The 144,179-nt window shown below is 42.5% G+C and overlaps 1 protein-coding gene across 1 annotated transcript; it reads left to right on the forward strand.

The window, feature by feature from the left end:
• The first annotated feature begins 10,742 nt into the window (after positions 1-10,742).
• On the forward strand, positions 10,743-119,667 carry LOC147718251 (uncharacterized). The gene is made up of 4 exons (XM_086967174.1): positions 10,743-10,857; positions 116,487-116,588; positions 117,339-117,467; positions 119,254-119,667. Exons 1-4 carry the CDS (start codon positions 10,743-10,745, stop codon positions 119,652-119,654), a joined length of 747 nt encoding a protein of 248 aa, XP_086823300.1. The 3' UTR covers positions 119,655-119,667.
• Positions 119,668-144,179: the final 24,512 nt, after the last annotated feature.

Consider the following 144,179-nt stretch of genomic DNA (forward strand, 5'->3'; position numbering starts at 1 on the left):
CACAATCCGTTTGACCTGAAGACACGACCAGGTCCCTGAATGTGTGCAGGGGGACGCTATTGATTGAATCAAAATGGCGGCTTCACACAAAGCTGAGTCAAGCGTTGCTGTTGATGGTATACAGACAAAAATTGGTTTTCAGTTTGTACATTCTTCAGGATTTTTCCATCCAAGGCTGGTTGAGAGTTTGTAGAACAATGGCTTCAGATTTTCAACATACTACTCTTCAACATTCTTCCTAAATGTAACAATGTGAGACTCACTAGGAGAACGGCTGTTTATCTTTCCTTTCAAAATGCTGCCAACAATATTTTCTGAATGGAAGACACCATCTTGTAGCATAAAGGGCCGAAAGGGGTTCTTTTCCGGCCGCTGGTTGGTGGAGACATTTTTTTGACTATATCCTGGACCTGCCCGGCCTCGCCCAAAATGGCGCCGGTATAAATGGGACTCGTAACTCCTTGTTGTGTACTGGTTGAACAACCTTGATATCACGAGATACGAATGCAGTTTTGAAGCACATGGCGGGCGGGGACGAGAATTGATTGAATATTTCGACATCCCTATTGATATTAAGTTCTGATGTGTTATTGATTATTGTACTATTGAAAGTTCGAATTAACGTCACCCATGGTACTTGCCCGCAAATGTATATCTAGATAATTTTTTTGAAAGTGGCCCTGTTGTATTTTAATTACAAAATGTACGTCCACCGATTCCGCAACTGTTAGACACCTTAGTTCTTGCAACCTAATGGCCCGCTTGTTACGTTCCTCTACAATGTAAATGTCTCCTCATCATATACGATTCCAGTTTGCTCCGTGGCCGGCCCACGTGGTTATAGGCCCGTATTTGTATACTGACATTTTCACAAAAAAGGTTTTTAAAACAAAACATGGTAGAAGTATTTACATTGGTAAAGTTTTTAATTTTAGTCACTGTTTTTGAATCAGTAAAAGGCAAGTGAAATAAAGCAGTCCAATTACATGACGGATAAAAGGTATAATACGCAGGAACGCAGTAAAGATAAATGGTCAAGGGCAGTTGTGTTTTCCACTCCTGCAACATAAAGTGATCGATAAAAATCTGATAATCAGGCGTATTGGCGACTAAGACAGCAGGCCGAGCCTTTTTTACTCAACGGCTCCGTCATGGGACGAAGAAACGCCCTTTTTCTCGAAAAAGGAATATATTTTACTTGCAGGACAGTTGTAAATTTTCCGGGAAAGTACATTAGCTTGAAACATTATAACATATATGTTTAAGAAAAAATAATGTTTGAAACCAATAAAAAGCGTAATTTTTAGGTCATATGACCAAGCCTTTCATCATTAAAATAACAAAAGTAAAATGAACCAATGAAAAGTTTTATTAAAAAGTCACATGACCTGTTATGCTTACGTTACGCGCTGTGCGCCGCGCCCCGGATCGCTTCCGGGAAGCTGCGCTTCGCGCACCGGAGCACTTCCGGGTGCGCTAACACGGCGTGTTATTTAACGAATTACGCGACAACGTAGGTCCAGAATATAATCAAAATGTCTCCACCAACCAGCGTTCGGAACACAACCCCTTTCAGCAGTCTAAAAAGTTCTGTTAAATGACAACAGAAGGGACAGGCAACAAGAACCATCAGTCAAAGAGGGGAGGGCAAGTTCTTCTCTACCGGGTCACGTTGGGGCGCTACCGGAACTGATCGAATTGGTAGTCTACAGTGTTTCTGGATGTTTCAGACTGAAGCTGGCATCAGCATGGGAGCACCACCATCTCGTAGCTCAGTCGTGGCCATTCCATGAGCAATCATGGCAGCCGCTCCCCACCAGAAGCCTGCGGGAGTCGGGGACCCCCAAGACTTTTGTAGAATCTTCAAGGCTGAGGGGACGCTTTCGAGAATGGGACTCAAGCCCTAGCAGACAAGCGTCCGAGTTCCAAGGTGTCCCAGGGCCATTTTAGTGGACCACGCCCAAATCTGAAGAGCCGCCCGCCATTTTGAGAGTCCTGTGGCAGCCGCCTATCGTTGCATCGCAAGAGCGGGAGCAACTCAACTACATGGTGAGCGAGATGCTGTAGTCGCAGGAGCGGGCGGTAAACAGCTGAATGGCGGAAGAGGCACAGTGTAGCAAAAGCGGGCGGAATGGCAACTGAAACGGTAAAGGGGCGCCCCACTACAGCGTGTCTTCAGGTCAGACGGATTGTGGGACAAGGTCCAGAATGGAAGACTCATCAAAAGGCAAAAAGTTCCGCCGGACCCCGGTAGCCAGTCGCCTATGTCGGGGGCGATTTCAGGCCACACCAGGGCAACACGACTTGGGGAGGGGGCAGGAGCCAAGCGCCATCTCACCGCCCCTCGGGGGCCTCCGTCAAGCGGTTCAGGGAGGCACCGCATCACATTGTTTTCCAATGCAGTCAGGTCCACAAACGGCCCTCACTTACTTTGAGAATAGTGAAGCTGCAGCAGGTGCAAATAAGCTTCAGACAGTGTTACAAGCGCTGCTCAGAACTCTGAACTATGGCACCCAACATCCAGGACTTATGCCATTTGAGCATGGCAGTGACATCGAAGCAACTCAGGGACCAAAACCATGAACGTACACTCACGTATGAAAATCTTACTTGGGGAGGGGGCAGGAGCCAAGCGCCCCCTCCCAGTCCGTGCCACCACACCGTATGTTGAAAATCTGAAGCCATCGTTCTACAAACTCTCAACCAGCCTTAGATGGAAAAATCTTGAAGAATGAACACACTGAAAACCAGTTTTTGTCTGCATAGCATCAGCAGCAACGCTTGCTATCAGAGTGTATGAGTTTCATGTTCGATCGATTGAGCTAGCCGGATCGGGCAACAAAAAGTATAAAATAGTTATGTAAATAGTTATTTAATAAAATGTTTTACCCTGTTACTTTGCTGGTGTGTTATATATATTCATAATATTTGCATAGGGTTTGTCGTTATTTTGGGTGGGGTGGGGTGGGCGGCAGAGTCAAGCTGTCTTGCAGCCATCATGGTGTGGAGCTAAGTTCATCTTACTAGTTTCGTATTTCTCATGAGGGGTTGTTCTTAATGTTTCTATTTTAGCGAGGTCAAAAAAAGATCCCATTAGTGGCCTACTGATTTTGCTCGATTCCTTTTGTTTTTTTAAACTATTTTTCACTATCTGCAAAGACTAAACAGAGTATTGCGACTCTGTGCTTGTTTGTAAATACAGAATGAACCAAAGAGAACCAATTCTAAAACAGTAAATGCTTGGATAGCAATCAATCAAATAGAGAGAGAAGCAGGCACGACGGATTACAACGGGGGCAAAGGCCTGCGCTAACTACCCTTCACTATCTGCAAAGAGAGAGTACTGCTAAGAGAAAAGCGAGGGGTGAGGGGGCGGCAGCGTTCAAAGCACATCAGCGTGCATAAACACGAAAATGTTTTTACCTATCATGTACTTGACATTTGACAGCATTTGATATTTGGTATTAAAAAACTATTGAAATTCACTGAAAAAACCATAGGTTTTAGGCCATATATAGTTAGGGATTAGCATTTACAAAACCTTATATTATTTCACCAATAAAGCAACCGTTTATACACTTAAATACTAAATTTTTATTGAACCAACTTTCAGATCTACATATATAAAATATATGTAATTTTCAAAACTAACCCATTTAATAGATGATGTTATGAGTGATGTGATGTGTGACATCATCAGCAGTGCATAGCGGGCGCGCGAGTTATAGTTAGCTGAAGTAACTATAACGGGGGAATTTCATTGGTTTTATATGAGTGAAATGTCCAGCTAACTATAACATGTGTCAAACCTATGGTTTTTTCAGTGAATTTCATAGGTTTTTTTTAAATGCTACTTCCTAACTATAACGTGTGTAAAACCTATGGTTTTTTCAGTGAATTTCATAGGTTTTTAATATGCTAATTCAGAACTATATCGTGAATGCAACCTATAGTTTTGTCAATGAATTTCTGCAAATATTTTTTTCGGAAAGAAACCGTTTTCCTGACTGTCAGAGTTGTATAGAGACTCCTTGTAAAGCGGTGCTGGATTAGAAAGTCTCTACCTTGTCTTATTTTGAACGTATTGAAATTTGTCAGTAAATGGAGATCGCCTTTGTAAACTTTCGTGCGCGACCGGGTGCGCGCACCCTCCTATATATTTCGAGAAAACATTGCAATTCCAACTCATTGAGTTAATTCATAGACCCCTCAAAGAACTTATAGTACGTTAAAGAGACTGTACCTAGGCTTCTTTTTTATTGTTATGAAACTTTTCAGTAAATGGAGCCGAATGTCTTTTTAAACTTTCGTGCGTGACCGGATACACACACTCCGGTATTTTTTCAAAAACACAAAAGGTTTTATACTTTAACAATTGTATGCTTGAATCCCCCTCAAAAGATATACAAAATCAGGATGTGTTTAGGTTTACTCCTTTTCACGTTTTGAAACTTCACTGAATTAGACCGCTACTTCCAAATGACATACGTGACCAGATACTGTCACCGCGTACACGTCCTGAGACGCGCATGTGAAGTCAAGTGACTTGAAAACAACACTTGCAATTGGTTCTTAGTAGTTTCTATTCTGGAATTTTCACGGAGCACTCCACCCACTTCCCTCACTATCTTTTGTACTCTCAAGGGAGAACAACGTCTTACATCTTTTGGAAGACTTTGCTGAAATGGCTGCCGCTTCGAATTCATCTTCCGAATCTGAACAAAATGATCGACTACCTTTAAGAAGAAAGAAAGAATCTTTCATCTGGCAAATTTTCACTTATCTTCAGGATCAAAAGAAAGTGAATGCGCCAAAAGTAACTTGCACGATCTGTGACTCAGTTCTCTCAAGAGGAAATCCGTCCAAAAAGTATTCCTTTTCCATACATACCATGATCAGGCATGTGAAACAAGTGCACCCTGTGCAATTTGCAAAGGCATCGACAAGAGCCCTGGTCACACAACTACCATCAGAGGTGGCCAGCACATCTTCTGGTCGACGACCTGTATTTCCATCGAGTGCAGAGATGGACTTGAGACCATATTTTGCGAAGGTGCACATGAAATGCAATGACTGTGGAGAAATTCTTCTGTACGGATAGCAGAGAGAGAGAGAGAAATCTGTTTATTTAGACCATGGTCTCTAAACTTCGAGTTCATAAAAATTATAAAACATTGCAATCCCAACAATAACAATTGATGCGTAATGGTCTCTAAAATCCCACAGTTACTTTTCTGAGCTGCTCTACTTATACATTTATAGCAAGCCATAAGATACCATTGGCTCTTATTTTTCAGTATTTCCAATTTAAAAAGGATCAGTAAAAAAATGTTAAAAACATCTTAACTTAGTAAAATAATCATTACAATCTTTAAAAAGCCCTTTACATACATCATTATTATTTTACAAAAGTTAAAACCATTTAAACTAAACATACATCGGTCTTTCACATTATGTCCTGCAAAAGTAGGTAAAGAATGAATCACAATACTTTTTTGAGTTTTTCCCTGGCCAAACGGTTTACACCTCTCAGATAATTCCCTAGTGCAATTGCAGTATCCAATTTTTCCATTTTTATCAGTAGAATAGCAGCTTGCCCTCGTGAATTTATGCCATATTTTATAAATAATGGCCGTAAAAACTGCTTTCTCACTTCTAAACTTGTAAGGCAATCTAACAGTGTGTGCATGATATCACACTTCATCTCCAGTCCACACTTACATCGACCGTCAGGATATAGCATTTCTGCCTTTAATCTCCCCTCCAATAGCCAAGGGTTAATTCCAATTCGGATTTTTAAAATTTCCCACCTCAATCCGTAGTTCGGCAGGGTTTCTAAGTATGGATACCATGCATCATTTTCCCATGCTTCTAACATACATTGGACCGACTTTTTCTTTCTCAAATATTTTATGTCCTGGTTTCTTGATAGCTCCCTTCCTTGTGCTCTAAGTAGGCCCTTGGTGAATGCAATTTCTACAGGATTCTGGTTGACTCTCACATTTAAACTACCGGATACCTCCTTTATTTTCCTTTTTGCCTCCGCTGCCCATTTTAGGTTGCTATGCCGGATTTCATTACTGCACCAAAGGGACACCTTCTGGGTTTCCTCTAGTAATTGTCGTTTCCAGAACCTTGCCACTGCCATTTTGGCCTGAATGTTCCATGCTATTGTTCCGGTCTCTAATCTAATTGCCTGAATCATCGCTGACTTCGGCAAGGACAGAAGCATTTTCAACACCTTACCTTCGTCTCGATCCCAGCCCACTTTGCCGCTGAAGTGGAGAACTTCCACCCCATACAATACTTGGGGAGGGATCATTGCTTCATAAGCCTTTAACATGGGTTTATGCGACCGGTCCCCATAATCTCTATTAAATTTTTTCAACCCACAAATAGAGGATGATGCTTTTGCCATTTGGGCTTCAATATGTATATCCCATTTTAAGGAGCTTTCAAACCATAGGCCTAGGTATTTATATTCCTTTACAGTTTCCAATTTTGTTTTGCCTAGGTACCAGCTAAAACTTTTAGACCTTTTACCAAAACATAGAATTTTTGTTTTATCCATATTTACTACTAAAAGTTTAGCCTTGCAGTAGTCACTAAATACATTTAATTTTCTCTGTAGCCCTAGCTCTGTTTGGTCAATAATTACTAGGTCGTCCGCGTATAGCAGGCTTGCCACCTTCCTGCCACTCATTCTTGGACTAGCACTTCTTTCGACTTCCAGTGCTGCTGGCAGATCTGCTAAAAAGATAGAAAAGAGGAGTGGGGCCAGGACACAACCCTGTCTTAGCCCGTTTGCTATATCTATTTTCTTTGTCAGTCCCCCTTGAGTATCTTTAATTACTTGAGCCCAGTTCTCTCTGTGCAGTTCTTTTAGGATTGCTAGTAGACCCACTGGGATTTCATATTTAGTCAGGCACTCCCATAGCTTCCCACGGTCCACCAAGTCAAAGGCTGCCCGGAAGTCGACGAAACAACAGAACATGTTCCCCGTTTGTTCCGTCGACTTACGGGCAAGTGCCCACAGGGCATAACAGTGGTCCACCGTGGAGTGCCCTTCTTTGAATCCCCCCTGTTCTACCGGGACAATTGAGTTCCCTTCTACCCAAGTCTTTAGTTTGGCCAGCACTATCTTAGTAAATATCTTCTCCCCAATATCTAACAGGTTAATTAACCTGTAGTTTTTTTGGGTGTGCTTATCACCTTTTTTATGTATGGGCCTTATTATAGCCCCTTTCCAATTATCAGGGAACCTTCCAGTGTCTAAAATTACTCGGAACATATTAGCAAAAAATTGCGCCCACCAGTCTGTTTGGGTTTTAATTATCAGTGCCGGGAGGTTGTCGGGGCCTGCTGCCCTTGTTAATTTCAGGCCCTTTATCGTTTTTTTAACTATAGGGACCGTGAAGTCAAGTTTTATATCGGCTACCAGACCGCTCCAATCTGTGTGCCGATGCTCTTCCCGGTAACTCCCAGGTTTATATAAATCCTGTAGGTATTTCTCCCAGGCTGCTTCCTCCACAACGCAGTTCATTCCAGCCGGCTGATGATCTGCTGCTGAATGAACTAGTTTCCAGAACTGGCGTAAGTTCTTTGACTCGATGGCCTCTAATAACTTTTGCCAACAACTTTCTTTAAATTCCCTTTTTGTCTTCCTAATTAACATGTTATATTCTCTTTTTAGGGATAATAATGTATTTCCACTTCCCTGCCCACCTTTTAACAGTTTATGGCGTACCATTCTCCTCAATTCTCTTTTCTTTTCTCGACATTCCCTTGTAAACCAACCTCCTTGTTTCTCCACCTTTAAACTGTTTCCTTTAGGATTTTTTTTGCCGGATCTCAATCCTTCGCTGAGGATTTGGACTATCCCCTCAATTTTCCCTACGTACCAGTCCAGGCCCTGGCCGTTTACTGCATCCAGATCTAAGTTCTGTTGTAGTTGCACTAATTTGGCCATATATTCTTCCGTTAACCTGGTTGTACGTCGCTTAGGGTAATCCATCCTTTGTTCCATAACTTGGGTACAAGGTTCTAATTGTACATTTGGAAACTCCAGGACTACAATATTATGGTCACTTCCTTCTCTGTTCAGGATCATAAACCCTGTTATTAGTTGGAAACTCCAAGGGGACACAAATACATAATCAATTGGACAATTTTGAGTGCCCACTTTAAACGTTTTTTTTGCTGGACAGTCTAAGGGGAATCTTCCATTTAGACAGAAAAGATTTTTTGTTCCCAAAAAGTTTCCCAACTGGGTATCCTTAGCACTTGTTATACAATCTGGAAAAATAGCTTGAGGTATCTCGTAGGCCTCTAGTAATTCTTGAAACCAGCAGTCTACATTTTTGGGATGCATTTTATGATTAAAATCTCCTATTAACATGATCACATCCATACCATACTTTTCACAGATCGTATCTATATCTTCTTTAAATAACCCCATTTCCCCAGCATATTCCTCTACAGTATCCCATTGCATATAAACATTTATTAGCAATATCATATTCTTTTTCATACATCCTGATAACGTTATTCTACAGACCAGTAGCCATTTACATTTTACAGTAATTTCTGTTACCTTTCTCACAATTTTGGTTGACACCAAGGTCATTATTCCCCCAGCTGGACGGCCAAATCTCTGTTTCTTAGCCGATCGATTTAGCTGGACGAAGCCATTGATTGTCGGGATTCTGCCACATAGCCAGGTCTCCTGGATACATATAATCTCTGTGTTTTCACCTAATGCCTTTATATTTTTTTGTTTGACTTCATCTCCTAGGCCGTTTATGTTCCAGGAGGCCAGTCTTATGCTATGTGGCATATCCTCTACCTATTCCATATCTTCTAGCCATCCTTCCTCCCCCTGCCCTTCAAAAGCTCTGGATGAGGGACCCGCCTGGGCCGTAACCCTGCTCCAATTTCCCCACCAATTTTCTAAGTTTGAGTTATTTGCTACTATTTGTATATTACCCAGGGAGGTTTCATCATCTTCTTCTGGGTCCCTCATCCTTACCTGCCTCTTTCCCAACCCTGCGTGGCATCTTAGGAAGTTATTTCCTTGCCATCCAATTCCTTCTATTTCTCCCAGTACCTCCTCTTCGGTTAGTAGTCGAATTCCCTCATTCTGTAGGTCATTTGCTGCTTTCTTAATCATATTTTTTACCAGTTTTGAATACAGCATAATTTTAGTGACCTCTTTCCCTTCTTTTGTTTGGCTAAAGCTCACTTGTCTGAGGTCATTTGATCCTATAGCTTTCAGATTATGGCATTTGGCAAAGCCCTGCAGAAGTTGTGACCTATTAAGGGGCAATCTTTTTTCTAATTTCTTACCCCCTTTCCTTAAAGGTATTGGTTCTAGGTATAGCCTCATATCCTCACTCCCCTCTTTCATTATCCTGTTTGGAATCAGAGATTCTGTTCTATTTGCCTTGTATGTTTGAATATTAGGCCTGATGGCTCGCACCTCCCGGGTGACCCATGTCTGCAGATTCCCTCCTAACTGTCTCCCGGCCTCTTTGGTCTGTGTTGTAATTTTCTTATTAGCTTGTTTCATCTGAGGTGCTGGAATATTAGGAGGGCACACATTTTTTTCCTGTTTTTTTAGGGTTCTCTTCTTTATTGTACTCGTACCGGGTTTGGGTCCCTTTACTTTATTCCCCTTTTCACCAACTTCCTTTTCCACCCTTAACCGTTTCTCTGGAATTTCCCTCCCATTCCCTAGTGATCTCCTACCTGCCCCTCCTACTCCTGTTATTTTCCCACGTCTAGCCATCTCCCCTCTTCTTATTATCCTCATTGGCCACTTTGAGATATATACCTCGTGTCTTTCTTTAATTTGCTCAACAATTTCCACCTGCGCCTCTGCCCGCACTTCAGGCACAGGGTCCGGATCAGGGATCTGCCTTACCATATCTGGCATGTGGGATCTGATTCCCTGTAGCTCCCCCTCTATTTTAGCTAAATACATTTTTTGAGTTTTCAAGATTACATTATTAGACAGAGTCACTTCTAAAAGACCTTGGAGAGTTTTTTGTAGCATTAGCATTAGATCCAACATTGAGGTTGCAGACATAGCAGAGAGATCCCGATTTATCTCTGGAGTTAAATTCAGTTCCCCATATTGGTCTGTACTATCATCACGAAGATCGGGAGAGCTTTTATTTTCGCTTCTTCTTTGATGCAGCTTACCACTCATGGTCATTTCTTTTTCTCTTCCTAAATCCTCCTGAGTGTTCGGGCTAACTTGGATTCTTCTTTCCAAGTCACTACCGAAAAGATCTCGTGGAGATGATGACCGCCTTGGAGACGCTAAACCCCTATTGTCCGATAGTAGCTGTAACGACTGGTTGACCATATTTAGGGAATCGGATATATGTACTTCCAAGGGTAGGGAGGTATACCCGATCTCTTCTCTCTCAAAGTTCTCATTATAAGAGACTGACTCGATGGACATAATTTCTTTATCTTTGACAGGTGTGAATACTTTTTTAAAATGTTTCCCCACAAACTCCTTCATTGAATTTGATGTAGCGCAACCTAAGTTCTTTGTAGCCACTATATTCTTTTTCACACCTTTCCTTCTTGTTTTCACAGGTGTAGACTCTGGGCTCCCCTTGCTCCTCTCCGAGGAGCCCACTTTCTCTACATTTGCGGAGTTTGATCTTGTCCTCAGTTTGTGACCCTCAGTTGTTTTCGTTTTTTTGGGGGCCATCTCTGTATTTGCCGATATGACAAACTCCACCAACTCCTCCTCCTGTGGAAATTACTTGCTCTATTTAAGAAAAGAGGAGCCAGCAGCTGGACAATTGAACCAAGTCCCCAGCTACACACTCCACACTTCCAGTAGCTCAATATGCAGAATTCAGTTTTAATATTTTGAATGCGGGGATTGCAAGGTTGGAAAGTCGTAGTTACCACCGTTTGCTATACAGTCCAGGGGTCCTGAGCTCACGCCCGTTTGTTATACAGTCCCAGCGTACCTGAGCCCAACCAGCTTTTACACTCTCCTTACTTCTTACTTTAACTTCATTTACCTCTGTCTTGTGCCTAGCGTGCGAGGTCTCTGCCTCCGCGCCCTCGCCTCCGTGCCTTCTCCCTTCAATCGCTTCAAATCGCTTTAAATCACTTTCCAGTCGCTGTATGCTTTGTGTTTTTAACAGCACATTGCGTCTCCGCCGGCGCGGCTTGCAGTCCTCGCGTTTTTCGCGGTTTTTACCGCTTGTGCCGCTTCTGCTTCTGAACTCGTCGGTGTGGGTGCAAACGCCGATACAAACACCGGCGCGCCAGATACGCTACGAGAGGGAGGCTCTTTCCGACGCTTCTCCTTCTTCTCCCACAACGTCTGATTGACGATCCCACAGCACGCAAGACGAATGGGCGGACGGGCGTTCAGGCAGGCGGGGCGGGGCGCTCTCACGCAGTGACACTCGACAGAGAGGAGAGTGAATGAATGCTTTCCCAGTGAATAGCATAGCAGATAGCAGAGCCTCAATCTTATTAAAATAAAAATTGAGAGACATCAATGCTCTGACAAAAGATACATTTTTTCATTTCATTTTGATCCTGTGTCACAGTTGAAAATGTCGGTGCAAGTTTAAAAAATCAAAAACAACATAACACTTGTTTTTTTTAAAAAACAGTTCTTTTCAGAACTAACTCATTGTACCAAAAAGAGGTCTATTCACAAGCTGAAGTATCAACACTTTTTTTCAGGCCAATTATGCAAAAAAGCGACGATACTTTGGAATATTATGAAGGAGACGTAATACATTATCGTCAATTTCATCCACAGGACACTGCCGATAAAACGACGATAATAGCCCTCATATTATGATCTATGAATTGCAACCGAAACCTACGTTACTTGTCTTTACATCTAACATTAGATTCGATTGCAATTCATAGAGCATATTATCAACGCCATTATCGTCGCTATATCTGCAGTTTTCTGCCGATAAAAGCGGCGTTAATGTTTTACCTATCCTTGAAAATATTCTACTGCACCTTCTTGAAAACGGCATTAAATTGCCTGCCGTAAGACAACTTTGCATATATTGCGTACAGTAAGTTACTAACATGCAAACTGGGCGTACGTCAAAGCACATGCAAAATGTGGTTGGACGGCAAAACACCCTATCACAAAAAGAGGCGTTGCGAGAAAAAGAGGTGCAATAAACTAGTTTATCGCAGAACTGTTAAAGCCTGCTCTAATGAAACATTCAACATCATTATAAAAGAGTGTACAAAATAAAACTAAATCCACCCCGTCCCCTAATTACAAGACACACATTACTGTGTAAAACCAACGTTTGTTTTTACGCGATAATGTTAAGTACCGCGGCTGTTACAGCATTTACTATCACCTATGTGTTCTATTTGATATTAAAGCACTAACAACGTAAAAAATTCCGCCCATACCGTCGATATTTACAACGTCAAGCAGCGGCAATTTTTATCGCTTAGGGACTTTGCTATTATGAAGGTTTGTCTCCTAAGTCTCTGATTCTCAAACTGTGCAACGCGGCTCCCCTGTGTGCCGTAATGAGGTGCCAGGGGAGCCGCGCACACTCTAGAGTGACTAACCATCCGTAAATTCCATGGACATCCATACCCTGTTATCTGTAATTGTGGCCATCAAAAGCAACTGCTCTGCTCCCCTCTGAGAGGTCTCACTCCCACTGCTGCAGCGGCCTCGCAGTCCTCCAGGAGCACAGGAACAGCCCCTCCCGCCCATTAAAGTTCTGTGTCGGTCTCATTACCACTTAGTAAATGAAAATAGGCACTGAAGAATATTCAAGTATGTAGTACTCCTCCTGCTACAGCGTACAGAAGGGATTGTGTTAGGTATAAAAAAGTGAAACACCCACGCTACAATCATATAGAATACTTCCTTTAAAGAAGCCTGTGAATAAGTTTAAAAGATCAGGTTAACCCTCTTTTACTCTCTCATCATTCTTAAACATAAGTACTATATTGAACAATGCCATGGTTGCTGCTTTTTAATTTTGAGAATCTTGCAATCATTCGCAAAGCCAATAGTCATGGCTTCTTTTTCGTGACAAAAAACGTGCAATATTACATATCTACATAGAATAACAGAAAAAACATAACACTACAAAGGCCAACACTCTACTAAATGCAGATTTTTAACCTATGGGGCAGATTTATGTTAACTGGTTCATCCCCAGAGATGCACCAGTTAATGTGCACCACAGTATGCCACTGCTCCATCACCCATGGTGCGCCACATTTATAATGTGGTGCACCATGGTGCAAAAACAGCACAGATGCGTAACGCATCTGTGCCGGAAAGGTAATACATTGCTAGAGTTGCGTCGCAAGTGTGATGCAGCTCCAGTAAGGCTCAGCAGTGCCCTATATTCACAATGCTGCGTCAAGACCTACGCCTGCTTCAAGCACATGCAGAGTTTTGAAACAGCATGGGCCTGAAAGTGACTGAGTGAAATCTCATGGATTTCACTCAGCCACTTTCAAGATGCGTTCCTGCACAGGAACGCCCCCCCTTCAGAGGAACACTTCCTTATGGTGCAGGGCTTTAGAATGTGACGTATCTCCTAGATGCATAACGTTGTAAATATGGCGCAATATTTGCACCGTCATTGTATCAAATAAAATGACGAAATTGTGGCGCAAAGAGACGCAAGGTCATCATAAATCTTCCCCTATGTGTTTTAAAGTGCCCTCTAAATTACAACCAACACTCTCTTTGAAGAGACCCCCCAGTTTTTTTAACACCTCTTAACTCCACCCATGCTCATGACAGAGCCGCTCCATCACGAGCATCGCCTGAGCTGTCCTCATGACGGAGCGTTTTTGTCATGGCCTTGCCACTGCGCTTGCGCAGCACTGATTTTGCGCCTCCGCGGCGCGTTCTATTGACTGAGAAAACCAACAACATTACCCATTGCTCCATTTACCAATCCTCTTTCTACATGTATATTTCTCCGTAAAATTATCCGACAATTTAAACATACATACAGATTTTTCTCTAAGCCAGCAGTTTTAGATATAGTTTTCTGAAGAGAATCCAATTTTAACTTCAACTTTTCAGACAAAACAATAGTACTACCTTCATGCTCTATTCTATCTTTAGCTTTCAGTTTCTTAATTTCTTGATTTTCTAAATTCAACATTTTCTCATTAAAAACTGAACATTCTTTGAGAGTTGGCATCAAGCATGTCACTGACTTATCTGCTACCTCTTTACTATATATTTTCTTAGGTACATTATCTTCATTAGGAAACAGCTTGGAAAGAAATCGTGTTCGTAGAGTGTCTTTCGCATCTTCAGTTAGTTTTCCAATCCTTATATCTTGAAGAATATTTCCATATTTAGTATCCTTTGCCTGTTGCATATTTTGAATCAGTTCAGTATATTTGAAATGTGACCATATATTAACATTTCCAATACTGCCCAAGCACTTTCTAGTCTCTTCATGCGTAACAGTTTCAAATACAGGTTGTCCTTTCACAGGAGTTAGCTGCAGTAGATCTCCAACAACTATGACATGTTTACCACCAAATAACACATCATACTCTGTCTTAAGTATCTGTTGCATTCTTAAATGCACAAAAGCAAGCATTAAATTGGATACCATGCTTACCTCATCAATAATAAGAAGTTTCATTTTTTTAAGGCCTCTAGAAACTTCAAAACAAGCTTCTCCAGATAGCTTGTGATATTGTAATTTATTTTCATGTTCAACTGGCAGCATCAGTAAACGATGTAAAGTAACACCTTTAATATTATGTGCTGTCAAATCCAGTTGGAGCAGTAACAACACATGACAGTGTTGACTGAGTTGTTTGCTGTAAATATGTAGTAATTCCTTTAATTAAGAAACGTTTACCAGTCCCAGCTTCTCCACTTACATATAGTCGAATAGGTTCAAATGACATACATGAGCAATCTTTTTTCTCATGACGAAAGCCATGCTCAATGTGCTCTGTCACTTCATCATATATCTGTCTTTGCTCATGATTAAATTACTTCTTTAATTCTTCTAAGTTTATTACTTCCTCTTGACCTTGCTGCATTGCTCTTTCCACCTCATCCATGGCAGTGGCTGCTTCATTTTGGATAATTGGTTGTCCCAGTGGATCTTGACTTAATGAAGCTGAACTTTGACTACCTTGTGAACTATCTCTAGCAATCTCCGCTGCAATTGTCGCTTCTTGCTCTATTTCATCATTCAACATTTGGAGATAAGTACTAAAAACAGGACATTCGATACTACTTTTAGATGCGTTGAATGAATCTTTATAACTATCAAAGTCACCAAGTAGTTCCTCTTCTGTACGCCATGGTTTAAAGAGTTGCAAAAGAGCAAAATAGTAAAATTCTCTTTTGTCAGGTGTATCGCAACTCAGTTTTCGATGATTAATCAAGTGTCCTTTTCTTTGTTTTACCAGACATCCTTCATGTCCAAATACAGCGTGTACACCTTCATCATTATTCTCTGTAATATTCCTTTTAAAAGTGTAGTTTTGAAGTATTTCATACAGACAAATGTTTTCAAGTAGAGTACTTCTATTTGGATAGTATGTATCCAACATATTTGTTTTCAGAATGTCTGTACTGTTTGGTTCTTTCTGGGCTAAATATTCAATTTCTCGCACAGGTTTCAGAACACGGTTTCGTGATTCTGCAAGACCCAAACTCACCCAGAGAATAGTCCTTGATTTTGCATAAAGACTTGCTGATGATAACCGATCGCAACATTCATATGCTCCAATTTCTCGATGAGACAACATCTTCAAACTGTACGTATACAATTTCTTGCTTGGGCTCTTTTCATGAGAAATGTCTTCCCACATCTCCTTCAGTTCCGTCTTTTCAGATTTCGTGATGTAAGACGTTACATTTCGAGCTACAGCAATAGAGTTGTCTGCAACATATTCTATGTCCATGTTAGCATTCCACATGGACAAAATGACTGGGTTATAGTCATTTATATATTTGGATTCTTCACCTCTTCTTAAATTGTACGTATTTTTAGGTGACCTTCTTCTGATGTTATGTCGCAAAGATGACATCAAATTGTTGACTCTTCCTTTTGAAAGTACCGGTCGTGCAAATCCAAAACGACATTTGGTGTAGAATTTACTCTTTTATTTGAATTTTCGCCGACAATATTTTCCACAACGATGACTTTGAAAATGTAACACTTTTCCTCTTAAGTCCTTATCAGTTGTACTATTAGGTATGTCACAAGTGGCATACTGTTCAATAAAAGACAGTACAGTCTTGACATTCATCAGGGACTGGATGAACCACAACCACCTTAAGCTGAACCCGGATAAAACCGAGCTGGTTCTCACTGGTGGTTCGTCCAGTCCCTGGAACTCTCTCTTCTGGCCCCCCCCTCTTGGCTCTGCACCGACCCCCTCCACCACGGTCAAAACACTTGGTGTTAAAATAAACAGCCAACTCACCCTCCACTCACAAATCAGTTCCGTGGTGTCCTCCTGCTTCCTCTCTCTCCGCACTATCCGCACTGTCTCCCGCTTCTTTTCCCCCCAGGCACTTAAGATCATCATGGCCACACTTGTGATGTCGAAACTGGACTACGCAAACGCTCTTTACCACGGTATCCCCGCGTACAGTTTGCGTAGACTCCAGATTATCCAGAACCAAGCAGCCCGGCTGGTGTACGGCCTCCCCCGTTATCACCACTCCACCCCTCTTCTCAGGGAGCTTCACTGGCTCCCTATAAAGGATCGGGCCCTCTTCAAGATCGGCTGCATGGTCTTCCAGGCCCGCCAGGGCACTGCCCCCGCCTTCATCTCCTCATTAATCAAGTCTTATGTACCTGCGAGAGAACTCCGGTCTTCCTCCAAGTCCCTCCTCCAGATCCCTCGCTTCACTCGCAAAAAGTGGGGCGGGGCCAATTTCTCCACCCTGGCTCCAACCTTCTGGAACTCACTTCCTGACCACCTACGCTCTGCCACTCAGTGTCTCCCCTTTCGCAGAGATCTGAAAACGTTCCTCTTCAGCCAGGCCTTCCCCACTTAAACTCCCTCAATATCCCCTTCATCTCACCCTGGTCTTCTCCCCCTCAGTTGCTGATCCCCCCAGCGCCAAGAAACCGCAAGGTGTACGCTGCGCTCTAGAAATATTTTAAATTAGAATTAAATTAGTCTCATCCGAGTCTGTTCCAAATTTAGGAGCATCCTGGAAAGGGGCGACCAACTCGGTCCCCCCGAACGTATGGCCGAGTGCCTCGATCCCCCCGGGAAGCCATTTTTGGGCAGGAGGCGCGCCTCAGCTGGTATGCCCGAAGCGGCGTAGCTGGGGCGCGCTCGTTCCCGCCCTAGAGTGGGCTGGCCTAGACACCGACGCAGCCAGCCACGCCCTCGGGGCAGGCAGGGGCGGGTATACGCCCGCCCTGAAGACGGATAAAAAGGGACGCAAGACCAGAAGACATCCTCTTGTTCTTGTGCTCTGAAGCTGCACCTCCTCGCTGCACGTGAGCTCGGGACAGAACGAAGAGCCAATTTTGAGCGTTTTAATTCCTCTTTTTGTCTTCTAGATACTTCGTCTGAAAAGATGCCCAGGAAAGGCGTGAAGAGAATGTCGACTGACCAGTTGGTTCGGGCCCTCATGAAGGACATGTCCGAAATTAAGAAACGGTTGGCGGAGCGAGACGGTGAGGAGGGATCGGGGCGTCCACCGCCCGGAGGGAAGCCAAAGAGGCCGAGAAGGGGGCCGGTCGGGGGAGACGTCCCGGTTCCCTGTTCCCCGCTCGAGGCGCCAGCCCCGGTACCGGCCCCGGTACCGAAGGAGGGGAATCCGATCCCTGTAGTAGTCACCCCGACATCCACTGAAGATATGCCTCCCGAGTTGGCGGCACAGTTAGCGGCGTGGTTGGGGGACAGTAGCGAGGGCGCCACGGCTGCTGAAGCGCAAGCACTCATTAAACAGTTGCGCGAGAAACGTGATACAGCCAAGGTGCCCGCGTCGGATGCGGTGATAGACAAGCCACGAGTGGCGGAGGCAGCGTCCGGTGCAGGTAAGCGGCCATTGCCGATCGCAAGGGATGAGTCAACACCCTCTCGTAGAGAGAAGTTGGGGCAACATGTTCCTTTGGCAATAAAGGAAAAGATTTGGGCGGGGGAATACGTAAACATTTTCTCCTTGCTCGTTGATCATTATGAGGTGGAAACTGTTAAGGGCCAAAAGGATCTGATGCACCCAAGTGTTTGGCGCGCAAAAATGGCCGCCTTTAAAGTGAATGAGAATATTGGCAACTGGGGTAATGCTTGGGGAATTTTTACGTCAATTTTGGGGGAACGTAGACCTGAATTGCTCCCTGAATTCCCAGTATATCAGTCACGAATTATGGGGTACTCGACATCGCACCAAGGTAACCAATGGTTCTGTTATGACAACCTTTTCAGGAAAGCGATGGAGCATAACAAAAGTTTAACCTGGGACTGTTACGATTCTTTGACATGGAATAAAATGAAAGAGTCGGGGATGTTGAAAGTGCCGTTGGTGGGGTGTACTGTTGGTGAATCCTCCCGCCAAAATGGGGGGACGCCCTTTCGGTCGGGTACGGGTACAGACGATTACCCGAGACCCGCCGGCAATACAGGGAAGAGGGGTTTCTGTTTCAATTTCAACAGAAGTAAATGTACTAGGCCCCCGGGATCTTGTAAATTCAAACACGAATGTAGTGGTTGTGGGGCACCCCATCCTGAGTCCTCGTGCAGAGCCAAATCAGGTGAAAATGGGGGTAGAGGGGGCGCCAAACAGGTCTAATATAGTCCGAGGGGCGCCTTTACCAACCCCGATTGATACCCTGGCGATGATTCCTTGGCTCAGCGAATACCCAGATCGTGCTTCAGCTGGGGTGCTACGAAACGGTTTTTCATATGGTTTCCGCATCCCGGTGGGGAACTTTCAGGGTGTTGGGACGTGCAGAAACCAACTTTCCGTCTTGCAGCATACGACTGTAGTACAGGATAAGATCCGGAAAGAGGTTACCCGAGGTCGGGTTGCCGGCCCGTTTAGTGTTCCCCCGGTACAGAATTTTGTTTGTTCTCCTTTGGGGGTGGTTCCCAAGAAGGACCCAGGTGAGTTTCGATTGATTCACAATTTATCGGCGCCTCATGGCCTTTCTGTAAACGACGCAATTGATCCAGAGATATGTTCGGTGCGGTACGCATCATTCGATGAGGCCGTAGCCATTTTGAATCGCCTGGGGCCCGGGACGCTGATGGCGAAATCAGATATCGAGTCAGCGTTCCGTTTGCTCCCGGTATACCCGGAAGACCAACGTCTTTTGGGATTCATGTTTCAAGGTTCGTATTACATGGATAGGTGTATGCCGATGGGGTACTCTATATCTTGTGCATATTTCGAGAAATTCAGTAGTTTTCTACAATGGGTTTACACGAAGAAAACGGGTTTTCGGAATGTGATGCATTACCTCGATGACTTTCTGTTCCTTGGGGCCGCTGGGGATGATGAATGTGCCCGGGCCTTGACTGAATTTTGTGTTTTAATGAATCAATTTGGCGTGCCATTGGCACCAGGTAAAACGGTGGGTCCCACGACTTGCCTCGAGTTTCTCGGGATCGAGTTGGATTCTAGTGAGGGTTGTTTTCGTTTACCGGCTGCCAAAGTGTCGAAATTCAGGGCAGCCCTGCAATTGTGTATTACTGCATCTAAAGTTACGCTGCATCAATTGCAGCAATTGGTGGGGAAGTTGAATTTTGCCCTAAGGGTGATCCCGATGGCCCGCCCCTTCTCCCGTTCAATTGCCCAGGCGATGGTTGGCCTAAGAGAGGGTCATCATCGCACGAGATTATCGGCCGAGGTCCGCCAAGACATGCGTATTTGGTTAGCATTTTTGGCGGATTTCAATGGTCGAGTCGTCTGGAACAAACCGGCCTTGTCCTCTGAAGAGCTTGGTCTATGGACAGATTCAGCGGGAAGTACGGGTTTCGGCGCCATCTTCGGCACAAAATGGTCGGCGCAAAGGTGGCCAACATGGTGGCATGAAGAGGGGCTGACGAGCAATATTGCTTTCCTTGAACTGTTTCCCATTTTGGTGGCCCTCAGAACGTGGCCCGATGGATTCAAAAATCACTCTGTCATATTTTGGTCTGACAATATGACCGTTGTAGAATGCATCAATAGTCAGGCAGCACGTTGCAAAATGATTTTAAGGCTGCTTAAAGAAATTGTCTTACTGTGTATGCAACTGAACGTGGTATTCAGAGCAAAACATGTCCCAGGGGTGATGAATCAGGCTGCTGATGCACTGTCTCGTTTTCAAATGCAGGCTTTCTTGGGTTTCCTTCCCTCAGCGGACCCAGAGCCAGCACCCTTTCCCGAAGCTCTCTGGTCTCTCGGTGCCCCGAACTTCGTTACCTTGTGGGAGAGAGTCTAGCACCAAGGACGAGGAAGGCATACGAAGGGGCGTTTTGGGCTTATTTAGCCTTTTTGGGGACTGAGAGAGGGGGGCTTTGGGGGCATGAGGATTGGGTAGTACATTTTCTGATGTCCTTGCGTAAGGCTGGGAAGTCGGTGGCTACAGCCCAGAGGCATCGTGCTGCCATTTCCTTTGTTGCCAGGGCGCATAATATCCAGGACCCGACAGCGTCTTTTGTGGTACAGAAAGCGCTGCGTGGGTGGCAACGCCTTGAGGGTCGCAAAGTAGATGAAAGGCGCCCGATAGGTCTGGATAGGTTGTCCCAGTTGCTGGCCACACTCCCCGCCACATGCTCGTCTCAGTTCGAGGCCTGTTTGTTCCGAGCTGCTTTTACGCTTGCATTTCACGGGGCAATGAGGATAAGTGAGCTAGTAGCAAGGAACAAGCGGGATGTGGTGGGGGGTTTGTGCCGGGAACACGTTCAGATCAGGGGTGAGACGATGACTGTATCCTTTGTCAAGTCAAAAACCGATCAAGGTGGGGTGGGTGACTGCATAGTCATTCGCAGGATTTCAGGGTCTCCCATGTGTCCGGTGAAGTGTTTAGAAGATTACCTAGCACAAAGGGTGGCATCATGGGGGGGGACATTGTTGAGACACGCGGACGCCACCCCACTGACGAAGTTTCAGTTTCAGCGGGTGCTCGCGATGTCAATTACCGCAGCGGGCTTGGACCCGGGTGAGTTTGGGACCCATTCCTTTCGGATAGGGGCTGCCACTGAAGCTACAGCCAGGGGTCTTAATGTAGAACAAGTAAAACGAGTGGGGCGTTGGTCCTCCAATTGTTATAAGAGGTATGTGCGGTTGCACATGTTGTGAAGCTGTAATAATGTACTCACGCTTCTTGTCTTTTGTTTGGTTTTCAGTTACGCAAGCCTTCGAGGCGGGGCGGACTATGCAGTCGACCCAACACCAGGCCAGCGGTCAGACATCACCGGCTGTGAGAAAGGAGGTGTGGGTCGTGGGCCACTCATACGTGAGGCGTGCCGCTGACATATTCGAAGCAGGTGACATGATTCACGTAGCTGGGGAATACGGGTACAGAATGTCCTTCTACGGAAGGGGCGGTCTCTGTATTGACCAGTTTCAGGCATTTTTTGAGGGTTTGTTAGGGCGGACGAGGTCACCGCCGTCTATAGTCATAGTACATTTAGGGGGCAATGATTTGGTCACCACCGGTAGACGACTTCTCCTGGAGGCAATGCTTTCCACTGTAAGTTGGTTGGCGAGGAAAGTTCCGGGGTGCATAATTGCGTGGTCTCATATGATCCCACGAAAAGTGTGGCGGGGGGCTGTTTCGATCCCTGCTTTGAACCATTCTGTTAGAAAACTTAATAACAAAGTGAGTAGGTTGTTTCGTTCCGGGACATTGCATTCTATCTCGCACGGTTGTATTAATGATGACAGTATGTATCTAGGGGATGGTGTGCATTTGTCTCGGGTGGGAAATGAGTTACTCATAGGGGACTTCCTAGCATGGTTAAAAACGTTGGAACATGACCTTTAGCTAGGAGTTTTGTGGGGGGCCCGGATAGCCGGTCAACTATCCGGGCCTGTGGCGGTAAGGTCATGATCGGTGAGCACTAATTAGTAGATCCCTATGAGTGGGCGTCACCCAACACGGATGGGAGCGCTCGGGAGAGGTGGCCATTGGCCCCTCAATGGGGAGGCGGTCCCTTCTAAGGATGGGTCGCCGGAAGTAAAGGAAAGGCGGTCAAGGCCCCTTCCTTTGTAGGAGGGGTTACAGCCCCCTCCTGGGGAATTTCCCGGGGCCAGTGACATCTGCGACGGCAGATGCGGTAAGTAGTGTGGGGTTGGGATAAGGTCTACGGTACCTTCTAGATACCTCACACGAGTATTCGAACGACCTTTAACTGGCGTCGAGTCTTTAGGTGCCCCCGTCAAGTCAAGGGAAATTGGTAATAGTTGCACTTGAGGTACGCCTCCGTGCTGTCGCCCAGCCCAAGTGGGAGGGGTAAGTCTGGTTAGGGATCTTGACACCGGTTATGATCTTGCCGTTGGCCCTTAAACGTTAGGTGTACAATTTCAATATGTCAAGAAATGTTTTGTAGGATGCTAGTTCGGCTAGGAGAACCTCTGTATTAGAGAATCTGTTAAGGTTAGCCAAACATCGTAATATGGTAATGAAATTGTACATAACTTGAAACGTTTAATGTTTTAATTTTGTTTTAATAAATACGGCCGGGATGGTCACTCCATCCCACTTCCAAAAACTTCAAGAACTGTTTCCGGTTTCCCTCCTTTTGGGGATTGATTGTGTTGAGAGGGGGTGGCGGGTATCTCGGCCATATTGATCCATAACAGCATATGAATATGAGGAGCACCTCTTGCTTCATATTCTTTTCTCCAAAAGAAATCCAGTACTTCACCAAGAGGCGGATTTTTCTAGTTTGTAATAAAAGACATCATAGCTTCAAATCTATGATTAAAATATCTGCAAACATTAACCGGATCTAATGAACACAGTTCTCCAGGTGTCTTGTAGTTTATATTTTCTATGTTTGCATTCGCCTCCCGAAGAAATTCAAGTAAATCTTCCCAAGCATACTCTGCACAGCTTAGAGTTAAAAACCATGTTGGTGCTCCTAAGTTTCTAAGCATGCACTTCAAATCTCCATTACGATGGTACCAATGCTCATTAGTACCACGCTGACAAGCCATTAAATTAATTAGGTGTGAATCCAAAACACTATCTTTCTGTTGCACTTTATCCATCAATTCCTTTGCTGAAATATTTTGCAGATGAACTCCACTTTTCAAGATATGGTTTACTGCATAAGACAGACCAGATAAATCACTCTCAAACAGAAGATGAAACAAATATGGAATGCATTGCCGTAACCTCGGATCTTCTGCATATAATCTTGTTGTCCGTTACTCAGATGCAGGAATCTGCATAGGTCGATCATCATATCGTGTACCTTCACCTGTAGGAAATAACTGTGGGAAACAACGACCTTCCAAACTTTCTTCCCATACACTAATAGGATTTGAAATAATTCAATAGCATTCCCTATTGCTTCTTTGGAATGCAGTGGATGAACACTGTAATGCTCATAAATGTCTTCACTTCTAGATAAGTCAACTTTTTCAATTTGTCCAATAGACAAATCAGTGTCCTCTTCTTCACTTACATCTTCTTGTTCTACGTATACATCTTTATAGTACCTATTGTTTTGGACTAAATACAACATTGCCTTTTTGACTTTTCTAACATCCACTAAATCTTGCCAGATTTTCTTACTCTTTGTAGGTACACCATTAACTAGAATAACTAGAGGTTCCTCTTCTACATTTTCAACACCAATTGTTTCCATATGTTTTTTAAATCAAGTGGCAAATATACAACTCTACCCTTTAATCCTCTTTGTAAATCTGAAGGATTTAATTTGCCAGTCTTAGGCTCCATACGAACAATAGCCTGAAAAGGATGTACACATTGAATCAGAATAGTCTCATAAGTATTTAAATCCGTCAGTTCCGATGGAATATTTATCAACTCAAGATTATTATGGACAGCTCCAGCAGGCATTCTATTTTCATTTAATTCATTATAATAATGTTTACAAATACGTTGCTCAAAACCCAAATAGTTTTCCACCAACAAATACGTTGCAAAATCTTTCCATTGACTATGACTTTCATCTTCACTTTTTAAATATGAATCAACTAACCTAGTTTGACTTTTGTAATGAATGCGTCGACAACAGACACAAGAAAAATGTGGTTTCTCACCTGCAATAACCTTAAAATTTGTTATTTCCTGTTCAAAATTTTCAATATTAACATTTACAACATTTTCTAACACATTTTCTTCTATAATTATATCAGTTTCTGCATTATCTTCCTCTGGACCAAAATAACTTACCTCAATTTCTGCACAAATCTTCTTAACATCTAATTCACATCCATGCAAAAGAGCACTATTTAACTGTTTAAGTTTAAGTGCTGGACTTTTGCATAATACAACTTTCTCACTAATTTTCTCATTTTGGTATGATGCATTGCTAACATCCTGAAGTGATGAAACACACTCTGGCATATTTTTTTAGAAAGACAAGCCAGAGAATGACCTTGCAGACCTATTTTTTCTCGCACTCTGCAATGATCTAATTCTTGCAACATTCATTTTTTTTTTAAGACTTTCTTTAGTGTACTTACGTAAGAAATTGCGAAAGAAATCAATTGAATCCTGTCGTACACTACAAATGCTAATACAATTCCAACTGTAAACAGGAATATTAGGACGTCCCTCTAAAGCTTCTCCAGCCATCACCTCTTCTGCATTTCTAACCATATGGCTGAGATACCCGCCACCCCCTCTCAACACAATCCCCAAGAATGGGAATACGGAAACATTTCTGAACTTTTGGAAGGCTGGAGGGAGTTACCCTCCCGGCCGTATTTATTAAAATATGAAACAAAATTAAAACATTAAAATAACAGTTTCATATCATGTACAATTTCATTTCCACATTACGATGTTTTGGCTGACCTTAACACATTTCTAATACAAAGGTTCTCCTAGCCGATACTAACGTTAAGGGCCAATGGCAAGGTCGTAACCGGTGTCAGATCCCTAAACCAGAACTCCGGCCTCACTTGTGAGGGGCGGCCGCACAGAGGGCTGCACCTCATGTGCACATACCAATTTCCCTTTTCTTGACGGGGGCCCCAATTAACTCGACGCCATCTTATTGGTCGTCCGAGGACTCGTGTGAGGTGTCTAGAAGGTAGCGTAGACCCCCCTCCCCACCCCACACAACTTACCACATCTGCCATCGCAGATGTCCTGGCCCCGGGAAATTCCCAGGAGGGGCCCGTAGCCCCTCCTATCCAGGGAGGGGCCTTGACCGCCTTCCCTTTCCTTTCGGCGTCCCCTCCTTAGAAGGGACCGCCTCCCCATTGAGGGGCCAATGGCCACCTCCCCCCGGGCACTCCCATCCGTAATGGGTGACGCCCCCCCCATAGGGATCTTCCAATTACTGCTCACCGATCATGACCTTACCGCCACAGGCCGGATAGTTGACCGGCTATCCGGACCCCCCACAAAAACTCCTACCTAAAGGTCATGCTGTAAACTCATTAGCCATGCTACGAGGTCTCCTATGAGTAAAGAATTCCCCACCCGGGACAAATGTACCCCATCCTCTAGATACATACTGTCTCCCCTAATACAACCATGAGGAATCGAATGCAATGAACTTGAACGGAACAGTCTACCCAATTTGTTATTTACCTTCTTCACTGAATGATTTATAGCAGACACAGAATTCGCCCCCCGCCACACCTTTCGTGGAATCATATGGGACCATGCAATCGTGCACCCTGGAACTCTTCTCGCCAACCAACTTACTGTGGATAGTATCCCCTCAAGAAGTAGTCGTCTACCAGTGGTCACCAAGTCATTGCCCCCAAGATGCACTATGATTATAGACGGCGGTGACCTTGTCCGCCCTAACAAACCCTCGAAGAAAGGTTGAAACTGGTCAATACAGAGCCCGCCCCTTCCGTAGAAGGTCACCCTGTACCCGTATTCCCCAGCCATGTGAATCATGTCACCTGCTTTGAATATGTCCGCGGCATGCCTCACGTATGAGTGGCCCACGACCCACACCACTTTTTCCTCAGCCGGTGATCTTTGACCGCTGGTTCCCAGGTGTCGGGTCGACTGCACAGTCCGCCCCGCCTCGTAAGCTTGCGAAACTGTAAACCAAACAAAAACAAGAAGCGTGAGTACATGATTACAGCTTCACAACATGTGCAACCGCACATACCTCTTGTAACAATTCGAGGACCAACGCCCCAATTGTTTCACTTTTTCCACACTCAGACCCCTGGCTGTAGCCTCTGTAGCAGCCCCTATCTGGAAGGAGTGGGTCCCAAACTCGCCCGGGTTCAAGCCCGCGGCCGAGATTGTCATTGCAAGCACCCGCTGGAACTGAAACCTCATCAGTGGGGTGGCATCAGTGTGTCTCAACAAGGTCCCCCCCCATGATACCGCCCTCTGCGCCAAATATTCCTCAACGCACACCACGGGGCACACGGGAGATCCGGGAATCCGCTGGAGTACTACACTGTCCCCGATCGCACCCTGATCGGTCTTGGACCTGGCAAACGAGACAATCATCGTGTCCCCCTTAACTAGAACATGCTCTCGGCACAGTCCCCCCCCGTATCCTGCTTGTTTCTTGCCACCAGTTCACTTACCCGCATAGCCCCATGGAATGCTAATGCAAAAGCGGCCCGGAATAACACTGTTTCAGACTGGGATGAACATATCGCAGGGAGTACGGACACTAACAGGGCCAACCTTTCCAGACCTATCGGGTGCCTTTCATCTACTCTGCGACCCTCAAGGCATTGCCACCCACGCAGCGCTTTCTGTACTACGAAAGATGCTGTAGGGTCCTGGATACCATGAGCCCGTGCCATGAAGGAAATGGCGGCCCGATGCCTCTGGGCCGTGGCTACCGACTTGCCTGCCTGATGTAAAGACAGGAAAAATGTTACGACAGACTCTTCCTGGCCCCAAAGCTCCCCCCTAGCAGAACCCAAAAAGGACAAATAGGAACGGAACGCCCCTTCATATGCCTTCCTTGTCCTGGGTGCTAAACTCTCTCCCACAAGGTTTTGTAGTTCGGGGCACCGAGAGACCAGAGAGCTTCGGGAAATGGTGCCGCCACCGGGTCCGCTGTGGGCAGAAAACCCCAGAAGGCCTGCAAACGGAAACGAGAAAGCGCGTCAGCCGCCTGATTCAGCACCCCTGGGACATGTCTCGCCCTAAAGAGCACATTCAATTGCATACAGAGCAAGACAATTTCCTTGAGCAATCTCAGAATCCATTTGCATCGTGCAGCCTGACTATTGATACACTCACCCACGGTCATGTTATCAGACTAGAACACCACAGAGTGATCCCGAAACCCCTCAGGCCATGTTTTCAAGGCCACCAGAATAGGGAACAGTTCAAGAAAAGCAATGTTGCTTGTAAGCCCACACTCGTGCCACCATGACGGCCATGTTTGAGCCGACCAGTGATTACCAAATATGGCGCCAAAGCCTATACTCCCCGCCGAATCTGTCCACAGCCCCAACTCCTCGGAGGACACCGCCGGCTTGTTCCAGACAACCCGACCATTGAAATCCGCCAGAAATGCCAACCAAATGCGCATGTCCTGGCGAACCTCAGCCGAGAGCCTCGTGCGGTGGTGCCCCTCTTTAAGACCGACCATGGCTTGTGCAATCGAGCGGGAAAAAGGCCGGGCCATTGGCATTACTCTAAGGGCAAAATTCAACTGACCCACCGTCTGCTGCAATTGATGCAAATTCACCTTAGTCTCCCTCATACATGTTTCAAGCGAGGCCCTGAATTTGCTCACCTTTTCTTTGGGCAACCGGAAGCAACCCTCTTCGGAATCGAGCTCAATTCCAAGAAACTCGAGCGAAGTTGATGGCCCCACAGTCTTACCTGGCGCCAATGGCACACCAAACTGACTCATCAGACCACAAAATTCTTTCAAAGCCTGTGCACATTCCGTGTCCCCAGCTGCCCCCAAGAACAGAAAATCGTCAAGATAATGCATCACATGCTGAAACCCCGTCATTCTTGTGAATGCCCACTGCAAAAAACAACTGAATTTTTCAAAATAAGCACATGATATGGAGCAACCCATTGGCATACATTTATCCATGTAATAACGTCCCTGAAACGTAAAACTAAGGAGACGCTGATCGTCTGGGTGTACCGGGAGCAACCGGAACGCTGACTCGATGTCTGATTTGGCCATCAGCGCTCCGGGCCCCAGGCGATTCAACATGGCGACGGCATCATCGAAAGATGCGTACCGCACCGAACACACCTCCGGGTCTATCGCATCGTTCACTGAAAGACCTCTCGGGGCTGACAAGTTATGTATCAATCTAAACTCACCCGGGTCCTTCTTAGGAACCACTCCCAAGGGTGAACAGACAAAATTAGCAACTGGTGGCATGTCGAATGGTCCGGCAACCCGACCCCGGGTCACCTCCCTCCCAATCTTTGCTTGTACCACCGCCGTATTCTGTAGGACCGATAGTTGGTTCCTACATTGTGCTTTACCCTGGAAATTCCCCACTGGGATGCGGAAACCATACGAAAAACCGTCTCTCAACACCCCAGCGGAGACATGATCTGGGTATTCATTGAGCCAAGGAATCATTGCCATGGTATCAACCGGGGTAGGTAAAGGCGCCCCTCGGACTGTTTCAGACCTGTTTGGCGCTTCCCCTACCTCCGTTATCACCCGTTTTGGCTCTGCACATGGTCTCAGGATGCGAGGATTGCCCACACCCCCCACAGTCGTGCCTAAACTTGCATGACCCCTGGGGCCTCGTACACTTTCCTCTGTTAAAATTCCAGCAGATGCCTTTTTTCCCTGTATTGCCACTCGACCTCGAGTGCTGCTCATTACTTGAACCTGCCCGAAAGGGGGCCCCAGATGAATGGCGGGAAAACTCTCCCCCGCTTCCCCCCACCAAAGGTGCCTTTAACATGCCTGATTTTTCCATCTTTTGCCAAGAAATGGAGTCGTAAAAATCCCACGTCAGAGATGTGTCGAACTCCTTGGCCTTCCGAAAAACATTATCGTAACAAAACCACTGATTTCCATCGTAAGACTGAGAATACTCCATAATACGTGTCTGGTACACGGGAAACTCGGCCAACATTTCAGGCCTTCGTTCCCCCATAATTGAAGTGAAAATGCCAAATGCTCTGCCCCAATTGCCTATGTTCTCGTTGACCTTAAAAGCGGCCATCTTGGCGCGCCAAACACTCGGGTGCAAAAACTCTTTTTGACCCTTCACATGCTCGATCTCATAATGATCAGTTAGCAAAGAAAACATGTTCACATATTTCTCAGCCCATATCCTCTCCTTGACTTCAATCGGAATATGCTGAGCCACTTTCTCCCTTCTCGAGGGTACAGACCCCTCCCCCGCAATCGGCAGTCTCTGCTTACCTGAACTAGAGGCTGTAACCGTTGTCGCTGCCGAACTCGTGCCTGCCGCGGTTTCACCCACTGGAGCCTGCGGGGGAACAAAAGGACATGGTGCCTTTGCGGCCTCTCTTGACTGCCGCAACTGCCTCATTACAGCCCTGGCGTCGTCCGCCGTGGTGCCCTCGCTATCTTTCCCCAACCACGCTGCCAGCTGTGCAGCCAACTCGGGAGGCATATCCTCCCCGTTCACAGGGGTGACTACAACAGGGATTGGTTGCCCCTCCTTCGGGACCGGGATCGGGGCTTCAGTCGGTGTATCGGGGAGCGCCGGCGGCGCCTCGGGAACCGGGGTCTCTCCCCCAGTTGCCCCCCTCTTGGACCTTCTACCTCTCCCGCTAGGGACTACTCCCGGCAATGCTGGTCCGACGACTCGCTTTGGGCCTCCATTCATTGCCGCCATCTGCTTCTTCATCTCGGCCATGTCTTTCACGAGCATGCAGAGCATCTGATCGGTACCGACCCGCTTTCCGACCTTCTTGCCTGGCATTCTCGAACGATGATTCTCTGAAAGAACAAAGACAAAATTACAATGCTCAAAATTGGCTCTTCGTTCCGTCTCGAGCTCACGTGCAGCGGGGAGGTGCAGCTTCAGAGCACAGGAACAAGAGGATGCTTCCATGGCTCGACGCCCCTCTTATCCTTCTTCGGGCGGGCGTAAACCCGCCTCCGCCCGCCTCCGGGGGCGTGGCTGGCGGCTTCAGTGTCTAGGACAACCCACTCTTGGGCGGGAAAAAGCGCGCCCCGGCTACGCCGCTTTGGGCATACCAGCCGAGACTCGCCTTCCGCCCAAGATGGCTTCCCGGGGGGATCGGGGTACTCCACCATACGTTCGGGGGGACCGAGTGGTCGCCCCTTTCCACAATTTTCGGGGCACCGAGAGACCAGATAGCTTCGGGAAATGGTGCCGCCACCGGGTCCGCTGTGGGCAGAAAACCCCAGAAGGCCTGCAAACGGAAACGAGAAAGCGCGTCAGCCGCCTGATTCAGCACCCCTGGGACATGTCTCGCCCTAAAGAGCACATTCAATTGCATACAGAGCAAGACAATTTCTTTTAGCAATCTCAGAATCCATTTGCATCGTGCAGCCTGACTATTGATACACTCAACCACGGTCATGTTATCAGACCAGAACACCACAGAGTGATCCCGAAACCCCTCAGGCCATGTTTTCAAGGCCACCAGAATAGGGAACAGTTCAAGAAAAGCAATGTTGCTTGTAAGCCCACACTCGTGCCACCATGACGGCCATGTTTGAGCCGACCAGTGATTACCAAATATGGCGCCAAAGCCTATACTCCCCGCCGAATCTGTCCACAGCCCCAACTCCTCGGAGGACACCGCCGGCTTGTTCCAGACAACCCGACCATTGAAATCCGCCAGAAATGCCAACCAAATGCGCATGTCGTGGCGAACCTCAGCCGAGAGCCTCGTGCGGTGGTGCCCCTCTTTAAGACCGACCATGGCTTGTGCAATCGAGCGGGAAAAAGGCCGGGCCATTGGCATTACTCTAAGGGCAAAATTCAACTGACCCACCGTCTGCTGCAATTGATGCAAATTCACCTTAGTCTCCCTCATACATGTTTCAAGCGAGGCCCTGAATTTGCTCACCTTTTCTTTGGGCAACCGGAAGCAACCCTCTTCGGAATCGAGCTCAATTCCAAGAAACTCGAGCGAAGTTGATGGCTTCACAGTCTTACCTGGCGCCAATGGCACACCAAACTGACTCATCAGACCACAAAATTCTTTCAAAGCCTGTGCACATTCCGTGTCCCCAGCTGCCCCCAAGAACAGAAAATCGTCAAGATAATGCATCACATGCTGAAACTCCGTCATTCTTGTGAATGCCCACTGCAAAAAACAACTGAATTTTTCAAAATAAGCACATGATATGGAGCAACCCATTGGCATACATTTATCCATGTAATAACGTCCCTGAAACGTAAAACCAAGGAGACGCTGATCGTCTGGGTGTACCGGGAGCAACCGGAACGCTGACTCGATGTCTGATTTGGCCATCAGCGCTCCGGGCCCCAGGCGATTCAACATGGCGACGGCATCATCTAAAGATGCGTACCGCACCGAACACACCTCCGGGTCTATCGCATCGTTCACTGAAAGACCTCTCGGGGCTGACAAGTTATGTATCAATCTAAACTCACCCGGGTCCTTCTTAGGAACCACTCCCAAGGGTGAACAGACAAAATTAGCAACTGGTGGCATGTCGAATGGTCCGGCAACCCGACCCCGGGTCACCTCCCTCCCAATCTTTGCTTGTACCACCGCCGTATTCTGTAGGACCGATAGTTGGTTCCTACATTGTGCTTTACCCTGGAAATTCCCCACTGGGATGCGGAAACCATACGAAAAACCGTCTCTCAACACCCCAGCGGAGACATGATCTGGGTATTCATTGAGCCAAGGAATCATTGCCATGGTATCAACCGGGGTAGGTAAAGGCGCCCCTCGGACTGTTTCAGACCTGTTTGGCGCTTCCCCTACCTCCGTTATCACCCGTTTTGGCTCTGCACATGGTCTCAGGATGCGAGGATTGCCCACACCCCCCACAGTCGTGCCTAAATTTGCATGACCCCTGGGGCCTCGTACACTTTCCTCTGTTAAAATTCCAGCAGATGCCTTTTTTACCTGTATTGCCACTCGACCTCGAGTGCTGCTCATTACTTGAACCTGCCCGAAAGGGGGCCCCAGATGAATGGCGGGAAAACTCTCCCCCGCTTCCCCCCACCAAAGGTGCCTTTAACATGCCTGATTTTTCCATCTTTTGCCAAGAAATGGAGTCGTAACAATCCCACGTCAGAAATGTGTCGAGCCTTCCGAAAAACATTATCGTAACAAAACCACTGATTTCCCTCGTAAGACTGAGAATACTCCATAATACGTGTCTGGTACACGGGTAACTCGGCCAACATTTCAGGCCTTCGTTCCCCCATAATTGAAGTGAAAATGCCAAATGCTCTGCCCCAATTGCCTATGTTCTCGTTGACCTTAAAAGCGGCCATCTTGGCGCGCCAAACACTCGGGTGCAAAAACTCTTTTTGACCCTTCACATGCTCGATCTCATAATGATCAGTTAGCAAAGAAAACATGTTCACATATTTCTCAGCCCATATCCTCTCCTTGACTTCAATCGGAATATGCTGAGCCACTTTCTCCCTTCTCGAGGGTACAGACCCCTCCCCCGCAATCGGCAGTCTCTGCTTACCTGAACTAGTGGCTGTAACCGTTGTCGCTGCCGAACTCGTGCCTGCCGCGGTTTCACCCACTGGAGCCTGCGGGGGAACAAAAGGACATGGTGCCTTTGCAGCCTCTCTTGACTGCCGCAACTGCCTCATTACAGCCCTGGCGTCGTCCGCCGTGGTGCCCTCGCTATCTTTCCCCAACCACGCTGCCAGCTGTGCAGCCAACTCGGGAGGCATATCCTCCCCGTTCACAGGGGTGACTACAACAGGGATTGGTTGCCCCTCCTTCGGGACCGGGATCGGGGCTTCAGTCGGTGTATCGGGGAGCGCCGGCGGCGCCTCCGGAACCGGGGTCTCTCCCCCAGTTGCCCCCCTCTTGGACCTTCTACCTCTCCCGCTAGGGACTACTCCCGGCAATGCTGGTCCGACGACTCGCTTTGGGCCTCCATTCATTGCCGCCATCTGCTTCTTCATCTCGGCCATGTCTTTCACGAGCATGCAGAGCATCTGATCGGTACCGACCCGCTTTCCGACCTTCTTGCCCGGCATTCTCGAACGATGATTCTCTGAAAGAACAAAGACAAAATTACAACGCTCAAAATTGGCTCTTCGTTCCGTCTCGAGCTCACGTGCAGCGGGGAGGTGCAGCTTCAGAGCACAGGAACAAGAGGATGCTTCCATGGCTCGACGCTCCTCTTATCCTTCTTCGGGCGGGCGTAAACCCGCCTCCGCCCGCCTCCGGGGGCGTGGCTGGCGGCTTCAGTGTCTAGGACAACCCACTCTTGGGCGGGAAAAAGCGCGCCCCGGCTACGCCGCTTTGGGCATACCAGCCGAGACTCGCCTCCCGCCCAAGATGGCTTCCCGGGGGGATCGGGGTACTCCACCATACGTTCGGGGGGACCGAGTGGTCGCCCCTTTCCACAATTTTCTCTTTCTCAATTACACAACCATCCTTCACCTCATATGCTCGACCACTGGTGTCAACTGCATGCAATAAATCGTTACTTTGAAAGTAACTCTCTTCATTAAAAAATGGTTCAGAAGTTGAAGTATGCATCCACTTCCCAGAAAACACTTTACAAAAATTACTTCTATTTATGTGTCTCTTCCATTTACTTTTAGCTTTTAAAACTCGGATTGCCTTATTTAGTGTATTTATTCAATTAAGTACTAAAATAAATAATGTTCTTTTTGTCTCAAACGCGCGCTGAACAATACCCTCTATATGTTGTTTCTTCTTAAAAAAAGCAGATCTTCTTTTACAAACTTTCTCCTTTTTTAATAAATTCAAAACTACTCTGTTATAAAACATACACTTCCTGATTGGTGTAAACTGATTTGTCCGAGTTTTACTATAAAGATTTTCCTCTCTGCTGATTCCAGAAACATTATTATGTTTGGTTCCATTTCTCCTTCTCGATACTGATAACTCTTTTTCCTTTTGAACGTTAGCGCTAACAGTTTTACTTTCACATAATCTTCTCAAAAAACTTTTGGTTTTCTTACCAGGAGCACTCTTCTTTTTATCCGTCCTTTGTTCATTTTGATAATTCATGAATTTCTTTCTTCTTCAAATTGTAAGTCCGTTTATAGAGCTTTCTTTTTTCACTTCTGGTCGGCATATTAATTTACGATTTAATGAAAATGACAATCTGTAAAACACAAACATAACAAATATTATAGTTGGCTACTAGCATATAACGTACAAATTAAAACCACAGATTCATTTTCTAAGTAGAATAAAGACAAAGAAAAAGTCTCTGAACAGAGTAGGAAATCCTGTAGTGAATGTTGGTTCTAAATTTATGACAGTCCATAGCTGTGTTACTATTATAGACGTATTTTCTAATTCTAAATTTTTAAAGCATACAAACAGTACACTTTTTTCAAGAACTATCGGTCATCCTAGTGCTTTCATCTTTTTTACTACAATCTCTTTTACACTTCATGAGACCATGTCTTATCACTCTCATAAAGCAGATGAACGACGAATAGGACAAGAAAACTGTCTTTAAGAATGCTTCACAAGTAAAAATAATGTTATTCATTTAAAAGTTCATAATTTAATAGAACTTCCAGCATAACGTCATCAGGGACTTCTTCTAATTCATAGTCTCATCCCCTTCCACCATCTCTAAATAGGCAGAGTCCAAGGAAATGTCCATGAAATCATCATTCTCATTTTGTATTTCCTCCTGAAACACAGCTTCTAATATTTCGTCCATCAGTTCATTTATAATTTCGAAATACATTTCTTCTCTTGAGAACAATTCTCCATCTCTATATTCTGTTTGATCTTCTGTATTCTTTTAAAAAAAATATAGAGACTAAATTATATCTTTTTTCATAAATATATAACTTAAAAGTACCTTTACTAATTTTTAAACTCCATATATTCTTATAATTTCTAACTTATTAACTACATATATTAAGATAGCACCTTCCTCTTGTTTTGAAAACAAATTGGCAGAATAACCCTAAACATTAACACTGATCCTTTTTTGCATTAAATAATTACTGCTGTTAAAAGACATGTTAATGTAAAATTTGTTTTTAGATTTTCTAGATATCAGAAATATTGATAAACTTTAGAATTAATTTTTAGAGATCCATTTTCTGAGTTCACCACTACAAAGTGCTATTCAAACTATATACACTCTAAAGAGAAAGCTCACATTGTACAAACCATAACATTCACTTAACAGATTACTACTTCCCGCAGAGACAGTTTCTTTTATGTTTGAACAGCATACTCAGCATATGAATTTCATAGCATATACAAAATTTCATGCTAACCATGAAGAACCACATCATAATAAAGCTCTGCAAATGTATGTAAAACAGTGCAGACAGATAGTACAGTCACAGATATGCAGAAAAGATGCCAATCACACCAAGAACCATATCATAATACCCCTCTGTAAATGAAGAAAAAGGACTGCCAAACATAATACAGCATGATTTCAAAAATAATGAACACTTCGCAAGAATTATTTCATGCAAACCGGAAAGAATTAAACTCAAATGATACGTAAACCTCAACTCCATCAAAAAGAACAAATGCACCAGGCCCATAAAAAGATAATTTCAACTGTCAGTGGAAAAATATCTCAAAATACATATATAGTACAAGCAGATACAGACATGGGAAAAATAGAACATAAAATCATGGTCCAAACCGAAATTTTACAAATATTTAAAAAAATCTTCTTTATTTTTTTTAATGTGCACCCAAAAAAATTGCCTTTGCAAAAATACCAACTCACCTGAAAAAAAGAATATAAGTCCTGGAATTCTATGATATGGAAGGCAGGTTGTTGCTTTTCAGCACCAAACACTATAAAAAAGAAAATAATAAAATGTAATTAACATATTACAGACATATTTATTACACAACATAGAGCCATTGCAGCAAAGAACAAGCATAACAGATAAATCCCCAAGATTCTCTACCATTAGATATCCTAATGCCTAACTAAGTTCAATAATTGTTTATTTAACACATGACATAACTAAATATAAAATAAAATATCAAATATAGAGTAAAAAATATATACAGGACAGGAGAGATATAGACTACCGGAAAGAGAGAGACAGTAGCAGGAAGAGGAACATAAAGAGACAAACTAGCATTCAAACCACAAACAGATAGGCAGAAAAATAACACCACCACTAAAAAGTCAAGAAACAAAGGGAAGGTATAATAAAGAAAAAGATGACCATACAGACGGAGTCACAAAGTAGAAATAACAGACAAAGAACAAAGAAGACAAAAGACAGGAGGTACAGACACAGAGAGGACAGCAAACAAACACTACAATAGGATGAGAGAGAGCAGAAGGAACACAGAGATGGACAAACAAAGCAGAAGAGAGATAAAGATGGAGAGTAGAAGAGTGAATAAGAGGAAAAGAGATATACACCACCATACAGACAATCTAGGAGGAAGACTGAGAACAGGAGACAGAGAAGCATACAAAAAGAGCAAGAGTGCTTTCAGGCCAAAAATAAAACAATCTCAGAAATGAATAAATATAGTGAAAACCACAACCAACACAAAGAGACCAAGAGAAACAAAAAGAATAAGATACAAAACGTCTCATTTATGAAAGCCTTGCGCCACAGATACGTCACTTTTTCCCATGTTAACAGTGATGCACCAGCGGCACAAGGCTTTCATAATTAAAGACCCATGTGAGGGATAAAAACAACTGCATAGAGAGAAAATGTATAAGAGACAGCAACGGTAAAAATCAAAGAATAGGCAACATGCAAAAAAACTGCACAGTAAACAAAGAAACAGAGGGCGAGCCGGACACACTAAAATATATAAAGTAAACAGCACAAAACAGTATGTTGAGAAAACGAAAATAGCAACACAGATATATGTATACTGACTCCACTAACTTAGTGCAGAACGTATCTGTTACAAGAACTTCTGCAACATTTTAAATCACAACTCTTTTTTTCCCTTCCCCTCTAAACTTTCACCCACCATTGCAGCTCTCAACCACAAACCACACTGTAAATTTTGCCCTCTAATTTTTTACATATAGGTATGGTAACATCATACCTACAGCAACTAAGTACTAATACCTTTGACACAGATTAATAGCTGCACAACATAACTAAAAAGTCTGCCTACGCCAGACCTCAAAAGTACAGCCCAATACACAACAAGCCTACCTTTAAGAAACTGCCTGTGCTGAAACTCAAACAGATCCAGCCAGCTTAAAGCCCTGAAACTATCTTAATTTTCTCCTCTCTCTTTAAACCAGGAGTCTCCAAACCGGTTCTGAAGGGCCGGATCCATGCCATATTTTTTGGATAACCCCATTAAAAAACATGTAGTAATTTTTAAATTCTGGCATGCATCTGGCCCTCCAGGACCGCTTTGGAAACCCCTGCTTTAAACCTTTACATTTCATTTCCAAACCACGTTTGCTTTCCATTACACACGTTTTTTTTCAATGCTCCACATTGAACGCCTAAACACTTTTGCCTTTCTAGTATCCGAAGCCACAACTGCAAAATGGCTAATGCACAAATTAATTAGTCTACCCTTCCCGTTTTTTCACTCTTTAAATTCTATAAATTTCTTCACATAAATAGATACATAAATAGATACCAGTGGCTCAGTACCTCCTACAGTCATAAAACTAAGTCGCTCCCTTTCACTTACAAATGCCTTTGAGACGGCAAAAAAATGTCGGGCAGATTTACAATCCCCTTACGCCATTTTAGCATCACTTTTAACATGTGACATGTGAAGCAAAACTGTCGCACGGAGCATGTTAATCTGCCCCTAAATCTTTATAGAAAGTACTGTACTCAAACATGTAATTAGACGTCCACATGCAGGCACTTTCAATCACATAACTTATTGAACTAGAATCGATGTAATGTTCCATGTCTTTTCAAAGATACACCAGTGCCTGCTATAATGCCGACTTTTTCTTTATTCTTCAACAGTGGTAATTGTGGTAATTTTTTTTCATGTAATGAAAATTACTATGACTTTTTAAACGGCAACGCTTACGCGGTAATAATCACTCTGCATATGCTTCCCTTTAAGAAGTTGGTTTATCTACCCCCGCATGTGAACCTTGATGTTTCCATCTGGCAGCAAATTCCGGCCTTGAATCACAGACATGAACAACAGTCTTACTGTCACAAAAACAAGTTACCCTACCATCTGTGTACACACATATCTTTCACTTAGCTAATATTCACAGAGAAGTGCATTCCTTATAAAATAGTGACCTTCCTTTACAATTTGCTGAGGTGACTCCCTTAATTTTTAACGCATCCTCCACTTCAAGACAGGCTATTTTTTTATAACTACTAAGCAATGGTTTACTGACTGGTCTGCCAGAAATTATATCAAGTCATTCTGCTACTCTTCACTACATAGTCGGCGACCTATTTTTCTGGACTTCCTGTTGAACTACCAGTGCTGCGACTTTTGTGTTCCTATCTTGTTTATTTCAAAATGGATGTCCCTCCTGTCTTCGCAAACGAGCCGGAACACTTAGAACAATTTCGCCAGAGGATGCTTGACTACTACGGCATCTTACCACTCTCGACTTTGAATGCATCATATCGATTATCATTTCGATATTCCTATTTCACCTGTGTGCAGCCTGTATTTCATTGCCTGAGCTGTAATTTCATGTGGGACCTGGACTTATGTCTTCGAAACTTGGTACCTCCTGAAGTGAATTACAATCATCTAGCGCTGGGACGCTCACAGGCAGCCATGCGCTCTACAAATCAGTAAAATAAATAAATAAAATAAAATCTCATGAATCCATTAATTGATCATGAACAGCTTTGTTCCAACGGAGGGATTATGGCCTTTGCAGCGATACAAGGAGTTCTGGGTCATTGGAATATATTCGCAGTGGCACAAGATTTCCTGGCTCACAGCTACATTGAAAAAACACCGAGTTGCCCTCTGATGGTACTAGAAGCTCTGGTAATAGAAGACCATGAATGCTGTTTTCCTCTTTTCAATTGGATGGCTGACATGTTTTCGGATCATAACAGTGACTTCCTTTTAGAAGCAGTAGCTGCCTACTTCGCCTACACAATTGTAGGATGACTCTTATGCAAGCCATTGACGTCCACATTTCGTTTTGCCTCCCTATCTTTTTCACGTTTTCTTGGATATTTTTTTACATCAACAGACCTATTGGCTTTACTAACAGTGGACATTATAATTTCCTGCTGGTCACATTTTTGTGTTTTATGTGGACTAAATTTTTTTTCATCAGCTACTCGATTTCGAACTTAAGTTTTTATTAAACTCTAATCTCAACAATTCTGTTGCATATCTTATCTTATGTTATTTCAAACGTACACGGAGCTAAACTGGCCAATATATGCTACATGTGCCCAGATTAATGTGTAGAGATAGCATGATTTTTTATAACTGTAAACGGCATTTCTCCTTTGAACTGCTTATTTCCGCCTCAAACACCTCTGCTCCTTTAGTTTTCCATGAACTGAAATATTTTTTAATGCATAAGAGAAAAATATGTTCTTTCCATTGCTTTTCGTGCTGTATTTCAAATGCAATACTGAAACCTTCAAAAGATATCTCAATACAGTAGTTCTTCTCAACACTGATTTTCTAACGTTCCAACAGATTTCATACATGCACCTCCAGCCAACTTGTCGCTTTTGGTGCTTTTTTTTTTCCTTACACAACAACATAACACAAACATGATAGTGCTTTGCATGCAGAGAGCTGATTGTTAATGAGTTGATGTCTAACCACTAGCATTTTCATGTATCGTTCCTAAACTGAAAGGCAAGAGACCTTCTTAGATTTAATAAAATATAATGTACTTCCTCATAACAGTGTACAATTAATTTTGCTAAACCATATTCATTTTACATCAAGTATACCATTTGTATTCTATTTACTAGTGACTATACCGATTACTTTGTTTCTTGCAATTTCTGTACTCGTATTAACTTAGAGACTTGCCTTGAAAACAGTGCATTTCTGAATAAACATTTCAAATATACACGTTCTCTCTTTTAATCCATAATTGTATACTAAAAGAATATTCATGTGTACCACGTAACCTCAGCTGTACTAACTTCATGTTTTCTTTTGTCGACCTGACTTACTCATACTAGAACCCGCAGGCCTATGACGGCCCGTCAACCCTTTCTTAGTGGGTCGCGCACCATGCAAACAGTTGTACCTCTGTAAAAAAATAATTTATTATTGTTACCAAGCACCGCCGCAGTTCCGCTTGACTCAGTGTTAATCATTACTCCCCCGCTTCTACAGACCAGACGCTATGTCGTGTTTCACAACTTATCACGCTTTCATCTCCACAATAACAAACACTTCTCCGCCAGCCACCAGAGAACAGAGTGCAGATGCAGAGGCTCTAAGTAGTTAAATACGACATACCCTCTACTCTGTGGAGCCAACCGAGCAGTAATTGTGAAAGTAGACATTCACTAGCGCTTCAAAAAAGCATCTCAATTATTTAAATATTTTTTTGAAAACATTCCAAGTACTTTGATGCGACTATCTGTGTGTGCCTCCACAGCAAACTTCCTCAGCCTGGACTGAAGGCAGACACAGACAGACACACACACAGTAAGATAACACAGGGCAACAGAGACGGAAAGCAGAAGGGAGATTAAGATAGAGTCAAACGGCAGGAGGGAGAGAGATATTTGTATACTCGGTTTGCTACCTCAATGTATGAAGACATGTACTGCACAAACCTGTGTACAACCTCATGGCCAGAACTTTTCATTTTATTTTACTCGACCACCTCCCCTCTCACCCCACCCCTACCAGTGCAGGCCGAGGCCACAAACCACACTGTAATTTTGTCATCTGACAGAAAGTTTATGAATACCTTAATCATTACCACTTTTTGTCGATGATTTCACATTTCTACTACACGAACCTGTGTACAACCTCATGGTCACAACTTTTCATTTTATTTTACTCAACCACCTCCCCTCTCACCCCACCCCCACCAGTGCAGGCCACGGCCACAAACCACACTGTAATTTTGTCGTCTGACAGAAAGTTTAAGAATTCATTAAGCATTAGCAATTTTTGACGACGGTATCACATGTAATGTACCAACTTTTCATTTTATTTTACTCGACCACCTCCCCCCCTCACCCTACCCCCACCAGTGCAGGCCGTGGCCACAAACGCACTGCAATTTTGTCGTCTGACAGAAAGTTTATGAATACCTTAATCATTACCACTTTTTGTCGACGGTTTCACATTTGTACTACACGAACAGTGTACAACCTCATGGTCACAACTTTTCATTTTATTTTACTCGGCCACCTCCCCCTCTCACCCCACCCCCACCAGTGCAGCCCGCGGCCACAAACCACACTGTAATTTTATCGTCAGACAGAAAGTTTAGGAATCTATTAAGCATTAGCACTTTTTGACGACGGTATCACATGTAATGTACCATTTCTCTCTCTATCTGCATTATCTGTATCTCTGCTAATACCATTTTTTCACTTCAAAATCAACTTCAAAATCAACTTCTCTCATTATATGTAAACGCTTCAAAATCACACAAATAATTACTCTCTATATTAAACATATTTTATACTCCATTTTTTGCTGTTCACCAAAACTATATACAAAACTATAATTTACACTTGAAAGAATGTGAAGAAAAGGCGTGCAACCCCCATTAAATTCACAGGCCCCCACCCCCCTCCCATGTGCTGTAGCAGCCTAAGGTAACATATATATTCTAGCTACACACACCGCCGCACCTGAATGTTTCACATCTCTATAAACATCCATTTAAATGTTAAGTAGGCCTTGCAGTTATTTTACCCCTCCTAAAAGCCCCTGCACCTTTACTCTGCCAACTAATTAAACCTTCAAGTTCACCTAACAACATTTTTTTAATTACATGACAAAACAAACAGTTACAGACTTACCTTTACCAATGCTTTGTACGATGTAAAACAGTGACAGTCACAAAACAGATATTCGTTTGACGGAACTCTCAATAATGGTTCTATCACTGCAACCAAAATTCAATGGCACAGATATCCTGTCAATACAGACTCATATATGTCTCTTCAACCAATCATATTTCTTCCCGCAAAATTTTGAAATCAAATTTACATTTCAGTTGGTTGTCCCTCACAATATTTTTAATGTCACATAAAAGTCACCCATCACCCACTGCCATCTCTGGCTGTTTCCAGTGTAACACCTCATTCTGCACCTTGCTGAAGGCACAGGTCAAAAGTTCATATCTCAACATTCTACAGCAAACTAAGAAGACTGTTTTCCCTCCAGAAACACATGCCTATCTACAGCTCTGTTACATGTCATTTTTTTCACACCCAATAGTACTTTTCGTTTTACATAAACATTAACATGCAACGTAGTCTTCAATCTTGAGGTATTACAATCAACCAATCATTTTTATTTTTTCAACCACAACAAGCCTCATACATGTTTTTTAACCTGACTTTCAGCTTCTAACTACCATTCCACTTCCAGAACCCATCGGAGTACGAGTGCATCTGCCTTGAAAATGAAGGTTTGGCTTTTAGGACACAGTTATATTCACTGGAGTGGAAAATATGCAGCAAACAGACGAATTTCCAACCTTGATTTACCAAATGTGCAGGTAACGTGGATTGGCCAAAGAGGATTGAGATGTCACCAATTGATACCATTGGTGAAAATTTGTATGCATCTCCCAGAACCAGACCTTATAATTGTGCACTGTGACTAGGCACATTGACTGGGGTAGGTCTGGAAATGCTTCTAAAAGACACCTTTCGACAATTGATGACACTTTTTCCTCGAACTGCCTTGGTATATTCCAATATATGCCAAAGACAGGAATGGAATTGGTCCAATCAACATTGTGCACAAATTGAGAAAGCAAGGAAACATGTAAATAAATCTGTTTCTGCTTTCCTCAGAGATTATAGCATGGGTTCTATTTACCACAACAACTTGCATTACAACATGCAAGGCATCTATAGGAGAGATGGTGTTCATTTCACGGATGAGGGAAAAAGAATCTTCCTCTGTAACATGAGACTTACTTATAAATGCAGAAAAAACTCAATTAACACAAGGGCTCTTTTCAGAGCCACCTTATATCTAAGCACTCAAAGTTCTGATTTATATCCATTTTCACACTCTTGTAAATAGGTGTGCGCGACCCGGTGCACGCACCCCGCAACTTAAAAAAAAAAATATATATATATTTTCGCGTTTAAGGGCCTTACTGCACACCCTGAGAACACCTACGCGGCCAGACAATCTCTACCTTCTCCCCTTTCCATGTTCCAACGCTTTGAAATGAACAATATATTCACTCACAGTAACAAAATGGCGGTCAACACTTCCTGATTTCCTTCGAATCAAACGTTAACAGACGTCACACAGCAAAAAAAAATCCGCTCACGCGCAGCCGCACGAGTGCGCGCACCCGTGCTCGCGTATAGATATATAATTGACTTCAACTTTAATTTTCTCAGCAACTACTGAACGGATTTACACCATTCCAAAAAAAGCGTAATCTGCGAGCCGGACTCTACCGTTTTGCCAAATGTCTTATAAATCCATTCAGCCGTTCGAGCTGTAGCCATGTCTAAACGTCCTATGGAAAATAACATGGAGAAAATACGTTTTGGGACCCCCTTTTATCTCAGCCCCCACTAGACGAATCCCCCCCAAACTTTCAGGTAAGGAGCGCAGCGGACCGAGCCATCTTCTTTGAGAAATTCGCAAAGATTCATCCACCAGGGCCAAAGTTAATCCAAATAGAATGTTGAGGAGGAGGTAATATATATATATATATATATTCAATGAAAAAACCATAGGTTATAGAGAATATATAGTTAGGAATTAGCATTTACAAAACCTTAAAAAATCACTGAAAAAACCATAGGTTATAGACCATATATAGTTAGGGATTAGCATTTACAAAACCTTATTTTACTTGCATAAAACCATTGAAATTCCATATATAGTTAGTTGCACTAACTATATATCGCGCACCTGCAATCCACTGCTGATGATGTCACATATTACATCATTCATGACATGGTCAGTGACATCACTGATGACATCACTGATGACATCTCAAATGACATCACTGATGACATCACTGATGACAACATCCAGTGACTGTATGTTTCTGTAAAGTTAAAATATGTTTTACATATTGAAGAATGAGTGGATGTATAAGTGTCTGGATGAAGGATTTAGTAGGTGCATGACTGACTGTATGAGAGAGTGATTAAATGTGTCTCACTGAGTGCATGGGTTAGTGACTAAACTGTCTTAATTTGTGCATCATTATATCTGTTGTTCTACAAACTGCTGCATATGTTGATAAGTAGCTATATGAGTAACTATATGGGTTATTGATTGGTTGCCCAAGTATTTGTATGGGAGACTGAGTGTGTGTGTGGGTGGCTGGGAGGTGTATGACTCTGTGCATAGATGTGTGAGCAGTTGATTCACTAGATGTATGGGTTCAAAAGTGCATGTGGAAACAGCTGTATGGGCGGTTGACTGTGTGCATGAGTGTATTGGTGAGTGAATGGATATCTCAGTGCTACATGTCAAAGTAAATACATATGTAAAACACAGTACATGTGAGAGTTGACATATATAAATAACTGTGCATAAGAGCCAGTGAATGTGTGAGTGGCTGTATGGATCATTGTGAACTTGTATCAGGGATTGTATAAGAGAGTAAATATGTGTTAGTATATGTTTGAATAAGTAAAGTTTGTATAACTGTATAGTTGAGGAAATGGAGATGTGATTGATTTTTTGCATGACTGACTAGGTGTGTGAGTAACTCCACGGATGAGTGACAGTCTGTGAGTGTCTGTTTCCAATGATTGTATCTAAGGTTATATTAGAGTCTGAAGAGGTTCATCGTATTATCACATGAATGATATCATCAGTGATGTGATCAGTAATGTCAAATGAGATGTCATCAGTGATGTCATCAGTGATGTCATTTGAGATGTCATCAGTGATGTCATTTGAGATGTCTTCAGTGATGTCATCAGTGATGTCACTGACCATGTCATGAATGATGTAATATGTGACATCATCAGCAGTGGATTGCGGGTGCGCGATATGTAGTGAGTGCAACTAACTATATATGGAATTTCAATGGTTTTATGCGAGTAAAATAAGGTTTTGTAAATGCTAATCCCTAACTATATATGGTCTATAACCTATGGTTTTTTCAGTGATTTTTTAAGGTTTTGTAAATGCTAATTCCTAACTATATATTCTCTATAACCTATGGTTTTTTCATTGAATTTCAATGGTTTTTTGAAAGCTAATATCTGTAGCTGTAAAATGTATTCTTCTTTGAATCTTAAAATATATTTTACATGTTTTTAATACATTTTTTAAAAAAATATTTTTTTTTTCCGCTCCCAGTTCGCGAACCGGTCAGCTTTCCGTTAGCTCATTTTAAAGCCGCTCCTAGTCCGCGAACCGGTAAACGTTCTTTTAGCGTAACTGTTACGTTAGAATGACGTTTTGCGTTGTTGCGTAATACGTCATCGGACGCGCCAAGTTAGCGGACCCGGAAGCGGACCGGAAAGCGACGCAAAGCGCGAAACGTAAACACAGCAGGTCATGTGACTCGGTAATAATACTTTTCATTGGTTCATTTCACTTTTGGTTTCCTAATGATGTAATACTAGGTCATGTGATCTAAAATTAACACTTTTCATTGGTTTAGAACTTTTGCTTTTCCCAAATGATGAAAACCCCTCCTTCTTTCCTCACTCTGACTTTCATCTTGGTGAGAGAAAGACCCTTTTACATTCTAGAGAAATGGCTTCAGTTGTTGCTTCTGCTAGTGTTCCCCCACCACCACCTCCACCTCCTCATGGAAAGAAAGGACCACCTGCTCAACCAATCTTTGAAGAAGAGGAAGATCAGGAAGAGGAGGAAGAGCCTGAGTTTTTGCCTGAGGAGCCCAGGAGGTACAACAGAAAGGAAAATTTAATCTGGCAATTTTTTAAATTTCCAGCAGGGCAAAAGAAAGTCAATGCAAGATATGTCTTTTGCCGTATTTGCGATGAACGCCTTTTAAGGGGGACGGACAAAAAATATAGTTTTGGAAATTTTACAATGCACAGGCACATGAGTAGGTGGCACCCAAATAATTATAGTGCTGCTCAGCTTCGCGACGAACAACAAAATCCCCCGGCAATAGCGAGAAGATCTGTTGTGGCAGAAGTATCGGGACCAGAGGCGAGGGAGTTGATCCCGAATATTCAAATGGACATGGGGGAAGTAAAACAAGTGTGCGTGTGGTGCAATCAAATATTATGCTACCGAGAAAGTAGCATTACTCTTATAATAAGAGCAATCAAAAATCATGTATGCCCAAAACGCCCCAAAAAATAAATTCTTCTTTTTTTTGTTGCTCCTGTTGAGCCCTCTTCAATGAATCATTTTTGTTTCCCCCCTCCCCCCAAAAACCAAAAAAAATTACAAAATGTTCAGAAAAAAACAAAAAAATATAAAAAATGTTCAGAAAAATAATAAAAAAAATTTAAAACAACAAAAACCAAAAAAAAAGTTCTTTTCAGAACTACCTCCCCATTATAAAAAAAAATTGGTAGAATTTTTGGAACTCTGCCAAGCTCTATTTCTTTTAGTTTGCTCCCAGTTCGCACTCCGGTAAGCGAACCAGGAGCGAACCAAAACATTTTTTTTTTTTAAAAAAACAGTAAGTATAAGGAAAGGAAACAGACAGTTATGTTACAAGAAAGACAGCTATAGGGAGTAAAGAAAAGATACTGTTACCCGCAATTCACTTCTGATCATGTCATATATTACATCATTTTTGACATGGTCAGTGACATCATCAGCAGTGGATTGCGAGTAACAGTATCTTTTGTTTACTTCCTATAGCTGTCTTTCTTGTAACATAAATGTCTGTTTCCTATCCTTATACTTACTGTTCTTGTTTAAAAATTTTTTTGAGATCATTCAGAAACAGTAACATTAATTGAGACAGAATGAGTGAATAATAATGAAGAAGTATGAGAAGAGAGGGAGTGAGAAAAATACTGGAAGGAGTAGAATAATTAAGTAATAGAGAAAGGAATGAGAGAAGTAGCAAACACAGGAAAGTAAGGATTAAAGAAATGAAGCAGTAGAACTAATAGATGTTAAATGTGATAGAGTAAATGATTGATTGAGGGTGACGATAAGGTGTGTCCTCTCTAAAAGTTTGTTTAAGGTGAGGCGTACTCAGGGTTGCATATCAAATTTATGCTTGTTGAAGAATACAGAGGAGATAATACATGTGAAGACCTACCATTGTAGTAAAACATGCCCACTTATTACATCATTCATGACATAGTCAGTGACATCATCAGCAGTGGAATGCGGGTTAAAAAAGTAGAAAACATTTACCTTATAATTCTTGTTAACCTTTAAAGAAAATTTTTCATACTTTCAATCTGTAAAAGAGAGAACAAACATTTCCAAAAATATTAAAACATGTATTTAAAAATTAGAAAAAAGAAGGGAAAAGGTTCAAGAAGAAACAGTTTTTAAACAACTTTGACACTTACAGAAGCCTCTGCTTCTCTACGACCCCTACACAATCCTAAAGATATTTATTTTAAACAAACAGTATCTTCATGCTGATGAACTGAGGCCTATTTTGGAACATGGTGCTTCTTTTGCATTGCTGATGTCTCACAATAGTGATGCAATAGCAGCGCAAAAGAGATGTAAAGCCATCATAAAATTGTGTGTAACATTGTAAATGATTGTTTCAGGATGCAAATAAGATGTGTCCTTTCAAGAGGTTTCTTTAATGTGAGGTCTGTTCAGTTTTCAAAAAAAAAACAGTAACCAGAAGTACTGCTCTGTAAGCATTAAAATTGACACTTACAGAAGACTCAGTTTCTCCATATCTACCTCACATTTCTAAATGTATATCATAAGTACAAAAAGGAGAACATTAATTATATATGTTAAATGGTTTATTTTTGCTGTTCTCAGAATGTATCAAATTTCACTTAAATCAGTGACTTGAAGATATTCATCATGTAACAGCGGGGGAAAAAAACACAATCAATATGATTGTGTTTAAAAAACCCATACAACCTAAGAAATCTGAATTCAAAACTCCTTAAAATTAACTTACTTTCAATGACGTCGAAGGATGTCCTATGAACAGCGTCCACTCTGTTGTGCTATAAATATTTTCAGCCCGCCACTTTCTGAAAGAAAACCTCCATCGTTTTGAAAAATATGTTACATACAAGAAAAGACTTCTCACATTCTACCACATGTTTCCACTTGGCCAAATCATGTTGCAGCGATTCACAAGTCTTCTAATTCTTCCAATCAAATCCCGTCATTTTCTATTTTCGCAACTTTCAAAAAGAAAACATTTGAGATTATTTTCACAATCCTGGACTACTAATATCTTACCCTTCTTTGTCACTCATGTTCTCCTTTTCCTATGACACTGATACTGCTTACTATGAAGCAGACTTACTTGCATCAGGTTTATACAGTTGGATTTTTAAATTGACATTATAATTAAAAGTTTTGGACCAATAATCTAGACAGCATTGCAGACTTACATTCCCTCTACTTGATGAACCTTTTGCAATTCCTCACAGGAAATCCCGAGATTCTTTCTTTAAAATTTTGGTTTTAAAAACACCAGGTAAGAATTTTTAGGGTCAAACGGCAATTTTTTTGTGAAAGTTACAACGGAATCATTGCAGAATGACCAGCCGTTTCGAGACTTTAAATAAGCTGTATAATGTCCTGATGTTGTTGAAGGACCATCGTGATAGATAATTGCTACAGTTACAAAAGTCCTTCCTGATATTGACAGCTGAGAAGCCACAACATTTTTTATTAAAGTTGACAATTTTGATCCATCAGGCCTACATCGTTGGATCATTAAAATGACATACTGGCCATATCTTCGTATAAATAATGTTGACATCATTTCAGATTTACATTGGCTACACTCCATGTTGTGATCCGCTGCATTTACTAGCTTATTAAAGGAGACTGATTTACTGTCTGGCAAAGTTAAATATATAAATCTTTCTGAGTCTACACTAGTAGTAGTTGATACCATACACTTCTCGCAGTCATGCTGCCATTGATAAGAAAGCCCAAACAGGTGATCTACATCTACACCCTCATCTTGCAATACATCAAGCATATACATTAAAAACTCCTGACAATCTTGCTGATTATTTTCAGAGAAGTCTGTTTGACCTGAACATTCATCTAACAGATAACGAACTCCAGACACACTTTCTACTTTTGTTCGATCAGTGCTACATTTCTCGAAAACAGAATTCAACAAACAGCATAACATTTGTTCTGAATTCAACAGAGTCTGTTCTTTTAAACTCTCTAGTGAAAAGAGAACATTAACCACTACATTTGCATAGCAGTTGACACCAGAACTGTTTTCAAATTGAAAACCGACAACATCTTCAACATAATCCACTTTCTTTCTGCTAACAATTGTCGGTTCATTGACTTTTGGTCTTTTTGCTACAACCTCCCTACTATTACTGATGTTTCTACGTTTCCGGCCTACCACACGTTTCTCAAACAAAGGATATTGAGGCAAATGTGGTGCATACTCTCTTCTTAACCTATTGTATTCCTTAACACAATCTAGATCCGCACAAATGTTTGTGACATCACAGTCAATCAAGTACAATCCCGATAAAGTTCTAACTCGTGACAATGCCACATATGCCATACCCTCTTTGAACACAGAACTGCCAATATTCACCAATGCACTATCTACACTTAAACCTTGCGATTTATGGATTGTCACCGCATATGCCAAGCAAACAGGAAACTGCTTACGGCGAACATATAAGTCTTTAACAAGCAAAAACCTAGCAGAACAATGACCAATTAGCTGTACTTCCTCAATGCCATCAAATTTAATTTTTAAAAATTCTATTCCATCTCTATTTCTGTATTTCTCAAAATCAACAACATTACCCATTGATCCATTTACCAGACCTCTTTCAACATGTAAATTCCTTCTCAAAATGATTCGGCAATTTAAGCACACATTCAGAGTCTTTTCAAAACCCGCAGTTTTAGATATAGTCTTCTCTAATGAATCCAATTTTGATTTCAAATTCTCTGACAAAATAATTGTTGATCCCATATGCTCTATTTTGTCAATAGCTTCAAGTTTCACAATCTCTTGCTTTTCTAAATTCAACATTTTGTTGTTGAAGATGGCACATTCTGCAAGAGTTGGCATCAAACATATTCCGTATTTCTTCTCAGTAATTTTCTGAAAAATATTCTCAGGCACAATCTCTTGTTCGGGATATAAATTTGAAAGTAATCGTGCATTTAAAGCTTCTTTTCCATGCTCGGTCACTTTTCCAATTCTAATATCTTGTAGAATATTCTTGTAATCTTCATCCTTCGCCTGACGCATATTTTCATGCAGTTCAGCATAATTGAAGTTTAACCATATATTGACATTGCCAATGCTCCCTAGGCACTTCCTGGTATCTTCATGCGTGAGTATTTTGAACACAGGTTGACCTTTTACTGGTGTCAGCTGCAGAAGATCTCCGAAACCAATGATGTGTTTGCCACCAAATAACACATCATATTCAGTGTTAAGTACTTCTTGCATTCTCAAATGCACAAAGGCAAGCATGACATTGGAAACCATGCTTACTTCGTCAATGATAAGTAATTTCATTTTCCTCAAGACTCTTGAAACTTCACAGCAAGCATCCCCAGATAACTTGTGGTATTGTAATTTGTTGTCATGCTCCACTGGCAGCATCAGTAGACGATGCAAAGTAATACCTTTAATGTTATGTGCTGCCAGTCCAGTAGGAGCGGTGACAACACAAGACAGCGATGACTCAGTCCTTTCCTGCAAATAACAAGAAATTGCTTTAATGAGGAAACTTTTTCCAGTTCCCGCTTCTCCACTCACATACAGTCGGACAGGCTTCAACGATGTACATGAGCACTCTTTCTTCTCATGACTTAATCCATGCTCAATTTGCTTGGTAACTTCATCATATATTTTCCTCTGCTCAACGTTGAGTTGTTTTTCCAAGTCTTCTAAGTTAACTGAATCCTCCTGAGCATGTGCCATGGCTCTTTCCACTTCATTCATAGCAGTGGCAGCTTCATTTTCGATAACAGGTCCTCCAAGTGGATCTTGACTCAATGAAACAGAACTCTGACTGTCCTGAGAACTGTCTCTGGCAATCTCGGCTGCAATCGTTGCTTCCTGCTCAATTTCCAAAGTTAGCATTTCTTGATATTTGGGAAAAGCAGGACATTCTATGGTCTCCTTAACAGCAGTGAAAGAGTCTTCATAACAGAGGAAATCTCCAAGCAGTTCCTCTTCTGCACGCCAAGGCTTGAAAAGTTGCAAAAGTGCTAAATAGAAAAACTCCTTTTTTTCTGGAGATTCGCCACTCAATTTTCGATGGCTTACTAATTGGCATTTTCTTTGCTTGACCAGGCATCCCTCACTTCCAATTACAGCATACACTACTTTCTTAATATCTTCTTTGATGTTCCTCTTGAATATATAATTTTGTAGAACCTCATATAGACAAACATTCTCAAGGTGACTGCTACGATTTGGATAATATGTATCCAACATGTTGGTTTTCAAAATGTCGGTACTGTTTGGTTCCTTTTCTGCCAAATACTCAATTTCCCGGACAGGTTTTAGAACTCGATTTCGCGTTGCAGCAAGACCAAGACTCGCCCAAACGATACTCCTGGATTTGGCATAGAGACTTGCTGAAGACAATCGATCAGAACATTCGTAAGCTCCAATTTCTCGATGCGACAACATCTTCAGACTGAAACTGTACTGTACTTCTTGCTGAGGCTCTTTTCATGGGAAATGTCCTCCCACATATCCTTCAGTTCTGTCTTTTCTTTTTTGGTGATGTAAGATGTCACATACCGATCCACAGCCATACAGTTGTCAGCCACAAACTGTATATCCATGTTAGCATTCCACATGGACAAAATCACTGGATTGTAGTCATTGATGTACTTGGACTCTTCGTTCCTTTTCAAACTGTATGTATTTTTGGGTGATTTCCTCGTCACATTATGTCGCAGCGAAGACATCAAACTGTTCACTCTTCCTTTAGAAATCACCGGTCGTGGAAAGTTGAAACGACATTTGGTGTAGAATTTGTCCTTGTTTCTGAATTTACGACGACAGTACTTTCCACAACGATGGCTTTGGAAACGTAGAACTTGTTCTCTTAGGCTTTTCTTCTCCATTGCGTTTGGAACAGCACACGTAGAATACTGTTCTATGAAATTCATCACTAAGTCATCCGGATCTGTTCCAAATTTAGGTGCATCCTTGATCCACAACAACATATGTATATGAGGAGCACCTCTTGCTTGGTACTCCTTTCTCCAGAAGAAATCCAACACCTCTCCAAGAGGTGGATTCTTCTTATTTGTGATGAAAGACATCATAGCTTCAAATCTATGATTGAAGTACCTGCATACATTCACTGGATCCAAAGAACACAGTTCTCCAGGTGTCTTGAATTCAATGTTTTCAATATTTCCATTTGCCTCTCGTAGAAATTCAAGTAAGTCTTCCCAGCCATACTCGGCACAGCTCAGAGTGAGGAACCATGTCGGAGTTCCTAAGTTCCTCAGCATACATTTTAAATCACCATGACGATGGTACCAGTACTCATTAGTACCACGCTGACACTCCATGAGATTAATTAAGTGAGAATCCAAAATACTGTCTTGGACATTGACTTTATGCATAAAATCACTTGCCGAGATGTTTCGCATCTGTATACCACTTTTTAAGATGTGGTTCACTGCATATGACAGTCCAGACAGATCGCTTTCAAACAGGAGATGAAACAAATAGGGAATGCATTGACGAAACCTAGGATCTTCTGCATACAATCGTAAAGTCCGATATTCAGACGCAGGAATTTGATGAGGTCGCTCATCATATCTTCCTCCTCGACCTGTGGGAAATAGCTGTGGGAAACACCGAGCTTCCAAACTTTCCTCCCAAACACTAATGGGACTCCCTTTGGCTTGTTTCATTTGAAACAACTCAATAGCATTCCCCATGACTTCCTTGGAATGCAAAGGATGAACACTATAATGTTCATATATTTCTTCACTATTAGAGGCCTCTACTTTCTCAATTTAGCCAGCACACAAATCACTATCCTCTTCATCACTTACTTCCTCTTCTGCAACATATACATTCTTATAGTACTTATTATTTTTCTTCAAATACAAAGTTGCCTTTTTGACTTTCCTAACATCCACTAAATCTTGCCATATTTTTTTATTCTTTGTCGGAACCCCATTAACCAAGATAACCAGAGGTTACTCTTCCACTTTTTGTACTCCAATTGTGTTAATGTTTTTGTTCAAATCTAGAGGCAAATAAACAACTCTTCCCTTTAATCCTCTCTGTAAATCTGCTGGAGGCAACTTCCCTGTCTTTGGCTCCATTCTTACAATAGCCTGAAAGGGATGGATACTTTGAATCAAAATAGATTCATAAGTATTTAAATCCTTCAATTCAGAAGGAATCTCAACCAATTCCAGATTATTATGAACTGTTCTAGCAGGCATCTGGTTTTGGTTTAATTTATTACAACAATAAGTACACACACGTTGATCCGATCCCAAATCAAAATAATTTTCTACCATCAAGTATGTGGCAAAATCCTTCCATTCACTATTATTTTCCCTTTCACTTTTTGCATATAAATCCACTAACTTAGTCTGATTCTTATAATAAGTGCGTCGACAACATACACAAGTGAAATTAGGCCTCTCACTTGATTTCATCTGAAACGTGGCAATTTCCTTCTGAAAATTATCTGTACTGGAAACCTGTACATTATCTTCAACATTACCCTCTACTTCTGGGTCAATTTGAACATTCTCATCTCTACTATGGGATTTCTGAAAATTCTATGTCTAATAACTTTGGCGTTTGTGGACGGAATCGGCTGAAATTTTCAGGAAAATGGAACATTTTGTCTCTGAGCACCCCCTGAAAATTTGGGGGGTGTTCAGCAAGGGGGGGCCGAGAAAAAAGGGGGGTCCCAAAACGGGTTTTTCCCATGTTAATTTCCATAGGGCGGTTGGCCTCACTTTTAGCCCGAACGGCTGAATGGATTTGCACGAAACTTGGCAAAATTGTAGGGACTGTTAGCCCGATGTGCCTTTGCTAGGTCTCAATATATGTGCTCCAGTGGATTTTGAGAAATTAACGTTTAAAATAAGATATATATCTGTAACAGCGGTCCGGGCAGCGATCCGGTTCGCGTACTTTTCGCGTAACGGAACTTTGCGCACGGAAAGCTGATTGGCTCTTCGGTGTCTGTCAACATTCTAAACCGTCCGGTGCGGCCGCCATCTTGTCTCTCGGTAGGATCGAGAGACAAGAGGAGGCCAAAACAAAGGGGGAAATTTCCATAAGGGGCATAGTAGATCCTCCCTGACCCCCTAGGTTTTATGTGGAGGTTGTGAAAGGTCCCAGAAGGGCAAAAAAACTAATTTTTTGTTTTTGTTTTGCGTGGTGTGCGCCTAGTACGCGAACCGGAAAGCGCTCTGGGCAGCGTACTATAAGGATAATAGAATGATAGACTTTTTAAATACTGAATGTTAATTGTTTGTTGTTTTTGTTTTTTTTTTTGTTTTTTGTTTTCTTTATTTTTAATTTTTTTTTTTTATTTTGATTGTGTTTCATACTTCATTAAACTTTCTAACATTTCAGTGTCAGAAATGTCAAAATTGAATATAGGGTGTAACATTTTCTCATTTTGAAGCAGGTTATCCACTGCTTCAACACATTGTAGAAGTTCGTGGTCTCTACTTTCATCCATAAAATCATCAATTTTGTCTTGGCTGCTCTCCTTCAGTTCAATTGAAAATGTAACTTGTTGCTCGCTTTCCATTTTGCCTGAAATTTTGAATAAAAAAATATATATTAGTAGAGATAGGGCACTGTTGGGATTAATGTTAGATAGGCAGTTTTTATCTGTGAATTCTTCTTTTGGTAGTGTATAGTATCAGAGTGGAAATAGGACTATAAAAAAGTGTATGTGATTTAACCAAGAGAAGCCTAACTCCATTCATAACTATAACAGAGAAGTCTATCTAAATCCATAACTACTACAGAGGGATAGTGTATATCTATCAGAAAAAGTCTACTATATTAAGTTATAGTGCACAATATATTTCATTTTTAAAAATTATAACTTACCTTCACAAAGAAGTTGAAGTTTTTGGAAGGTATTGAAATGTGATGTACAACAAGAAGTAGTAGTCAAAATGGCTGTGTTTTCTTCTCTTCCTTTATATATATTCAGGTATTTAACCAATCAAATGTCAGGTAATAAAAGTAGAAAATGAAAGTAACATTTTCATTGGTTGTCAATTCCAACACTTCAGATGTGTTTTGTGAAGTAATTTACCTCACGGTATTTAGAGAGGTCTATAGACTTAATGGCTAAATGGAATTTCAATCAAATTTGTGAAAAAGAAAGGGATTGTTATGTAGTATAAGCTAATCTATATTTGGTGAGAGTGTCTCCAGTCTTTTTTCTGTAAATTACTTTCCCACCTTTTTCTTGGACCGCTTCCTGGAAAGCGGTCCGGTACGCGAACTAGGAGCGTAACGGGAGTCCACCATTTTGTGTTTCGGTCGAATTAAGATATAAAATGGAGGGTAAAGAATGTTCAGAATGGGTAGAAGGGGGCACGGTACAAGTATTTTGACCCCCTAGGTTTTCTGAGGGTGGCTGAGGAGGACCATATGTGCGAAGAAAAAACTTTTTTTTTTAAATTTTGCGCGGTTAGCTTCCAGTTCGCGTACCGGTTAGCGCTCTTTGAGCGTAGTTTGTTGAAAATTACAGAAAAAAGTTAGAAAAAAATAATAATTGTGAGTGATCAGATGAAGGGTAGCTCTGAGAAGAGCTTTTGGGTTTATGGTACATTTAGGTACTTATAAGTAGGTACCAATGCACAGTCTTAAATTCAGAATGAAAATTCTGTTGCCCTCATCTGAGAAGTGAACTCCATCTCCTCTGTAGATATCTTGCATGTAGTAACGCAAGTTATTGTTGTACAAGGAGCCCATTCCATGGTCTCTCATGTAAGCTGAAACAGATTTGTTTACATGCTTCCTCGCTTTCTCAATTTGTGGACAAAATTGGTTGGAACACCTCCATTTCTGTCTTTGGCATATATTGGAATATACCAAGGCAGTTTGAGGGAAAAGTGCAATTAATTGCTCAAAGGTGTCCTTTAAAAGCATTTCCAGACCTACCCCAGTCAAAGTGCCCAAATCATTACCTCCACAGTGCACAATTAACAGGTCAGGTTTTGGCAAATGCATAAAGGTTTTCACCAATGGTATCAATTGGTGACATTTTAATCCTCTTTGGCCCAACCACTTAATTTCCACATCTTGTAAATTGAGGTTAGGTAAATTTCTGTTCTCAGCATACCTTTGAGCCCAGTGGATGTAACTATGTCCAACAATCCAGACCTGAAACATGGTGGGAGAAGGTTGTGCTGCAGTCAGATGAAGTGATGTAATGAAAGGGCAGTTGAAACAGTAGGAGTTTGTAAAGAAAAAAAACTGTGGATTTCCAATGCTAATGATTCATTAGCAGTGATTGGTGCATTTCCATTTCTGAAAACAGAAAGTTAGGGTGCATGGATGTGTTCTTTGAAAGATGTAATTTGAATGGTCAACGAAGAAACATTTCATGAAAGATTGCACTAGATACGCAGGTGCACTGAGAGTTCAGAGTTCAATTGAAACATTGTTGTATGAATTTGCAAACATGAGAGGTCTTCCAGGAGGTGGTTGCTATGGAAAAAAGGCAGAGAGGGCAGAGGGGGGAAGGGTTTTGATTTGAAAAAAGTGAGGGAAGAGTTATGATTGGCTAATATGAGAGATATGTGAAATGAATATCTGTATTTCTGTGCTTTCAATAGCTGCAGCCTCTGGAGTGCATCCTTTTTCTTCTGCTGAAGACAATTTGGTGTATTTCTGAGACTGTTTTCAAAACTCAAAAAGTATTTGCTAAGGTGAGAAAAGATTTATTTAATTTAGATAGAGAATAGTATGATTTAAGGAGAAAATGATGAAGAAAGCTGTGTTTTTAAAATGTGGCTTTGTCTCTAGTGATATACATATGGATTTTGTTTCTTTGAGAAATTGTAATTGCATATTCGGTGTAGCATTCTGGCATGCAGTAACACAAGTTATTGTTGTACATGGAGCCCATTCCATGGTCTCTTATGTAAGCTGAAACTGATATGTTGTTTTTAAAAACGATTTTTGAAATGAATTACATTTCTGGATATGTACTGCTAGAGCTTTATAGGTTGTTTTGGGTCATATTTATAAGGCATTTGAGTGTCTTTGATGATATTTTTTCCTCGTAGTAGAAGGAAACAACAGTTTAGGGACATTCGAAATCGAATGTTCCGTAACAGGATAATAGTTAATTTATTAAAAAATATTAAGAAAGGCCAACAGAAAGCGGCATTTTATAAGAAGAAGAAAAATGTAGAGAAAATTATTGATCATGCTTTTGAAATTAAGCGAAAGTTGTTTATTTTGGTAATCAATAGAATTAGGAAACTAAGCAAGGTAATTTCTGATTTCAAAACAAAAAGTAGATGGAAGAGAGTAGTAAATCGTACTAACTTTTGTGAAGTTTTTTCCGGAGAATGGATGCATAGTTCAAGTTGTGAGGCATTTTTTAATGAGGAGAGTTATTTTCAGGATAATGATTTGGTGTTTGCAGTTGACACCAGTGGTCGAGCTTATGAAGTGAAGGATGGTTGTCCAGTTGAAAAAGAAAAACTTGTGACAACAGAGACAGAAGAGGCGCTAAGTGATGAGGTTTTAGGAAGACGTCCTAAGGGTCCTGTGTACATTTGGAAGTGTAGTTCTATTTGCAGTGTGCGACAGGTTTCCATCAATTTGCTTTGTGATTTTATACGGACATTTAATAAGAAAAGTTTGAAGCAGAAAATGAAGTTGTTGCAAGATTTAGATCCTTGCAGAGTGAGACAAATGGCAGGTTTGCGTGGTCATTCACTGGCTTGTCTTTCCAGGAGAGTATGCCAGAGTGTTTTTCATCATTTCAGGATGCTAGCAGTGCATCATAATAAAGTGAGAACATTAGTGAGAATGTTGTATTATGCTAAGAGTCCAGCAATTATGCTTAAACAATTATGTGCTGTTCTTTTGCATGGTTCTGAAATAGATGTGAAGAATATTTGTGAAGAAATTGAGTTTTGTTACTTTGGTAGTAGAGATGAGAATGTTCAAATTGACCCAGAAGTAGTGGGTAATGTTGAAGATAATGTACAGGTTTCCAGTACAGATAATTTTCAGAAGGAAATTGCCACGTTTCAGATGAAATCAAGTGAGAGGCCTAATTTCACTTGTGTATGTTGTCGACGCACTTATTATAAGAATCAGACTAAGTTAGTGGATTTATATGCAAAAAGTGAAAGGGAAAATAATAGTGAATGGAAGGATTTTGCCACATACTTGATGGTAGAAAATTATTTTGATTTGGGATTGGATCAACGTGTGTGTACTTATTGTTGTAATAAATTAAACCAAAACCAGATGCCTGCTAGAACAGTTCATAATAATCTGGAATTGGTTGAGATTCCTTCTGAATTGAAGGATTTAAATACTTATGAATCTATTTTGATTCAAAGTATCCATCCCTTTCAGGCTATTGTAAGAATGGAGCCAAAGACAGGGAAGTTGCCTCCAGCAGATTTAAAGAGAGGATTAAAGGGAAGAGTTGTTTATTTGCCTCTAGATTTGAACAAAAACATTAACACAATTGGAGTACAAAAAGTGGAAGAGGAACCTCTGGTTATCTTGGTTAATGGGGTTCCGACAAAGAATAAGAAAATATGGCAAGATTTAGTGGATGTTAGGAAAGTCAAAAAGGCAACTTTGTATTTGACGAAAAATAATAAGTACTATAAGAATGTATATGTTGCAGAAGAGGAAGTAAGTGATGAAGAGGATAGTGATTTGTGTGCTGGCCAAATTGAGAAAGTAGAGGCCTCTAATAGTGAAGAAATATATGAACATTATAGTGTTCATCCTTTGCATTCCAATGAAGTCATGGGGAATGCTATTGAGTTGTTTCAAATGAAACAAGCCAAAGGGAGTCCCATTAGTGTTTGGGAGGAAAGTTTGGAAGCTCGGTGTTTCCCACAGCTATTTCCCACAGGTCGAGGAGGAAGATATGATGAGCGACCTTATCAAATTCCTGCGTCTGAATACCGGACTTTACGATTGTATGCAGAAGATCCTAGGTTTCGTCAATGCATTCCCTATTTGTTTCATCTCCTGTTTGAAAGCGATCTGTCTGGACTGTCATATGCAGTGAACCACATCTTAAAAAGTGGTATACAGATGCGGCAAGTGATTTTATGCATAAAGTCAATGTCCAAGACAGTATTTTGGATTCTCACTTAATTAATCTCATGGCGTGTCAGCGTGGTACTAATGAGTACTGGTACCGTCGTCATGGTGATTTAAAATGTATGCTGAGGAACTTAGGAACTCCGACATGGTTCCTCACTCTGAGCTGTGCCGAGTATGGCTGGGAAGACTTACTTGAATTTCTACGAGAGGCAAATGGAAATATTGAAAACATTGAATTCAAGACACCTGGAGAGCTGTGTTCTTTGGATCCAGTGAATGTATGCAGGTACTTCAATCATAGATTTGAAGCTATGATGTCTTTCATCACAAATAAGAAGAATCCACCTCTTGGAGAGGTGTTGGATTTCTTCTGGAGAAAGGAGTACCAAGCAAGAGGTGCTCCTCATATACATATGTTGTTGTGGATCAAGGATGCACCTAAATTTGGAACAGATCCGGATGACTTAGTGATGAATTTCATAGAACAGTATTGTACGTGTGCTGTTCCAAACGCAACGGAGAAGAAAAGCCTAAGAGAACAAGTTCTACGTTTCCAAAGCCATCGTTGTGGAAAGTACTGTCGTCGTAAATTCAGAAACAAGGACAAATTTTACACCAAATGTCGTTTCAACTTTCCACGACCGGTGATTTCTAAAGGAAGAGTGAACAGTTTGATGTCTTCGCTGCGACATAATGTGACGAGGAAATCACCCAAAAATACATACAGTTTGAAAAGGAACGAAGAGTCCAAGTACATCAACGACTACAATCCAGTGATTTTGTCCATGTGGAATGCTAACATGGATATACAGTTTGTGGCTGACAACTGTATGGCTGTGGCTCGGTATGTGACATCTTACATCACCAAAAAAGAAAAGACAGAACTGGGGGATATGTGGGAGGACATTTCCCATGAAAAGAGCTCCAGCAAGAAGTTGTACAGTTTCAGTCTGAAGATGTTGTCGCATCGAGAAATTGGAGCTTACGAATGTTCTGATCGATTGTCTTCAGCAAGTCTCTATGCCAAATCCAGGAGTATCGTTTGGGCGAGTCTTGGTCTTGCTGCAACGCGAAATCGAGTTCTAAAACCTGTCCGGGAAATTGAGTATTTGGCAGAAAAGGAACCAAACAGTACCGACATTTTGAAGACCAACATGTTGGATACATATTATCCAAATCGTAGCAGTCACCTTGAGAATGTTTGTCTATATGAGGTTCTACAAAATTATATATTCAAGAGGAACATCAAAGAAGATATTGAGAAAGGAGTGTATGCTGTAATTGGAAGTGAGCGATGCCTGGTCAAGCAAAGAAAATGCCAATTAGTAAACCATCGAAAATTGAGTGGCGAATCTCCAGAAAAAAAGGAGTTTTTCTATTTAGCACTTTTGCAACTTTTCAAGCCTTGGCGTGCAGAAGAGGAACTGCTTGGAGATTTCCTCTGTTACGAAGACTCTTTCACTGCTGCTAAGGAGACCATAGAATGTCCTGCTTTTCCCAAATATCAAGAAATGCTAACTTTGGAAATTGAGCAGGAAGCAACGATTGCAGCCGAGATTGCCAGAGACAGTTCTCAGGACAGTCAGAGTTCTGTTTCATTGAGTCAAGATCCACTTGGAGGACCTATTATCGAAAATGAAGCTGCCACTGCTATGAATGAAGTGGAAAGAGCCATGGCACATGCTCAGGAGGATTCAGTTAACTTAGAAGACTTGGAAAAACAACTCAACGTTGAGCAGAGGAAAATATATGATGAAGTTACCAAGCAAATTGAGCATGGATTAAGTCATGAGAAGAAAGAGTGCTCATGTACATCGTTGAAGCCTGTCCGACTGTATGTGAGTGGAGAAGCGGGAACTGGAAAAAGTTTTCTCATTAAAGCAATTTCTTGTTATTTGCAGGAAAGGACTGAGTCATCGCTGTCTTTTGTTGTCACCGCTCCTACTGGACTGGCAGCACATAACATTAAAGGTATTACTTTGCATCGTCTACTGATGCTGCCAGTGGAGCATGACAACAAATTACAATACCACAAGTTATCTGGGGATGCTTGCTGTGAAGTTTCAAGAGTCTTGAGGAAAATGAAATTACTTATCATTGACGAAGTAAGCATGGTTTCCAATGTCATGCTTGCCTTTGTGCATTTGAGAATGCAAGAAGTACTTAAAACTGAATATGATGTGTTATTTGGTGGCAAACACATCATTGTTTTCGGAGATCTTCTGCAGCTGACACCAGTAAAAGGTCAACCTGTGTTCAACATACTCACGCATGAAGATACCAGGAAGTTCCTAGGGAGCATTGGCAACGTCAATATATGGTTAAACTTCAATTATGCTGAACTGCATGAAAATATGCGTCAGGCGAAGGATGAAGATTACAAGAATATTCTACAAGATATTAGAATTGGAAAAGTGACCGAGCATGGAAAAGAAGCTTTAAATGCACGATTACTTTCAAATTTATATCCCGAACAAGAGATTGTGCCTGAGAATATTTTCTGAAAATTACTGAGAAGAAATCCGGAATATGTTTGATGCCAACTCTTGCAGAATGTGCCATCTTCAACAACAAAATGTTGAATTTAGAAAAGCAAGAGATTGTGAAACTTGAAGCTATTGACAAAATAGAGCATATGGGATCAACAATTATTTTGTCAGAGAATTTGAAATCAAAATTGGATTCATTACAGAAGACTATATCTAAAACTGCGGGTTTTGAAAAGACTTTCAATGTGTGCTTAAATTGCCGAATCATTTTGAGAAGGAATTTACATGTTGAAAGAGGTCTGGTAAATGGATCAATGGGTAATGTTGTTGATTTTGAGAAATACAGAAATAGAGATGGAATAGAATTTTTTAAAATTAAATTTGATGGCATTGAGGAAGTACAGCTAATTGGTCGTTGTTCTGCTAGGTTTTTGCTTGTTAAAGACTTATATGTTCGCCGTAAGCAGTTTCCTGTTTGCTTGGCATATGCGGTGACAATCCATAAATCGCAAGGTTTAAGTGTAGATAGTGCATTGGTGAATATTGGCAGTTCTGTGTTCAAAGAGTGTATGGCATATGTGGCATTGTCACGAGTTAGAACTTTATCGGGATTGTACTTGATTGACTGTGATGTCACAAACATTTGTGCGGATCTAGATTGTGTTAAGGAATACAATAGGTTAAGAAGAGAGTATGCGCCACATTTGCCTCAATATCCTTTGTTTGAGAAACGTGTGGTAGGCCAAAAACGTAGAAATATCAGTAATAGTAGGGAGGTTGTAGCAAAAAGACCAAAAGTCAATGAACCGACAATTGTTAGCAGAAAGAAAGTGGATTCTGTTGAAGATGTTGTCGGTTTTCAATTTGAAAACAGTTCTGGTGTCAACTGCTATGCAAATGTAGTGGTTAATGTTCTCTTTTCACTAGAGAGTTTAAAAGAACAGATTCTGTTGAATTCAGAACAAATTTTATGCTGTTTGTTGAATTATGTTTTCGAGAAATGTAGCACTGATCGAACAAAAGTAGAAAGTGTGTCTGAAGTTCGTTATCTGTTAGATGAATGTTCAGGTCAAACAGACTTCTCTGAAAATAATCAGCAAGATTGTCAGGAGTTTTTAATGTATATGCTTGATGTATTGCAAGATGAGGGTGTAGATGTAGATCACCTGTTTGGGCTTTCTTATCAATGGCAGCATGACTGCGAGAAGTGTATGGTATCAACTACTACTAGTGTAGACTCAGAAAGATTTATATATTTAACTTTGCCAGACAGTAAATCAGTCTCCTTTAATAAGCTAGTAAATGCAGCAGATCACAACATGGAGTGTAGCCAATGTAAATCTGAAATGATGTCAACATTATTTATACGAAGATATGGCCAGTATGTCATTTTAATGATCCAACGATGTAGGCCTGATGGATCAAAATTGTAAACTTTAATAAAAAATGTTGTGGCTTCTCAGCTGTCAATATCAGGAAGGACTTTTGTAACTGTAGCAATTATCTATCACGATGGTCCTTCAACAACATCAGGACATTATACAGCTTATTTAAAGTCTCGAAACGGCTGGTCATTCTGCAATGATTCCGTTGTAACTTTCAAAAAAAAATTGCCGTTTGACCTTAAAAATTCTTACCTGGTGTTTTTAAAACCAAAATTTTAAAGAAAGAATCTCGGGATTTCCTGTGAGGAATTGCAAAAGGTTCATCAAGTAGAGGGAATGTAAGTCTGCAATGCTGTCTAGATTATTGGTCCAAAACTTTTAATTATAATGTCAATTTAAAAATCCAACTATATAAACCTGATGCAAGTAAGTCTGCTTCATAGTAAGCAGTATCAGTGTCATAGGAAAAGGAGAACATGAGTGACAAAGAAGGGTAAGATATTAGTAGTCCAGGATTGTGAAAATAATCTCAAATGTTTTCTTTTTGAAAGTTGCGAAAATAGAAAATGACGGGATTTGATTGCAAGAATTAGAAGACTTGTGAATCGCTGCAACATGATTTGGCCAAGTGGAAACATGTGGTAGAATGTGAGAAGTCTTTTCTTGTATGTAACATATTTTTCAAAACGATGGAGGTTTTCTTTCAGAAAGTGGCGGGCTGAAAATATTTATAGCACAACAGAGTGGACGCTGTTCATAGGACATCCTTCGACGTCATTGAAAGTAAGTTAATTTTAAGGAGTTTTGAATTCAGATTTCTTAGGTTGTATGGGTTTTTTAAACACAATCATTTTGATTGTGTTTTTTTTTCCCCGCTGTTACATGATGAATATCTTCAAGTCACTGATTTAAGTGAAATTTGATACATTCTGAGAACAGCAAAAATAAACCATTTAACATATATAATTAATGTTCTCCTTTTTGTACTTATGATATACATTTAGAAATGTGAGGTAGATATGGAGAAACTGAGTCTTCTGTAAGTGTCAATTTTAATGCTTACAGTGCAGTACTTCTGGTTACTGTTTTTTTTTTTAAAACTGAACAGACCTCACATTAAAGAAACCTCTTGAAAGGACACATCTTATTTGCATCCTGAAACAATCATTTACAATGTTACACACAATTTTATGATGGCTTTACATCTCTTTTGCGCTGCTATTGCATCACTATTGTGAGACATCAGCAATGCAAAAGAAGCACCATGTTCCAAAATAGGCCTCAGTTCATCAGCATGAAGATACTGTTTGTTTAAAATAAATATCTTTAGGATTGTGTAGGGGTCGTAGAGAAGCAGAGGCTTCTGTAAGTGTCAAAGTTGTTTAAAAACTGTTTCTTCTTGAACCTTTTCCCTTCTTTTTTCTAATTTTTAAATACATGTTTTAATATTTTTGGAAATGTTTGTTCTCTCTTTTACAGATTGAAAGTATGAAAAATTTTCTTTAAAAGTTAACAAGAATTATAAGGTAAATGTTTTCTACTTTTTTAACCCGCATTCCACTGCTGATGATGTCACTGACTATGTCATGAATGATGTAATAAGTGGGCATGTTTTACTACAATGGTAGGTCTTCACATGTATTATCTCCTCTGTATTCTTCAACAGCATAAATTTGATATGCAACCCTGAGTACGCCTCACCTTAAACAAACTTTTAGAGAGGACACACCTTATCGTCACCCTCAATCAATCATTTACTCTATCACATTTAACATCTATTAGTTCTACTGCTTCATTTCTTTAATCCTTACTTTCCTGTGTTTGCTACTTCTCTCATTCCTTTCTCTATTACTTAATTATTCTACTCCTTCCAGTATTTTTCTCACTCCCTCTCTTCTCATACTTCTTCATTATTATTCACTGATTCTGTCTCAATTAATGTTACTGTTTCTGAATGATCTCAAAAATTTTTTAAAACTAGAACAGTAAGTATAAGGATAGGAAACAGACATTTATGTTACAAGAAAGACAGCTATAGGAAGTAAACAAAAGATACTGTTACTCGCAATCCACTGCTGATGATGTCACTGACCATGTCAAAAATGATGTAATATATGACATGATCAGAAGTGAATTGCGGGTAACAGTATCTTTTCTTTACTCCCTATAGCTGTCTTTCTTGTAACATAACTGTCTGTTTCCTTTCCTTATACTTACTGTTTTTTAAAAAAAAAACAATTTTTTGGTTCGCTCCTGGTTCGCGTACCGGAGTGCGAACTGGGAGCGAACTAAAAGAAATAGAGCTTGGCAGAGTTCCAAAAATTCTACCAATTTTTTTTTATAATGGGGAGGTAGTTCTGAAAAGAACTTTTTTTTTGGTTTTTGTTGTTTTACATTTTTTTATTATTTTTCTGAACATTTTTTATATTTTTTTGTTTTTTTCTGAACATTTTGTAATTGTTTTGTTTTTTGGGGGGAGGGGGGAAATGTATTTATTTGTGTAATTTATATAGCGCGCAGCTACCCCAACGGGGTGTCCCGGCGCTTCTGAGTGAAAGCAGAGTGATAGTCCTGGGGGAATTAACAAAAGAGAAAAGTTTTTAGTGCCTTACGAAAGGGTAATTCTTCCTGGATCATCCTAATTGCGATCGGGAGTTTGTTCCAGAGAGTTGTGGCACAGACCTGGAAGGTTTTACCTCCAGAACGTGCTTTCCTGAATCTTGGTATGGAAAGCAGATGTTGGGAGTTGGAACGGAGGTTCCGAGAGTTACAATAAGGACGGATACTAACAGAGAGGTAAGCCGATCCCCTACCCCTAGTTGCTCGATGGGCTAAGGTCATGGCTTTGAATGCAGCTCTTTGATGGATTGGAAGCCAATGTAATGCTCTGCGATGTGGCGAAATATGGGTGCGTAGGGAAACCCCGCAGACCAGCCGAACAGCTGCATTCTGGACTGTCTGGAGCCGATGTAGGAGGCCCGCGGGCAACCCTAAATACAGGCCGTTCGCATAGTCCAGGTGAGATGTAATCAATGCCTGGACTATGGTTTTCCTGGTATCACTAGGGAGATAGGTGATGAATTTCCTAATCATCCTGATCTTGGAAAAACAAGCGGCTGAAACGGTCTGTATTTGGTTGCTAAAAGAAAGATTAGAGTCCCACTTGACCCCTAGATTTTTTACAGAGTCCTTAGGGACAGGGGGAAGGCTGAGTTCCTGTGGCCACCAGAGAGTTGAATCAAGAGGGGAGGGTTGATGGAAAAAGAGAACCTCCGTTTTCGCCGCATTCATCCGGAGGCAGTTATGGTCCATCCATTTTGAAATGTCCCGCAGACTGATGTAAATAATTAATTTACTCTCTTAATTTCTATGCAGGTAAGTACTTAATCAATAATAACTCAATCGGAAAGAAGGAAAACAGAGTCCGTGGTGTAAGAGTTTCTAAGGGGTTTATTCCTCATAAAGGAATCAGGATATCATGTTCTGACCACCACACAGGGTGTCAGAAGGGATAGATGAGCGCGCCGTCGTTTATTGACAATACATAGCTTATATACTTGATTTACATCATAATGTTCAATGTAAGAGGCGTAACAGCTGAGAGAAGACAAGATAACAGTATACACGTGGTGCTAGTACATCATCAAGAGGCGTAAACTAGGCGTGAACTAGGGCGTGTGCTAGAAAACGTCACTGATAGGTGACGCAAGTGGGTGGCACCAAGGGGTGGTGCTAACAGAATGTTGCAATGTCAGCAGAAATCGGAAGCTTGGATGCGCGCGCAGCTGCATGACGTGTGATAGACGGGGTGCAGGGGACTTGACATTTACACTGACGGAAAGAGACAGAAGTCTGGCATGTCAGATCAACTTGTGCTTTTATCATATCTGATATCTGATGTTTTAGGAACTAAGCTATCTGGGCAGAAAGGTCTCTAGAGCAGAAGCTATTCTATACTTGCTGTGAGTGCGTGTATAAGCGCCTGAGTGTCTGTATGAGAAGCGTGGGGGCATGGGGCCTTCCATGGAAGCATGGCAACAGAGGCTATGAATTACTTGCATAAAGACAGGTCGGCCCTTTAGCCCTGTAGCTGAGGAAGGATGTTTACTGAAGCTAGCAGGCTGGAATGTATCTTCGGGGAGGAAAACAGATAACTCGAAGGTTATAGTCAATCTTGGCAGGCAGCAGGCTGAGCTGAGCACGGAGGGCCGCGCTAGAAGTAAGTCAGAGTTCACGGGTACGGGGGCTGCTTGAGCAAGGGCCCTCGCAGCCAGAAGTCAGAGAAGAGGCTCGGTGGCAGAGATTCAGGGCCTACTTTCAGCCAGGCTGAAAAACGTAGGAGTACACTTCAAAAAGACGTTGGCATAGCATACTTAGGAACGGACCATCAAACCCATTCATGGTGAGTCTGAAAGAGGACAAGTTAACGTTGGACGCAAATGTATTTGCGTCTTCATAGCTGGTACAGGAGGGAAGTTTCATGCACTTTAACTCGTACATGGAGTCGGTGGGGTACTCGCTAGGGAACACAACATGACCATAAAATTTATATTACCTCATTCCCTCCTTGTTCCCTACGGACCCTTCATGATATATCGATCCTCATAAATCGATCGGTTTGTTCTTGTAACATTATATGTTCGTCTTTCTTTCTTTGACTGTTTGAGAGGCAACTGGAATGCTCAATGCAGGATGTGGTACACAGTCCACATATCGCTGGCCCACACTGCAGGCACAGGCAACAACTGAATACTATAACAAGGCCAATGCCTAGGAAGGATAAGATCTTCCATCCCCAAGCTGTTAACGTAGTCCAGAACCAACCGGACCAAGTCCAGGTGCCTGGATTCTGATGTATCTGATTTGCAATTTTATGTAAACGGGTGATAGCTTGATAGACAGATGGTGCGTTTTGTGGAATGAAAACACAGCAGCTTGACCCGATGACCTTACAAGCTCCACCTCTATCTGCCAAGATGACGTCAATCACAAGACGATTTTGAAGGACAACAGTCCGTATAGCAGACTGCTCCTCTGTTAAGTTACCTAGAGCGGAGGCAGTTTCGTTCACTACTGCTTCGAGTGTTCTCGTTAATCTGCGTATTAATTTACTGTTTTGGACAGGCCCTAGGAAGAAAAAGAATCCTTTATTGAAATCAGTGTACTGTTCCCATGCCGTTTCTGTGTAGTCGACAAGGGGAACATCTCTTTTGGGTCTATTCGGTGCTAGATTCGTGTTTCTATGGTAATCAGGGGGAGCTAGAAAAACAGGTGGCAGAAGGAAGGCAATGTAACAGGTACCATCCCAATCTGGAGGCAAACGTATGTATGCGGTATGACCACAAACAAAGTAGGAATGACTGGTAGCTTTAAAGGACGATTTACCATGGTCACTGAACTCGACCACAGTAGTGCATTTACTATGACCTACGTGTACTGAACCTTTCTTGCTAACACATAATTCACCCGTGACTGGTAGTACTAACATATGGGGCAGAACTGGAGCAGTTTCAGATTCAACAGTGAGGATCATAAGGCTGATTGTGTAATTACCTAATCCATATACTTCATTTTCTAGATCAGTTCCTATTCGAGTGGGAAGTCCCTCTTTATCAGGATAACAGACGTTGAGCAGGACTAAGTTCAAGTTTCCCCAAACCCAGCCCCCATCGAAAACAGCAATATCAGGATCTAAAGAATTAATTATTTTAAACCATGCTCCACAGGAGCCATTGTGAGTGAATGGGTACGGAAAGAGAGGCAGAGCTCCCTTGTAATTCTGGTAGGGAGGGAGTCGGCCACATATCCAACAGTCTGTAGCATTATTTGTCTGATGGGAATGGTGTAACATACTAATGAATGTATTGTTGCGCAGCGCAAGTCTGTAAGATAGTTCATGTGCGGGAAGTTCACTAAAAGTGTGTTCAGCAGAGACATTGTAAGCAGATTGTTCACGCCTGAAAATAGGCCAGTACATAGGAAGCAGAATGCTGGCAATAATAATTAGAATACTCAGAATAAACATGATTATTAGTGTCACTATGCAGTGACTACGAAGTGATTTGCAATATGTTCTTCTCTTTTCCTCTCTCTCTCTAACTCGATCTAGGGGATACATGTCAGAAACTATTTAACCGATTCACCTAGGGGAGGACTTAAACAATTAAACTGTCTGACTTGCTAGATCGAAGCTTCATACGGTAAAGTTCTTGAGGAGTCTTTTCTCTTTTAGGCACAGTAACGTCTTGTGCTTCAACACAGTCTTTGGTGGGGGTGGACGAGTCAGAGTCCTGGTTCAGTCCGTTTTTTAGTTCATTGCATAATTTGATGTGACTCGTGTGGACCCACCCCTTTCTCCCCTCGATTTTCACGGCGGTCCTGGTGGTAAGCAGAACGGTCTTCGGAGACTTCCAGCGGGGCTCCAGCGGACTTTTCCGGTCGAAATTCCGGACGACTACCAGGTCCCCTGGACGGACCTCATGCGCCTTTACATCGGTGTTGTCAGGGAAGGCTGCGGCAACCTGTGAACGACATGATTGGAGTGCAGACATCAAGGAGGCAAGGTAATCTGTCAACATGTTACAATCAATATCAGTGATCTTTTTCGGAACGGGCGTCCCCCACATATTCGGCGGTCTTCCAAAGACCACTTCGTACGGAGATAGCCCTGATCTCGAGTGGGCAACCATTCTCATGTAGAATAGTGCCACGGGCAGGGCGACTATCCAGTCGACCCCTTTTTCCTGACAGATCTTGGCAAGACGGATTTTTAGTGTCTGATTATGCCTTTCTACAAGGCCAGCTGCTTCGGGATGTCGGACACAGTGGAACCTCCACTGATATCCTAGCAAGAGGGAAACTTGTTTCATCAGCTCGGACGAGAACGGCTGTCCGTTATCTGAATATACGACACGGGGCAAACCGTACCGTGGGAAGAATTCACGAACCAACTGTCTGGCAGTGGTCGGAGCAGTGTAGTCTGGGACTGGGTATGCTTCGGTCCAGCGGGACAGAGCACAAACAATTACAAGGACATACTTAAATCCTCTACAGCTATTCATCTGGATATAATCCATCTGGAGGACTTCAAAAGGGTGATCGGGAGGATGGAATCCACCTTGCTCAACAGGGACACTTTTACCTGGATTGAACTGACAACAGATCATGCAAGTACGCACTTTCTGTTTTGCTGCTGCTCGTAAGTGTTTGTTGTACCAGAGATTCTGTAAACTGTCTAACATGGCTTTCTCTCCAAGATGGGCAGGACTATGTGCTGTATTTATCATGACTTGAACCATTGAGTCGGGGAGAAACCATATAGATTTTCCCTTCGTCACCCAACCTTGATCTGTCTGAATCCCTCCTAGTTCAGTCCATTTCTTTATCTCCTCTGGAGTAGCATGTGTCTGGATATCAATTACATCTAGGGCGGGATCTCTAACTGCCATACACTGGGTCTGGACTATTGTCTTTGTCACATCAGTAGTCTGGGTGTGAGTCAGTGCTGTATGCTTTGCTGTCTGGTCTGCCAGGTCGTTACCCTGGGAAACAGAATCTGTGACTTTAGTATGTGCCTTACACTTCATGACTGATATGCCCGAGGGCAAATGTATTGCTTCTAACAGTGCTTGAATGAGGGGGCCATGTTGGATCTTGGCCCCATGGGAAGTCAGAAAACCTCGTTCTTGCCAGAGGACTCCGAAGTCGTGCACAACTCCGAAGGCATAGCGGGAATCTGTGTATATGTTAACATTTCTGTTCTTGGCTAGAATACAGGCTCGAGTCAGAGCGATGAGCTCTGCTGCTTGAGCAGACAGTGTGTCAATACGATGTGTTTCTTTAATTTCAGTTTCAGTGGTCACGGCGTACGCGGCCACTAATTCTCCTGTACTTGTTCTCATGCATGAACCATCCACATAAAGTGTCAGGTCTGGATTTGTCAATGGGACATCTGTTAAGTCTCGTCTAGGCTTAGTTACTGCATTAATTATTTCTATACAATCATGCGGAGCTGGATCTGTCATAACTGTAGGTAACAGTGTTGCTGGGTTCAGGATGCTGCAACGTCTGATTTCTATGTGTGGCTGGAATAGTGTTAATTCATAACCTGTCAGTCGTGCTATAGTTAAGTGTTGAGTCTGGGTTCTGTTTAACAAAACCTCTACAGAATGTGGTACTTGAACTGTTAACTGATGACCTAAAACAATTGAATCACTTTGTCTTATTGCTAACGCTGTTGCTGCTACTGACTTTAAGCACGCAGGGAGTGCTTGAGCTACTGAATCCAATGTACTAGAAAAATAAGCACAAGGCTTATGTGAACCTGCTTGGTCTTGAGTGAGGACAGACAACGCTGTGCCATCACGTTCTGTAACAAAAAGTGTAAACGGTTTGCTGTAACATGGTGTCGCTAAAACTGGTGCTTGACATAAAACTTTCTTTAATTCTTCAAAAGCTTGTGTGTGTTCCTGAGTCCAAGGGAGGACAGTCGAAGTCGCTGCCTCCTGTGTCGTTAACTGGATGAGTGGTTTAGCTAGAAATGCATACTGGGGAATCCATTGTCTGCAGTACGAGGTGAGGCCTATGAAGGCCCGCACTTCCTTTTGTGTCTTGGGTTGCGGCATGTTCACAATTAACTGAATGCGATCGGGAGTGAGCTGTCTCCCCACTTTGGACAGCAAGTGACCCAAGTACACAACTTGCTGAACACAGAATTGTAGCTTCGAAGGAGACACCTTGTGTCCCTTGTCGGCCAGGAAATGTAAAACTGTCAGCGATGCTTTTTCACATTCGGGCTCACTTCGTGCGGTGATCAGCAGATCATCGACGTATTGTAATAAAGCGGTGTCAACTGGCATTTGAATACAATCTAGTTGTCTTTTCAGTGCTTGACTATAGATGCTGGGGCTTTCTGTGAATCCTTGAGGTGCGCGCGAAAATTTGAAACTGCGTCCATTTAAACAGAATCCGAAGAGATATTGGCTCTCGGGATCAATAGGCACGCTGAAGAAGGCGTTCTTGAGATCAATTACAGTAAAGAACGTTGCTTCTGAATCAATAGCAGTCAATAGAGATGATATATCGGGGACCACAGGATACTGTGGGATAATGCATTTATTCAATTCTCGAAGATCAATCACCAGCCGATATACTGGCGGTGCATTGGGATCAGTACGTTTAAGAATCGGAATGATGGGTGAATTACAGATATTGGAGTCGGTTTCGACGACCACTCCTTGGGCAATGAGCTCTTCAATGATTTTCAGTAAAGCCGCTACAGCATCGGGTGGTAACTTGTATTGTTTGATTCTGGGTAATACAACACCTGCCTTGAGGGTAACGCGGTATGGTGTAATGTGCATACATCCTACATCAGTTGGGCCTTTTGCCCACAAGTAATCAGGTACATTTTTCAATCTGACGTCAAACTCACGAAGGACGTAATGACCCTTGAAATCCCGCAGAAAGAGTCTAACCCCCTCCGGGGAGCAGCATATTATAGCTCCTAGAGCCTTCAGTGTTTTAATTCCTAACAGATTTTCCGGACATGATTTTGTTAGTAACAGGTCTGTAACACGTGATAATGGACCCACAGCCAGGGGAACTGGTTCTGATACTTCATTTACAATAGGTTGTCCTGAAAAACCAAGGGAAACATTTTGTGAGCCTGAGAGGGGTGCCCCTGGAACTTCGTCATGACTTATTGTAGTGCGACTTGCCCCTGTGTCAATTAAAAACTTTCTATCTTTCCCCAATACTTGACTGTGTACATAAGGACCTTCTTGATCTACAGGAATCTCGATAAGAGGCAAGCCACCTTCCCTCTCTAGGCTGTTTCATGTATATCGGGAATATTCGGGGTAAGCAGACTGGGCATACTGGTACATCTGTTGTGAGACTTGCTGAGTTGCAGCAATGGGCTGTGGCTGCGGTACTGCTACGGTCTGTGCTGTCTGTGCAGATGCATGCATGGGCTGTGTATTCTGTGTAGACTGATGCTGGTTATGGTCTTGTCTAGGCGGATGCGGTCTTTCTTTAGTTTTACCTGTCGCTATGTTATGTTTCAGAACTGCACATTCGTGTACGTAGTGACCTGGCTGCTTGCAATAATTGCATGTCCCTTTAACAGGAGCTGCAGCGTGACTTGTCTGGGTCGTACCTTTCCTGTGACTGTCGGATGGAACCGTCTGGGCTACTAACATTTTCATTTTCGTGTCTTTCATGCGCTTCTGTTCCTGATCTTGTTCTTCCCTAATTCTATTCTGGTGATATTGTAACATTTGTAACATCTGGGATGGCGTATTTGCTTGCCATGTACTCTCGACTTTATACACTCTATTTTTAACTAACGGTAGGGAATTCTCGACTAACTTTGATACAAAAAGATGTGGGTACGACTCGCTACTTGGCTGGAGGCCACTATTGATAATAAAACATTTCTCGAATCTTGAATAAAAGTCGCTAGTATCTTCATCATGTTTCTGTTTACAGGACGAGATTGCATCCCAATCCTCCTTTCTAGTTGTCAATAATCTGGGCAGGACCTGTACTATCAAACCTGGTAATGCTTTAGTTTTGTCCCCAAGGCCTAACCCTGGAACCCGTTTTTTCTCTTCGTCTTCTATTTCTGCCCAGGCAATCTTTGTGTCTCCCACCTCCCATTCCTTTTCCTTTAATTTCTCGAATATACCCGTAGGCAATAATACTTTCAACATTTTCATGATATCATCATATGTGTAGTCCCCCATTAATAACATGTCTTTAAGCTCTCTATGGAAACCTGCAGGGTCTTTATCATGGCATGGTACTAATTTCTTCATTTCTAACAGTTCTAATTTAGTCAGAGGCGTGTGTACATACACGCGTTTCAAGGTTTTATCCTCACCCATAACAGGGTGCACTTCTCGTAAGGGGTTCTGGCTTTCAATACCACTCCCGCACTGCATATGGTACATTTTCCTTTCTGGAGGTGGGGCGGGGACATATTCAGAGCTTACAAAGGTATCATATCTGCGTCGTTGTTCTAGAATTATTTGAACTAATTTAGTGCTTAGGCCTCTCCATCTATCCATCAGTAGTGCTTCTAGTGTCTCATGTAAGGGACCTGGATCGGAATAGTGTTTTCTGTACTTAATGAGAAGGTGCTGAATCATATATACCCCTGCTAATTTCTGTTCGTCGGGGGAGAGGTTCAGAAATGTCTGTGCTACGGTGTCATCATTATATATGTCTGCATTTTCGGCCCATGATACCGCTGATCGGGCTAATTCTTGTTCATCCATAGAATTGAGTACATGGTACCCCACTCGATCTCGAAGCCGTTTATCAGTTTCCTGGAACTGATGCTCAGCAGAATTCGGATTCGTTAAGGCAGAGAAGAAAACTCTCTTGCTTTCCGGACGGACACCTTTCCTAAGGTAGTTTCCCCTACCTACATATGCTATAGTACTTGTAGTTGGTTCTGGTTCTTCAGATTCTTCTTCCTCCTCGGAGGGAGCCTTTTCTTTCTCTTTCTCGTGTACTGCTATCACCGCTTTCTTAATCTTTTTATACATGGCCTCTATGCAATTTTGTCTGTCATGTTTCCCATCAGCTATATTTTGACCCCACTTGCTCAATGCATCTAATTCACTCTGATCTGTTCCGGGCCTGTCTCGTTCTCTTATTAGACAATTTATGAAAAATCGTAGTATCAGTGCTTGCATGTTAACTTTCTGTTTCTCCAGGGCATCCTTAATACTGTCGGGGTCCTTTCCTGTTTGAACGAACTCATAAATTCTATCTAGGCGTTCCTTCATTCCTGCATAACATAACAAACTATCAGTAGCAGATCTTAACCGTAAAGACGCTAATACCATTAAGTCGTCCTGTCCAGGTTCTGGATCATATCTACAAACTGACATATTTTCTTTTAGTGCATCAAGACGGGATGAATTAGAAGAACGGGGGGATCTGTGCGTAAGAGGACTCTGCAGACCTCTGAGGTTTAATCTGTGAGTCGGTGGCGGGGTCTGGAGACCCGCGGTCGCACCTCCTGAAGCGGAAGCTTGGGCATTATCTCTGTGTGTAGTCAGTATCTGAATTTGTCTTTTAGTAGGATCTGATTGAAGTGGTTTCGGTAAATCAGTTTTAGGTGAGGGAAGTGGCGGAGCTGGCGGAACGGAACTAGTCTTTTTCGGTGTCGGCTGAGAGTGATCTTGGGGGGCAGTACCACCCCCGGCCCCGTCAGTAGGCAGGGCACGAACAGGCAGATTGGTGTAAGCTGGCGCTACATCTTCGAGGTATGAATTTAGGAATATGTCTTTAGTAGTCTTATGCATTACTTTAGTTGGAACTAAGGGTGACGGCAAATTTTTCGGTATTTCTGAAATGGCGTCAGGGGTACCATCGGCCAAAAGATACATGTTGTTCACTTTGCCATTTTGGATACGATCTATTTGTTCTACTTTTACTCGAATTCCCTCAGTAACTAATTCGTTTTCTTGGGCCTTTTCTGATTCTTTAAGCCTGTCTTCTCTACGGAGTGCTCTATCAGCACGTTTACGTGATTCCTTACGCCAAAATTCTATGGCGTCTTTCTGAGATTGTCTAGCTTTCTTTTTCCGTAATATTTCTTCTACCTTTATGATGCACTCGGCATCCCATGTTCCGTTAACTGGCCATCGGTATCTTTCTTCTAGGTGCTTGGTATAATCGGTCCATAACTCGAGATACAGGATGGCGTCTATGCCATGTTTATTATACATGAAATTACCTGGAGTGTCCCTAGGGGGGATCGGAATCTCTTCCTCTAACATCCCTTTCCTAGTTCCTATCTGCTTTAATTTGTTGAAAAACGGCATTGTGCCTACTTGATACTGCAATTCTTGATCCTTGATACTTAATGTCAACTGTAACTATTTATACAAAAAGACACAATAATGCACAAAAAACAATCACATTCATACCACAACATTAATCACATGAAACATTTAAAGACATAGCTAACTTCCCCCTACTCTGAATGTACCGCTCAACGATACAGATACACTGCTGTAACAGTGCAGAAATTCGGAATACTTTATATACTGCTAAACAGTACATATACACTGCCTAAAAACAGTGCAGACCGGACTTGCGTACCCAAACCCGTCTAGATACGACCCAGCAATGGTACTCACCGGGAAGCACGGAAAACAGAAGGCCTCGGAAAACTCGACTGGACTCGACTCGGAACTTCGGAAAACTTCGGAAGACTTCGGAAAACTTCGGAAAACTGGTGGGCCTCTTCACACCTCGGACCTTGCTTCCTTCGGCTGGGCTCTGGTCGGGATCCTCCGCACTCCTCACCGCCTCGTCTGGGCACTGATCGCAGTCTTCGTCACCTCCGTGTGTCAGAGGGGGATGCAGGAAATCCTGCCAGTACACGTGTTGTCCGTCTAACTGATGGCAGGGGACACGGATTGCAACGCACCTTCCGGCGCGTGAGGTGGGGGAGGGGTCCCTGTTCGGGCGCCAAAATGATGTAAATAATTAATTTACTCTCTTAATTTCTATGCAGGTAAGTACTTAATCAATAATAACTCAATCGGAAAGAAGGAAAACAGAGTCCGTGGTGTAAGAGTTTCTAAGGGGTTTATTCCTCATAAAGGAATCAGGATATCATGTTCTGACCACCACACAGGGTGTCAGAAGGGATAGATGAGCGCGCCGTCGTTTATTGACAATACATAGCTTATATACTTGATTTACATCATAATGTTCAATGTAAGAGGCGTAACAGCTGAGAGAAGACAAGATAACAGTATACACGTGGTGCTAGTACATCATCAAGAGGCGTAAACTAGGCGTGAACTAGGGCGTGTGCTAGAAAACGTCACTGATAGGTGACGCAAGTGGGTGGCACCAAGGGGTGGTGCTAACAGAATGTTGCAATGTCAGCAGAAATCGGAAGCTTGGATGCGCGCGCAGCTGCATGACGTGTGATAGACGGGGTGCAGGGGACTTGACATTTACACTGACGGAAAGAGACAGAAGTCTGGCATGTCAGATCAACTTGTGCTTTTATCATATCTGATATCTGATGTTTTAGGAACTAAGCTATCTGGGCAGAAAGGTCTCTAGAGCAGAAGCTATTCTATACTTGCTGTGAGTGCGTGTATAAGCGCCTGAGTGTCTGTATGAGAAGCGTGGGGGCATGGGGCCTTCCATGGAAGCATGGCAACAGAGGCTATGAATTACTTGCATAAAGACAGGTCGGCCCTTTAGCCCTGTAGCTGAGGAAGGATGTTTACTGAAGCTAGCAGGCTGGAATGTATCTTCGGGGAGGAAAACAGATAACTCGAAGGTTATAGTCAATCTTGGCAGGCAGCAGGCTGAGCTGAGCACGGAGGGCCGCGCTAGAAGTAAGTCAGAGTTCACGGGTACGGGGGCTGCTTGAGCAAGGGCCCTCGCAGCCAGAAGTCAGAGAAGAGGCTCGGTGGCAGAGATTCAGGGCCTACTTTCAGCCAGGCTGAAAAACGTAGGAGTACACTTCAAAAAGACGTTGGCATAGCATACTTAGGAACGGACCATCAAACCCATTCATGGTGAGTCTGAAAGAGGACAAGTTAACGTTGGACGCAAATGTATTTGCGTCTTCATAGCTGGTACAGGAGGGAAGTTTCATGCACTTTAACTCGTACATGGAGTCGGTGGGGTACTCGCTAGGGAACACAACATGACCATAAAATTTATATTACCTCAAGACAATCCTTCAAAGGATCAAAAGTAGTTTGCGTGGCACCCTCATAGGAGAAAAGCAGCTGAATGTCATCTGCATAGGAAGTAGCTATGATGCCCGACCTTGCAATGAGTTCAGCCAGAGGAGAAAAATAAACATTGAACAATAGTGGGCTCAAAGCCGAGCCTTGAGGGACACCCCATTTCAGGGTACGGCTAACAGAGGTAAAAGGGTAAGTATAGACTGCCTGGGTGCGATTAGACAAAAAAGAGGTCAGCCACTCCAGGGCCTTCCCCTGAATACCCTTCGACCGAAGACGGTCAATCAAGATGGGGTGAGAGACAGTGTCGAATGCTGCCGACAAGTCGAGCAGCACCAGCACCGCTCTGGAACCCCCATCCAGTTTCCACCGCACAGAGTCGGCCATTTCTATAAGGGCAGACTCAGTGCTGTGGCACTTTCTAAAACCATGTTGGGATTTATGAAGTAGGCCGTGGGTTTCAAGAAAACCTGCCAGTTGTTGCTGCACTAGCTTTTCAAGGACCTTGGCAGGGGCTGGAAGCAGAGAAATGGGTCGATAGTTCACCGGCTCATTAGGATCTGTATTAGCTTTCTTTAAAATCGGGACCAGTAGGGCATGTTTCCAAGACTCCGGGAAAATTCCGGTTTTGAGCGAGTCATTCCAGATGTAGTTGAGGAAGGGATTAAGAAAAGAGGCCAATGATTTATATTGCTTGGCTGGCCAAGGGTCAAGTGGTGAGCCGGAGCGGCATCTAGACAGTTCCATCAGTGAGTGTTCCAGTGAGATTGCCTCAAAGTCTGAAAAGATGGAAGAAGGCTCGATGCAGTCAGGTAAAGGCGTATCACTCCCAAGATCATTATTCTTGGGGAAGGTGTCATAGATCTTCGCGATCTTGTCTTCAAAGAAGTCAGAGAGGCGGGAGCAAAGGGCCTGAGAGACTGGAAGACACTGTTTAAGAGCCAAGGGATCTGTGAAAGTCTTCACTGTGTTAAAAATTTCCCTGGCTGAGCCATGCGCTCTATTAATTTTCTCCTCCAGGTAACATTTTTTATGCTCAATTATTTTCCTACGGTATTCTTTGAGGGCCAGTTTATATTTAAGTTTTGTGTCAATAGAATAGGATGACCTCCACCGGCGCTCCAACAGCTTACAAGAAGATTTATATTTCCGAAGCTCGTCGGAGTACCATGGGGCGGAGGGAGCTGCTCGAAAGGTTTTAATCGGTCGCATAGGAGCGAGCGAGTCAATAGCAGAGGTGACCCAGCAGTTGAGGTTAGTCAGGCGTGAATCTAAATCAGGGGCGTCTTTGGGAGTGGTATTTACAAGATGTAGGGCAACACTGTCAGGGGAGATCTTACTCCAGTTACGTCCTACCGCCTTAGGGGGAAACAAAAATGATTCATTGAAGAGGGCTCAACAGGAGCAACAAAAAAAAGAAGAATTTATTTTTTGGGGCGTTTTGGGCATACATGATTTTTGATTGCTCTTATTATAAGAGTAATGCTACTTTCTGGGTAGCATAATATTTGATTGCACCACACGCACACTTGTTTTACTTCCCCCATGTCCATTTGAATATTCGGGATCAACTCCCTCGCCTCTGGTCCCGATACTTCTGGCACGACAGATCTTCTTGCTATTGCCGGGGGATTTTGTTGTTCGTCGCGAAGCTGAGCAGCACTATAATTATTTGGGTGCCACCTACTCATGTGCCTGTGCATTGTAAAATTTCCAAAACTATATTTTTTGTCCGTCCCCCTTGAAAGGCGTTCATCGCAAATACGGCAAAAGACATATCTTGCATTGACTTTCTTTTGCCCTGCTGGAAATTTAAAAAATTGCCAGATGAAATTTTCCTTTCTGTTGTACCTCCTGGGCTCCTCAGGCAAAAACTCAGGCTCTTCCTCCTCTTCCTGATCGTCCTCTTCTTCAAAGATTGGTTGAGCAGGTGGTCCTTTCTTTCCATGAGGAGGTGGAGGTGGTGGTGGGGGAACACTAGCAGAAGCAACAACTGAAGCCATTTCTCTAGAATGTAAAAGGGTCTTTCTCTCACCAAGATGAAAGTCAGAGTGAGGAAAGAAGGAGGGGTTTTCATCATTTGGCAAAAGCAAAAGTTCTAAACCAATGAAAAGTGTTAATTTTAGATCACATGACCTAGTATTACATCATTAGGAAACCAAAAGTGAAATGAACCAATGAAAAGTGTTATTACCGAGTCACATGACCTGCTGTGTTTACGTTTCGCGCTTTGCGTCGCTTTCCGGTCCGCTTCCGGGTCCGCTAACTTGGCGCGTCGATGACGTATTACGCGACAACGCAAAACGTCATTCTAACGTAACAGTTACGCTAAAAGAACGTTTACCGGTTCGCGGACTAGGAGCGGCTTTAAAATGAGCTAACGGGAAGCTGACCGGTTCGCGGACTGGGAGCGAAACAAAAGCGGACCCGGAAGCGGACCGGAAAGCGGCGCAAAGCGCGAAACGTAAACACAGCAGGTCATGTGACTCGGTAATAACACTTTTCATTGGTTCATTTCACTTTTGGTTTCCTAATAATGTAATACTAGGTCATGTGATCTAAAATTAACACTTTTCATTGGTTTAGAACTTTTGCTTTTCCCAAATGATGAAAACCCCTCCTTCTTTCCTCACTCTGACTTTCATCTTGGTGAGAGAAAGACCCTTTTTCATTGTTAAGCAATGGCTTCAATAGTTGCTTCAGCTAGTATTCCCCCACCACCATCTCCACCTCCTCATGGGAAGAGAGGACCACCTGCTCAAGCAATCATAGAAGAAGAGGAAGATCAAGAAGAGGAGGAAGAACAGGAAGAGCCTGAGTTTTTGCCAGAGGAGCCCAGGAGGTACAATAGAAAAGAAAACTACATCTGGCAATTTTTTAAATTTCCAGAAGGGCAAAAAAAAGTCAATGCCAGATATGTGTTTTGCCGTATTTGTGACGATCGACTTTCAAGGGGGACTGACAAAAAATATAGCTTCGGAAATTACACGATGCACAGGCATATGAGTAGGTGGCACCCAAACAATTATAGTGCTGCCCAGCTTCGTGATGAACAGCAAAATCCCCCGGCAATGGCGAGAAGATCTGTCGTCCAAGAAGTATCGGGACCAGAGGCGAGGGAGGTGGTCCCGAACATTCAAATGGACATGGGGGAAGTAAAGCAAGTGTGCGTGCGGTGCAACCAATTAATATGCTACCGAGAAAGTAGCATTACTCTTATAGTGAAAGCTATCAATAATCATGTTTGCCCGAAACGCCCCAAAAAATAAATTCTTCTTTTTTTCGTTGCTCCTGTTGAGCCCTTTTCAATGAATCATTTTTGTTTCCCCCCTCCCCCCCAAAAAACAAAAAAATTACAAAATGTTCAGAAAAAACAAAAAAAATATAAAAAATGTTCAGAAAAATAATAAAAAAAATTTAAAACAACAAAAACCCAAAAAAAAGTTATTTTCAGAACTACCTCCCCATTATAAAAAAATTGGTAGAATTTTTGAAACTCTGCCAACCTCTATTTCTTTTAGTTCGCTCCCAGTTCGCACTCCGGTACGCGAACCAGGAGCGAACCAAAAATTTTTTTTTTAAAAAGAACAGTAAGTATAAGGGAAGGAAACAGACAGTTATGTTACAAGAAAGACAGCTATAGGGAGTAAAGAAAAGATACTGTTACCCGCAATCCACTTCTGATCATGTCACATATTACATCATTCTTGACATGGTCAGTGACATCATCAGCAGTGGATTGCGAGTAACAGTATCTTTTGTTTACTTCCTATAGCTGTCTTTCTTGTAACATAACTGTCTTTTTCCTACCCTTATACTTACTGTTCTTGTTTTAAAAAATTTTTTGAGATCATTCAGAAACAGTAACATTAATAGAGACAGAATGAGTGAATAAGAATGAAGAAGTATGAGAAGAGAGGGACTGAGAAAAATACTGGAAGGAGTAGAATAATTAAGTAATAGAGAAAGGAATGAAGGAAGTAGCAAATGCAGGAAAGTAAGGATTAAAGAAATGAAGCAGTGGAACTAATAGATGTTAAATGTGATAGATTAAATGATTGATTCAGGATGACGATAAGGTATGTCCTCTCCAAAAGTTTGTTTAAGGTGAGGCCTACTCAGGGTTGCATATCAAATTTATGCTTGTTGAAGAATACAGAGGAGATAATACATGTGAAGGCCTACCATTGAAGTAAAACATGTCCACTTCACTCTTGAACAACGGCCAGACCTCTTCTGTGTCCATAGACAGACCTAAACTTCATCTGCACAATGTCATTCGTAAACTTAGAAAACACAAGTAATGTAATTGAAAAACGTGGAGTTTCTTTTGCTCATTTCACAATCACATCACCTGTGTTGCCTTTGCTTAGGTATCTCATAGTGCAGATGTAGTCCAGCATATGAAACAGTATGCAGAAGTGCAGCAGTGTATGCATTAATACATGTGAAGGCCTACCAATGAAGTAAGTCATGTCCACTTATTACATCATTCATGACATAGTCAGTGACATCATCAGCAGTGGATTGCGGGTAAAAAGAGTAGAAAACATTTACCTTATAATTCTTGTTAACTTTTTCAAATATTTTTTCATACTTTCAATCTGTAAAAGAGAGAACAAACATTTCAAAAATATTAAAACATGTATTTAAAAATTTGAAAAGACAAGGGAAAAGGTTCAAGAAGAAACAGTTTTTCAACAACTTTGACATTTACAGAAGCCTCTGCTGCTCTACGTCCCCTACACAATCCTAAAGATATATATTTTAAACAAACAGTATCTTGATGCTGATGAAGTGAGGCCTATTCTGGAACATGGTGCATCTTTTGCACTGCTGATGTCTCACAATAGTGATGCAATAGCAGCGCAAAAAAGATGTAAAGCCATCATAAAATTGTGTCTAACATTTTAAATGATTGTTTCAGGATGCAAATAAGATGTGTCCTTTCAAGAGGTTTCTTTAAGGTGAGGCCTATTCAGTTTTCAAAAAAAAACAGTACCCAGAAGTGCAGCACTGTAAGCATTAACTTTGACACTTACAGAAGCCTCAGTTTCTCCATATCTACCTCACATTTCTAAATGTATATCATAAGTACAAAAAGTAGAACATTAATTATACATGTTAAATGGTTTATTTTTGCTGTTCTCAGAATGTATCAAATTTCACTTAAATCAGTGACTTGAAGGTATTCATCATGTAACAGCGGGGAAAAAAAAACACAATCAAAATGATTGTGTTTAAAAAACCCATACAACCTAAGAAATCTGAATTCAAAACTCCTTAAAATTAACTTACTTTCCATAACGTCGAAGGATGTCCTATGAACAGCGTACACTCTGTTGTGCTATAAATATTTTCAGCCCGCCACTTTCTGAAAGAAAACCTCCATCGTTTTGAAAAATATGTTACATACAATAAAAGACTTCGAACATTCTACCACATGTTTCCACTTGGCCAAATCATGTTGCAGCGTTTTTCAACTCTTGTAATTCTTATAATGAAATCCCGTCATTTTCTATTTTCGCAACTTTCAAAAAGAAAACATTTAAGATTACTTTCACAATCCTGGACTACTAATATCTTACCCTTCTTTCTCACTCATGTTCTCCTTTTCCTATGACACTGATACTGCTTACTATGAAGCAGACTTACTTGCATCAGGTTTATATATTTGGATTTTTAAATTGACATTATAATTAAAAGTTTTGGACCAATAATCTAGACAGCATTGCAGACTTACATTCCCTCTACTTCATGAACCTTTTGCAATTCCTCAGAGGAAATCCCGAGATTCTTTCCTTAAAATTTTGGTTTTAAAAACACCAGGTAAGAATTTTTAAGGTCAAACGGCAATTTTTTTTTGAAAGTTACAACAGAATCGTTGCAGAATGACCAGCCGTTTCAAGACTTTAAATAAGCTGTGTAATGTCCTGATGTTGTTGAAGGACCATCGTGATAGATAATTGCTACAGTTACAAAAGTCCTTCCTGATATTGACAGCTGAGAAGCAACAACATTTTTTATTAAAGTTGACAATTTTGATCCATCAGGCCTACATCGTTGGATCATTTAAATGACATACTGGCCATATCTTCGTATAAATAATGTTGACATCATTTCAGATTTACATTGGCTACACTCCATGTTGTGATCAGCTGCATTTACTAGCTTATTAAAGGAGACTGATTTACTGTCTGGCAAAGTTAAATATATAAATCTTTCTGAGTCTACACTAGTAGTACTTGATACCATACAGTTCTCGCAGTCATGCTGCCATTGATAAGAAAGCCCAAACAGGTGATCTACATCTACACCCTCATCTTGCAATACATCAAGCATATACATTAAAAACTCCTGACAATCCTGCTGATTATTTTCAGAGAAATCTGTTTGACCTGAACATTCATCTAACAGATAACGAACTTCAGACACACTTTCTACTTTTGTTCGATCAGTGGTACATTTCTCTAACACAGAATTCAACAAACAGCATAAACTTTTTTCCGAATTGAACACAATCTGTTCTTTTAAAGTCTCTAGTGAAAATAGAACATTAACCACTACATTTGCATAGCAGTTGACACCAGAACTGTTTTCAAATTGAAAACCGACAACATCTTCAACAGAATCGACTTTCTTTCAGCTTACAATTTTCGGTTCATCGACTTTTGGGCTTTTTGCTACAACCTCCCTACTATTACTGATATTTCTTCGTTTCCGGCCTACCACACGTTTCTCAAACAAAGGATATTGAGGCAAATGTGGCGCATACTCTTTTCTTAACCTATTGTATTCCTTAACACAATCTAGATCCGTACAAATGTTTGTGACATCACAGTCAATCAAGTACAATCCCGATAAAGTTCTAACTCATGACAATGCCACATATGCCATACCCTCCTTGAACACAGAACTGCCAATATTCACCAATGCACTATCTACACTTAAACCTTGCGATTTATGGATTGTCACCGCATATGCCAAGCAAACAGGAAACTGTTTACGGCGAACATATAAGTCTTTAACAAGCTAAAACCTAGCAGAACAACGACCAATTAGCTGTACTTCCTCAATGCCATCAAATTTAATTTTTAAAAATTCAATTCCATCTCTATTTCTGTATTTCTCAAAATCAACAACATTACCCATTGACCCATTTACCAGACCTCTTTCAACATGTAAATTTCTTCTCAAAATGATTCGGCAATTTAAACACACATTCAAAGTCTTTTCAAAACCCGCTGTTTTAGATATAGTCTTCTCTAATGAATCCAATTTTGATTTCAAATTCTCAGACAAAATAATTGTTGATCCCATATGCTCTATTCTGTCAATAGCTTCAAGTTTCACAATCTCTTGCTTTTCTAAATTCAACATTTTGTTGTTGAAGATGGCACATTCTGCAAGAGTTGGCATCAAACATATTCCGGATTTCTTCTCAGTAATTTTCTGAAAAATATTCTCAGGCACAATGTCTTGTTCGGGATATAAATTTGACAGTAATCGTGCATTTAAAGCTTCTTTCCCATGCCTGGTCACTTTTCCAATTCTAATATCTTGTAGAATATTCTTGTAATCTTCATCCTTCGCCTGACGCATATTTTCATGCAGTTCAGCATCATTGAAATTTAACCATATATTGAGGTTGCCAATGCTCCCTAGGCACTTCCTGCTATCTTCATGCATGAGTATTTTGAACACAGGTTGTCCTTTTACTGGTGTCAGCTGCAGAAGATCTCCGAAAACAATGATGTGTTTGCCACCAAATAACACATCATACTCAGTTTTAAGAACTTCTTGCATTCTCAAATGCACAAAGGCAAGCATGACATTGGAAACCATGCTTACTTCGTCAATGATAAGAAGTTTCATTTTCCTCAAGACTCTTGAAACCTCACAACAAGCATCCCCAGATAACTTGTGGTATTGTAATTTGTTGTCATGCTCAACTGGCAGCATCAGTAGACGATGCAAAGTAATACCTTTAATGTTATGTTCTGCCAGTCCAGTAGGAGCGGTAACAACACAAGACAACGATGTCTCAGTCCTTTCCTGCAAATAACATGAAATTGCTTTAATGAGGAAACTTTTTCCAGTTTCCGCTTCTCCACTCACGTACAGTCGGACAGGCTTCAACGATGTACATGAGCACTCTTTCTTCTCATGACTTAATCCATGCTCAATTTGCTTGGTAACTTCATCATATATTTTCCTCTGCTCAACGTTGAGTTGTTTTTCCAAGTCTTCTAAGTTAACTGCATCCTCCTGAGCATGTGCCATGGCTCTTTCCACTTCATTCATAGCAGTGGCAGCTTCATTTTCGATAATAGGTCCTCCTAGTGGATCCTGACTCAATGAAACAGAACTCTGACTGTCCTGAGAACTGTCTCTGGCAATCTCGGCTGCAATCGTTGCTTCCTGCTCAATTTCCAGAGTCAACATTTCTTGATATTTGGGAAAAGCAGGACATTCTATGGTCTCCTTAGCAGCAGTGAAAGAGTCTTCGTAACAGAGGAAATCTCCAAGCAGTTCCTCTTCTTCACGCCAAGGCTTGAAAAGTTGCAAAAGTGCTAAATAGAAAAACTCCTTTTTTTCTGGAGATTCGCCACTCAATTTTCGATGGTTTACTAATTGGCATTTTCTTTGCTTGACCAGACATCCCTCACTTCCAATTACAGCATACACTCCTTTCTCAATATCTTCTTTGATGTTCCTCTTGAATATATAATTTTGTAGAACCTCATATAGACAAACATTCTCAAGGTGACTACTTCGATTTGAATAATATGTATCCAACATGTTGGTCTTCAAAATGTCGGTACTGTTTGGTTCCTTTTCCGCCAAATACTCAATTTCCCGGACAGGTTTTAGAACTCGATTTCGCGTTGCAGCAAGACCAAGACTCGCCCAAACGATACTCCTCGATTTGGCATAGAGACTTGCTGAAGACAACCGGTCAGAACATTCGTAAGCTCCGATTTCTCGATGCGACAACATCTTCAGACTGAAACTGTACAACTTCTTGCTGAGGCTCTTTTCATGGGAAATGTCATCCCACACATCCTTCAATTCTGTCTTTTCTTTTTTGGTGATGTAAGATGTCACATACCGAGCCACAGCCATACAGTTGTCAGCCACAAACTGTATATCCATGTTAGCATTCCACATGGACAAAATCACTGGGTTGTAGTCGTTGATGTACTTGGACTCTTCGTTCCTTTTCAAATTGTATGTATTTTTGGGTGATTTCCTCGTCACATTATGTCGCAGCGAAGACATCAAACTGTTCACTCTTCCTTTAGAAATCACCGGTCATGGAAAGTTGAAACGACATTTGGTGTAGAACTTGTCCTTGTTTCTAAATTTACGACAACAGTACTTTCCACAACGATGGCTTTGGAAACGTAGAACTTGTTCTCTTAGGCTTTTCTTCTCCGTTGCGTTTGGAACAGCACACGTAGAATACTGTTCTATGAAATTCATCACTAAGTCATCCGGATCTGTTACAAATTTAGGTGCATCTTTGATCCACAGCAACATATGTATATGAGGAGCACCTCTTGCTTGGTACTCCTTTCTCCAGAAGAAATCCAACACCTCTCCAAGAGGTGGATTCTTCTTATTTGTGATGAAAGACATCATAGCTTCAAATCTATGATTGAAGTACCTGCATACATTCACTGGATCCAAAGAACACAGTTCTCCTGGTGTCTTGAATTCAATGTTTTCAATATTTCCATTTGCCTCTCGTAGAAATTCAAGTAAGTCTTCCCAGCCATACTCGGCACAGCTCAGAGTAAGGAACCATGTTGGAGTTCCTAAGTTCCTCAGCATACATTTTAAATCACCATGACGACGGTACCAGTACTCATTAGTACCACGCTGACACGCCATGAGATTAATTAGGTGAGAATCCAAAACACTGTCTTGGACATTGACTTTATGCATAAAGTCACTTGCCGAGATGTTTCGCATCTGTATACCACTTTTTAACATTGCTTTCTCAAACAGCCCCCACTGACTGACGCGACCTCACAGGCCAACGGGGCGCCCCACGCCGTCTTTTGGCGCAGCATTGTAGGATGGCCACACCAGTGCAGCAACTTGCTGGACACTAACTCGGTGCCATCCGGATCTCGGCGCGTTGTGCTGCCTTCGGCCTATTCGCACATCGGTCCGCTACTGACGCCGCCTCACGTAGCCCTATGCCGCACAACAGGTCATGTGACTTGTTTATAAAACTTTTCATTGGTTCATTTTACTTTTGGTTTCCTAAAGATGGAAGGCTTGATCATATGACCTAAAAATAACACTTTTCATTGGTTTAGAACATTTTTTTTTCCCAAACGATGAAAGCCCCACCTTGTTTCTGGATGATTCAGACTGAAGCTGGCGTCAGCATGAGAGCACCACCATCTCGTGGCTCCGTCGTGGTCATTCCGCGAGCAATCATGGCAGCCGCTCCCCACCGGAAGCCTGTGGGAGTCGAGGGCCCCCAAGACTTTTGTAGATTCTTCACGGCTGAGGGGACGCTTTCGAGAATGGAGCCCAAGCCCTAGCAGGCAAGCGTCCGAGTTCCAAGGTGTCCCAGGGCCATTTTAGTGGACCAGGCCCAAAACCGAAGAGCCGTCCGCCATTTTAAGAGTCCTGTGGCAGCCGCCTATCGCTGCACTGCAAGAGTGGGCGGAAGTCAACTACATGGTGAGCTAGACGCTGTAGCCGCAAGAGCGGGCGCAACTCAGCTGGATGGCCGCCACCTGGGGAGGCCCGTTCACGCCGCCTCCCCCACACCCCCCCCCCCCGGGCCGCACCATGCCAATTTTCGGAGCAGCATTGTAGGATACCAAAACCAGTGCGGCAGTTTACTGGACATCACCTGGGTGCCATCCACATCTCAGCGCGTTCTGCTGCCTTGGGACTATTTGCACAACAGACCGCTACTGACGAGGCCTCCCCCCACACCACCCGGGACGCCCCACGCTGTTTTTCTTTGCTGCATTGTAGGAAACGAAAAACCAGTGCGGCACCCAGGTGACATCACCTGGGTGCCGTCCAGAACTCAGCACGTTGTGCTGCCTTGGGACTATTCGCACAAAAGACAGCTTCTGACCATTGTTGCTTTTTTTTGTCAAAAAATGTTTAAATGTATTTACAGTTTTTGTTGCGTTCGTTATATTTAAAAGTTAATAAAGTTTTATAATCCTACTTTGTTGGAGTGCTATATATTTTTTAAAAATCGGGTGAATGGGGCCTTGAATCGGGTTATTGTCATGTGTGGGCTTTGCAAGTGTACTGCTACAGGATTGGACATTTCAAACTCAAATGCACGTTCTTTTTCTTACCTTTCCGAAGCATGGAGCGCAATAGCAGGCAGAGAAAGGGTGATGCAAGTGTTGAACACTGCCTGGCCTGGCAAGTTGCTGGCAGTGCCCCCCCCCGCCCGCTCCTGAAAGAGGACACACACACACCGCCGCCCCGAGTACTTCACAGATCTTTAAAAGACCATGCGCTTGTTCATGAGGCTTAAATGGTTTATCACCCCTTCTAGAACCCCTGCATCGACCCTCTGACGTTTCCTGGAAGAATTACCACGTAACACAATACCAAGCCCTGTCACCTGAAACCCCCGAGGAATCGTGGGGCATATTATCAAGGGGGTTTATCTCTGCTTTTTTGGTTTTAAAAGCCAAGAAAGCGGAAATAAAATTATCTCCCTATTACCAAGCTGTCGCTAACACCAGTTAGTGACAGCTAAAAGGAGATAGCGACCATCTTGGGCCCCGCTTTGCATGTCAGTGATATTTATCACTAATGACATGCAAAGTGGGCGTGCCAAGATGTTAGCGACTGGAAACAGTCCCTAACATCGCTATCTCCTATTACCAACTTTTGGAGATATTCGCGCTAAGCGCGAATATCTCCAAAAGCTAACACCTGCCCTGAGCAGTTCTTAGCCATGTTATCAAATGGGAGGTGGATAACATGGCTAAGGGCATTTGCTCGATAATGCATGAATATTTCTGACTTTTCAGCGATATTCATGCATTGCGGCCGTTTTTATCGCATTTGCGATAAACCTTGCTAATAGCAAGGTTTATCTGCGATAAAAATCGCCGATGTGCGGCGATAATTTTTGTCTCTAAACAAGTTAGAGACAAAAATTATCGCTAGTTGTTGGTAATATGCCCCCGGGTTTTTGCTTGCAGAAATCGGGAGGCAGGAGACTAGCACTGAAATCAGTAGTCTCACGCCTGAATCGGGAGGGTTGGCATGTCTGGATTCTCTACAGCTGGGGCCATAAACTACATCCACAGGGCTAGGTGATAGCCTGGGACCGGCCTGGCATCTAAAATGGCTGCCGTGCACGACAAAATTGTGGCATTGGAAAAAAGGCAAGATGGCGCAGACAATGTTTATCAATAAGGATTCATTTATAACAAAATATTTTATCGCACTGACAAATTGGCGGTCAACACTTCCTGATTTCCATCGAAACGAACGTTAACAGACGTCACGCAGCAAAAAAAAAAAAAAGCTCACGCACAGCCGCTGGAAGAAATTTATCAACATATATGAGCCTCCTCAGCCACCCTCAGGAAACATAAGGGATCAGGATACGTCTCCCGCACCCCCTTATACCTAGTAATTTAATTAAAACAAAACACAAAATGGCGAATTCCCGTTTCGCTACCAGTTTGCGGCCCAGTTCGCGGCCCGAGAAGCGCTTCTACCGTGAAAAATCATTTTTTTTTTATTTTCCCCACGGGACCCTTTAATAACCCTGACATCATTCCTAGGGGGTCAAGATGAGTCTACCTTGCCCCCTTTCATTAAATTCCCCCTTCGTTTTTGGCCTCCTCTTGTCTTTCGATCCTACCGAGAGATAAGATGGCGGCCGCTCCGGACTGTTTAGAATGTTGACAGACACCGGGGAGCCAATCAGCTTCGCATCGCAAAGTTCCGTTTCGCGAAAAGTAAGCGGACCGGAGCGCAGCCCGGAGCGCTGTTACAGATATATATCTTGTTTCGAACATTAATATCTCAAAATCCACTGGAGCACATATATTGAGACCTAGCAAACGCACATCGGGCTAACAGTCCCTACAATTTTGCCAAGTTTCGTGCAAATCCATTCAGCCATTCGAGCTAAAAGTGAGGCCAACCGCCCTATGGAAATTAACATGGGGAAAACGCGTTTTGGGACCCCCCTTTTTTCTCGGCCCCCCTTGAGGAAACCCCCCCAAATTTTTAGGGGCTGCTCAAAAACAAAATGTGCCATTTTCCTGAAAATTTCAGCCGATTCCGTCCACAAACGCCAAAGTTATTAGACATAGAATTTTCAAAAATCCCATAGGGAAAAAATCCTAACTATATATACCTACTGGCGACACGCCAGTAGGTAATATATATATATATATATATATATATATAACTACCTACTGGCGGTCGCCAGTAGGTATATATAGTTAGGATTTTTACTCTATGGAACTTTTGAAAATTCTATATCCAATAACTTTGGCGTTTGTGGACGGAATTTTCAGGAAAATGGCACATTTTGTTTCTGATCAGCCCCTGAAAATTTGGGGGGGTATCGTCAAGGGGGGCCCAGAAAAAAGGGGGGTCCCAAAACGCGTTTTTCCCATTCATTTTTCCAGAGGGCGTTTGGCCTCACTTTTAGCTCGAACGGCTGAATGGATTTACACAAAACTTGGCAAAATTGTAGGGACTGTTAGCCCGATGTGCCTTTGCTGGGTCTCAATATATGTGCTCCAGTGGATTTTGAGAAATTAACGTTTGAAAAAACAGATATATCTGTGACAGCGTCCCGGATAGCGAACCAGTTCGCGTACTTTTCGCGTAACAGAGCTTTGCGAAGCGAAGCTGATTGGCTCTCCGGTGTCTGTCAACATTCTAAACAGTCCATAGCGGCCGCCATCTTCTCTCTCGGCAGGATTCGAGAGACAAGAGGAGGCCAAAACGAAGGGGCAAATGACTATAAGGGGGCATAGTAGATCCTCCCTGACCCCCTAGGTTTGATGTGGAGGCTTTAAAAGGGCCCCGCGGGGTTTTTAAAAAAAAACGTTTTTTTTTACGTGGGGTGCGCCCGGTACGCGCACTCAAAAGCGGTCCAGGGAGCGTACTATAGGGAAACAAGAATGAAAGACTTTTTAAATATTGTATGTTTATTGATTGTTCGTTTTTTATTTTTTTTTTATTTTTATTACGTAGCAACATGTAGGTACCAATGCAGAGTGTAAAAATAAATAAACGCCGTCTCCTTTGTAGATATCTTGCAAGTTGTTTTAGAAGTTATTGTGGTATGTGGAATTCATACCATAGTCTGTCTGGAAAGCCGAAACAATATGGAGGCAGGAGATGATAAAGAGATGTTAAATACACATTGGAGATAATATAGTTGGAGAAAGGAAGTACCTATGAGGAAATTTACTACGTAACATAAACAAGTTTTACAGTATACTATAAGTCTGACTTTACATTATAATCAATTTGGTACTAGTTTATGAATTACATATAAAAAAGATTAAAGACTCAAACAATTTTTGATTATTAAATTCTTTTTCAATATTTAATAGACTGTCTAATATTTGACTGTCCGAAATGTCCTCTTGTTGAGTGAACATAACTTCCCACATTTTATCGTCCTCATAATGAAGTAACAAATCCACAGATTCTACACATTGTAGAAGTTCTTGGTCTCGTGATTCGTCCATGAATTTCAAGTCAATGCGTTCAATGATTTTCTCATTGTTCATCTCTAGGGCAATTTTCAAAGGAAACGTTCTGTTCTCCTTCCTTTTTTGTGCTGAAATTTGCATAAAAAATGAATATATCAGTAGAGATAAGGAAAATAATTATGCATTTCCGTAAAAGTTTGTTGACGTCACTTCGGCACGCAACGTAAGCGCCCTCGGAAGCGCCTACGTTCGCGCCGCGTTTGTGCGTTTGCGCCCCGGAAGCGCCTACGTTCGCGCCGCGTAAACGCACCCGGAATCGCTCCTGAGTGCGCAGCATAAGCGTGTCGGGTCATGTGACCTTAAAATAACACTTTTCATTGGTTGCTAACAGTTTTTTTCAAAAAGAATGAAATCCCCACCCATTTTCTTCACTTCTTCTTTCACTTTTGTGACTGAAAGACCTGCCTTTTTGCTCCAGGATATTTCTTGGTTTTTCAATGGCTGCCAGACAATCCAGCAGTGAGGATGACTCCAATGAATTCATCAATGAACAGCCTCCTCAACGAAAAGTTAAGGAGCATTTCATTTGGAAATATTTTATAATCCCACCTGGACTAAAAAAGGTTAATGCTCCGAAAGTACAGTGCAGGATCTGCAAAGAAGAGCTGTCTCTAGGTAATCCTTTGAAAAAGTACTCCTTTGGGAACTTTACAATGATCCAGCATGTGGAGAGGAAGCACCCCCAGAATTTTGCCAGGGAAAGTGTCAGGGCTCTGGCACAAGAGGTTCCCAAAGATGGGGTCTCTACATCAACCGGAGGAGCAACTTCTTCTGGGAGGGAGCAATCACAGGAGCAGGTGCCAAACATTCAACCTGCATTTAACCATGGGGTCGTCAGATGCAGATACTGCAATCAACTCCTCACCTATGGGGAGAAAAGTGTCCAGCTCATGGTTCGAGCATTGGAGAACCATCACTGCCCTTCCCACCCCTAATTGTTTTGTTTTTTTTTGCTCCTGTTGAGTAGTTTCCATTCCTTGTTTTTGTTCGAGTTTTGAAAAAGAAGAAAACCAAAAGTTCTTTTCAGAACTACCTCCAATTCTCATCAAAGAGCTATTTTCTTAAAAAAATGAAAAAGAGTAAGTGAAATAGAGTGCATTGATAATTGAAAGGAGAATGAGTAAGAAAGAACAGAAAGGTATGAGAGGAGAAAGTAACTCCTTGCGACATGATTCATCATACATTAAATATGACACATCTGGAATGTCGTAAGGAGTGCGCACAGAAAAGTGATGCATCACACCAGCGGTGTAAAAAAGATGCACCTTGTTGCGCTATATTTAAAAAGTGACGCATCTAGATAGATGGGTCACTTTTTAAAACCCTGCGCCACATTATACCTGCGTCAGGTATAATGTATGCAAGGGGGGCGAAAAAGAAGAATACATTTTACAGTTTTTGATATTTGCTATTAAAAAACCATTAAAATTCACTGAAAAAACCATAGGTTATAGACCGTATATAGTTAGGGATTAGCATTTACAAAACCTTAATTTACTCGCACAAAACCATAGAAATTCGCATATATAGTTATTTGCAATAACTATATATTGCGCACCCGCAATCCACTGCTGATGATGTCACATATTACATCATTCAAGACATGGTCAGTGACATCACTGATGTCATCACTGATGACAACATCCAGTGACTGTATGTTTCTGTAAAGTTAAAATATGTCTTACATATTGAAGAATGAGTGGATGTATAAGTGTCTGGATGAAGGATTTAGTAGGTGCATGACTGACTGTATGAGAGAACGATTAAATGTGTCTCACTGAGTGCATGGGTTAGTGACTAAACTGTCTTAATTTGTGCATCATTATATCTGTTGTTCTGTAAACTGCTGCATGTGTTGATCAGTAGCTATATGAGTAACTATATGGGTTATTGATTGGTTGCCCAAGTATTTGTATGGGAGAGTGAGTGTGTGTGTGGGGGTGGTTGGGAGGTGTGTGACTCTGTACATAGATGTGTGAGCAGTAGATTCACTAGATGTATGGGTTCAAAAGTGCATGTGGAAACAGCTGTATGGGCGGTTGACTGTGTGCATGAGTGTATTGGTGAGTGAATGGGTATCTCAGTGCTATATGTCAAAGTAAGTACATATGTAAAACACAGTACATGTGAGAGTTGACATATATAAATAACTGTGCATAAGAGCCAGTGAATGTGTGTGGCTGTATGGATCATTGTAAAGTTGTATCAGTGATTGTATAAGACAGTAAATATGTGTTATAATATGTTTGAATAAGTAAGGTGTGTATAACTGTATAGTTGAGGAAATGGAGGTGTGATTGATTCTTTGCATGACTGACTAGGTGTGTGAGTAACTCCATGGATGAGTGACAATCTGTGAATGTCTGTTTACTATGAGTGTATCTAAGGTTATATTAGAGTCTGAAGAGGTTAATCGTATTATCACATGATTGATGTCATCAGTGATGTTGTCTGTGATGTCATTTGAGATATCACTGATGACATTTGAGATGTCAGTGATGTCATCAGTGATGTCATCAGTGATGTCATCAGTGATGTCATTTGAGATGTCATCAGTGATGTCATTTGAGTTGTCATCAGTGATGTCATCAGTGATGTCACTGACCATGTCATGAATGATGTAATATGCGCGATATATAGTTATTGCAAATAACTATATATGCGAATTTCTATGGTTTTGTGCGAGTAAATTAAGGTTTTGTAAATGCTAATCCCTAACTCTATATGGTCTATAACCTATGGTTTTTTCAGTGAATATATATATATATATATATATTCAATGAAAAAACCATTGGTTATAGAACATATATAGTTAGGAATTTGCATTTACAAAACCTTATTTTACTCGCATAAAACCATTGAAATTCCATATATAGTTAGATGCGCTAACTATATATCGCGCACCCGCAATCCACTGCTGATGATGTCACATATTACATCATTCATGACATGGTCAGTGACATCACTGATGACATCACTGATGACATCTCAAATTACATCACTGATGACATCACTGATGACAACACCCAGTGACTATATGTTTCTGTAAAGTTAAAATATGTCTTACATATTGAAGAATGAGTGGATATATAAGTGTCTGGATGAAGGATTTAGTAGGTGCATGACTGACTGTATGAGAGAATGATTAAATGTGTCTCACTGAGTGCATGGGTTAGTGACTAAAGTGTCTTAATTTGGCAATCATTATATATGTTATTCTGTAAACTGCTGCATGTTCAAATCAGTAGCTATATCAGTAACTATATGGGTTATTGAATGGTTGCCCAAGTATTTGTATTGGAGACTGAGTATGTGTGTGGGTGGCTGGGAGGTGTATGACTCTGTCCATAGATGTGTGAGCAGTTGATTCACTAGATGTATGGGTTCAAAAGTGCATGTGGAAACAGCTGTATGGGCGGTTGACTGTGTGCATGAGTGTATTGGTGAGTGAACGGATATCTCAGTGCTACATGTCAAAGTAAGTACATATGTAAAACACAGTACATGTGAGAGTTGACATATATAAATAACTGTACATAAGAGCCAGTGAATGTGTGAGTGGCTGTATGGATCATTGTGAATAAGTATCAGGGAGTGTATAAGAGAGTAAATATGTGTTATTATATGTTTGAATTAGTAAGGTGTGTATAACTGTATAGTTGAGAAAATGGAGGTGTGATTGATTTTTTGCATAACTGACTAGGTGTGTGAGTAACTCCATGGATGAGTAACAGTCTGTGACTGTCTGTTTACACTGATTGTATCTAAGGTTATATTAGAGTCTGAAGAGGTTCGTGGTATTATCACATGAATGATATCATCAGAGATATGATCAGTCATGTCAAACGAGATGAGTGATGTCATCAGTGATGTCACTGACCATGTCATGAATGATGTAATATGTGACATCATCAGCAGTGGATTGCGGGTGCGCGATATATAGTTAGCGCATCTAACTATATATGGAATTTCAATGGTTTTATGCGAGTAAAATAAGGTTTTGTAAATGCAAATTCCTAACTATATATGTTCTATAACCAATCGTTTTTTCATTGAATTTTCAAGGTTTTGTAAATGCAAATTCCTAACTATATATGGACTATAACCTATGGTTTTTTCTGTGAATTTCATTGGTTTTTTAAAAGCTAACATCTGTAGCTGTAAAATGTATTCTACTTTAAAACCCAAAATATATTTTAGATGTTTATTGATAATTTTTATTGAAATATTTTTTTTCTTCGCTTCCGGTAAGCGAACCGGGAAGCTTTCCGTTAGCTCATCTTGATGCCGCGATCTAGTACCCGAACCGGTAAACGTTACGTTAGCGGAACTGTGACGCGTCGCGGAAGCGCAACGTATCATTGTCGCGTAATGCGTCTTATGACGTGCCGCTTTAGCGCTCCCGAAAGTGCTCGGGACCGCGAACCGGAAACGATGCGGGACGCGGCGCGCACCGCGTAACGTGAGCGGAACAAGTCATGTGACTTGTTTATCAAAGTTTTCATTGGTTCATTTCACTTTTGGTTTCCAAATGATGTATGACTAGGTCATGTGACCTAAAAATAACACTTTTCATTGGTTCAGAACTTTTGCTTTTCCAAAATCACGTTAACCCCTTCTTCTTTCCTCACTCTGACTTTCATCTTGGTGAGAGAAAGACCATTTTCCATTTTGATTGCAATGGCTTCTATCTTTGCTTCAGCTGGTGGACCCCCACCACCACCTCAACCTCCTCATGACAAGAGAGGACCACCATCTCAATTCATCTCAAACAGAGAGGAGGAAGAAGACGACTTAGAAGAAGAGGACACTGATGAACCTGAATTTATTCAGGAGTTGCCCCGTGTTTCCGGAAGGAAAACAAGTTTCATTTGGCAATTTTTCTCAATTCCTCGAGGGGAGAACAAGGTTAATGCCAAATATGCCACCTGCCTAATTTGCAAAAAAAGATTATCTCGAGGCACAGAGAAAAAGTATAGTATGGGCAACTATACTATGCATCGCCATATGGTCAGGTGGCATCCATTAAATTACAGCCGGGCAGAGTTAAGGGATCTGCAAGATAATCCCCCGACAACTCCTGTGGCCAAATCAACTTCTAATATATCTTTGACTGTAAGAGAGGCACAGGAAACTGTGCCAAACATACAGCCAAACTTCAAGCACATGAAGTTAACGTGCATACATTGTGGTGCTATGCTCTCATGTGGCAACATGAGCGTAAACTTAATCAACTTGGTGTTTGATAACCATAACTGCCCTAACCCACCCAAGCAGTAATTTTTTCTTTGCTCCTGTTGAGCCCTTTTCAATGCCTGTTTTTTTGTTGTTTCCCCTCCATGAAAAACACAAAAAAACATAAAACTGTTCTAAAAATACAAAAAAAACAAAAAATGTTCTGAAAAAATAAAAATAAAAAAATAAAACAAAAAACACATTAAAAAAAAGTTCTTTTCAGAACTACCTCCCCTTTCAAATAAAATTGCTAGAATGTTTAGCACTCTAGCAAGCTCTATTTCTTTTGGTTCGCTTCAAGTTCGCTGCCCGGTTCGCGAACTTGAAGCAAACCAAAACATTTTTTTTTTAAAAAAAAGAAGAGTTAGTTTAAGGGAAGTAAACAGAGAGTAATGTAAAAAGAAAGACAGCTATAGAGAGTAAATCAGAGATAGTGTTTAATAGATCTATTTATTAATTCAGGATGACGATAAGGTGTGATGTCTCGTGAGGTTTGTTTAAGGTGAGACCTACTCAGGGTTACAGATCAATTTTACACTTGTTGAAGAATACAGAGCAGATAAAGCATGTGAAGGCCTACCAATGAAGTAAATCATATCCTCTTATTACATCATTCATGACATGGTCAGTGACATCATCAGCAGTGCATTGCGGGTAAAAAGAGTAGAAAACATTTACCTTATAATTCTTGTTACCTTTTTTAAATATTTTTTCATACTTTCAATCTGTAAAAGAGAGAACAAACATTTCCAAAAAAATTACTACATGTATTTAAAAATTACAAAAGAAAAGGGAAAAGGTTCAAGAAGAAACACTTTTTCAACAATTTTGACATTTACAGAAGCCTCTGCTTCTCTACGTCCCCTACACAATCCTAAAGATATATATTTTAAATAAACAGTATCTTCATGCTGATGAACTGAGACCTATTTTGGAACATGGTACTTCTTTTGCACTGCTGATGTCTCACAATAGTGATGCAATAGCAGCGCAAAAAAGATGTAAAGGCATCATAAAATTGTGTCTAATATTTTAAATGATAGTTTCAGGATGCAAATAAGATGTGTGCTTTGAAGAGCTTTCTTTGAGGTGAGGCCTATTCCTTTTTTTAAAAAAAAACAGTACCCGGAAATACAGCACTATAAGCATTAAAATTGACACTTACAGAAGACTCAGTTTCTCCATATCTACCTCACATTTCTAAATGTATATCATAAGTACAAACAGAAGAACATTAATTATACATGTTATATGGTTTATTTTTGCTGTTCTCAGAATGTATCAAATTTCACTTAAATCAGTGACTTGAAGGTATTCATCATGTAACAGCGGGGAAAAAAAAACACAATCAAAATGACTGTGTTTAAAAAACCCATACAACCTAAGAAATCTGATTTCAAAACTCCTTAAAATTAACTTACTTTCAATGACGTCGATGGATCTCCTATGAACAGCATTCACTCTGTTGTGCTATAAATATTTTCAGCCCGCCACTTTCTGAAAGAAAACCTCCATCGATACGAAAAATATGTTACATAGAAGAAAAGACTTCTCTCATTCTATCACATGTTTCCACTAGGCCAAATCATGTTGCCGCGATTCCCTACTCTTGTAATTCTTCCAATCAAATCCCGACATTTTCTATTTTCGCAACTTTCAAAAAGAATACATTTAAGATTATTTTCACAATCCTGGACTACTAATATCTTACCCTTCTTTGTCACTCATGTTCTCCTTTTCCTATGACACTGATACTGCTTACTATGAAGCAGACTTACTTACATCAGGTTTATATAGTTGGATTTTTAAATTGACATTATAATTAAAAGTTTTGGACCAATAATCTAGACAGCATTGCAGACTTACATTCCCTCTACTTCATGAACCTTTTGCAATTCTTCACAGGAAATCCCGAGATTCTTTCATTAAAATTTTGGTTTTAAAAGCACCAGGTAAGAATTTTTAAGGTCAAAAGGCAATTTTTTTTTGAAAGTTACAACGGAATCATTGCAGAATGACCAGCCGTTTCGAGACTTTAAATAAGCTGTATAATGTCCTGATGTTGTTGAAGGACCATCGTGATAGATAATTGCTACAGTTACAAAAGTCCTTCCTGATATTGAAAGCTGAGAAGCCACAAATTTTTTTATTAAAGTTGACAATTTTGATCCATCAGGCCTACATCGTTGAATCATTAAAATGACATACTGTCCATATCTACGTATAAATAATGTTGACATCATTTCAGATTTACATTGGCTACACTCCATGTTGTGATCCGCTGCATTTACTAGCTTATTAAAGGAGACTGATTTACTGTCTGGCAAAGTTAAATATATAAATCTTTCAGAGTCTACACTAGTAGTACTTGATACCCTACAATTCTCGCAGTCATGCTGCCATTGATAAGAAAGCCCAAACAGGTGATCTACATCTACACCCTCATCTTGCAATACATCAAGCATATACATTAAAAACTCCTGACAATCTTGCTGATTATTTTCAGAGAAGTCTGTTTGCCCTGAACATTCATCTAACAGATAACGAACTTCAGACACACTTTCTACTTTTGTTCGATCAGTGCTACATTTCTCGAAAACAGAATTCAATAAACAGCATAAAATTTGTTCTGAATTCAACAGAATCTGTTCTTTTAAACTCTCTAGTGAAAAGAGAACATTAACCACTACATTGGCATAGCAGTTGACACCAGAACTGTTTTCAAATTGAAAACCGACAACATCTTCAACAGAATCCACTTTCTTTCTGCTAACAATTTTCGGTTCATTGACTTTTAGTCTTTTTGCAACAACCTCCCTACTATTACTGATATTTCTACGTTTGCGGCCTACCACACGTTTCTCAAACAAAGGATATTGAGGCAAATGTGGCACATACTCTCTTCTTAACCTATTGTATTCCTTAACACAATCTAGATCCGCACAAATGTTTGTGACATCACAGTCAATCAAATACAATCCTGATAAAGTTCTAACTCGTGACAATGCCACATATGCCATACCCTCCTTGAACACAGAACTGCCAATATTCACCAATGCACTGTCTACACTTAAACCTTGCGATTTATGAATTGTTACCGCATATGCCAAGCAAACAGGAAACTGTTTACGGCGAACATATAAGTCTTTAACAAGCAAAAACCTAGCAGAACAACGACCAATTAGCTGTACTTCCTCAATGCCATCAAATTTAATTTTTAAAAATTCTATTCCATCTCTATTTCTGTACTTCTCAAAATCAACAACATTACCCATTGATCCATTTACCAGACCTCTTTCAACATGTAAATTTCTTCTCAAAATGATTCGGCAATTTAAACACACATTCAAAGTCTTTTCAAAACCCGCTGTTTTAGATATAGTCTTCTCTAATGAATCCAATTTTGATTTCAAATTTTCTGACAAAATAATTGTTGATCCCATGTGCTCTATTTTGTCAATAGCTTCAAGTTTCACAATCTCTTGCTTTTCTAAATTCAACATTTTGTTGTTGAAGATGGCACATTCTGCAAGAGTTGGCATCAAACATATTCCGGATTTCTTCTCAGTAATTTTCTGAAAAATATTCTCAGCCACAATCTCTTGTTCGGGATATAAATTTGAAAGTAATCGTGCATTTAAAGCTTCTTTTCCATGCTCGGTCACTTTTCCAATTCTAATATCTTGTAGAATATTCTTGTAATCTTCATCTTTTGCCTGACGCATATTTTCATGCAGTTCAGCATAATTGAAGTTTAACCATATATTGACGTTGCCAATGCTCCCTAGGCACTTCCTGGTATCTTCATGCGTGAGTATTTTGAACACAGGTTCTCCTTTTACTGGTGTCAGCTGCAGAAGATCTCCGAAAACAATGATGTGTTTGCCACCAAATAACACATCATATTCAGTTTTAAGTACTTCTTGCATTCTCAAATGCACAAAGGCAAGCATGACATTGGAAACCATGCTTACTTCGTCAATGATAAGTAGTTTCATTTTCCTCAAGACTCTTGAAACTTCACAGCAAGCATCCCCAGATAACTTGTGATATTGTAATTTGTTGTCATGCTCCACCGGCAGCATCAGTAGACGATGCAAAGTAATACCTTTAATGTTATGTGCTGCAAGTCCAGTAGGAGCGGTGACAACACAAGACAGCAATGACTCAGTCCTTTCCTGCAGATAGCATGAAATTGCTTTAACGAGGAAACTTTTTCCAGTTCCCGCTTCTCCACTCACATACAGTAGGACAGGCTTCAACGATGTACATGAGCACTCTTTCTTCTCATGACTTAATCCATGCTCAATTTGCTTGGTAACTTCATCATATATTTTCCTCTGCTCAACGTTGAGTTGTTTTTCCAAGTCTTCTAAGTTAACTGAATCCTCCTGAGCATGTGCCATGGCTCTTTCCACTTCATTCATAGCAGTGGCAGCTTCATTTTCGATAATAGGTCCTCCAAGTGGATCTTGACTCAATGAAACAGAACTCTGACTGTCCTGAGAACTGTCTCTGGCAATCTCGGCTGCAATCGTTGCTTCCTGCTCAATTTCCAAAGTTAGCATTTCTTGATATTTGGGAAAAGCAGGACATTCTATGCTATCCTTAGCAGCAGTGAAAGAGTCTTCATAACAGAGGAAATCTCCAAGCAGTTCCTCTTCTGCACGCCAAGGCTTGAAAAGTTGCAAAAGTGCTAAATAGAAAAACTCCTTTTTTTCTGAAGATTCGCCACTCAATTTTCGATGGTTTACTAATTGGCATTTTCTTTGCTTGACCAGGCATCCCTCACTTCCAATTACAGCATACACTCCTTTCTCAATATCTTCTTTGATGTTCCTCTTGAATATATAATTTTGTAGAACCTCATATAGACAAACATTCTCAAGGTGACTGCTTCGATTTGGATAATATGTATCCAACATGTTGGTCTTCAAAATGTCGGTACTGTTTGGTTCCTTTTCTGCCAAATATTCAATTTCCCGGACAGGTTTTAGAACCCGATTTCGCGTTGCAGCAAGACCAAGACTCGCCCAAACAATACTCCTGGATTTGGCATAGAGACTTGCTGAAGACAATCGATCTGAACATTCGTAAGCTCCGATTTCTCGATGCGACAACATCTTCAGACTGAAACTGTACAACTTCTTGCTGAGGCTCTTTTCATGGGAAATGTCCTCCCACATATCCTTCAGTTCTGTCTTTTCTTTTTTGGTGATGTAAGATGTCACATACCGAGCCACAGCCATACAGTTGTCACCCACAAACTGTATATCCATGTTAGCATTCCACATGGACAAAATCACTGGGTTGTAGTCGTTGATGTACTTGGACTCTTCATTCCTTTTCAAATTGTATGTATTTTTCGGTGATTTCCTCGTCACATTATGTCGCAGTGAAGACATCAAACTGTTCACTTTTCCTTTAGAAATCACCGGTCGTGGAAAGTTGAAACGACATTTGTTGTAGAACTTGTCCTTGTTTCTGAATTTACGACGACAGTACTTTCCACAACGATGGCTTTGGAAACGTAGAACTTGTTCTCTTAGGCTTTTCTTCTCCGTTGCATTTGGAACAGCACACGTAGAATACTGTTCTATGAAATTCATCACTAAGTCATCCGGATCTGTTCCAAATTTAGGTGCATCCTTGATCCACAACAACATATGTATATGAGGAGCACCTCTTGCTTGGTACTCCTTTCTCCAGAAGAAATCCAACACCTCTCCAAGAGGTGGATTCTTCTTATTTGTGATGAAAGACATCATAGCTTCAAATCTATGATTGAAGTACCTGCATACATTCACAGGATCCAAAGAACACAGTTCTCCAGGTGTCTTGAATTCAATGTTTTCAATATTTCCATTTGCCTCTCGTAGAAATTCAAGTAAGACTTCCCAGCCATACTCGGCACAGCTCAGAGTGAGGAACCATGTTGGAGTTCCTAAGTTCCTCAGCATACATTTTAAATCACCATGACGACGGTACCAGTACTCATTAGTACCACGCTGACACGCCATGAGATTAATTAAGTGAGAATCCAAAATACTGTCTTGGACATTGACTTTATGCATAAAGTCCCTTGCCGAGATATTTCGCATCTGTATACCACTTTTTAAGATGTGGTTCACTGCATATGACAGTCCAGACAGATCGCTTTCAAACAGGAGATGAAACAAATAGGGAATGCATTGACGAAACCTAGGATCTTCTGCATACAATCGTAAAGTCCGATATTCAGACGCAGGAATTTGATGAGGTCGCTCATCATATCTTCCTCCTCGACCTGTGGGAAATAGCTGTGGGAAACACCGAGCTTCCAAACTTTCCTCCCAAACACTAATGGGACTCCCTTTAGCTTGTTTCATTTGAAACAATTCAATAGCATTCCCCATGACTTCCTTGGAATGCAAAGGATGAACACTATAATGTTCATATATTTCTTCACTTTTAGAGGCCTCTACTTTCTCAATTTGGCCAGCACACAAATCGCTATCCTCTTCATCACTTACTTCCTCTTCTGCAACATATACATTCTTATAGTACTTATTATTTGTCTTCAAATACACTGTTGCCTTTTTGACTTTCCTAACATCCACTAAATCTTGCCATATTTTCTTATTCTTTGTCGGAACCCCATTAACTAAGATAACCAGAGGTTCCTCTTCCACTTTTTCTATTCCAATTGTGTTAATGTTTTTGTTCAAATCTAGAGGCAAATAAACAACTCTTCCCTTTAATCCTCTCTGTAAATCTGCTGGAAGCAACTTCCCTGTCTTTGGCTCCATTCTTACAATAGCCTGAAAGGGATGGATACTTTGAATCAAAATACATTCATAAGTATTTAAATCCTTCAATTCAGAAGGAATCTCAACCAATTCCAGATTATTATGAACTGCCCTAGCAGGCATCTGGTTTTGGTTTAATTTATTACAACAATAAGTACACACACGTTGATCCGATCCTAAATCAAAATAATTTTCTACCATCAAGTATGTGGCAAAATCCTTCCATTCACTATTATTTTCCCTTTCACTTTTTGCATATAAATCCACTACCTTAGTCTGATTCTTATAATAAGTGCGTCGACAACATACACAAGTGAAATTAGGCCTCTCACTTGATTTCATCTGAAAAGTGTCAATTTCCTTCTGAAAATTATCTGTACTGGAAACCTGTACATTATCTTCAACATTACCCTCTACTTCAGGGTCAATTTGAACATTCTCATCTTTACTACTAAAGTAACAAAACTCAATTTCTTCACAAATATTCTTCACATCTATTTCAGAACCATGCAAAAGAGCAGCACATAATTGTTTAAGCATAATTGCTGGACTCTTAGCATAATACAACATTCTCACTAATTTTCTCACTTTATTATGATGCACTGCTAGCATCCTGAAATGATGAAAAACACTCTGGCATACTCTCCTGGAAAGACAAGCCAGTGAATGACCACGCAAACCTGTCATTTGTCTCACTCTGCAAGGATCTAAATCTTGCAACAACTTCATTTTCTGCTTCAAACTTTTCTTATTAAATGTCCGTATAAAATCACAAAGCAAATTGATGGAAACCTGTCGCACACTGCAAATAGAACTACACTTCCAAATGTACACAGGACCCTTAGGACGTCTTCCTAAAACCTCATCACTTAGCACCTCTTCTGTCTCTGTTGTCACAAGTTTTTCTTTTTCAACTGGACAACCATCCTTCACTTCATAAGCTCGACCACTGGTGTCAACTGCAAACATCAAATCATTATCCTGAAAATAACTCTCCTCATTAAAAAATGCCTCAGAACTTGAACTATGCATCCATTCTCCAGAAAAAACTTCACAAAAGTTACTACGATTTACTACTCTCTTCCATCTACTGTTTGTTTTGAAATCAGAAATTACCTTGCTTAGTTTCCTAATTCTATTGATTACCAAAATAAACAACTTTCGCTTAATTTCAAAAGCATGATCAATAATTTTCTCTACATTTTTCTTCTTCTTATAAAATGCCACTTTCTGTTGGCCTTTTTTAATATTTCTTAATAAATTAACTATTATCCTGTTACGGAACATTCGTTTTCGAATGTCCCTAAACTGTTGTTTCCTTCTACTATCATGCACAGAGTTATCTCTTCCTCTACCAGTAACATTTTTGATGGGTCTTTCCTTTCCATTTAAATTACTCTTCTTTTTCTGAACTGAAACATTTTGGCGAAAAATACTTTTTTTACTAAAAATATTTTTTAAGAATGATTTTGTGCTCTTACCCGGAGCTTTCTTGGTGTTTTGATAAGTATTTGGGGAAGAGGACTGCTGCAATAAAACATCATCCTGCTGTCTTTGACGTTTTCTAGCCTTTCTAATTCTATTTTTCGTAGGCATTTTTCAAATTTAAAAAAGATCTGCAGTTGAATCTGTGGAAAAATATAATAAAAAATGTTATTAACCACTATTACCAAACAGTAAATGAATAACAGTCATCAAAAACTTAACGCCCTACTTATTATTTAACATAGAAAATCTTTTGCACCAGCACTGCATCACAAGGACATTTTCAGTCATTTCCTCTTGTATGCAGGTATACAATTGATTTATGTGCTGTGTTTAAAAACGATTTTTTGAAATCAATTACATTTCTGGATATGTACTGCTAGAGCTTTATAGGTTGCTTTGGGTCATATTTATAAGGCATATGAGTGTCTATAATGTTATTTTTCCTTTTTAAATGGAAAGCGTTCTTCATGGTGCAAGTTTCTAATAAATACGCTCCCACCTGCGAAACGGAACTTTGCGATGCGAAGCTGATTGCCTCCCCGGTGTCTGTCAACATTCTAAACAGACCGGAGCGGCCGCCATCTTATCTCTCGGTAGGATCGAGAGAGAAGAAGAGGTGAAAAACGAAGGGGGAATTTAATGAAAGGGGGCAAGGTATACCCCTCTTGACACCCTAGGAATGTTGTTGGGGTTTTTAAAGGGTCCCGTGGGGAAAATAAAAAATATATATTTTTCACGGTAGAAGCGCTTTCCGAACACCGAACTGGGCCGCAAACTGCTGGCGAAACGGGAATAGGTATAAGGGGGTGCGGGAGACCATTTTGTGCTTCGTTTTAATTAAATTACTAAGTATAAGGGGGTGCGGGAGACGTATCCTAATCCCTTATATTTTCTGAGGGTGGCTGAGAAGGCTCATTTATGTTGATACATGTGTTCCAGCGGCTGTGCGTGAGCTTTTTTTTTTTTCTTTGCTGCGTCACGTCTGTTAACGTTCGATTCGAAGGAAATCAGGAAGTGTTGACCACCAATTTGTCAGTGCGATAAAATATTTCGTTATAAATGAATCCTTATTGATAAACATTGTCTGCGCCATCTTGTCTTTTTTACAATGCCACAATTTTGTCGTGCACAGCACCCATTTTAGATGCCAGGCCGGTCCCAGGCTATCACCTAGCCCCAGCTGTAGAGAATCCACACATGCCAACCCTCCCGATTCAGGCGTCAGACTACTGATTTCAGTGCTACTCTCCCGCCTCCCGATTCCTGCAACCAAAAACGCGGGGGTATATTACCAACCACTAGCGATAACTTCTTTAGAGACAAAAATTATCGCCGCACATCGGCGATTTTTATCGCAGATAAACCTTGCTATTAGCAAGGTTTATCGCAAATGCGATAAAAAACGGCCGCAATGCATGAATATCGCTGAAAAGTCAGCAATATTCATGCATTATCCAGCAAATGCTCTTAGCCATGTTATCCACCTCTCATTGGATAACATGGCTAAGAACTGCTCGCAAATGCGATAAGAAGCGGCCGCAATGCATCAATATTGCTGAAAAGTCAGCGATATTCATGCATTATCCAGCATATGCTTTTAGCCATGTTATCCACCTCCCATTGGATAACATGACTAAGAACTGCTCATGGCCCCATGAGGAACGCTTTCCATTTAAAAAGGAAAAAATAACATTATAGAAAAGAATCATTTTTAAACACAACATATAAATCAATTGTATACCTGCATTCAAGAGGAAATGACTGAAAATATCCTTGAGACACATGAAAGCGTTTTCTGGAATGCCCTAGCACCATTTTTTGGACATTATTAACATGGCTATGTAACTCCCATAATCAAAATCTAAATTTGCCAAGCGCAGGTGGGAACGTATTTACAAGACACTTGCCCCATGAGGAATGCTTTCCATTTAAAAAGGAAAAAAATAACATCAATTACACTCAAATGCCTTATAAATATGACCCAAAACAACCTATGAAGCTCTAGCAGTACATATCCAGAAATGTAATTGATTTCAAAAATGGTTTTTAAAAACAACATATCTGTTTCAGCTTACATAAGAGACCATGGAATGGGCTTCATATACAACAATAACTTGTGTTACTGCATGCCAGAATGCTACACCGAATATGCAATTACAATTTCTCAAAGTAACAAAATCTATTTCTATATCACTACAGACAAAGCCACAGTTTAAAAACACAGCTTTCTTCATCATTTTCTCCTTAGCAAGGTTTATCGCAAATGCGAAAAAAAACGGCCGCAATGCATAAATATCGCTGAAAAGTGAACGATATTCATGCATTATCCAGCAAATGCTCTTAGCCATGTTATCCACCTCCCATTGGATAACATGGCGAAGAACTGCTCGCAAATGCGAAAAAAAACGGTCGCAATGCATGAATATCGCTGAAAAGTCAGCGATATTCATGCATTATCCAGCAAATGCTCTTAGCCATGTTATCCACTTCCCATTAAATAACATGGCTAAGAACTGCTCAGGGCCCCATGAGGAACGCTTTCCATTTAAAAAGGAAAAAATAACATCATAGAAAAGAATCGTTTTTAAACACAACATAAAAATCAATTGTATACCTGCATTCAAGAGGAAATGACTGAAAATGTCCTTGAGACACATGAAAGCGTTTTCTGGAATGCCCTAGCACCATTTTTTGGACATTATTAACATGGCTATGTAACTCCCATAATCAAAATCTAAATTTGCCAAGCGCAGGTGGGAGCGTATTTACAAGACACTTGCCCCATGAGGAATGCTTTCCATTTAAAAAGGAAAAATAACATCAAAGACACTCAAATGCCTTATAAATATGGCCCAAAACAACCTATGAAGCTCTAGCAGTACATATGCAGAAATGTAATTGATTTCAAAAATTATTTTTATAAACAACATATCTGTTTCAGCTTACATAAGAGACCATGGAATGGGCTTCATATACAACAATAACTTGTATAACTACATTCCAGAATGCTACACCGAATATGCAATTACAATTTCTCAAAGTAACAAAATCTATTTCTATATCACTACAGACAAAGCCACAGTTTAAAAACACAGCTTTCTTCATCATTTTCTCCTTAATTCATATTATTCTCTATCTAAAATAAATAAATCTTTTCTCACTTTAGCAAATACTTTTTGAGTTTTGTAAACAGTCTCAGAAATACACCAAATTGTCTTCAGCAGAAGAAAAAGGATGCACTCCAGAGTCTGCAGCTATTGAAAGCACAGAAATACAGATATTCATTTCACATATCTCTCATATTAGCCAATCATAACTCTTCCCTCACTTTTTTCAAATCAAAACCCTTCCCCCCTCTGCCCTCTCTGCCTTTTTTTCCATAGCAACGACCTCCTGGAAGACCTCTCATGTTTGCAAATTCACACAACAATGTTTCAATTGAACTCTGAACTCTCAGTGCACCTGCGTATCCAGTGCAATCTTTCATTAAAAGTTTCTTCCTTGACCATTCAAATTACATCTTTCAAAGAACACATCCATGCACCCTAACTTTCTGTTTTCAGAAATGGAAATACACCAATCACTGCTAATGAATCATTAGCATTGGAAATCCACAGTTTTTTTTCTTTACAAACTCCTACTGTTTCAACTGCCCTTTCATTACCACACTTCATCTGACTGCAGCCCAACCTTCTCCCACCATGTTTAACGTCTGGATTGTTGGACATAGTTACATCCACTGGGCTCAAAGGTATGCTGAGAGCAGAAATTTACCCAACCTCAATTTACAAGATGTGGAAATTAAGTGGTTGGGCCAAAGAGGATTAAAATGTCACCAATTGATACCATTGGTGAAAACCTTTATGCATTTGCCAAAACCTGACCTGTTAATAGTGCACTGTGGAGGTAATGATTTGGGCACTTTGACAGGGGTAGGTCTGGAAATGCTTTTAAAGGACACCTTTGAGCAATTAATGGCACTTTTTCCTCAAACTGCCTTGGTATATTCCAATATATGCCAAAGACAGAAATGGAGGTGGTCCAACCAATTTTGTCCACAAATTGAGAAGTCGAGGAAGCATGTAAACAAATCTGTTTCAGCTTTCATGAGAGACCATGGAATGGGCTCCCTGTACAACAATAACTTGCGTTACTACATGCAAGATATCTACAGAGGAGATGGAGTTCACTTCTCAGATGAGGGCAACAGAATTTTCATTCTGAATTTAAGAATGTGCATTGGTACCTACTTATAAGTACCTAAATGTACCATAAACCCAAAAGCTCTTCTCAGAGCTACCCTTCATCTAATCACTCACAATTATTATTTTTTTCTAACTTTTTTCACTAATTTTCCACAAAATACGCTCCCCCGGTTCGCTAACCGAAAGCTAACCTCGCGGAATTTTTTTAAAAAATGTTTTTTTTCCGCACATATAAGCCTCCTCAGCCACCCTCAGAAAACCTAGGGGGTCAAGATAAGTCTACCGTGCCCCCTTCTACACATTCTGAACATTATTTGCCCTCCATCTTGTATCTTAATGCGACCGAAACACAAAATGGTGGACTCCCGTGACGCTTAAGGTTCGCTAACCGGGCCGCTTTCCAGAAAGCGGTCCTAAAAAAAGGTGGGAAAGTAATTAACAGAAAAACGACTAGAGACACTCTCACCAAATATAGATTAGCTCATACTACATAACAATCCCTTTCATTCTCACAAATTTGATTGAAATTTCATTTAGCCATTTAGCCTGTAGACCTATCTAAATACCCTGAGGTAAATTACTTCACAAAACACATCTAAAATATTGGAATTGACAACCAATGAAAACTTTACTTTCATTTACAATTTTTATTACCTGACATTTGATTGGTTTTATACCTGAATATATATAAAGGAAGAGAAGGAAACACAGCCATTTTCACTGCTACTTCCTGAACTACATTTCAAGAGCCTTTTCACCTCCCTGTAAAGTTATTTGATAATTTGTAAGTGGCACTTTAAATTAATTTGTAAAAACGTTTATTGATAATTATTTACTGTCCCCCTGCTATAGTTATAGATACAGATAACCTCCTCTGTTACATTTATTGATTGACTTACACTTCTCTGCTATAATTATGAATTTACTTACTTTAACTTCACTGTTAAAAAAACAGAACTACATGTCTGAACTTAAACCCAACAGTGCCCTAACTCTTCTAATATAATTATTTTTTTATGCAATTTACAGCAAAAAAATGGAAGGGGAGCAAGAAAAAACTAATGTTTCCTTCGACATTACATCCGAAGACATTTTAACTGAAGAAAATGTGGATGAAGATTTTATGGATGAATCTTTTGATGAACAATTTATTCAAAGCTTACAAGAGACAGAAACATCCATGTTTGACGAGATACCAGATGATATAATGCTGGAAGTTTTAATGAACTATGAAAATAATAAAAAAAAAAATTTTAAATCAAAATAAATAAATAAATTAAAAAAAAACACGAACAAAAACAACAAATAATTAACATACAGTATTAGAAAAGTCTATCATTCTTTTATCCTTAAAGTACGCTGCCCAGAACGCTCTCCGGTTCGCGAACTTGGCGCTTACCACGCAAAAAAAAAAAAAAATATTTTTTTTTTGGACCCTCCTAGGCCTTTTTAAAACCTCCACATAAAACCTAGGGGGTCAACGAGGATCTACTATGCCCCCTTATGGTAATTTCCCCCTTTGTTTTGGCCTCCTCTTGTCTCTCGATCCTACCGAGAGACAAGATGGCGGCCGCTCCGGACTGTTTAGAATGTTGACAGACACCGGAGGGCCAATCAGCTTCGCATCGCAAAGTTCCGAAACGCGAAAAGTTCGCTAACCGGATCGCTGCCCGGAGCGCTGTTACAGATATATATCTTGATTTAAACGTTAATTTCTCAAAATCCACTGAAGCACATATATTGAGACCTAGCAAAGGCACATCGGGCTAACAGTCCCTACAATTTTGCCAAGTTTCGTGAAAATCCATTAAGCCGTTCGGGCTAAAAGTGAGTCCAACCGCCCTATGGAAATTAACATGGGAAAAACGCGTTTTGGGACCCCCCTTTTTTCTCGGCCCCCCCTTGATGACCCCCCACCAAATTTTTGGGAGCTGCTCAGAAACAAAATGTGCCATTTTCCTGAAAATTTCAGCCAATTCCGTCCTTAAACGCCAAAGTTATTAGGCATAGAATTTTCAGAAATCCCATAGGGAAAAAATCCTAACTATATTAAGCATGGGCGAATTTTGCGGATCTCGCGTTCGCGAATTTTGCGGATTTGCGGATTCGCAATCCGCAAAATCCGCGAATTCCCGCGAATTTTTTTTTTTTGTGTTCGCCCGTGTTTCTGCCAGTTCGCGAGGGTTTTTACAATTTCGCAATTTGCGAACTTACCTGTCGGGTCGCAAGTTTTGCGAACTTGTTGTTTCTACATGTCCAGCCTGTTTGGGACACTCTTCTTCATCACTGCCACTCTCTGTCACCACTGCCACTCTCTAACTACTCATGCCACCCTCTGGCCCACCCATGCCACCCTCTGTTTCATCACCACACCCTCTGGTTGTCCAGTGTACCTTATTTTCGGCAAAGCAAAGCACACCTTCCCTGCCTCAAGTGACCTGAATTAATTTGGGGCTGATTAATGTGTCACAGAATATTTTTTTAGCTGGCACCTGCTTCCTTAGTGCGCCCTGATTAGTGATCTTTTGCACTTGCTAAGTGCTTTCATTGTTGCAAAATTAGTTACAACACCTGCCCTGCCCCAACTGACAATAATGAATTAGGGGCTAATTAATGTGTCACTGAAAGAATTTAAAGTTCCAGCCTGGCACCTGCTTGTCTGCTCCTTTAGCTGTAAATCAGGACCTTTGTGGCATACAGTTAAGGTCAGAGCAGGGTCACACAAAATAGTTGCAAGCAGGCAACCGAATTCTGGAGGGCCCCCTCAGGAAGCACTACAAAGAATCGTTACAAATCATGAGGTTGACCTTTTGCACCTGCTCATTGCTTTTGCTGAAATCGTTTTTCGTTTTTTTTCGCGCTATTCGCGGGGCGCGGCGTCGTGCGAAACCGACCGCGGAAGCCGCCAATTCGTGCGAATGAGCATTTTATTTTTTTTGCGGCTTGTTGTTTCGCGAGTTTTTTTGCAGTATTCGCGAGCCGCTTGCAGCGCAACACGCGAATTTACCCCAAGGTCGAGTACGGGCGCGGCCATTTTGTTTCCGTGACGTATTTCCGTTTCCGCCCGCTATGTATAATCTCGCGCACTAAGCGCATTGCGAGTAGAGGTTCGCACGAGATCGCGCGGGAAATCTACAGGTTCGCACGAGATCGCGAGGAAAATCTCGCGCGAACTTTCTTTCGCGCTCGTGAACGGGCGCCGGCCATCTTGTTTTTCATTCATTTCCTGTGTCTGGGCATGGTGTTTAATCCTCTTGGTATCTTTGCCATCCTTTGCTTGTTTTCAGTTTTTTTTTTACGATTTTGCTTCTTATCTATCCCTCTCTTTTCCTAGCTGTATATTTTTGTCTTTTCTGCTATTTTTCTTTACTTTTAAACTACTTTTTTAAACTCTTTTCTTTTCTTCTTCCCTATCCTATTCTTTCTTAATTTTCTACTTCTTCCTACCTTACCTGCCCAGACCATGGTCAAGCCAGGCGCCGTGAAGCTGCCCAGGCACTTGAGGGCCGCAGCGGCGGCGGGGAGTAGTGCTGGACCCAGTGGCAGGACAGCATGCGGGAGATTGAGGGGGGAGCAGGTGACGCGACGGGAGATCTTCAGCCCGGAGGAAGTGGGCGCGCTGGTCTACTTCGTCCAGCGCCGCCTGCCCAGGACCATCGCGGGAGGCGGCAGGATCGCGGCCGGCGGGTACAACATGCGGGAGCGCCGGAAGCGGTGGGAGAAGGTGTGCTGGGCCATATCCCACCTCTACGGGGTCCAGCGCACCTACAGCCAGGTCACCCATCGCTGGACGGACCTCCTGGACCGCGAGCGCGACCTGCTGGACCAGCTCGGCTTGGAGATCCCCGGGCTTGGTGAGTAGTAGTAGCCATTTAATCACTCACTACTATGATGTTTTCTCCTGCTCTGTGTTGTTGTATTGCAAATATTTGTTTTTTACATGGAGCAAGCCAATAATGCCGCTGATGACGATTACATTGTAGTTAAATTATATTTCAAAATCTTCTGTGCATTTCAGGAGCACTGCTCTCCTTCTCAGTGGCGTTGCTACTATGCTTATTTGTTTTCTATTTCGTGGTCTCATTGGCCTGAGTAACTATTATGTATGAGTGTACTTTACAGAACTGCGTAATGCTAGACACTAGGGGGCAGATTACATTTACAAGCCCCTTGCGCCACGTTTACGTTGCCTTGCGTGACGCAACAGCGGCGTAAACGTGCCGCATCCCTGCGAGTCATTTACAGCATGACGCATCTAGGGAGATGCGTCATGTTATAAAGCCATGGGCCTGCACCACAATGGGTGCGTTCCTAGTACGCAGGGTGGGCGCCGCGGTCCAGCGGCTGTGGCCTCGCAAAATTGCCTGCGTGAAATGTACAAGATTTAACGCAGGCACTTCTGCGACGCTGCTACGTCAATTCAATTCCTTATGTCTGCTCGAAGCAGGCGAAAGGACTGACACAGCATGTTAAGTATTGGGTGGCCCTGAGCATTACTGGAGTTGCATTGCGTTGGCGACGTGACTCCAGCGATGCGCCGCTCTTACGTGACGAGATGCCTCACGCAAGTGCCTACCCTTGCGCCAGGGCGCGCCGCATTGTAAATGAGGCACATCTGCCGTGTCGCAAGGGTAGTTTTGCGTGACGCATTTGATCTGGCGCATCTCTGGAGATGCGCCAGAACGCGTAAGTAAGTATGCCCCTAAGGGGCAGAATTGCAATTACCGTCGCATCCCTGCAAAGTAGCAGGGATGCGCCATTAATTGTGCGGCCCGCTACCACCACCAAACATGGTGCGCCGTATTTGCAATGCGGCGCACCATGGGCCCAAAACGTCACCGAAGCTTTACTGCTGGAGTTGCGTCGCAACGATGGCGCAGCTCCATCAATGCTCTGGGGTACCCTATCTCCCCAATGCTGGGTCAAGCCGTACGTCTGCTTCAAGCAGGTGCAGGGTTTGTGTGACGCATCATTGTCCTAAAGGTGACTGATTGATATTTTGTAGATTTCCCTCAGCCACTATTAGGATGTGTTCCAGCGCAGGAATGCCCTCCCTTGCGCCGGAACGCCCCCTGATGGCGCAGGGCTTTATAACGGGATGCATCTCCCAAATGCGTCACGTTGTTATAATATTATACGCCGCACCATGGCGCCCTTTTTTGTTTAGCTGCTGCGTCACTAAAGTCACGCAAGAACGGCGCAAAAGAGCCGCAAGGGCTTAAATCTGCCCCTTCCTTTGTAACCCTGACAATAAGAAAAATAGTGGCGGTGGATTGATAGTTTGACTATTTAAATGACTGGTAATGTAGCAGGCAACTGTTAGTGTTGTCACTGATCTGACTGAAATCACAATGGAGTTTGTCTGTCACTTTGCGTCTTGCCTGCGGACTGCTGCCTGCCAGTCCTAGGTGAACGTTTCAGTACTTTGTTTAGTGAGTTACGTGACTTTCGAAGTCACAGGTCCGCAAATAAATGAAAAGTAACCATAATCAATATAATTTCGCAGAAATATTTTGTTATTGTTCTTTTGAAATGTTTGATTTGGTTGACATTGACAAGCAACAATCATCCATGTTTTCTGTTCTTTCTTTCATGTTGTACGTCAGCTCCCCCCAGGGGCGAGAGGAGGACACAGGAGCAGCAGGCGGCGGATGCTGTTCATCAACAGGGCCAGGATCGGGCAGGCGAGGGCTCCTCTGCTGGCCCCAGTAAGTTTTCATTTTAGACTAGTACCCATTTTTCCTAGCGTTCCTCATTTGACTTTTTTCAAAATTGTCTTTGCTCTTCTTGTAGACTGTATCTAAATTCTTATCCTGCCTCTACTATGACTCCCTGTGGTATTACTAGATTATTCTTATTAGTCTGTCTGTGTAGCTAACTAAGATTGCACGGTTGGCGAAACTCCCATGATTCTAGTCAGCAATAGCTCTATCAACTTAGTGCAGTCCTCTGGGATTGTCCATAATGTCTTTTGAACTGTTCTATCTGGACTCATGCTTGCAAAAATTGCAAAACCTTTCGCTCAGTCACTCTAGTCTGGACCAAAAAACACAGATTGTATTTAAGTTTAAAAGCTTTATTAAAAGTAAACACATTTATTAAATGAAGTCATAATAAAACTAAACGTTTAACTGATAATGGAAAAGTGGTTAGTGCTGACGATTAATTGAAGACATTTCTTGTGGTCGAGCCGAGCTCTCACCTGGTTTCAACTTGATCTTGTTGTTAGAAGTCCATCTTCTGTCTGTGTGGAGAAAAATGGTGCGTGTTAAAAAAACAGCCTTCATCAGTTGTGCCTAAAAGTGCAGCAAGACAACCTTCCCTGGAAAAAGGGACATTTTTTTTAAGTTTAACGTAGACAGTCACAAATTACATTGTTTTCACATGTCTTCATTCCTAGACCAAATACTAGTGACTAGTGAGTGCTTCATTCTAACATTCCTAAATGTACTTTGTAGGTGGAACATCTGGTGGCGGGGCCAGTGTGGAGGTGGTGGTGCTCGACACGGAGGCGGAGGGCGATTCTTCAGGGGAGGAGGCGGCGGCGGCAGCTGTGAGAGTTGAGACGGTGGTGGTGGCGGCCAGAGGTAAGCTCTTATATATTCCTTACTTATTGAGATTGAAGACTAGCTGGGAAGGCAAGAATATGAGATGCATGGCTGGGTGAATGATGAAGCAATGATGGGTGGAAGGACAACAGCCTGGGTGGGTGACACAGAAACTGTATGTGTCCATATACCTGGATCATGCTACTATCTGACTCTTAGATAGCATATGTGTATCTAGAGCAGGGGTACTCCTAGTACGGCCCGCGGGCCGGTGGTGGCCCGGCAAGCCTTCGTTGGCGGTGCGCAGACCTTGCAGACAATCACTGCTCCCCCGGCCCCCACAGAGCAGAGGCTTTTTTGTATTTCACCTGTTAGCGCCCCTGCATCTCCACTCTGACAATCACTGCTCCCCCGGCCCCCACAGAGCAGAGTGGAGATGCAAGGCCACAAAGAGGTGAAATAGAACAAAGCCTCTGCTCTGTGGGGCCGGGCAAGCAGTGATTGTCAGGGTGGAGAAGCAGGGGCGCTAAAACAAACAAAGCCTCAATAATATGTTAATGGTCTTTTAAAGACCTGTTAAGTACTTTGGTGTTGTTGTCTGTGTGTGCGCGTTGAGGAAGCGGTCTCAACCCGGGCTGAAGGCTGACACAGATAGACACACACACAGTGAGATGACAGAGGGGGAGGGAGAGGGAGGGCAGGAGGGAGAGAGAGATGGAGGGAGGGCAGGAGGGAGAGCAGGAGGGAGAGAGATGTATGTAAATGCTGGGTCTGGTGGCTCAGTGGATGAGGGCATCTGCTGCAGGGACCTGTGTGCAACCTCATGGTCACAAGTTTTGCTTTAGCCCCGCCCCCTCTGACTCCGCCCCCACCAGTGCGGCCCTAGGCCCCAAACTACACTGTAAATGTAGCCCCTGAGAGAAAGTTTGTGAGTACCCATGATCTAGAGAGAGTAGATGGTCAGTGGATGAACTAAGTGTAACTTTGAAGAGCATGTAACACTGCACCCGCACGTCCGTTCCAGTGTAGGAAAGGCAAGGAAAAGAACTTTTAATTTTGTCCAAATACTACCATAAATAGTAGCAGTAGTTTGTATTGCAAGCACTGCATAGATCCGGTTATTATGGTGGCCACTCCCTACCTCTCTTAATAAGTTTAGTAGTACTCAGTCATTCATGTGTGGATGTATCACTGGTCACTCAATAAAAAGCAAAGCACCTAAAGTCATCCCATATATAAGCAAAAACATCCCATGTGAAGTGATAGATAATCAGATTATTTATCTTCTTCAATTTTCCATTTCTAGTACTCATTTCCACTGTAGGGTGAAAGTTAAATTAATTAAGCAGTAGCCCTTGAGTTGTAACAGAGTATTCTCAGTGCCACCCGTAATAGAAAAGTAAGAGATTCACCACCTGCATGTACTGGACGGGTACAGTAACGCAACGGCAACGCAAGTCTAGGTCACTCCTCATGGCGTGCGTCTCTTTTTCTCGGGTGCAAGTTTACCGCGCTGGCATTATGCCGGCTTGCAGAAAATAACGTACCAATTTTCCAAAACAAGAGATAAGAAGAAGAATAAGACTGGTGTACTTTCATAGTCGACTCCAATGGAAGTCCACAGTGCTCATAGAATTTGTTCCTTAAACTCCCACTAATGTTAGAGCAAGGATGAAGAAGTGTGAGGTTAGATAGATACTGGCCTCAATAGTTATGTAATGCGCTTGCAAGTTGCTAGTTGTACTGCAGCACAAATTTCTGCTGAATGATTGAGTTAATCTTAAAGAGCATTGGTTACAGACTATGTCTTTCTTTCTTCATATAGGTTCTCCTTCCAAACGAACAAGGAGGAAGGAGCTGGCTAGAGCGGCCCGGCAACGGAGGATCGAGGCCACTGTTGCGGAATATCGGCGGCTGGTGGCCCTGGAGGACGTGGAAAGTGTGCGGTCGACAACTACGACAACGTCGTCTGCATCGGCCTCCGTGGCCCCACGGGCTGCCACCCAGCACAGTGGTCCACCGAGACTGAGCCGGGCTGCCAAAGGCAAACGCCACCGCCGAGCAGCAAGGCCAACAGCTGCCTCTCACAGGCCTTGCACCTGCAAGGCAGTGAAGGCACGCCTGCGCCGCACTACCCTGATGGTGTCCCGCCTTCAGCAGGAGCTCGCCTTGCTCCGCGAGGAGCATGATGCCCTGGCCCAAAAAGTTAACAGCATCCACCCATAGTGTCCCTTGCCCCTTTTTTAGAGACTTTTGTGGGGTGGGAATTGGGAGTTGGGTTTTTGGGGACTTTTGAAGGACAATCGTTGGGGTTAGGGAGGGTCTTGCGGGAGATTATTTTGTTAGGGATATAAATATACTTTTTCAAACTTTATCTGAGCATACCTGTTTTTTACTGCTTGCCTGGTGGGTGGGGGTTTAACGTTGACTGTTTTCCTGAAAGTTTAGTTCCATTTTCTTCCTTTAAGTGTAAATGCCCAAATGTTTTCAACACTAAGTGCCTCTCACAGACTAAGTGAAGTGAATCCAAGAGTCCTAGGACTTTAGTAGTACTACCTTCAGTCTCTCGTCTCTCGTACTAATACTCCATTATACCCCCAAACCACCAAACGCTTATCTTACCTGTAATTTGTGTTTGAAAGTAGGGCTAGGCCCAGGGCTGGCTCCACGGGCAACACCGAATAACGTTGGCAATCTTGGTCGGATAAAATTTCCTCATAGCGGTGGTACTAGTGGTGTGACACAGTGGCAGTTGCATGCCTATGAAAAAAAAGAAAATGAAATCTGGTTTGTCCTCCTGAGCAATTCAACGGTACAACTGAGAATATAGCAGGTGACAGAAGTACAGTAGAGCAGTGCCACATTGTAGCCTAACAAATGTTAAAGTATAACTACTAATTCGGTTGAAGTTCTTTCACATTAGCAATGGTTCTTTGTCAAGCAGAGTAAGAATATATCATCGACAACTGTGGAAAGAAAGAATGCGACAGTACAGGGCCTGTGTGGAATTATTGATAACGATATTCAACATAAGGTCTCTGTAGCCAGATACCCGAGAGCCTTGCTGGTCACTATAAATCCATTCACAACAACACTCAATGGGGTTGGTCTGGAAGGTGTCAGGTTTACTCCCCGTGATCCAGTCGATGCAAATATGGTTCCACCTCCAAATGTCACCAACACCCAGAAGTGTAAACACAGGGTGTTCGAGGCATTAGGCGAGGGAGAAAAATAACAAACTAAAATAAAAAATGTGGGATGGGTAAAGGTAGGGTCAGCAGGGAAAGGAGACCTGTAACAGAAGACAAGACAGGCATCAGTGAAGTGCTGTCCTAACATACAAGGGTACTCTCATATAGTCTCACTAAATAGTCTGCAAGTCTCCCGCCTACTCATGGGAAATGTAGTTTCATAGTACGGTAGGCGCTTAGGGGCTGCGTAACCTGACAGAAGGTATAGTAGATAGAAAAGGAGAAATTGCTTTTTTTCTAGGTGTCCCCTCACTCACCAGGGTTGCCCCTTGGTGACATGCTTCATCATTGGGGCCATCCCAGTCCTCTACGGCCTGGGGCGTGCTGCGACTTGCGAATTACGTAGGAGCACTTACAAATGACTATGTGTGGTGCAGATAGTGGAGTGGACTAAGTGATGTGTTAAGGGATCAATGTAGAAGCCGAGAGAGAGGCAAGAAATGCAGTCACAGTCAGAGAAAAAGGCAAGGGATACTGTATCTATGTGGTTGTAGTGGTCCTGTTGGAAGTGGTAAGTAAGTTGCCCGCAGAAAAAAAATCCTCCTATTAGCGGCACTCCTCCATTGCAGCCGACGCTTCGTCCACCGATGTTGGTCACCAGAAGACACCCTGTCCACTGCCTGCCTGATGCTGAATTGTGGCTCGCTACTGTGAAGCCTGACTCCATCCTTTTTTCCCCATTGCAGAGACTGAAACCCAGCCTGTAATTATTCAATGAAAAACAGGAAGTGATATAATATTACAACACCACTGATAAATAAATATAAGGTATGTAGGCTGTGGAGTGCAAAAAGTCACAATTTGTTTTTCCTAGTAGACAGTACAATGTTTTTGAAAGTGCGTACTCTGAGTCACCTTTTGAAGGATAAATAAGTATGGGCAAATTAATGTAGCGGATCTTGCCCCTCAAGCTAGGTGTACTGTAAACTGTGTTTTAGAACAAAATTAGATCTTCCTAGCAGTGCTCCCACCCAGACCCTTACTAAAGCCAGTCGCAAAAATGTAGAAGACCCCCAATCAAATCTCAAAAAACGAGGCCTAGCAGAAAACTGGTGACAAAACTTACTTTGAAAGTAAAAGTAGGCCGAAGTACCCTAATTACCCATTACCCACCGTGGATTGCATTCAAACCACTTGCAAGCAACCAAGCAAAAGTAGCCATAGCCAGCATCGCTCCAAGACTCGAAATCCCCCCCACTCAAACACATGCAATAGAAATACTGCTAACCCTAACGAACCCTAAGTTAAGAATAGTGGCAAAGGCTTTCTTTAACTATGCCAAATCCCCCCTTTCCCACCATGGATTTTCTTCAAATGACTTGCAACCAAAATTACACATTCTCACGAGTGCTCTAAGACCCCAGAACTCAGTTTGAAAAATCTAGAACACCCCGAAACACATGCAATCCTGCTGCTAGGGCTAACCCTAACGAACCCTAAGTTACAAAAAGTGCCAAAACTAAAGGCTTTTCCGCGCGGATTTTGTCCCAACTACTTCTACCCGGTATTAGACCTTCCCAGGAATGCCCCAAGACCCGGCAACCCACCCGCCAAGAAGCGTAACACCCCCAAACAGGCCAAAAGCAAAATCTCATACTTGCAATATTTCTGGGCCTTCGGTCCAAACGCGCTGCGTAGCTAGGCCATAAGTCGGGGTTGGCACGACGGATTTCCTGAAAAGCAAATGCAATCAAGATTAGAGTGTCCCAGCAGTGCTCCCAGACCACGAAACTCACCCGCAAACAGACGGAACCCCCCCTAAGAGCACCTCAAAGGCAAGCAAGTCATCAAAAACACACAAAAAATTCCGCCTGGGATTTGTTCCAAAACACTTTTATCCGGTATTAGAGCTTCCCAGCAATGGCCCCAGAGCCGTCAACCCAGGAGAAGACGAGTAGAAGACCCCCAAACAGCCAAAAAGCAAAAGTACAAAAATGGGGACTTAGTCAATTTTTCACAAATTTCCCAAATCACTCCGCGCGCGCTCTGCAGCTAGGCCCTAAGTCCCCTCTGCCACCATGGATTTGCTTCAAACCTCTTGCAAAGTAAAGTATATATAGCCAGCAGTGCTCCCAGACCACGAAACTCACCCACAAACACCAGGAAGCCCCCCAATTGGCCCCCGAAAACGCTACATAGAGCAAAATGTCAGAAATAGCCAAAAAAAAAATCGGCCTGGATTTTGTCCCAACCACTTCTACCCGGTATTAGACCTTCCCAGGAATGCCCCAAGACCCGGCAACCCACCCGCCAAGAAGCATAACACCCCCAAACAGGCCAAAAGCAAAATCTCATACTTGGAATATTTCTGGGCCTTCGGTCCAAACGCGCTGCGTAGCTAGGCCATAAGTCGGTGTTGGCACAACGGATTTCCTGAAAAGCAAATGCAATCAAGATTAGAGTGTCCCAGCAGTGCTCCCAGACCACGAAACTCACCCGCAAACACCAGGAAGCCCCCCAATTGGCCCCCGAAAACGCTACATACAGCAAAATGTCAGAAATAGCCAAAAAAAAAATCGGCCTGGATTTTGTCCCAACCACTTCTACCCGGTATTAGACCTTCCCAGGAATGCCCCAAGACCCGGCAACCCACCCGCCAAGAAGCGTAACACCCCCAAACAGGCCAAAAGCAAAATCTCATACTTGCAATATTTCTGGGCCTTCGGTCCAAACGCGCTGCGTAGCTAGGCCATAAGTCGGGGTTGGCACGACGGATTTCCTGAAAAGCAAATGCAATCAAGATTAGAGTGTCCCAGCAGTGCTCCCAGACCACGAAACTCACCCGCAAACACCAGGAAGCCCCCCAAACAGGCCCCCGAAAACGCTACATAGAGCAAAATGTCAGAAATAGCCAAAAAAAAAATCGGCCTGGATTTTGTCCCAACCACTTCTACCCGGTATTAGACCTTCCCAGGAATGCCCCAAGACCCGGCAACCCACCCGCCACGAAGCGTAACACCCCCAAACAGGCCAAAAGCAAAATCTCATACTTGCAATATTTCTGGGCCTTCGGTCCAAACGCGCTGCGTAGCTAGGCCATAAGTCGGGGTTGGCACGACGGATTTCCTGAAAAGCAAATGCAATCAAGATTAGAGTGTCCCAGCAGTGCTCCCAGACCACGAAACTCACCCGCAAACACCAGGAAGCCCCCCAAACAGGCCCCCGAAAACGCTACATAGAGCAAAATGTCAGAAATAGCCAAAAAAAAAATCGGCCTGGATTTTGTCCCAACCACTTCTACCCGGTATTAGACCTTCCCAGGAATGCCCCAAGACCCGGCAACCCACCCGCCAAGAAGCGTAACACCCCCAAACAGGCCAAAAGCAAAATCTCATACTTGCAATATTTCTGGGCCTTCGGTCCAAACGCGCTGCGTAGCTAGGCCATAAGTCGGGGTTGGCACGACGGATTTCCTGAAAAGCAAATGCAATCAAGATTAGAGTGTCCCAGCAGTGCTCCCAGACCACGAAACTCACCCGCAAATACCAGGAAGCCCCCCAAACAGGCCCCCGAAAACGCTACATAGAGCAAAATGTCAGAAATAGCCAAAAAAAAAAATCGGCCTGGATTTTGTCCCAACCACTTCTACCCGGTATTAGACCTTCCCAGGAATGCCCCAAGACCCGGCATACCACCCGCCAAGAAGCATAACACCCCCAAACAGGTCAAAAGCAAAATCTCATACTTGCAATATTTCTGGGCCTTCGGTCCAAACGCGCTGCGTAGCTAGGCCATAAGTCGGGGTTGGCACGACGGATTTCCTGAAAAGCAAATGCAATCAAGATTAGAGTGTCCCAGCAATGCTCTCAGACCACGAAACTCACCCACAAACAGACGGAACCCCCCCTAAGAGCACCTCAAAGGCAAGCAAGTCATCAAAAACACAAAAAATTTTCCGCCTCGGATTTGGTCCAAACCACTTTTAGTGCTTCCCAGCAATGGCCCCAGACCCGTCAACTCACCTGCAAAGAGGTAGAACAACACCCCCACAAGTGCTGAGTCTTTCTTCATTGGGCGTAAACCAGCCCTCTGCTTTGAGGGAAATAGGAGTCTGGAGGATAGAGGAGCATGTTCTTCTGAACTTGTGAACCTGAGGAATGCAGACTGCGGCACCTTCAAATAAATTAGCAAACAAGTGAAGACAGTTCTGCTGATGGGCTTGTTTTTGTGATTATCTGATTAAAGTTTGAATTATATTAACTGTGCACAACAAAGAAAGACAGACACACAGGAATAAAAGTGAATAAGGATGAAAAAGAAAGTTATTGATTCGTTGTCTCATTTTCAGGGCTCGAAGTCGGTATCACGGTCCAGGAATAAGAATAAGGCTTCGTCATCATACTCTGCGAATTCAGCCAGGGTGAGGTCAGTGCCACCTGACAGAGTAGAAATTCCCTCATCTATGGTGCTGGCCACCTCCTCTTCATCCGGCACGCTCTCTCGTACTCTTATATCTGGTGGTATGAGGTGCTGATTCATCTTGATCATTGTTAACCTCTCCACATTTTTGGGCGAGAGGCGGCTCCGTTTGGGAGTTACAATCCCACCAGCCGCACTGAAAACCCGTTCAGAAGACACACTTGCGAGTGGGCAAGACAAGTAGTTTATAGCCAGGTTGGTGAGCTGTGGCCACAATTCTTTTTTCCCATGCCAATACGCCAATGGGTCAGAATTAACATAGACCTCTGTGGAGTCATTCAGATAGTCCTTCACCATCGACTCAAGGTCCTCCTCCAAGGTTCCTCCACTTTGCGTAGCTCTTGCTGTGCCTCTGACCTTTTGAGAACCAAACCCACGCAGAGCTAGCCAATCCTCTTCAGCCTCCAATGTTTCTGTTGTCTTTCGTGCAGATGATCCGGTTGCCGGTGTCTTTAACGGCTGAGAGGTCACTTGTGCCACAGCCACAGGTGCAGAAGTGGATTGTTTTGACTGGGGATGGCCTGCTGATGTACTGCCATTTCCTTCAATTTCCAGCCGTTCTGTTTCAAACTTCTTGGCTGACAAGGCTAGCCAACGTTTGTACTTTGTAACATCTTCATCACCAAAAGGAAAGAATGCTCTGCCTGCCAGCGCCTTTTTGTAGCGTGGATCCAGAATAGTAGCACAAATGTAATGCTGTTCTGAGTGGATCTTTTGAAGACGTTCATCACCTTGTAGGAGCTCTAATAATTGCTCAGCCAGAAGCAAAGAGTCTTTCTTTTTGTCATCTTTTCGAAACACAGAACACACCTCCTTCAGTTGGTCCTCCAGCATGTACAACAATGGGATAGCTTTTCCCAAATTAGAGTCCTCCTTGCTGACTGCACGCGTGAAGACCTCAAAAGGACGAAGCATGCGTGTTAGGCTTTCAACTATGTTCCATTGCGGCCCACCCATCCTCAGCTCCTCTATACCCTCTTTCAAGAAATATTGATCGAGTTGCGTATACTGCTCATACAGACGCTCAAGCATGTAGAAGGTTGAGTTCCAACGTGTTACCACCTCATGGATGAGTGCTTTCACTGGCATTTGACATTGATATAGCATGCTCCTCAGCTGCTTCCGGGCCTTAAAAGAATGCCTGAAATGCTTGCAAATTTTTCGGCAGTTCTCCAATACACTGTACGCTGCACTGCGTTTATTACCCAAGAATTTTTGGACAACCAGGTTTATACAGTGCGCCAAACACGGCACTCTGAAATAGTAACCGTCCCTCATGGCCTTAACTATATTGGAGCCATTGTCCGTGGAAACATAACCAACCTTGCGTTTTAGTGGGGACAGACAGTTAAGGACCTTTGTGTTAAAGACATCCAAAATGTTTTCTGCTGTGTGACGTTTCTCCAAACCAAACATGGCTAGTGTTGCATGTTTCCGAGCACCTTTAAAAACAATGTTAGTGTCAACACCTGAGTTTAGCTTTGCTTTAGCCCCTGAAAAAGAGACCCAGTGTGCAGTGATGCACATGTAATCAGCGCCTGCGCCACTGGTCCACATGTCTGTTGTCAGATGTATAGTGTGAACAGCACTCTTCTGCAAAGCTGCCCCAATCACCTTCAGAACATCTTCATGTAGTGCTGGAACCGCAACTCGGGCAAAATAGAACCGGCTAGGAACCTTCCATTTAGGGCAGAGCACTGCCACTAATTCTAGAAAACCAACCCCTTCTACAAAAGAAAAAGGGAGAAGGTCCAGAGCTAGCATTTTAGCCAGCTTAGTGTTATACAGACGGGTCATTGGGTGGTTGCGTTCATATTGCGCTTCTGTAAACAACATCTTTTTAATGTTGCCCTGGACCAATGATTTACGGGATGATGATGATCTCTTCGACCCAGTTACGCTCGCTGATGAACTTTTCCGCATTGATGTCTCACTCTCTCCCACACTCTTAGTGTGGCTCCCATGGGGTGTCCTGCTGACATGGGAACTGGGTGTAAGTGAAGTGTTTGAATCGTCTTCTTGTACCTCCTCGTCATCAGCAGATGACAAATCAACGTTTTCATTACGTGCAATTCCGGCTTTCTTGACCGCCTCTAGGTGCGGAAACCATTGGACAGGGTGCGCTCTCTCAAGATGACCTCTCTGGCCTCCGGTACCATAGTTAGAACCAAGCTTACCACGACTAACTAGAAGCTTACAAAGGCTACAAATGGCTACGTTTTCCTTTTTTGGGCAAACACTAAAGAAGTCCCAAACTGGAGACTTGAAATGTCTTCGGGGGCCGGAGGAGGCAGCGATACTGGTGGTGGTGGTCCTGCTGCTAATGACAGATGAAGTGGAGGATGTGGATTGCCGAACTTCAGTACGTTTTGTACTTTCACCACCACGAATTGAGGTCGAGGACGAGGTGGGTACCTTCTTGCGAAGAAATATGGAAGCGGTAGGTTTTGGTGTACTACTTAACTCCAAATCTAATGATTCCATTTCCATTGCCCCCTCGCCGACATCATCATCACGCTCAGCAGCTTCTCGGGATAGGGTCAAAATGTCTCTTTGCTGCATGCCCGGTGGGGCTGCAGTGACCTTTGTGATGACTGGCTCGTCATCATCGTGAGAGGCTTCATCACCAGCAGTATCTGTCACTTCTTGTTGAGCCTCATCACACTCCATAGGTTTGAGTTTTTGGACGACCTTCCTTTTACGCTTAGGTGCCGGTGTCAGATCATGGTGTGCCTCTGCCTCACTGTCAGACCGCAGTTGTGGTGGTTCCCAAGACAGATCACTTGCACCAGAACGAGGTGGGCTTGAAGAAGATGTAGACACCCCCCTTGATCTTTTCCTTGCTAGGGATGTGGAAGACAATGAATGATCATCAGGAGGAGTGGCTTCCAATGATACCTCAGCTTCAATGTCGATTTCCAAATGTGCCCCTACTTCGGGAGGAACAACTATTGTGGGCACTTGTGAACCTCCATGCACCTTTGCTTGCGCATCTCCTTTTGCTGCCTCTCCTTCCACATGTACTTGGGCGTGTACTTGCACATGGTGTTGTTGTTGCGGCTGTGGTTGTTCAACACTTGTCAGATGAGTTACAACAACCTGTGTTGATTCAGGGACATTGCTGCTACTTTCTTGCGATGAGCCAACATCACTGGTCGATGGTGATTGGAGAAGTACACTGACTGCCTCTGAAGCACTCAAGGGCTTTGACTTAAGTTGGCGTGGTGGTGGAGGCACTGAACCCAATGGAGCAGGGGTGCTGCTCTCAGCTTGGTCCCCAGCAGATCCTGCTGCTGCAGGCGTACTTTTTTTTTTGCTCCCAAAAAAAGTGGCGGGTGGCACACCAGCCTCCTTGGTAACTTGCTTCTTCTGCTCCTTACTAGCAACTTTCTTGCTAGAGGAGCTACGGAGAACTTTCTTTGGGGCCATCTTCTTCAGAGCAGGTCAGACAGCAGGCCGCAGTTGCACAAATTATAGAGTTGTCTGAGGCCAGACGTGACGTCGCGTGACGTTATGCTGCACACACACACCGCTGCAGGACTTCTTCCTGGCACTGGTGGTTCTCTTGAGTCTTGTGCACCTAAAAAAAATGGAAGACAGAGGAACATCAGTTCAGTTATAGAGCACAAAAAAATCGAAAAACACTGCAAAATCAGCACAATCCCAATCCATCCATGCCCTCCATAATGTTTAAATTCAAGACAACCCACAGAAAGACTAGGCCCATGCACCACTCACTACCCCTGGTCAAGGCCCCAACAACAGGTCAAAAATCGAAAAACACAAAATTTAAAAAAAAAAAAATTCGAAAAACAAAGAAAAATCAGTACAATCCCATTCCATCCATGGCCTCCATGATGTTTAAATTCAAGACAGCCCACAGAAAGACTAGGCCCATGCTAGACTCAAATACCCCTGGTGAAAAGGCCACAAGTACAGGCCCAAAAATCGAAAAACACTGCAAAATCAGCACAATCCCATTCAATCCATGGCCTCCATGATGTTTAAATTCAAGACAACCCACAGAAAGACTAGGCCCATGCAAGACTCACTACCCCTGGGCATAAATAAAGGTTGAAAAGTAGGCAAAATGGTTGGAGGCCTAACAACAAAGCCTGCATTCAAAATGGCCACTTGCCTGCCAGCACATGGCCAGTGCCTGTAGCTGCACTCAAAATGGCCACCAGCCACATGGCATGTCCCTCCCCATGAACACCCCCAAAAATCGAAAAACACTGCAAAATCAGCACAATCCCATTCCATCCATGGCCTCCATGATGTTTAAATTCAAGACAGCCCACAGAAAGACTAGGCCCATGCTAGACTCAAATACCCCTGGTGAAAAGGCCACAAGTACAGGCCCAAAAATCGAAAAACACTGCAAAATCAGCACGATGCCATTCCATCCATGGCCTCCATGATGTTTAAATTCAAGACAGCCCACAGAAAGACTAGGCCCATGCACCACTCACTACCCCTGGTCAAGGCCCCAACAACAGGTCAAAAATCGAAAAACACAAAATTTTACAACAAAAAAAAATCGAAAAACACAGAAAAATCAGTACAATCCCATTCCATCCATGGCCTCCATGATGTTTAAATTCAAGACAGCCCACAGAAAGACTAGGCCCATGCTAGACTCAAATACCCCTGGTGAAAAGGCCACAAGTACAGGCCCAAAAATCGAAAAACACTGCAAAATCAGCACAATCCCATTCAATCCATGGCCTCCATGATGTTTAAATTCAAGACAACCCACAGAAATACTAGGCCCATGCAAGACTCACTACCCCTGGGCATAAATAAAGGTTGAAAAGTAGGCAAAATGGTTGGAGGCCTAACAACAAAGCCTGCATTCAAAATGGCCACTTGCCTGCCAGCACATGGCCAGTGCCTGTAGCTGCACTCAAAATGGCCACCAGCCACATGGCATGTCCCTCCCCATGAACACCCCCAAAAATCGAAAAACACTGCAAAATCAGCACAATCCCATTCCATCCATGGCCTCCATGATGTTTAAATTCAAGACAGCCCACAGAAAGACTAGGCCCATGCTAGACTCAAATACCCCTGGTGAAAAGGCCACAAGTACAGGCCCAAAAATCGAAAAACACTGCAAAATCAGCACAATCCCATTCCATCCATGGCCTCCATGATGTTTAAATTCAAGACAGCCCACAGAAAGACTAGGCCCATGCACCACTCACTACCCCTGGTCAAGGCCCCAACAACAGGTCAAAAATCGAAAAACACAAAATTTTACAAAAAAAAAAATCGAAAAACACAGAAAAATCAGCAGAATCCCAATTCATCTATGGCCTCCGTGATGTTTAAGTTCAAGACAACCCACAGAAAGAATCAGTCCACCCACCACTGAGTACCCCTGGGGAAAAGGCCCCAAAACAGCCCAAAAATCGAAAATCCCAAAATTTTAGTTGCAGCAACTGTAATGCCCCAAACAAACTTACTTGTAAAATTTCTAATCCAACAGTGATCCAAAGAAAGTCAAAAAGGCCTCAAATCCAAAGATCCAGCAGCATCCACAAAAAGTAATCCTTCCAGGTCCACATCCGAATGAAAAGTGACCAGGAGATGGACAAAGCACTGGGAGGAGCCTGCTGAACAGGAACAGGAAGTTGAAGACTATGGGGCACTTCCTTCCTCCCACCCCTCTGCCCCCCTCCCCAAAATGGACTCCTCGCTAAAAAAGTGCAGGCAAATGTCAAACTAAGGAGTTATTCACATAAAAATCATCATTTCTAGAAGGTTTATGCTGCTTGCTGGTGGATTTCTTGTGCAGAATTGCAAATTTATATTTTCGCTCGCCGCATCTCAAATCTCGCAATTGCGAAGTACCGCGAGACGTGATCTCGTCGTACTCGCGTTGACAAACTATCGCTGGCAAGCCGCGATGACGTAATCGCGCTCGCCAATTCCCGCGGGATCACACAGCAAGATCCAAAATGGCGCAGCACTCGCAAACTATCGAAAAAAACAACTCGGCAAACGATGATAAACGCCGCGCGCCGCAAAAATTGTATCACCAACGCCACGCGCCGCCAAAAAAATCCGCTGCGTGCGAATTTGCGGATTTTGCGGGAAATCCGCAAATCTCGCGGATTGCGGATTTCCCGAAAATCCGCAAAATCCGCGAGCGGAACGGATTTTCCGCCCACGCTTAAACTATATATACCTACTGGCGACCGCCAGTGGGTAATATATATATATATATATATTACCCACTGGCGGTCGCCAGTAGGTATATATAGTTAGGATTTTTTCTCTATGGGACTTTTGAAAATTCTATGTCTAATAACTTTAGCGTTTGTGGACGGAATCGGCTGAAATTTTCAGGAAAATGGCATATTTTTTTCCTGAGCAGCCCCTGAAAATTCGGGGGTGTTTCATCAAGGGGGGGCCTAGAAAAAAGGGGGGTCCCAAAACGCGTTTTTCCAATTCATTTTTCCATAGGGCGTTTGGCCTCACTTTTAGCTCGAACGGCTGAATGGATTTGCACGAAACTTGGCAAAATTGTAGGGACTGTTAGCCCGATGTGCCTTTGCTAGGTCCAGTGGATTTTGAGAAATTAACGTTTTAAAAAACAGATATATCTGTGACAGCATCCCGGGTAGCGCTCCTGTTCGCGTACTTTTCGCTTAACGGAACTTTGCGAAGCGAAGCTGATTGGCTCTCCGGTGTCTGCCAACATTCTAAACAGTCCGGAACAGCCGCCATCTTGTCTCTCGGTAGGATCGAGAGACAAGAGGAGGAGAAAAACGAAGGGGGAATTTAATGAAAGGGGGCAAGGTAGACCCCTCTTGACCCCCTAGGAATGATGTTGGGGTTATTAAAGGGTCCCGTGGGGCAAATTAAAAAAAATGGATTTTTCGCGGTAGAAGCGCTTCCCGGTTCGCGAACCGGGTCACGAACCGGTAGCGAAACGGGAATTCACCATTTTGTGTTTCGTTTCAATTAAATTACAAGATGGAGGAAAAACAATGTGGGAAATGGGTATAAGGGGGTACGGGAGACGTATCCTAACCCCCTATGTTTTCTGAGGGTGGCTGAGGATGCTCATATATGGAGATACATGTCTTCCAGCGGCTGCGCGTGAGCGGAATTTTTTTTGTTGCTGCGTGACATCTGTTAACGTTTGATTCGAAGGAAATCAGGAAGTGTTGACCGCCATTTTGTCACTGCGAGTAAATATATTGTTAAAAATATTTGTTATAAATTAATCCGTATTGATAAACATTGTCTGCACCATCTTGCCTTTTTTCCAATGCCACACTTTTGTCGTGCACGGCAGCCATTTTAGATGCCTTGACCAGACCGACTCTCTGCATGCCGCCGATCCTTAGCATGGCTCCCCACCCTCGCAAGCATCTCTCCCACGCACTGGTCACCCATGCTCTCTCTCTCATGCATGGGCCATAAACCTCCCCCCATCTGCGCTGCTCTTCCCTGAGAATCACACCCTGTGCCCGCCCAACACCTCCCTTTCACCCTATTCACTACCGCACCCTCTGACACTCCTCTTCCTCTGTGTCCGATTGTCCAGGCCGGTCCCAGGCTATCACCTAGCCCTGCGGATGTAGTTTATGGCCCCAACTGTAAAGAATCACCCCTCTTCAAAGGAGTTACAGTAGATCAAGGCCACCACCCCATGAGATCCGTCACACCACATGCGTTCCTACTATCTGATAACGATCCTGTATTGTGATTGGGGAGGGGATTCTCACTGTAAGGGTGTGTGGGACCGAGCCTGAAGCGGAAGATTCCAGGGATACCTTTTTGTACATCAAAGTCTTCACAATTATGTGTCACATTAACACTCCAACAAAGTAGTAGGATTATAACACTTTAATAACTTATAAATATATACAACGCTCCAACAAAGTAAACACGTTAAAAAAACACATTTTAAACAACTATTTACATGGCAGCCTGGTGCAACATCCATCTTAAAGCAATAATGGGCTGCTTTGGTCTGTCTTTTAGTCGGCAAAATCCGTCGGCCTGTGAGGTGGCGTCAGTAGCGGACCGTTGTGCGAATAGGCCGAAGAAAGCACAACGCGCCGAGATCAGGACGGCACCGATGTGGTGTCCAGCAAGTTGCCGCACTTGTCTGGCCATCCTACAATGCTGTGCCGAAAAACGGCGTGGGGCGCCCCGGGGAGGGAGGCAGCGCGAACAGGCCTCCCCTGCCTCCCCAGGTGGAGGCTCCTCAGCTGCAGTGGGGCGCCCCTTGGCATCCAACTGAGTTGCGCCCGCTCTTGCGACACTGTGCCTCGCTCGGCCAGCTGAATTGCGCCTGCTCTTGCTATTACAGCGCCTCACCCGCCATCCAGCTGAGTTGCACCCACTCTTGCGGTGTAGCAATAGGCGGCTGCCACAGGACACTCAAAATGGCGGCCGGCTCTTCGGATTTGGGCCTGGTCCACTAAAATGGCCCTGGGACACATTTGAACTCGGACATTTGCCTGCTAGGGCATGAGCCCCATTCCCGAAAGCGTCCCCTCAGCCTTGAAGATTCTACAAAAGTCACCGGGGCCCCCGACTTCCGCAGGCTTCCGGTGGGGAGCGGCTGTCATGATTGCTTGTGGAATGGCCACGACGGAGCCACGAGATGGTGGTGCTCTCATGCTGAAGCCAGCTTCAGTCTGAAACATCCAGAAACACTGTAGACTACCAATTCGATGACTTCCGGTGGAGCCCCAAGGTGACCCGGTAGGGAAGAACTTGCCCTCCCCTCTTTTGACTGATGGTTCTTGTTGCCTGTCCCTCTGTTGTCATCTAACGGAACCTTTTTGGACTGCCGAGTGAGAAAAAAAAGGTGGGGCTTTCATCATTTGGGAAAAAAAAAATTCCAATCCAATGAAAAGTGTTATTTTTAGGTCATATGATCAAGCCTTCCATCATTAGGAAACCAATAGTAAAATGAACCAATGAAAAGTTTTATAAACAAGTCACATGACCTGTTATGCGGCTTTGGGCTATAAAAAGCATACAAAATCCGTTGGCCTGTGAGGCGGCGTCAGTAGCGGATAGGCTGAAGGCAGCACAACGCGCCGAGATCCGGATGGCACCGAGGTGGTGTCCAGCAAGTTGCACTGGTGTGGCCATCCTACAATGCTGCGCCGAAAGACGGCGTGGGGTGCCCCGGGGGGGGGAGGCGGCGTGAACGGGCCTCTCCCACCTCCCCAGGTGGAGGCCCCTCAGCTGCAGTGGGGTGCCCCTTGGCGTTTCACTCGCTATCCAGCTGAGTTGCGCCCGCACTTGTGGCTACAGTACCTCACCCGCCATCCAGCTGAGTTTCGCCCGCTCTTGCGGCACAGTGCCTCACCCGCCATCCAGCTGAGTTCCACCTGCTCTTGCGGCACAGTGCCTCACCCTCCATCCAGCTGAGTTCCGCCCGCTCTTGCGGCACAGTGCCTCACCCTCTATCCAGCTGAGTTCCGCCCGCTCTTGCAGCACAGTGCCTCACCCGCCATCCAGCTGAATTGCGCCCGCTCTTGCGGCACAGTGCCTCACCCTCCATCCAGCTGAGTTCCGCCCGCTCTTGCGGCTACAGCGTCTCGCCCACCATCCAGCTCAATTGCGCCCACTCTTGCGGTGCAGCGATAGGCGGCTGCAACAGGACTCTTAAAATGGCGGCCGGCTCTTTGGATTTGGGCCTGGTCCACTAAAATGGCCCTGGGACTCCTTGGAACTTGGACGCTTGCCTGCTAGGGCATGGGCCCCATTCCCGAAAGCGTCCCCTCTTTTGACTGATTGTTCTTGTTGCCTATCTCTTCTGTTGTCATTTAACGGAACATTTTTTGACTGCCGAAAGGGGTTCTGGTCCGACCGCTGGTTGGTGGAGACATTTTGACTATATCCTGGACCTGCCCGGCCTCGCCCAAAATGGCGCCGGTATAAATGGGACTCGTAACTCCTTGTTGTGTACTGGTTGCCCAGCCTTGATATCACGAGATACTTATGCAGTTTTGAAGCACATGGCGGGCGGGGACGAGTACTGATTGAACATTTGGACATCCCTATTGAGATTAAGTTCTGATGTGTTATTGATTACTGTATTATTGAAAGTTCCAATTAACGTCACCCATGGTACTTGCCCGCAAATGTATATCTAAATAATTTTATTGTAACTGGCCCTGTCGTACTTTAACTATAAAATGTACGTCCACCGATTCTGCAACTGTTAGACACCTTAGTTCTTGCAACCTAATGGCCCGCCCGTTACGTTCTTCTACAGTGTAAATGTCCCCTCATCATATACGATTACAGTTTGCTCCGTGGCCGGCCCACGTGGTTATAGGCCCGTATTTGTATACTGACATTTTCACAATAAAGGTTTTTAAAACACAACATGGTAGTAGTACCTAGATTGGTAAAGTTTTGAATAATAGCCACTGTTTTCGAATCAGTAAAAGGCAAGTGAAATAAAGCAGCCCGATTACATGACGGTTAAAAGGTATAATACGCAGGAAAGCAGTAAAGATAAATGGTCAAGGGCTGTTGTGTTTTCCACTCCTGCAACATAAAGTGATCGATAAGAATCCGAGATTCATGCCTATCAGCGACTAAGACAGCAGGTCGAGCATCTTTTGTTCAACGGCTACCTCATGGGACGAAGAAACGCCCTTTTTCTCGAAATAGGAATATTTTACTTGCAGGACAGTTGTAAATTTCCCGGGAAAATACATTAGCCTGGAACATTGTTAGTGATAAACTGTAAATGCATTTGGGTCCTTTTCTTTACAAGTCAGAGTGAGAAAAAAAACGGTGGGGCTTTCATCATTTGGGAAAAAAAAATGTTCTAAACCAATGAAAAGTGTTATTTTTAGGTCATATGACCAAGCCTTCCATCATTAGAAAAACAAAAGTAAAATGAACCAATGAAAAGTTTTATTAACAAGTCACATGACCTGTTATGCTTACGTTACGCGCTGCGCGCCACGCCCTGGTTCGCTTCCGGGAAGCTGCGCCTCGCGTACCGGAGCACTTCCGGGTTCGCTAACGCGGCGCGTCATATGACGCATTACGCGACAACGCAGGTCCAGAATATAGTCAAAATGTCTCCACCAACCAGCGGTGGGAACACAACCCCTTTCAGCAGTCCAAAAAGTTCTGTTAAATGACAACCAAAGGGACAGGCAACAAAAACCATCAGTCAAAGAGGGGAGGGCAAGTTCTTCTCTACCGGGTCACGTTGGGGCTCCACCGGAACTGATCGAATTGGTAGTCTACAGTGTTTCTGGATGTTTCAGACTGAAGCTGGTGTCAACATGAGAGCACCCCGTAGCTACCTCGTGGCCATTCTGCGAGCAATCATGGCAGTCGCTCCCCACCGGAAGTCTGCGGGAGTCGGGGTCCCGGTACTGTTGTAGAATCTTCAAGGCTGAGGCCCATGCCCTAGCAGTGAAGCTTTCGAGTTCCACGGTTGCCCAGAGCCATCTTTGCAGGCCAGGCCCAAGTCTGTGGAGCCGACCGCCATTTCGTGAGCTCCGTAGCAGCCGTCTGTAGCTATACCGCAAGATTGGGTGCAATTCCGTTGGATGGCGGGTGATACGTTGTAATAGCAAGAGCAGGCGCAATTCAGCTGGCCGAGCGAGGCACTGTGTCGCAAGAGCGGGCGCAAGTCAGCTGGTCGAGTGAAGCGCTGGGGTGTAGCTGAGAAACCTCCACCTGGGGAGATGGGGGAGGCTCGTTTGCGCCGCCTCTCCCTTCTAGTGCACCCCACGCCGTCTCCTGGCGCAGGTATATGTGATGGTTGGACCAGGGCACCGCAGGACATGTCTTCAGGTCAAACGGATTGTGGGACAAGGTCCAGAATGGAAGAGTCACTAAAAGGAAAAAGTTCCGCCTGACCCCGGGAGCCGGCCGCCTATGTCGGGGGCGATCTTAGGCCACACCAGGGCAACAAGACTTGGGGAGGGGGCAAGAGCCAAGCGTCCCCTCTGAGTCCGCGCCATCACAACGCCCCTCGGGGGCCTCCGTCAAGCGGTTCAGGGAGGCACCGCATCACATTGTTTTCCAATGCAGTCAGGTCCACAAACAGCCCCCACTTACTTTGAGAATAGTGAAGCTGCAGCAGGTGCAAATAAGCTTCAGACAGTGTTACAAGCGCTGCTCGGAACCCTCAACTATGGCACCCAACATCCAGGACTTATGCCATTTGTGCAAGGCAGTGACATCGAAGCATCTCAGGGACCAAGCAACATACCATATCCAGAGTCCTTTCCACAGCCTCTGCCTTCCTTCTTACCTAGTTATTGTTCTTTCACTCCCACTCCAGGCTTTTAGTTTGTGGATGGAAAACGATGAACCTACACTCACCTATGAAAATCTTACTATTGATGGTTGATTTTGAGCCCCAAAAACAAAGGCTTGTTTGGATCGATGTTGCAGCAGGCTGCCATGTAAATAGTTATTTAATAAAACGTTTTACCCTGTTACTTGTTGATTTTAAGACCCAAATACAAAGGCTTGTTTGGATCGATGTTGCAGCAGGCTGCCATGTAAATAGTTATTTAATAAAATGTTTTACCCTGTTACTTTGCTGGTGTGTTGTATATATTTATAATATTTGCATAGGGTTTGTCGTTGTTTTTGGCGGGGTGGACGGCGGAGCCGAGCTGTCTTGCAGCCATCATGGCGTCGAGCTCAGTTCCTCTCACTAGTTTCATATTTCTCATGAGGGGTTGTTCCTAATGTTTCTATTTTCACGAGGTCAGTGGCCTACTGATTTTGCTTGATTCCTTTTGTTGTTTCTAACGATTTTTCACTATCTGCAAAGACTAAACAGAGTATTGCGACTCTGTGCTTGTTTGTAAATAGAGAATGAACCAAAGAGAACCAATTCCAAAACAATAAATGCTTGGATAACAATCAATCAAATGGAGAGGGAAGCAGGAACGACGGATTACAACGGGGGCAAAGGGCTGCGTTACCTACCCTTCACTATCTGCAAAGAGAGAATACTCCTAAAAGAAAAGAGGGGGGGAGGGGGCAGCGTTCAAAGCACATCAGCGTGCATAGACATGAAAATGTTTTACCTACCACGTACTTGACATTTTAAAGCTATTTGCTATTAAAAAACCATTGAAATTCACTGAAAAAAACATAGGTTATAGACCATATATAGTTAGGAATTAGCATTTACAAAACCTTATTTTACTCACACAAAACCATTGAAATTCGCATATATAGTTAGTTGCACTAACTATATATCGCGCACCCGCAATCCACTGCTGATGATGTCACATATTACATCATTCATGACATGGTCAGTGACATCACTGATGACAACTCAAATGACATCACTGACAACATCACTGATAATATCATTCATGTGATAATACGATGAACCTCTTCAGACTCTAATATAACCTTAGATACAATCAGTGTAAACATACACTCGAAGATTGTCACTCATCCATGGAGTTACTCATACATCTAGTCAGTCATGCAAAGAATCAATCACACCTCCATTTCCTCAACTATACAGTTATACACACCTCACTAATTCAAACATATTCTAACACATATTTACTCTCCTATACGATCCCTGATACAAGTTCACAATGATCCATACAGCCACTCACACATTCATTGGCTCTTATGCACGGTTATATATGTCAACTCTCACATGTACTGTGTTTTACATATGTACTTACTTTGACATGTTGCACTGAGATATCCATTCACTCACCAATACACTCATGCACACAGTCAACCGCCCATGCAGCTGTTTCCTCATGCACTTTTGAACCCATACATCTAGTGAATCAACTGCTCACACATCTATGCACAGAGTCATACACCTCCCAGCCACTCACACACATACTCAGTCTCCCATGCAAATACTTGGGCAACCAATGAATATCTCATATAGTTACTCATATAGCTACTGATTAACACATTCAGCAGTTTACAGAACAACAGACATAATGATGCACAAATTAAGACAGTTTAGTCACTAACCCATGCACTCAGTGAGACACATTTAATCACTCTCTCATACAGTCAGTCATGCACCTACTAAATTCTTCATCCAGACACTTATACATCCACTCATTCTTCAATATGTAAGACATATTTTAACTTTACAGAAACATAGAGTCATTGGATAATGTCATCAGTGATGTCATTTGAGTTGTCATCAGTGATGTCATCAGTGATGTCACTGACCATGTCATGAATGATGTAATATGCGACATCATCAGCAGTGGATTGCGGGTGCGCGATATATAGTTAGTGCAACTAACTATATATGCGAATTTCAATGGTTTTGTGTGAGTAAAATAAGGTTTTGTAAATGCTAATTCCTAACTATATATGGTCTATAACCCATGGTTTTTTCAGTGAATTTTCAAGGTTTTGTAAATGCTAATTCCTAACTATATATGGTCTATAACCTATGGTTTTTTCAGTGAATATATACATATATATATCTATTACCTACTGGCGGTCGCCAGTAGGCATTTATAGTTAGGACCTAGCTACCATAGGAAATCTGCAACATTATATTTGGAATAACTTTGGCACCGGTTGACGAATATTCCCTAAATTCTAAAAGAAGATGGGGTGCTCCGCTCCTTCCCTAAAAGTTCTGGGGTGATTTGTGAAGCGGGGATGATAATAAAGGGGGGTCCCAAAATGTGTTTTCCCCATTCAAATTTCCCTAGGGACCTTTAAGTGAGGCTACAGCCCGTACTGCTGAACGGAATTACAACACATTTGGCAAAAATGTAGAGTATTGTTGGCAGACTACACTTTTTGTTAAATGCTGTAAATCCATTCAGTAGTTCCTGAGAAAATCAAAAGTAAAATCATAGATATGTCTACAGACGATGTACCGAAACACCAAACACCAATCACTCTGTCACTGCTGTTTCAGTAGTGTAGTGAGCCATTCTGCACTATCTGCTTCTGCATTCTCTCACCTAAAATATAAGCACTTATAAATTCAGTCAGGCACTCTCCTTACAGAACTGTAATCATTGAGTCAGTACCCAAGTATTCATGTGGCAAAGTAGGCATTAGGGCATGGACTTCTTGAAATTTCTAGGCACTATGCATGGAGTTTTCTATTCACCTGCAAAACGTGTCTTTTATACCTTCAATTCCCCAGTCTGTACCCCTACACTTTCACCAAACACTTTGTCACTGCTGTTTCACTATTGTAGTGAGCCATTCAGCAATATGTGCTTATCAATTCACTGAGCTAAAACTGCAGCACTTATAAATGCAGTCAGGCACTCTACTTGCAGAACTGTAATCATTGAGTCAATACCCAAGTACTCATGCAGCAAAGTAGGCCTTAGGGCATGGGCTGTTTGAAATCCCTATGCACTATGCATGCAGTCTTATATTCACCAGCAAACTTGTCTTTTATACCTTCAATTCCCCAGTCTATATCCTTACACTTCCATCAAACACTCTGTCACTGCTGTTTCAGCACTGTAGTGAGCCATTCAGCACTGTCTGGTTATGTATTCACTGTCATAAAACTAAAGCACTTATACATTCTGTCAGGCACTCTCCTTACAGAACTGTAATCATTGAGTCAGTACCCAAGTACTCATGCAGCAAAGTAGGCCTTCCGACATGGGCTGTTTGAAATCCCTATGCACTATGCATGCAGTCTTATATTCACCTGCAAACTTGTCTTTTATACCTTCAATTCCCCAGTCTATATCCTTACACTTCCATCAAACACTCTGTCACTGCTGTTTCAGCACTGTAGTGAGCCATTCAGCACTATCTGGTTATGTATTCACTGTCATAAAACTGAAGCACTTATACATTCAGTCAGGCACTCTCCTTACAGAACTGTAATCATTGAGTCAGTACCCAAGAATTCATGCAGCAAAGTAGGCCTTAGGGCATGGACTGCTTGAAATCCCGATGCACTATGCATGCAGTTTTCCATTCACCTGCAAGCTTGTCTTTTATACCTTCAATCACCCAGTCTGTATCCTTACATTTCCACCAAACACACTGTTACTGCTGTTTCAATTCAATTCAAAAATCTTTATTTCGACGATGAGTCATACAGACAGCAATAAAATACAAAATTTCAGCTGATTAAAATTCATCTACATAATCAAAAGTAAAAAGTCATTCATTACAAAATCCAGTAGGGTTAAAGACATCCCAGGGCTTGGTGGCAGATCAACTATCCGAATCACAGATTAAAAAAAAAAATTACATCCAGTTAGTTATAAGGTATTGTACATTAACAATTCTGTTATACACATTTGCTAAAGTTAAGATCATTTAAAAAAGAGACCACAATTAAAATATATATACAGAACAGAAACTAAAAAAGTCATCTCAGACAAGATTTATTTAAACGAATTCTCCATGACCAATGTAAGAATTTAGCCACTGCTATAACCACAGGCTGAGTAGTATCTGTTTTAAGAATTCCTAGAGCTTCACAGCCAGTTTGAATGCTAAGCTGGAGACATATGGATCTCAGCCACACCCGTCTTGGAACTTTATACACAGGGCAACAAAATAAAATATGACACATGGTCTCCTTTATGGTGGAGCAGAAAGGGCAGGTGGGAACAAGTCCTTCTCTCCATTTACAAGTAAAATAATGTGTTGGTATAGTTCCCACCCTAAATTGATGGTATCTCTTTCTAGCCTCCGGGACAGTAATATAGTCCCAGTACCCCTCTAACACAGGTAGATGTTTTAGTTCCAGAGACTCCGTCGTCAATGACTGACCAATAGTCGAGCCAAATCTCTTCAATGTACCCAAGCTCCAGTAAAGGTCTCTTAGGACCTTCTTAGTGGAGAAGATGTTTGTTATGGGGTCCTCCCATAGGCTGACCAAGCCCATAGCAGAATAAATAGACTTTACCTCACACAGCAACCGGATTTTGTGGGCCTTATCAGCATTTCTTACATCTATAAAAGCCCTTGCGTACTGGGAGAGTTCTGGGGTAACCCACAATCTCCTCCAGTATGCCACTGGTCTATAGTGGGCCTTATCTTCCAGTCGCTGAATGCCTAGATCATAGATGAGAGGGGTGAACGGGGTTGATGCTGGAAGACCCGTGACCCGACGAAAAAACTTGTTTTGAGACCCAGTCAGATGAGATAATTTACTATATCCCCACAGTTCCGCCCCATATAGAACTGCTGAGGCTATTTTGGCATCATAAATTTGCAGTAGAGGTGTTATTGACCTAGTGTGGGAAAGAAAAAATTCCTTAATTAGGGTTCCTGATAGCTGAGCATGCTTAATAGTCAGGTGTGTAACGTGTGGGTCCAATCTAATTTGGAAGCAAGGTTAATGCCCAGATACGAAAAAACCTGAGTCTGCTCTAGTCTGACCCCGTTCAGTGCCACGTTGCCTCTAACATGTTTAGATATGTGCAATACCATGAAATTGGTCTTATTAGCGTTTACGACAGGTCCATGATCCTGGCAGAAGACCACAAACACATCAATGGCTCGTTGAAGTCCCTGTTGCGTTTTGGAAATTAAAAGAGTGTCGTCTGCAAACATCAACAGGGGGATCGGCATACCATCCAGCTTTGGAGCTTCGGTTGGACAATGCATAAAGTAGCCGATCACCCTGTTGATGTATAAAGAGAAGAGAGTTGGGGCTAGAACGCAGCCTTGGCGTACACCCCTCTGTATAGGGAATGAATCTGTCACACTACCCTGTTGGTTCCACCTGATTTGGGCAACATTGTCCTCATGTAGTCTTTTGAGAAGGGACAAGATATTTAATGGCATGCCCTGATCTGAAAAAACTGCCCACATTTTTTCTCGAGGGCTTAGGTCAAACGCCGATTTGAGATCGACAAATGCCGCAAATAACATACCCCACCCAAGAATAACCACCCACCAATAAATTAAAATAAATCTAAAAACTTGGTCAATAGTGCTTGTATCACTGCGGAAACCTGCCTGGAGGGGTGACAGTACTTCTTCTTCCTCAATCCAAGCTAGGATTCTCTGCAGAACAAGCCGTGCAACAGCCTTCTGTATAAATCTAGCAAAGTAATGGGCCTGTAATTGCCTGGATCGCAGCGTTCACCCTTTTTGTGGATTGGTATGATCACTGCGCCTTTCCAGGTAGTTGGTATGGGCGAGCCATTAACGATGCCATATGCTAGGTTTTGAATGTAGGGTTCCCAAAGCTCTTTTTCATGCATGAAGAGGTCGGCTGGAATAGAATCCAGACCGGGTGCTCTGCCCTTTGGGATGCGATTAAGTACCTTTCTCACCTCTATCCTCTCGAAGTGCAGGGGAACTACTGCCATATTATTAAGCACTGCTGTTTCACTATTGTAGTGAGCCATTCAACAATATGTTCTTTTCCATTCACTGAGGTAAAACGGAAGCACTTATGAATTCAGTCGGGTACTCTCCTTGCAGAACTCTAATCATTGAGTCAGCACCCAACTACTCATGTAGAAAAGTAGGCCTTAGGGCATGGACGGCTTGTAATCCATATGCACTACGCATGCAGTTTTCTACTCACCTGCAAACTTGTCTTTTATACCTTAATTTCCCCAGTCCGTATATTTACAATTCCACCAAACACTCTGTCACTGCTGTTTCAGTATTGTAGTGAGCCATTCAGCACTATCTGCTTATGTATTCACTGTGCTAAAACTGAAGCACTAACAAATTCAGTCAGGCAATCTCCTTACAGAACTGTAATCATTAAGTCATTACCCAAGTATTCATGTGGAAAAGTAGGCCTTAGGGTATGGACTGCTTGAAATCCCTTTGCACTATGCATGCAGTTTTCTATTCACCTGCAAACTTGTCTATTATACCTTCAATTACCCAGTCTGTATCCTTACATGTCCACCAAACACTCTGTCACTGCTGATTCACTATTGTTGTGAGCCATTCAACAATAGGTGCTTTTCCATTCACTGATGTAAAACTGAAGCACTTATGAATTCAGTCACGTACTCTCCTTGCAGAACTCTAATCATTGAGTCAGTACTCAAGTACTCATGCCCTGTAGCATTTAGTGAGTCCTTAGGGCAAATTTTCTTAATGCTTACCCACAATTATGCATAATTACAAGTAA

The sequence above is a fragment of the Lissotriton vulgaris genome, chromosome 4_1 (genome assembly GCF_964263255.1).
Source record: "Lissotriton vulgaris chromosome 4_1, aLisVul1.2, whole genome shotgun sequence".
NCBI classification, from domain to species: domain Eukaryota; kingdom Metazoa; phylum Chordata; class Amphibia; order Caudata; family Salamandridae; genus Lissotriton; species Lissotriton vulgaris.

Bases quoted from the DNA above. Each gene is read 5' to 3' on its own strand.
- LOC147718251 (XM_086967174.1), top strand. From the start codon at position 10,743: ATGACAAACTCCACCAACTCCTCCTCCTGTGGAAATTACTTGCTCTAT. The intron at 10,858-116,486 runs GTAGCTCAATAT...GTTGTACGTCAG, and splicing joins CTACACACTCCACACTTCCA to CTCCCCCCAGGGGCGAGAGG. The intron at 116,589-117,338 runs GTAAGTTTTCAT...TGTACTTTGTAG, and splicing joins GGGCTCCTCTGCTGGCCCCA to GTGGAACATCTGGTGGCGGG.